Genomic DNA, 136,078 nt, shown 5'->3' on the forward strand with positions numbered 1-136,078 from the left:
GTTATAAACTATTCTTCCCGTCGTCCATATTTGCTTCCACTTTTATGTTGAATCATGCGTTTTCACTCAGCGCTTTATGCCCTTTGAACATTTCTGCAAAAACAGTGGTTAAGAGTAATTCATAATGAGATGATATTCCTCTTGTAAAGCGCGGAGGAACATTTACCATTTTTGTCCGTTATCTGCAGCTGCTCGATGCGTCTTCATTATCCTCCATTAAGCTCAGGACCTCTCTGTCTGTGTTGTCTGTGCCGTTTGCAGTGAGTGGATTCAGCTGCAGCGATGATGACCGTGGCCTTGGGAAGACCTCCATCAGGAAGAATCGTTCTGCTGGTTCAAAGGCGGAGGAGGAACAGCATTCAGGTGTTCATTCTATGTTAAAGTGGCTGAAGGCGTTAACGACATCAGCTATTCTTATTGTCCACGTCTGACAATCACTAGTAAAACATTATAAGCACAAAAAACTCTTAAAACGGTCTTTCTCCTCATCCGTGTTATCTTTCTTTTCTCTTCAAGGTAATGCCTTCAGGGAGGAGGCTGCGGAATCCACGGTTCCAACAGTTTCATACAAGGCCATCGGGAAGCCAAATTTCTTTGGCGCAAACATGCAACATGAAACATAAAACTTTGTTGAAATAAATAATAAACTATGAGTTAGGGCTGCTCGATTATAGAAAAATTAATAATCACGATTATTTTAGCAAAAATTTAAATCACGATTATTCAAACGATTATTTGTCGCCTTAAAAAAAAACTTTATTTTATTTATTTTTATCATTATTTTAAAAAACAACCATGGACTACATTTTCTTTGGACAATAAAAACAGATTCTATAAGAGAGACCTGCCCCCTGCTGGCCAGCCCTCACACCTGTCCAACAGAGCCGCGCGGCCTGATGACATCATCACACAGCGCTAATGTTTTTATATCGGACCAAAGCCTGAGCCTTTAGCTCGTGAAATGCGAAGGAAACAGAAACAATCATCTCAGCAGCATGAAGTAATAAGAGTGTGTTTGAGCTCCGCTGATCTGCTCCTGAAGAAGAGTTTAGACTTTTCTACTAAACAAAACCAGGGCCTGAGCAAAGGATGTCGAGGCTTCTAAACTGCTGTTCTCCTTTCAGCACAAGGTGAGCTCTTAACAGTGGTGTTATCTCAAGAGTTAGGTATAAAAAAATATTAGTACGATTTTATTTTCAGTTCTATCCAGTTCTGGTATTTCAGCTGATCAAACGCGCTCACACAAACCGCGCAGGACGGACCTTTTGCGCTTTTCTCGATTATGCTATTTTTGTGATCGCCTAGTGTAATAATCGAAATCGTAATTGAATTTCGACTAATTGCACAGCCCTACGATGAGCCGGTGTGGGCGGGAAAACTGAGGACGACGACCTCGAGAGAGAATAGGGATGGGGAGTATTGAGTGGTGCTGCAGAAGGCCACACAAATGGATTAAAATGGCTGAATGCAAATGAATTATCGATTACTCGTCTTAATAGACCTCTAGCTATCAAATCCTCATTAAAATCTGTGCTTCATCATGAAATTAGTCTTAGATTTGGGAAATGTATCTATACCCCTGCTGCACTGAGCATGTTTAAAGTCTGTGACGATGAAGCTGTTTATTTTCCTCTGTGGGGCTGGTGCAGGGAGTCGTAGGCTTCTGTAACTTTTGCTCCGAAATACCTCACCGAAGTCATGTCCAGCAAGCTACTGCCCACTACATGCTGTAATGCCGGTCTGAAATGAGTGCCAGTGCCCATGTCCCTTTTTGAATGGCCCCGACGTCACCATAAAACTTAGTGCCAGATTCCAATTATGGCCCTCATTGTGTGCGGTAATGGCTCGAGTTTTCATCCTCCCACACAACACTTAAACGACATTTTGCTTGAACCACTCTCTCGTTTATTTCAAAACGACGTGTCAGTCCAGCTGTGAAAGCCAGCCGCTGAGTTCCCATGAGCACTCTGGGGAATGACTCAACAATGACGTCCTGTAGTTGTCCGTTTACATTTTACCAGTGGCTTAAATCTTGGCTGAAATGTTTTGAATTGTCGGAGTAAATTGTGCCAGAGAAATGAGTGAAATTCGTTGGAAAATTTCAGGCGAGTTGCGTAAGAAACAGGGATTTGAATGCATCACAGAGATTCTTTTTAGCTGGTGCAGGGTGTTGGTCAGTTATCCAATAAGCCGACTTTATACCTCATTTGGGAAACATGTATAATTGAGTCTGCTGAATGCCAACGCTGTGTTCAGTGCCATTAATGATGTCACTGTGCAGGCTTGTTTGTGTCATGCTGAATGCACCATTTTCAGCGCTTTCCACAGACAAAGGTCACGATGTGCTTCACAGAGGAAATTTGACCTTGTTGGTGGCAAGCTACAGCTGCCATGGGACAGACTGATGGAAGTGTGACTGCCATCGGGCCCTTCAACCACAACAAACTCACTCACTTACACCCTACATATGGGCAAGACGGGTACAAATCTTAGCTGGTCTATCCTATAACCCAATCCATCCATCCATCCATCCATCCATTTTCTTCCGCTTTATCCGGGGCCGGGTCGTGGAGGCAGCAGTCTCAGCAGAGATGCCCAAACTTCCCGGTCCACACACACCTCCTCCAGCTGTTCTGGGGGGACCCCGAGGCGACACCAGACCAGCTCGGAGACATAGTCCCACCAGCCTGCCCTGGGCCTTCCACGAGGCCTTGTCCCACTAGGACATGCCTGGAACATCTCCCGGGGGAGGCGACCGAGATAATCCAATACAACTTTATTTAACTTTATTTAAACCAATAAGGTGACCAAACTGCCCAACATATCGTAAATGCTGTAATATAGGCCCGGGCCTTTATTTTCTCAAGGGCATCTAGGACCAGGCTTTTATTGAAACCAGGCCACAATTAGAGACAGGCCTTTATTTCTATTTGAGCAAAATGGACGACCAGGAAAATGCAGAAAAACGAGATTTGTGTCCATTAGGTTCATTTATTAATTAACATTTCAACACTGTACAATCACTTTAGGTTTCTGTTTCGTTTTGACCGCGGACCGGATTATTTGTTGTTATCTTGTGTAAAGGCGAGTTTAGACGGAGCGTTTGTGTTTGTGATCGATCATGAGACTGACCCGAGAGAAGACGAGACGCTCGCGCTGATCGGAGGAGTTATTTTGAGGCGTGGGACTGACCTGCACACGGAGCAGCCGGACGTGCTTTGAAGACGCGATGGTGACTTTATTAAAACCCTGGAGGGTCACACAACATTTGTTGCCCTGTTTCCAAATATAGTCACAGGAGGTTTGAAAAGTGGCTAAATCTGTGTCAAAGTTTCGCTCGGATCAGCTCCTCCGCAGCGTCCCCATGGGCCCGGGTTCCCGTTTGTTTACTTCCTGCACGTGAGTTTTCATTTACACGAGTATGAGACTTCCTAACATGGGAAACATTTCTACCGCTATAGTTTCTATTAATAGCCCCGGCCTGTTTTAGAGACCGGCTTTAATTTGCCTCCGCCAGCCGCGAACCCGGCCTCTGTTAGAGACCCTGAAGCCAAGCAGTTTGGGCCTGGTTAGTACAGAGACTATGAAGATACAATAGCAAGTCTTAGAAAAGAGTTTTTGGTGTCAGGCTTTTAAGCTTTAAGGATGTGCAAAGTCTTGGAATCCGTTTTACAAAGTGTCTTTTGGAGTCGTCCCTGACCACCAGGGGGTGGTATTGCAGCAATGTCAGCTCACCGCTATGAGGACCAAAGAGAAGTGCTTTCATCGCCCAAGCTGTGCTTCTGTCAGTCTAAGGCAGGGATGGACAATTCATTTTTACAAGGGGCCACATGAGTAACCTGAAGTGAGTCAGAGGGCCTCACGATTACTTTAACTTAACTCTGCTCAACTTTCTGCCATCGCAAAATGCACTGAATTATATCTGACACTCACAAAGAAGACAAAAAAACAGACAGTAAAGTGATTGTAAGATTAACAATAGGGCAGGTGTCATGATTACTGTCTCTCTGCTCCTTTTCATTCAGACTCACAAAAAAATCATTCATCCCATCTGTAATAATGATCACGAACAAGCAGCATTAGAACAGCAGTTTGTTTGCTTTTTTTTTTTTTTAAATGATTGAATCCCATTTAAACTGTGTCCGAAAGATGAATTTCTGCCTCTATTGGGACAGACAGTGAAGATCTCTTGTCTTATCTTATCTTATTCAAACTGCAGTGACTTAGCAGTTTTGTTGTATATTTTTAGTGTCACTTTTGCATGAAAAAAGTGAATGAAATTAAAATTATAGAGCCATTTTAGCCCACTCTGGCAGTGGGTGGACATGCTGCCTCTCATGCACCACTTTGTAATTTGCCATGGAAAATGCCCCCCCCCCCCCCCACACACACACACACAAAAAAAAAGATATTAATTATGGAAAAAGAGTCGAGGGCTGGAGAAAATTGCTTTGGGGGCCGGATCTGGCCCACGGGTTTGTCCACCTCTGGTCTAAGGCATCTCTGAGTATGAAGTGATTTAAAAATGGTTCTTTGTGAAGCTCTTTGCCTGACTTTCACGTGAAAAGCGCTTACTATAAGATGCCTTCCCGAACCAGATCTGGGAGATTCAGAAAAGAACTTGATCTGGAGGAAAACAGACCCCCATTTAGTCAACATTCAAAGTGAGTTCAGGCTGCAGATCACCTCTCCATCTGCAAAGGACACATTTAAACCATCAGCTCCGAATTAGGCCAATCATAATATCTCCATTTAGCTGCAGAGAGCCAGCCCAAACAAAGCCGCTCATCATGGACAGTGTCGGGGTATTTTAGCTAAACGCCGCGTCTGCTTCTGGAAAATGGACTTTTGATTGATGCTGTATTCTTTCTTCCAACAGCTGAACCGCCCTCGATGGAAATCCGGATTATTTACGGCCGGAGGTGCTCTGGAGCAGGAGAAAGACACCGGGCTGTCCCAAAATCAGACGTTCGGACCAGACGCCAACCCGACTCTTACATTCTCTCAGGTGGGGATCCGAGTGCTCCCTGAAGCCAAGGATTTGGACTAAAAGCTCGTGCAAACTTTGATTCTGAACGATGGTTGTGCGAAAGGAGCCAGCTCTGAACGACAAGCGCCTGGCGGAGCTTCAGTATTTCCCAAATCCTTTTCCAAACTGTCTATAAGAAAAGCGCTCAGGAATGTCCCTGCAACTGTTGCCTGCAGGTTGCATGAGAGTCAGTTGACAGATTTTGGTTTTGCCCACAGCTCAGGAAAAAAAAGAGGGAAGTACCATCAAGCAAGAAGATGTCAGATTATGTGTAGAAGGGTAAAAGAGAAAGATGGTTTAAGACAGTGGTTCCCAAAGTGAAAATTCTGCCCAGGCCTGAGATTAAAATGTACTCCACTCTCTTCAGACACAAATCCCCAAAACATGCTCATAGTAAATAAGTTTAGGCGACTCAACGACCTTTAGTCATCCCCAATTCAGGACAACAGGCAGTTAACTGAACTGAAAAAACGTCTAAGCAACAGGGCCAAAGACACGTCTATACTCCTCCCTCATAAATCCACTTTAGAGATAGAGGATGGAGAACCTCTTGGATGAAGGACAAAAGGTCCATTTGGAAGTGATTGGATTCACAAACACATTCATCTTATGGCAGAAAGTCCTTTTTGAATAGTGTCTCCTCTTCCTGAGACAGTTATTGTACCTTTATTGATATGTGCTGAGAGAGAAGATGTAAGACTTTGTGATTTGAAGTGGATAGGTCCAGCCGTTACAGAGATATTAAATTCATAAATAAGTAGTAAAAAGTAAAAAATCAGCCTTTTGACGGTTATCACAACACAATTCTTAGCTGCACAAACTCAAATGATATCACCAGGGACTGTTGAGCTCTGTTAACCCAATTTAAGTTTAAAGTTTATTTGTAAAGCACAATTCATACACAAGGTAGTTCAAAGTGCTTCACAGAAATCAATGTAGTTACAGTAAAAGGCAAGGGTGTATTCTTTTTATTTATTGGTTTACTTGGTAGGGACAGTGAATGTTAATGAACAAGCCACACCGGATTGGGCTAATTTCCATCCGTTGTCCCCCATGCGCACTCTCAAACACACTCCCCACCCGAGAGTGTGTTTGAGAGTGCGCATCCTGGCCTATTGTACATATTTTTCGTGGTGGGGGAAACCGATGTACCAGGAGGAAACCTACACAGACATGGGGAGAACATGCAAACTCCACACAGAAAGGCCCGTCCAGGTGGGAATGGAACCCGGACCTTCTAGCTGTGCCACCGTGCCGCCCTAGTGTAGATGAAACACTTCCAGTTAAATGCGTGGATAAAAAGAACTGTTTTCAGCTTAGATTTGAACATTGTCAGAGTTGAGGCCTGTCTCCTCATGTCATCCTCATGATTTTCCAGATTTTAGCTGCATGAAACTGAAACGCAGCCTCACCGTGTTTATTACTGAAGAAGAAGAAGCGCCTTTCACAGACATAGTCATAAAGCGCTTTACATGAGACAATTCACCCCACATTCGGTGGTGTTCAGCTTCCCCTGGGGGAGACTGCACACAGACCCTCTGACCACCACCATGCATTCACACATCATTCATGCTGGCCTATTGTACATGTTTTTCGTTGGTAGGGGAAACCTACACAAACACAGGGAGAACATGACACAGGTATCCAGGTGGGAATCGAACCCGGACCTTCTAGCTGTGAAGCATGAGCACTAATCGCTGCACCACCAAAGACCTTTTTGTGTAACTCTATCCTAAAAAAGGAAAAGCAGTTGTGGTTTGGCCGATAATTTTTTTAAATAATTTTTAAAAAGTGTGTACCAGTCTCTCTGCACCACTGCTGATTGAAGCCAAACATTTTGATTACTGTGATGATTACCACAGTTATAATGAGGCCGTCAGAAGAAGGAGGGGAGGGGGTAATAACAGATGAACACACTCCAATCAACAGGCGATATTTGTTTTTGATTGATTGATTGGATCTGGATTACAAGGAGATAATTTCATGATTAGCAAACTGTCTTTAGTACAAATATACCAACAAAGCTTCTGTCTATTACATTCATACAGACCCACCCAGACACGGGGAGAACACACAAACTGTAAGACATGCTTCTAAACTCATCAGAAACGAGCAAAAGTACAAGATGCAGAGGTTCCTCCTGGGATATTTGCGTGCCCTCCCTGACCGTGTTTTTGAAGAAGGCGATGATGTTGAAAAATGTTTCGACAGTCTCCTCTTTATGCCGAGAAGCGCAGGGATTAGGCCGATCGCTCTCGACCGCTCTCTGACAGAATGTGAGAAAATCCTCTGAATCTGGGCTTTGGTGTGCGGACTCTTGGCCCGAAGCCCGAAGTCGACTGTATATTTGCTTTACGTGTTTTTGAAGGGTCAGCGAAGGCATCGGCTCAGGGGGGGGCAGCAACACCTGAACATACAACATCAAAAACACGCACTGTAAACCCGAAACAGCGCCTATCAATCTGTCAAACTCACCTTCGATGTTTACTGCAAATTAGTCAGCCACGTCTTGAAGCGGATTCATGGTGTTACTCGTCTTGACAGTCTTGACAGTTCACTGAGTCAGACTCTTAAGAATAGGACACGATGGAATACATCTTTACTGTTTAGGGTGTTTAGCAGCAAACTTCCTTATCTATTCACCCTTTGTCCAGCTTTTGTCCAGGTGTTCATTCAGGCCGTCCGAGAGATATCCAGCGCGTAGTAGCAGGTCTTTCCGAGGTCTTTTAAAGCTGTGTCAAAGATCATCTTGTCTTATGCCTGGACCACCTGCTGGTACTCTCGACCCCTCTGTAGATGATGAAAAGTGACGACAAGGATTAAAAACAAAACAGAACAATTGCTACCTTTAGTAATGAACCACTCGCAAGGTCCACACCACAACAAAGTGCAATAAAGTTTTTATTCACAAGGTTATAGTGTGGAGTGAAACTGGGCAAGACCGTGGATTGGGCTCCGTCTCGGATGAACTCAGCTCTTCGGGACCCCCCTTCTAATCAGTAGAATCATTGCTGAAATGGAACAGACCTGAAGGGAGGGAGGGTGGGGTGGACAGTTTCGAACAAACTGAGATGACGAGGCTTGGCTTGGTATACAATGGCTTGTGAGTAATTAGAGGCTTTAGGTGAAAGCCAGAGTGGTTGGTGTGCAAAGTGTGATAGGTTGAGGCGTGGTCCTGCTCCCGAACCTAGTCAATAAATATTGACTCCATTTATGTCCATAACGGCTCATTTACCTGTCCCACAACTTTTTGGAGCAGTGGTTTCGCGATAGGGATCATTTCTCTCCATCATACATGGTCGTGAAAAAGTCATTAATTATTCTCTCATTATGCATTTTTTTTTTAAAAGGTGTTTAATGATTCATACCATTATTTATGTTAGAAAATAATGTGAGACTGCAGGAGACAAAAATAACTTGAACAGAATTGTCATATTCTGATATATTATTGACTTACATCAGTTGATGTTTTAGATGAATGCCCTCAGGTCGGCATTTTTACCTGCTCCTTGAATTATTCGAACTCATTTATGCCTTCTGCAATAAGCTTCTTAAATTTAAACTAAACTTGCTGGACCTTTGTGAACCTGTGGACTGTTGTGACACATACTGTGAATGTTTGTTCTATGTGTACGTAGTTTTCAGATTCTGATTCCTAAATAGAGCTAAACTAAACACTTCTGAACACAATCATGGAGCACGAATTGCAACAGAAATGTGTAAAATCTTGTGCGTAAAAGGAGGAGACGACTTATTCAGAGCATTGTCTGCTCATGAAGTCTCGTATTTCACTAAAACAAATGCAAGTTGGAGCTTATTTGTATTTTCCCGATAATTAATGTTTAAAGGAACAGGCCACCGTTTTTCCATACTGTGATATGTTCTTACCTGAGCTTAGACGAGTTGATGTGTACCTGTCTGGTCTTTGTGTGTGCCTGTGGAAGAGCGTGGAACTTCCAACTTTACCCCTGTTTGGAGCTGTAGGAATACATTGGGAGAGGCCAAATGCTAACAACATCTTTGTTCTTTGTGCATGACTGAGGGCACCGGGCAGCTACGCATCAACTCGTCTAAGCTCAGGAAAGAACATATCTCAGTATGTTAAAACGGTGGCTTGTTCCTTTATGAAACACAGTGGCTGAACAAGGCCGTTCACATCATATATCTGCACTCCATGTGCCCGCTCCGTGTCCTCTTACCTCCGTGGACCACGCCTCCTTCACTCTCTCTTATCTATGCTTATCCATGCACTCTCAGCTCCGATGTGAGCGTGAATCATGTTAGAACCATCACGGCAGTAAGAAGCTGTTTACCGGCCGTGCCAAATACAAAGCGAAACCACGTTCCAGAGTGATGTAGCTGCACCATAACGAGAGCCCAGAGGCCGATGTGTTTGGACTTTAATTACAGCCTTCAAAATTTTCAATCAAAACGAAAAGTATTCCGTAAATAATGGAGATTTTTTTGGTCTGCTTTGGAGCGTGTTGAAACTTTCCTGCTATCTTTCCCTTTTCACTGGAAACATCTGTGTTTATCTGCACCTTGCGCCCAGATAAGAGATAAAACATATCAGCATTTCATCCGTCTCTGCTTGACTTGTTTGGTTAAAACTTTACTGCTTTCTTTCCGTGATTCAACTCTTTCTAAACCTTTACAGACTTTTATTTGAATGAAAAGCTCCTGTATTTTCCAGTAGCGTTGGAAAGGCCGTCGTCAAGGCGGGGCGAGTTCTGGGGCCGATTTCTATGAAGTTAAATGGTCGTTTTGCTTGGAGCGTTAACCGCGTCGGTAAGCTGATGCAGTGACGGTATTGGAACGGGCGCGCGGAGCCAGACATTGTTCATTCACGGAGAAGTCGGAGGCGAGGGGAAATTACTACCTGGAAACAAGCGAGAAGGAGAGGAGCAAAACATCCACGGCAGAAACACACACAAGAGGGAAGAAACCAGACTTACCTTAACTGTCCAGTCTTGAGTCCATTCGTCCTTGAAACGTCTCGGAAAACGAGCCACCTGTTATTAATCGCTGACAGCGTAATTACATCCTCCTGGAGTGACTCTTGAAATATATTAGATTTTAAACTTGCTTGGACATTACAGACTGTGGTTCATAATGCCAGTTCACTCCTGGGTCAAGTTGTTGAACACCTGCACGTACAACGCCGACCATTGAGGCCAAAATATCGTTAAAAAAAATCCCATAATTGGCTTTTTATCCACTTATGCAAGGTATAATGTCGTGCCCTTGTGAAAAATGAATCTTGCTCGTGTTTTGTTGTATTTATGAAGAGTAATCCCAAGTCTTTATCCCTCTTAAGAGCTCAGAACACTCAAATTGCACCTACAATAAATCACTTCTTGCCTATAGCTGTGTTTGTAGCCTTGTTAAACTGCTGGACTTCATTTTGTACCAGTAGAGAAAGAGTCTGGTGTTTAATTTATGCAGTTTTCCATCAAAATACAATGTTTCCAATAGATAAAGTGTAAGAAAAAACATGAATGAAGCGTTCTATAGTGAGGGTTGTTGGCCTGTAGCATTTATTGAAAGTCTCAGTACAGTCTTTACTTTGTCCTTGGTGTAATGGTGTTTCATTTAGTCGGAACTGTCCCTCCAGAAAGAGACTACTCCCTTTTTTGGATTTAGTAAATAAGGTCTGGTCCAAATTCAAACCTCTTCCCACGCTGCAAGGAACATGTTGTAAGAAGTATGCTTTTAATTCACTTATGTCATCAGACAAAAGCATGTTGGTAATCAAAGGAAAATGTAGTCGAAACCTCTAGGCTGGAATAAAATACATTATAAAAATATGTTGTGCTGCTATGAATATAAAATATACTGTTGTATCTAGGGGAGCACACTCTTTCCTAAATAGGACCCAATGCACCGCTGTAGTGAGTTTAGTCTCACAGTTGTATCATTGGGCAAAACCACTGAGATTAAGAATTTGTTGTACCGGAGCGTTCTGGCACCAGAGGATATCCTTTAGTACAGTGGTTCTCAACGGTGGGTGAGCCTTTTTCAGAAAACATTTCTGTCAATATTTTTCTACTGAAAAACTATAACCTAGCAGCTGAGGAAAATTGGTGCAATTTTTTTTTTTTTTTTTATTGTTTGTTTTTATTTATCTGTTTGTGTTCTGGTCTGGACGATGAGTCTGTAAGATAAAGGTCATCCATCCATCCATCCATCCATCCATCCATCCATCCATCCATCCATCCATCCATCCACTCACTCACTCATGCCGCTAGAGGCCATAAGCGCCACTGCAGGTGTCGTAGCATATTACGTTTTTTTACTCATTATTGTCCGTGAGAGTAAATACTACTGACATAAAACACAAAGGGAGAGAGGGATATTGTACATCCAATGACACAATGGAGATATATTTTTTCACTCAAACTTGGCTGCAAATACTGTTTAAGTGGCGCTAGCCCACAGTTAGCTTTGCCCGTTAGCCTGTTAGCTTCTTAGTGATTCGACCCGGAGGTGGCGAAGTTGCAATTATGGTTTTCTGGGGGAAGACACCAGGGGGAGATGAAAGACAAGTTACTTAGTTCTGCTTTAAATTAAGAGATTACATTTGAAGTTGGAGTAGATTTGATCTGGTCTTAGATATAAGATAAAACCTCTTATTGCCAATTGAACAAGGAATTAATTTTTTCTAAAATCAGTTTATTTTGTATAAATTCAAGTGAAAAAGATATCGTTAAGTTAATTTGATTCCAAGTGGGATTCAATTTTTTTTTATCTCATGTTAGATTAGTTCAAACTGATTCAAATTCTAATTTATTCAAGCAATTTTAAGTCATTTATCTCATTTAAGATGGACATTTTTCCAGTGCAGACACAGGGAGAACATGCAACGTTACGCACTCAGCCAAAACATCTCCTGGTTGACACTGGTAGGGCATCTGGTCTAAAAACCTCCCAAACAATCTCCATCTGAGAGACTTCTTCCCATTTCAAAACCACACTCAGGCACAATTCTCTCTCTCTTTTCTAAGTCCTTTTCCACGGAGCCCGTTTTAACCCCGTGGCCTCGCTCCTGTCAGTCACCTCAGACCTGCTCAGCCCACTCGGGTTTTCACTCTGAAGCCGAGCTCTTTTGTTCAGGTTTCACTTAGATTTGAGCTGAAATAACACGACCGACACTGAGCCTGAAGTGACCTTTGAACCTCATGGATTAGGGAGAGAACTTAAGGCTGATGCTGCTGCGGGAAGATATATTATACTAACATCCAGCACGCATCCCAGGATTGTGCCGTGGACTGAATGATTTTAATTTCTCTGGGCTTTATCTTCTCCAACACTTCTTAACTACAAAATGACATCATTAAATTCTCCCTCTTCCACATTTTTATATAGCGTTGGCGTGAATACAAGTATCACCTCGTTCTTACAATGGACAATAGTGAGCGCCATGTTTTTTCCACATTAAAATCAATGCATTTGTAATATGGTCCGTCATGACTCACTGCTTCCCACTGTTGAATAAACAAAAGACGAGCAGCTACAACAGTGTGACTCAAACAGAAAGGATGTAAATATCGCTGATCTTTTCTGCAGAGGACACACCGTGCAAAGCTTTCCGGCTATTGAGGAGAACGCGGTTAATGAGACTCGTTTCTTCCGGACTATTCTGGGATCTCGTCTCATCTACTGAGTTCAGATGAGAGTGACTGACAGGCGGATCCAATGAGAGAAAGGCATGACAAACAAACAAGAAAATAAAAGGAGTGAGGAGCTGCTCTGTTTTCTGCTAAATCAACTGGTAAACTATTAATACGTCAGCTCTGGATGATGTAACGTTATTTGAAAGTCTTTGAATGACAAATACCAATTCCTGGAGCCGCCACCTTAACATGGTGGAGGGGTCTGAGCACCCGAATGATCCTGAGAGCTCTGTTGTCGGGGGCTTCGTGCCCCTGGTAGGGTCTCCCATGGCAAACAGGTCCTAGGTGACGGGTCAGACAAAGAGCAGTTCAGAAGCCCCTTATGAGAGACCAACAGGCCTGAGAACCGTGAGGCCGTCCCGAGCCATAGGGGCTGGTACCATGTGATTTCCACGATCCAGAAACGGGAAAGTGGAAGAAAATGGATGGATGGATGGATGGATGGATAGATGGATGGATGAGTGACAAATAAGCTGCTGTGATTGGACCTTTCCTGAAATCCGGACAGTGGGAATTATTGGCAACGAGATTCCAAGCGTTCCTGTGTTTTTTAGTAGTGACAGGGTCTGGTAACAACTGCAAAAAAGTGATATCTGGATATGTTGAAATTATGGAAATTAAGAATGTTTTACCAAAATCTGCCAACTGTCTGAGTATTTTTACACTTACAGCATCTTATTGCATCTTGTATTGATGATGGGAGAGTGTGACCACTTCACAATCCCTTCTCCAGTGCATTCCAAAGATTCTCAATGGGGTAAAGATCTGGACTCTGTGGAAGCTAGTCCATCTCATGCTCCCTGAACCACTGTTTCACAATGTGAGCCCCATGAATCCTGGCATTGTCAGCTTAGGAAATGCCCGTGTCATCAGGGAAGAAGGAATCCATTGATGGAATAACCTGGTCATTCAGGATGTTTAAGTCGTCAGCAGATCTCACTCTTTTGGAGACGCCCAGACCTGCAGCAACCCTCGCTCAGAACAGTTAGTTAAATCCAGGTGGTGTCTTGTCTTTACCTAGTTTGAGTAATTTAGTACTGCCATGTTGACAAATCTGCCAATTGAATGGAGTATTTGTGCAATAAATATCTAATGATACTCTTTCCATTGGCAGATTGTATATACCTACTCAAATCAAGGACAAATATATTTATTTCAATATTTTTTTAGATTACTTTATGTAGTGTTTGTTCCACAAGCATGTTTCTTTTATCAATGCAAATCAAGATCAGACACTCTCTCTTAGCAAAGAAACCGAGGTGCAGAGAAAAAGCTTTATTGTTTTGGTAATGGAGTCGGAGAGATAAAGGAGGGAGGGGGAGTCTGTGGGTGGCTGCCGTTTTTCAAAAGGTCCCGGGGAGGTCTGCAGGGTTTAAGATACAGGATCACTCTCTGCCCACACATGAGGAGCTAACAAAAGACCCGGCTTTTTCTGTCCAGCAGAGAGTCCAGGTCTGTCATCACAAAGAGACGGCCACTTGAAAAGACGCCGAGACAAACCGAAAATGCAGAAGTGACCACACACTAAAGAGGAGCCCACCGGGACGGGATTTACATAGAGCAGTGTTTGCTTTAGGGATTTTTGCAAGATTTTCCGCCATAATTGGTTTAATTCTGGCAGAAAATCTTCTTCTTGGTCGGATTATGGAGGTCTAGATGTTTTAGCTGTAGTTTAAAAATGAATATTTACCATTAAATTAACCACGGGGAAGAGAAACCAGAGGACTCTTCTCTTTCTTTAATGTCTTGACCCCCACCTAAACCAAGCACGGTTTCTCCAGTTTGCCATTACTCAGATGTAAAAGCTTCTTGAAACGTCTTAGCTTTCAAATGAGGCACTGGCCAAACTCCAGTCAGGAAGCTTTTAGATTTGGGTAAAGCCGAACTGGAGAAAATGTGCTCGGCTAATGAGGAGGGGGATAAGAGGTCGATACATGTTTATGTAATGAGGTAATGTGGTAACAAAATAAGTAAAAGATATTCATGAAGAGTCCAAATCACTTGAGGACTGGTTGCCAGGATAAAAAAAGAAGAAAAAATTCACTTAGTTGATCAAACGGAATGCACCAAAACTTTTTCCAAATGTTGCACATTTCCCAAGTCTTTTAACCACATTTTGTCTGATTTCCTCCACAGCAGGATCATGTTCTTGGCCGACACAGATGTAACTTGTACAAAAGCACTCTCCTTGCATCAGAATTATCTACAATAAAAAACAAAATAACAAAAAAAAAAACATATAAATGTAGTAAATAGTACATTTATAAAAACTACACCTTATTTAGCCCTAACAAATCATGAGTTAACACTTAATTAATTATGAACAATTAGTTAAGTATGACAAACACTAAACAACTACTTAACAATTAATAAGTAAATTATACAAAGAACTATTCATAATGAGTTTGGCATTAACTGTAGTGATTAAGTATAAGTCACACTAATTAATTGTTCGTGATGAATTAAGTCTTAATTCATCATTTATTGAGGCTAAATAAGGTGTAGTTTTTATTAAGTGTTACCGAAGTCTCTCTAGTAAAAAATAATTTATCTGATTTCAAATGGGATTTTTGCTTGTTCTTTGGGCATTAGCATTTTTATCTTACCTTAGATTAGTTCAAACCAACTCCAATTCAACAAAAAGAACCTTTATTCAAGAAATTTGAAGTCATTTATATCATTTCCAGTGCAGATACTACTGGTTAAATATTACTCCAACAAACGTCAAAGCTCAGTTAAACTATTATGTTTAGTGAAAGTTCTGAGGTATTTGCAGTGGAAAAAAAGTATTCAAAGTAGAAAATCAGTGAATACGTGTGAAAAAACATTGTAAAACACAAAAATTGCACCTGAATTCCCCCTTTGTGCGGAAACACGACGGGGACAACATTTCTTTCTTGTTGGGAGTCAGTGGCATTTGACAGTTCATCAGCACAGCACCCCCTACTGTTCTGGAGTGTGCATTATTAGGCTTTTAAAATGAACGAAACACAATTTACTTTTTGCTTTGGGGCTTTTATAGAAATGTCGTGGAAGGTATAATATCTAGTGCCGTTTTTTTGGTGGTTTTGAAGGTGGGGTGATGCGCGAGGGCCGTCTGGAGCCGCAGGAAGTCACTCGGGGTCAGTTATGTGTGTGTTATCTGAGGTGTTGAACAGCGTCAGTCTGAGTCCATGGCTCTTTATCTCCAGAGAGACGAGGCCTGGACACGTCTCTGTCTGTGGGGCATTAACCACATAACACCACACGTCCTCCAGCCTCTAAGGACGACAACAAACAATTTAGAATGATTTGAATTTGATATATTTACTAGTGAGGATTCATTTCCCTATAAATGAACCACAGGCATCTGGTCTGAACACGACAGAGAAAGGATTTTACTTCTTATATGTATTGACCTTCAGAAACAACAAAAAGGCTTTCTAATGTCCAAAATTCAAAAGATTTTCTGGTTCTGGCAAGAAGCAAATCATCCGGTGAAAAGTTTTCTTTATTTTCAACACTATTCTAATTGAAGACATTAAACTATGAATGAACACATGACGGTGAAGTGAAATAACTCATATTATGTTTTATATTTTAACCTCTTACCCCCCACTTTAACCAAGCACAATTTCTCCAGTTCCGTTTTGACCCAAATCTAAAAGCTTCTGGGCTGGAGCTTACAGCCCATAGGCCAGTGTATCGCCTCATTTGAAAGCTAAGTCACCACTTCTTAAATTACATTTTTCAAGCTTTTTTTGTCGTGTTTTCGTAGCTTTTTTGAAGCTTTTGTTTTCATATTTCATCACATTTTCGTCTCTATTTTTTGGCACTTTTTAATGTCATTTTTTATGTATTTTTGGCACTTTTTTGCTTTTCTTTTGTGGCTTTTTCAGCACTTTCCGGGCATGTATTTGTGGCTCTTTTGTTGTATATTCACCCCAATTTTCATCTCGTTTTTGTCTGTGTTTCGATGCTTTGTTCAAGAAGCTTTTAGATTTGGGTAAAGCCGAACTGGAGAAAATGTGCCTGGTTCAGGTGGGGGGGTAAGATGTTAAATTCTTCAAAATTGCCACCCTTTATTCTTGGCATTTTCTCAATGAGCTTCATAAAGTCGTCACCTGGAAGGGTTTTCAACAGTCTGTGAAGTGAAAACCAAACCTGGTGACGGCATCGTGAAGCTCATTTAGAAAATGTCAAAAGAGTGCAAAGTCATCGAATCTATTTCACCTTTTTTTTATTTAAACATAATTCCATATGTGTACATTCATAGTTGAACGCCTTCACTGAGAATCTACAATGTAAATAGTCTTGGAATCAAAGGACAACCATGTCGATATGTTGAGCAATGTTTATACAAAGAGATCCTTGATATACAATAATAATAAACTGTATAATGTCCATCTAATAAATTTCACAAACTGATCAGTTATTTGTCCGGATTTAGAATATCGATCTGTTGATAATAGGCTACAAACTTGACTAAAAAATTAAAGAAAAGATGATATAATGGGGCCCAAAGGGTGAGGTTTGTTTATCATGAGCCTAAATCAAGTATTAGATGAATTAAATTAGGAACAAATCCATATCCAGTTCATGTAAGTTTGTTTCTACTCAATCTCATAGCATATTTGTGCAGTGAAAGGCCTGATTATTCTCTGGAGCCAAGAGTTATTTGCCCTGAGAAATGTGAGGAAAGCCTTGCATAATATACTTTAAGGACTTCATTAACTTATGGGCTCTTCCTGCGCGGTATGCTACTTGAAGAATTTGTGGAATCCAAACACTTTTTCTGGCTTTGATACAGCAGCGATTCCCTGATAGTGGACTCTGGCTTTAACGGCGCTGACTAACTGTTTGCTGATAGATCTTGACGCGTGGATGTGATAATGAGTGTTGGTTTAATTCTTTTGAACTTTACACAGAGGGATAATGGCGCTGTTTGTCCATTACCCCCCGGTGAGTTTAAGGACACACGGGAAAGCGGGAGAGAGTTGCAAACGGAAGGAGGAGAGATGGGGGGAGTTCGCTAAAGAGTGTTAATTTGTGTCTGAGTGTAGAATGCATAAAGTAGGTTCCCTTTGGGCTTCAGGCAACATTTTGGGTAGTGAATGAATAGTTTACATGCTCCCAACATCATTTAGGTCAACCACTGAGGAAATGCTCCAAAAACATCCTAAAAACAACTAACAACTAGACTGAAACTCTCTGTAACTGAAGAGTCTCAGTCTGGAGCCCTGGGTTCATTAGTTCATACAGTATTTTTACTTTGACATGTTTCAGCAGCCACTGAGCTCATTAGTGTCTCTGGTTGTCGCTGTGATGTGTCTCACCAGCTGATTTGTGTCTTCCTACACTTGGTTTGCAGTTTACAGCACAAAAGGAATTGGATGTCGAAGGGCTGATCGTTGGTCAGTGCGGAGACACCTTCGACTGGGTGTGTTTAGCAGAGGTTAAAGTCGTGCCCCACAGCTTTATTTATGCTTAAAACCTTAACGCCAGCTCTGTCTTGCTGTACAATGTTAGTTGTTGAGGTTAAAATTATGCAGAAAAAGGACCGTCTCAGGTCAGCAAGAAGCCTGAAGACCAAAGCGTGGTCTGAGGGCTGCACTTTGGGCACCCCTGGCCTAAAGTTGTTTACCTAATAAATCATCTTCGTAAGTCCCTCTGGGGGTAATACAAGTGTTAATGGGATGATCTTTCATCTCCGGCTGGGGTCAATTGCAACTTTCCTGCCTCTGGGTCAGAGCCACCAATACACACCAATGAAATCACAAAGAAGAAGCAAACAGGCTAACGGGCAAAGCTAGCTGCGGCCTAGCGCCACTTAAATAGTATTTACAGCCAAGTTTGAGTGAAAAAAATGATCTTCACTGTCTAACTGAGTTCCCTCTCTCCCTTTGTCTTTGCTGTCGGCCTAGTGTTTACTCTCACGGCCACCTGCAGTGGCGCTTATGGCCTCTAGGGGCATGAGTTACTTCTGCTTAATATAATTTTTATTTTCATGGCATAGCGTCAATTAGTAGTTGTAAAAACTGGTGCAATCTAGCAGTAGTTGCAGGTTTATGGTCTTTGTTTAGCTGCCTACGTTTTGAGCAGTATTACTCCAGTATATATTTTCATACGCTATAAACAAAACTAAACGTTTCCACGTGGATTTATCATCGGCAACACTACACTGGAAAAATGGCTATATTAAATAAGCTAAATGACTTAATTGTTTGAATAAAGTTTTTTTATGTTGAATTTGAGTCGGTTTGATAATGTTAATGTTAATGCATTTGCAAGCAAAAAAAAGTGAGCGAAAGGTTTTATCTTTTATCTAAGCACGGACCAAATCTACTTTAGATTTAATCCCTCAATTGAAGTAGATTCATGTCATTTCTTCCTCACGATGATTTTTCTTTTCCCAGTGTATGTAGCCTAAGAATGAGATCAGCCGACAAACTGACATCCTGAATGACCAGGTTGTTCCATCAGTGGATTTCTTCTTCCCTGATGGCACGGGCATATTCCAAGATGACAATGCCAGGAATTTGAATCTTTGGGATGTGAGAAGGCTTTGTACAGTGGTCGCACTCTTCCGTCATCAATACAAGTTCTTGGTGGAAAAATGTAACACCGGATCTCTCTCAGAAGCTTATTGTGAACAAAGCTGAAGATGGTCCCATGAAATATTAAAACGTGTGACCTTTTTGTTTTTGTTTTGCTCAGACAGTTTAGAACTTCTTGGTATCAGAACTCATGGGTGGCTCGGATGAAAGAAAAAGTCTGCGTCTAAATCGAGGATGCTGCGAAGTCTCCGTGCTTTGACTTGTTGCACCTCTGGAGAAAAGGGGCCGGGTTTGGAGGTAGGGGAGGGTGTCGAGTTTCAACGGGACGGGGGCCTCACAGAAGCACTGAAGCCGCTTTGTTAGGGGGGGAGAGAGAGAGAGTGTGTGTGAGAGAGAGAGAGAGAGATAGAGAGAGGGCAGGAGCAGCAGGAGCAGTCTGAGAGTTCGCACTTATAGCGGGACAGGACCCGGCGCGTGGACTCTATCTCTCCCCCCACATGAACGGGACTTTCGGGATCTAGAACTCGTCCAGGATGGCTTCACGGTAAATGAAAGCCGCGCTGTTTTTGTCGCCCACCTCTTCACCTCTGACTCTTGACCCCTCAGAAACCTTTGCTCTTCCTTCCTTGTGCGCAGATTCCCCCCCTGGTTTTTGGGATTATTCCTGCTCCACTCGGGATGGTCCTATGTGCAGCGTGACGGTATGTACCCGCTGTGTGTACACACTCTCTCTCTCGGGGCTGGGATTTGCACGATGTGGGAAGCCGGAGCTGCAGAGTCGGACGAGTTTGCGTTGGAGATTTATGAATGGATAAATTGTTACTATGTGGGAGATGCTAAGTTTAGCAAAAGTGTGGAGTTTTCATTTACTTTGACTGAAAGTTCTTGAAGTTGTCATCACTTAACTTAATAGCTGTGTCTTTCTGCTTATATATCTGGCTGTTTACAAGGTTGGTTATTAGTGATATAAGATTATAGTCCAATTTTAAGCTCATAGAAATCAGTTTTACCATTTTTGCTGTCACTGTGTGGGAAATTGTTGCTATTTTCTCTCTATCTGGTTGCACTAACTTGGCACCGATGAATGAAACTGACCTCGAAACAACAATATAATGCTACATCGATGACTGTTTCAGCTGGAAGAGTGTCCAGGGCTTCTCAGCACAACATCCTTTTATCAGTGTGACATTCCAGACAGCGGCGTTGCTCTATCATTGGTTGCTTCCGGATCGGTTAAAGTCACGTTACAAATGTTTACTATGCACAATATTGTTGGTCAGTGCTTTGCAAGTGTGGGATGTGACCCTATTGTGTGATATCTGGACTTCACTACAATGAAATGATATCTTGATATGTTAACATTACTCAAATTAAGAATATTTAACCGTATGTTGAGTAGTTTGGACTTGCCAAGTAAAGATCTGTCAGTGGAATAAGTGTATATGAACTGGAAAAACAACAAAACTTTCAAGTAAAGTGATATTTGTTCTATAATCTTCAGTGAAATTAGATGATTTGTTCCTAAATTGACCTCTTTACCCTCATATGAATCGAGCACATTTTGTCCGATTCTGCTTTACCCAAATCTCGAAGCTTCTTGAAGAAAAATGTGAAAATAGCGACAAAAGCGAGATGAAAACACAGCAAAAAAAAGCCTAAAAAAGTGACAAAAATGAGACGCAAATGCTACAAATAAGTCACACAAAAGTAACAAAAAGCCACGAAAAGAGTCACAAAAAGGTGACAAAAAAGCGATGAAAAATGTGAGGAAAACATGAGAAAATAGCCACAAAAGAGCAACAAAAAATGTAGCAAAAAGTGACAAAAATGTGTCGAAAAGGAAGCAAAAAAAGGGACTATAACACGGCGAGGAAAAAGACCTGTTTAGATCAGTCTTGTAGGTCTTAGCTTTCAAATGAGGAGTTACACTGGCCTATAATAAGCTCCAGTCGAGAAGCTTTTAGATTTGGGTAAAGCCGAACTGGAGAAAATGCACTCGCTTAATGTGGGGGTTAAGATGTTAAGTGAAAAAAATGCTTTTTGTTATTCTTCTTTACCCAATTCAAGTTCTAATATTCTTATTTCTAGATTATTTTTTTGCAGAGTAAGCATTTTACAGCTACAATGCTTCAGACACTTTTGGATTTGACAAAAAATATGAAACACCCAGACGTAAAACATAAACAGTTTGAACAACAGCTGGATCATGTTTACGTAAAAAGCCATCACATCTCGAGAGCTTTTCCAAATGTACTTTAACCCACACTCGTGCTTCTCTCGGGACACTCCCCCTCCCCTTGTTAAACCTGGTCCGTGTTTATGGCTCAGGTCCACAGGCTGGACCCGCGTTGCAGCGTCGACTCCCGTGCAGCCCCGTCTGTCTTGCTCTGTTTGCGCAGCTTAAACTAGTCAATTTCCCCTAGAATTAATGAATCCGTCCAAAACCCCTAATATGTTTCCAATTAAGGGCCGTGAGGAGCAGAGGTTTTCTTTTCCATCGCGTTTGGAACGAGCTCCCGCACAATCAGCGCATGAGGAGAGACAGAGACGTGACGAGGGTGGGGGGGGGAGATGTTCTTTCACATGTGTGCAGCCGTGATTAGATTGTGGGCGATCTGCTGCGCGGTGGCTGTTCTCTGTGGTCAGGGTTATAGCCAGACTCGCCACACTGGCATCCACTGGTTTACAGACTGGAGGCTGCGATGCCAGGATGTTGGCATCACTGCCCAGAGAAACATCAGGTCACGGAGTGGAATCTCACTGGACCATCTTTAGCTTGGATTACAGCACACGATTGCTTCAGTCAGCTTCTGCAAAGGCAAAAAAGATCCAGTGTTGCATTCAGTTTTCACCTTGTATTGATGATGAGTGTGACCACGGTGCAAGACCTTCTCCAGCACATCCCAAAGATTCTTAAAGGAACAGGCCCCCGTTTTTTACATACAGAGATATGTTCTCACCTGAGCTTAGACGAGTTGATGTGTACCTGTCTGGTCTTTGTGCCCGTGGAAGAGCTTGGTAGCTTCCAACTTAACCCCCGTTTGGAGCCATAGCAATATACTGGGAGATGCCAAATGCTAACAACATCTTTGGTCTTTTTGCTTGGCACACAGTTCTTTCATACTGAGATATGTTCTTACCTGAGCTTAGACGAGTTGATACGTACCTGTCTGGTTATTGTGCCCGTGGAAGACCTTGGTCGCTTCTAACGTCACCCCGTTTGGAGCCATAGGAATATACTGGGAGGTCTTTTTGCGTGACTGAGCGCACGCACAAAGACCGGAAAGGTACGCATCAACTCGTCTAAGCTCAGGTAAAAACACATCTCAGTAAGGAAACATTTTCAATTTAGAGATATCAATTTGAAACTGTTGCTGTAGATCAGGGGTGTTCAAAGTGCGGCCCGGGGGCCAAATGCGGCCCTCAGACCAATTTATGGTGGCCCTCGGCCTCTTGCTGTATCGGTACACATCACCAGAGATGGACCTTTTTATTTGAAATGTAATAATTCTATACAATTCTAACCGAACAACTAACATTTTATTGTGAGACAGAGCTGGCATGAAGGTTTTAAGCTTAAATAAAGGTGTGGGGCACAATTTAAACCTCTGCTAGTCGAAGGTTTTGCGGCACTAACTACTGATCTATGGCCCTTCACCCCGTGTACGCTTCAATATGCGCCCCCCCATGAAAAAAGTTTGGACACCCCTGCTGTAGATTATTGGCATAGCTATGAGAAAAGAATGTATTCCAAGTTTTCGGTCAATTTTTGTTTTCATATAAAAATAAGGAATTTTATGCCTAAAAGTGCCCAAAATTGCATCTATTTTTGGCGACGAAATCTACATTGAAAGGGCTAAATGCAAGTTGGTAATTTTATACTCACTACTGCCACCTCAGATCTTATGCGTAACTGCAGCTTCTATATTAACCTAGGTCTGGGCTCATTCTACACATTAGGACATTGCTGGAACATACAGGGGGAGGAAAATGCTTAAAACATTTTTGAATTCCGTATACTTCCTTTAAGGATTGTGTCTGGTTTAAATCTATGGTTTTATTTTGTTGACGTATTAGTTCCAAATACTTTTTTCAGAGGACATTGTGGATTTCCTTTTAAAATAAGCGGTTTATTAGAGGAAAAATCTGTAGTCCAAGGCTGGAAAATCTGTCAGTGCTACTAACATGGAAATATTGTCGCACCAATGTGAAAAAAAAAAAGTGTTTTCAGAAAATTGCTCTTCAAATTACATTTTCCCAAATAAATCTGTGGAGAAACATTGAATCAGTGAAACAATTAAACGTGTTATTGTGAGGATTAGGTGCAGGTGAAAGTTTATGTTAAGAGCCAAAACCTGATAACTGGAAAGTTAAATGAGTTTTGCGTTAATGGGGTTAAAGATCTGGAATCTGTGGCCAGTCCATGTGTGTAAATCTAGCCTAAGTTGAGTTTTATTCACAATTTAATCTAATTTCTGTTAAATGCTGGACTTGTTTTGGTCCTGACAACATAGTGCCTTAATCTAAAGCTACTGATGCAAAGCGTATTTACCAGCGGCTCAGCAGGAGTGTTGGTCGATCCAGGATGCCTGTTTATCTTCCCACTGTCAACAAAGAACATGCAAATGAGTAAAGGTTTGTTTTCGGTCTCTAAAGGTGAAATAAGGGCAAGTAAAAGGATGAATAATGCATGTTTCACTGATAAACTTTATCTTAGCACCCTGCTTTGTGTGAAGGCTCGGGCCAAACAGTGAAGTTCAACAATGCAGATAAGAAAATAAGTCAATTTTTCAATCTTATCTTATCTTATCTTAAAATTAGGCCTAGTCCTTTCTGCCAGTGGTGGGGAAGTTTACTTTGTGACGGGACAGTTTTCTTTCTTATCAAAATTCCAGGGGCCGAACCTCAATCGTGGCCCAAAGTAAAGCCCCACTTTCTCCAAATCCCACTGTTTTTGTCTTATCTGTCCTAATGTGGGAGTCGGGAAGGGCCTCTGGGAAATTTCAAAACGATGACAGTATTTTCAGGATTATTAGGGCACTTTTCCAGGAATTTGATCCCTGATTTGTGTAGGGGAGACCGGGGCTGGTTGTCACACTTTTTTTTGTAGTGTCCACAGCTCATCAACACAAACTTCCACAAGAGCCACACTTACATTAAATGAAAGCTTAAATCCTTGGCGTGGAGTAGCTCTTGCTTCCATTGTTATATCTTATTGCATTAAATAGTCATGAACCATCAAATACAGGGACATTGACTGTGACAATGTGCCCATGTGTGGGGTAGGTTGTCACAATGAGTGGGGTTGGTGGTTCCTATTGTTATTAATGTTTTTTTTGGCGTGAACATGGATTTGGAAAAAAATAATGTAGCTTTTTTCTTTCTTGAGATAGAATGACAAATATAATGTTTTTTAAATACTCACCATGCAGAAAACGTCTGATTTGTTTCTCCCACTACTACTAATGCTCTGTAATGAGTTTAAAAATGCAGGAAATCACCCATTGCAGTAAAACATCAAATGCTACTGATAAGCTCAGAGGTGTCAAACTCATTTTGGATTGTGGGCCGAAATTCAGCGTCTGCGGCGGGTCGCTGGCAGCATATCATGTAAACAGGAAAATACTATTGAGAATGGCAGGGGCCGCATTAAATCATCTAGCTGGCCAGATCAGGCCCGCAGGCCGTATGTTTGACACCCCTGGATTAGATTGACATCCATCCATCCATCCATCCATCCATCCATCCATCCATCCATCCATCCATTTTCTTCCGCTTTATCCGTGGCCGGGTCGCGGGGGCAGCAGTCTCAGCAGAGATGCCCAAACTTCCCGGTCCCGGTAGATTAACATGATCATAAAAACAAAGAGACACAAAACACATTTTCTGTGTGACAAAATTCTGTGTGACCAACCAACTCCTGACTCACCTGGAAAAGTTTGATCAATAGTGGGGCTATATGCAAGTTGGCCATTTTATACTCACTACTGCCACCTCAGGTCATACATGTAACTGCACCTTCTATATTAAGCTCGTGCATGACGGCACTTCAGACCCGAAGTAACAACATTTTAGACAGTGCAGGATTTTAGAGGCAGTTGTGGTAGGACATGGATGGAACTTGTAATGGGAGGAAAATCCTTCTTAAAAATGTTGAAACTCTGTATAGTGCCTTTAAAGAAGACCTAAGTAACTTGTTTACCTTAATAAAACCTTTCCGTAGTTCCCCTGGGGGTAATGCTAGTTATTACCCCCAGAGAGTAATCTTTCATCTCCCTGTGGTGTCTTTGTCCAGAAAACCACCCTTGCAACTTCCCTGTCTCGGGTCGGAGGTCCCAACACACACTAATAGAATCATGAAGAAGAAGCTAACAGGCAAACGGGCAAAGCTAACTGCGGGCTAGCGCTACTTTAGCAGTGTTTACAGCCAAGTTTGAGTGAAATCATCATTGAGTTGTGGCACAATGTAACAATATCCCTCTCTCCCTTTGTCTTTTCTGTCAGTGTATTTACTCTCATGGACAATTAATGTGTGAAAATAAATGCAACTTGCTACGAGACCTGCAGTGGCGCCCATGGCCTCTAGGGGCATGAGTTACTTAGTTCTGCTTTAAGCTCCAAACCTCAATTATTGTTCAATTCTAAGCTATGATCTGTAGCTTTTTGCTGGATTTAACATTTTCACAATCAGGTCTTAAGCACAAAAACATCAGATAGTTGAAAAGAGACAAATCTCCTCCTCCTTTCAATGTTTTTTAAGTGAATGAAAATGTATGACAGCAGTAGAATCAGAAGGTAAGCACCCCCTAGTGTGCCTATAAAACAAAGTGGTGCCCCCAGGCCTGATGTTCCCCCTGCTTTATGCTGTTTATCTGTTTATTCTTTGTTCTTTTGGCCTGATGGCTTTGTTGGACAGGACTTAAAATGAGATTCCCCTTTCGTCGCAGCCTCCTAATAACATCTGTATTCAAGTCTGCATGTTACGCCGTCAGCTGGGACCGCTAACTTGTTCTTTTTCACGCCAAACCGAATGCATTATACAAGCTTCACTCCAACAAATGTCCGGAGAATAGAGATTTTTTTTTCTTTTCCTTTTTTTTCCGCTTGTGTTTTGGGGAGTATTTACAGCGCGCTGCTTGGAAATTCTTGTCCCCAATGCTCTCTCTTTCTCTCTCTGTCAGAGCAGTGATGGAGCACACTGCCTCCTTTTTCCCTCCAGATGAGAAAAAAGAAAAAAAACCTCCAAAAATCATTGCGGATTATGAAAATGGCAACTTCTCACAGGCGGACAGTGTAGCCTGCAGCTCTCGGGGATTTCTCCAAAGACGATGAAATCAGCGCACACAAATGCTCGCTCCACCCAGGGCTGAAACGGTGGATTCTCGCCTTCGAAAATGCCACTTCTCCGTGTCATTTTCCAAACGTTTTATTGCTTAATGAAGGAGGTTAAGTTTTAGGATGTGTCATTAGAGAAAGTGGCTGTGTAATTCCGGGACACGGGCATTTTGGAGATGTCTGGAAGGAATGCTGCTGTGGATTTCAGCCAAATGACCAAAGATTACATGTTTGTCTTTGGAAAGGGAGGGAGGAAAGTGATCATTAACTAAGATGACTATTAAAAGCTGTTATATTGTTGTTCATTCACCAAACAGACCCGGAGATCTGTTTTTGTTCAGTTAATCTCATGTATTCGGTTTATTTCCTTCCAAAAAATGCTGGAGGTGAGAAATTAAGCCCAAATAAGCCTGTAATTGACTGTTTTGTTCACACACTACATTTAATTAACATGAAAGGCGTCCAAAACAAAAGTACATCAAAAGCTTGGAGGAAAAATAACTCAACTTTACAGCCGCACTAAAAACCTTCCAATTCCTTCTGATAAAAAATGACGTTGACCCTTTGGTGTTTGGCGACCACCATTTTGTGCAGTTATAGAAATCATAAAGAGTCTTTATCAGATGTTTGGCACTGTTAAAGTTTACATTGAGATCCGTTTCTATTTGCACCATAGTCAGCACTCTTGTTTCAAATGCAGGGTTCCCCTCAGGGCTGTGTACTATCGCCATTGCTCTATATCATGAATACAGACAGCTGCAGGTCTGTCCATGAGAGCAGTTGCATTATAACATTTTCCGATAATACTGCACTGTTGACCCATGGTCCTGCTTTCATCCAGTGGTGCAATGACAACTTTCTCGACTTAAATGTGACAAAAACTAAAGAGCTTGTTGTTGACTTTAGGAGGAATCCAGAGAGCCCCAAACCTAGCTTTATCCACGGGGAGGAGGTGGAAAAGGTTGACTCCTTTAAGTACTTGGGGACTGTCTTTGAACAGCATTGCCCTTTGGGATGAATAAAGTTGATCTGATTTGATTTGGGAAATAAAAAGGAGAAGCTGCGTTCAATCCTAACATATGTGGACAGTTAGCAAGTCGGCTAGTCCGGGAGACTTTTCAGAGTCTGTTAGCCTGTTCAATGTCTTTTTCCCATAGCCGTTAGCATTAGCCATCAAATATCACAAACTATGAACGATCCAGATGTCAACCCATTGACCACATTTCAGTCAAAGCCTAATTAGAAATCATTAATGAATGTACAGACCTTCTGAGATTTTACTGTATATACAAATTAGCATGTAAGTGTCCTCTGAGCTAAATGCTAACTCAAATTCAGTTAAGTTTCTGCTTTTTGTGGAGTCAGATATGCATCCAATGGCCACTAACATCATCTTATAATATGTTAAAGATAAAGAAACCACAGAAATTATATAAATTCCATGAAACAGACCAAACATACCATGGCTTATGTTAGTATTGCGCCTGTCTTTCCTATTTATTTGTATCGGGAATGTGTGCATTTGTAGGCTCAGAGGCTAAAGGCATTTGTGTGATTTCTATGAGTGTTTTTGCGAGCTGTTGTTACAAGTGAGTTTCTCCATTGTGAGATCAATAAAGTTCTATCTTCTCTAATCTCTTCGTGGAATAAAGAAATAAAAGCAGCAGTCCAGCTTCGCCGTCTCAACCATCTCTTTTTGAGCAGGATTTTGGAAACATGGGAGGAAGAGCAGAAAAATGCAGCAACGACACACCCAAAAGTACTCTAAAAAGTTGTAAAAATACAGTAAATAAAGGTAGAAACTGATCATCTGAATGAAGCAACAACAAGTCATCCAGTTCAGAACCCAACTCTGGCATAATGTGGAAACTACACATGTCTTTTTATCATGTAACATGTCATATCCATGTAAACACTGGCGTCTTCATGGTTTTGCTCTGAATATGTTTTTCATTGATGGGAAGCGCCGTAAAAGTCAGTGCCTTTGGGGAATGGCGGCGTTAGATGTCGGCTAACGAGCTGCGTGTAAACGAACCCAGGCGTCTCCGCTGAAGATCTTAATGCACAAAGACACTCCGGGTTAATCCCTACGAGCGCCGGATCACGCCTCGCTCATCTCCATCTGCCAAACATATGACACTTAACGACTAACGGCGTTGCGTTATTAAGCCGAACGGGAAAAACAACAATAAAACGGACACAATTAAAGAGACGAGGTGTAGCTTGAAAATACGTGGAGAAGGAAGTTATGTGTGAGAAAATGTTTGTAAACAGGCTTTAAAGTGGGAGTCTTCTGTACTGCTTCAGGCACCTGAACTGGGAATGTATGTTGGGATTATTCCATAAAAGTAATCCGACACTCGATTACTGATTACTTCTTCTAAAAGTAATTCATTATTTGACTATTTTACTAATCTGAAAACTAGATGCTGAAGTTTTTAAAGGATCAAGCCAGGCTGTTTGGCTCGGCCCACACCATTTCAACCTAGTAGACATTGATACATGGATAAGTTAGTGTGGATGGGTAGGTTAGAGTTGGTAATGTCTTCCCTCGGAGCCTGGACACTGGTGGTGATATGGAAGACCGGTGAAGGATGAAGCCGTGGATAGAAGAGGCGGTGAAGGGGCGGAGGAGGGTCGCAGCACATCTGGGAAACGGACGAGCCATGAACGCTGGAGGCTTAAAGGGATATTTCAGGATTTTTGACATAGGGCGTCATTTCCTAGTTATCCAGAGTGTTGCTGATTTCCGGAGATATTTTTTTCGTAATTCAAGCTTATATTTGAAGGGTTTCATGGCGCTAGGCTAATGCAAGGCTAGCGCATTTCTACGATATCAGCTAGCCTGCATTAAAACAGTCTGACCCGCTCCACAGAGCACCTGAGGCAAATCACTTATAACGCCAGACTAACCATATAAATGTCTGTGTCGATAGAATAATTTTAACCAGTTTGCATTTAAAATACCTTATATTTGAGCAGCATCAGCTTCGTGGTTGTATAAGCTACGTGGCGGCGGAGTGAACTGCTGGAAAATAGTCCCTCAAAGTGCGATCATTCATGTGATGCAAGGTCAGTAATATTCCAAAACTCGATCATTGGTAGGTGACGATGAAATTGGTCTTCCAGGTTGAATTTACATCTAAGCTTCATTAAGCAAACAAAAACAATACAGTATAGAAATAATTATTTAGATAAGAGAGTCATCTAAGTCAACAATTTAATTAATTATAATTTACAGAGATAGCATGTGTTCAGCTTCAAATAATAATTCTTAGTTCTTGAACATCCACCGACAATGGACCACAATATTCTTTCCTCTAAGACTTACTTACATTTTCTTCCCACTAAGTACCATCTCTTCAAATATTTAACATTCCAAGTGCCACCAAGCCTAGATCAACGTCTTATCGGGACTAAACCGGGTCTAAACTAGCCCTAAATTGGTGTGAACTATGTCTAAACAAGAGCAATCGATGATGATAAGTCGAGACATGTTGACATCTGAAGTCCCAAGATGTTATTTTCTCCTACAGGTCAAATTAGCGGCTTCAGACACATTTCTCCAGCCTCCTCTCATTAGACCCGCTCTGTTGTGATTGGCCCGATCTCCTTTGTTTACTCAACTGTGCCTAAGCCTTTGTCCCGCGACACCTAAGTGTGACCTTGGCTCCGCTAACAAGTTCAGGAGCCACTTTTGTTTTCCGCTTTGTTTGGTATTTGAAATATTTTGTAAATCCCACTGAAGTAAGAGCCAATTGTCCCACAGATTAACCAAGCATGTCCGTGCTGTTTATGGTCAAAGAAATGTTTAAGTGTTTTGACAGACTCAGTGAATCGAAGTCCTTGGGTTTGTTTACTAAACTTTGATGCAGTTTGTTCTTTTAGGTGCCCTATTTTTCTTTGCTCTCATGCAACCTTATTCAAGCTACATAGTTATATTACAGATTATTCATTTTATTGTACACTTTTACTATGGTCATATGAGTCACACATCCACTCAGACTGGACTGAGTGACGTTTGTGTTGTTGACAATAAAGTAAACCTTAACCATAACCATGTTCCCTCATAAGAGCATTTGGACTCGCTGAAAGGTTCACCACCACAGAGCCAGACTCCAGCTCTTATCTATTACTAGACCTTCCAAAAATATACTTGAATATCCCTGAAGAGCAGGGGTGCCCAAAGTGCACAGACTAATTTTTCTTCTTAAATTTGTACTCATCTTCAGAGATAGTACTTAAAACATAAAACATATCCACAGAATTAGTAAAACCTCAAAAACTAACATTTTATTGTGGAATTAAGGTTCCAAACCTAGATAAAGATGTGTGGCACAGTTTAAACTGGGCATTGCCAGGTCGATTTCTGTGGCTAACTGTACATCATTAATGTTGTGCAGTGAACTTAATACAAGTTGTTCAATTTTAAATGGCCGTGTGTTTGGAAAAACTCTGGATGAATGTCTAACATTAATATCAAGGCGGAGCCCTTTTCCGTGTTTCGGTGGGACAATAAATCGTGTTACACCTGCCAAAACACTGAGCCAAACAACAAGCTTTTAGTGCTCCAGGACAAAGTTTTACCTCTTCTGGACATTTTCAAGTAATATGAGAGAGTAATATCACCGCGACCCATCACACGGCCCAGCATTTTACTTAACTAACACTAATGCAATCTGAGGTCGTTAATGCCATTGTTCCAACCTCTCTTAACACACAGAGTGCCAAAAATTACAAAACTAGACACTCTAATACACCTTACGTGTGATTTCAGTTGCTCTTTTATTTTGTCCGAGGGGAGTGGTGTTGCGTAGCGAACAGCTGTAAACCCGACACTTCTCTCTCGCTCTCTGGAGCGATGAAAAGATCAAAACAGTTGAGATTTTAAAATTCCTCTGAGTTTTTAAATGGTCAAAATTGATCCAAGGAAACATCCTGTTAAAGTCTTCAATCTTCAATCCGAGACCCAGGCTGTTTAAATGCACACGCGATAAATAGCGATCGATCTGCAGCAACACACTCGATGTTTCAAAACGTGTCAACAATGTTGTCGTTGAAAATTGACTTGAAACTGAGATATTTAGGCATTTGCCTCTTCCCGTAACATTAGTGTCCGTCCAGAGAGGATAGAGTTGGAGAGAGGAGAAAGGAGAGTGTTGCATAAAACCTCCGTTATCTCCATTTCTAGAAAAAAAAAAGTGAATTTAATCAAAACTAGCCTCTGTATAGCTTAGATTTCTCAGGATCCGAGGCACGTAGAATAAAATGTTTTCACCTACGGAGAGCTTTCAAACGAGCCACAGCATGTGTCCATAGCTATAACATAGAATATGCTGTGGTGCTACACATATCATGAAAAATGGTCTGGATTGTTGGCACTCAGTGTCTTAAATGCACCCAAGTGAATGTTTCACTGCACTGACCCCCGATCTTTGGCCTCTACGCCGTATAATACTCTTCGATACGCGGCCCTCGATGCTGTTGGGAAACCGATCAGGAGCAGCAGATGGTGTTCAGAGCGCACAGACCTATTTCCAGATCGTGGGTTTGGTTCACAGATACCAAAGCTTGTTTATTAACCACTTGCGCGTGTTATCTCACAGCTTTCTGACCCCAAGACCCAACCAATTCCTCAGCAGTGATTCATAGACAATTAGAGAAATGCATAACTTGTATGTAATAAGTATGGCGGCTTAAGTGAGTACGAAGAAATGGAAAAGAACTAATAAGAATCACATAGAAGATTCAAAAACTGCTGCATTTTCTCCCATATCAACAGGTGAATCAAGTTTTTACTGTGAAAGACTGTCCGCTCTGACACTTACTACAGGTCTGTAAACGTCAGCGCTGTGGTCGTCCTCCTGATCCCTCATAACTACTGTATTTCACGGATTTGAAGCTAAGTGTAAATCCTTCCATATCACTCGCATCCTCTGGAATCTCCCTCGGTGACCGTCCAGTTCGATGTAGGTCACTTGGCTCGGAGACACGCAGCAGTTTTCGATTACCGCCAAATCAAAGCCATCGTACAGCAACGCTCCCCCGTCCAACTATGATTTCACGACTGAGCAGCAGCGCTCGGCTTTACAGACAATGACGCGCTCTCGTAAATTAATGTCCGCTTTTGTCCCAGGCAAATTTGACATAAAGCACACGAGCGCTACGAAACGACAGATGTTTTCCGAAACCTCGTCCTGTAAATATTTAGACTTGGACGGGATTCAAATAGATTAAAACGTTTTGCTCCGGTTTTGAAATTTCATAATGGACTTGGCGAAAGGGTTTGTTGTCTTAATCATGTCTTGTTTATTGAGCTGAAAAGATGTTTGAAAATTTGGCCAATCACGTGTAAACTATCATTATGAATTAGCAGCAGAAATGTGGCAGTGGAGCGGGGAGCGGGGCGTAATTCTAGCTTTAGGGGATTTCATGGTTAAAATGCGGATTGAGAAACACCAGGTTTCATGTGAGAAATGTAAGAGGAAAGAGTCAAGTCTTGTTAGAGTGTTTTAAAGCAGGGGTTCTTTAATGACTCATCGACTTGTTTTTATCACATGTTCATCGTGAAAAGCTTTTCTAATGCTGCTTCGATTTAGCCTGGGAATACCCATCCTGGGGACCATGGCCGGAACCTTCGCATTGATTTGGGGACCAATCACAGAATGGGATTGGACGGCAAGATGGTGACGCTCTATTCGACATATGGAAGCTTGTAGTTTGTTTACGGATCCAAAACGACAGTAGCAGATGCAAAGCCATCTAGGGATCGGTACCGTTCGTTTTTTTTCTTTAACGATACCTGCTTTTCGGTTCCAGTGCCTTAACGGTACTTTTTCTGATACCAATGCTGTTTTAATTCAATAAAAATAACGTGTATAAAGAAGTATAGTATATCCTAAAACAGCACAACAGAGGCCACACAGGAGCAGCAGCGTCGCCTGTAACTTCGTGTTTTGAGCACAATTTCTACTTAGGCAGTGATAAAAAGAAAGAAAGGACGTTATTACCTCATAAGCTTCAGAGACTGGACAGATCCACATCAGCTAAACTTTTCTAAACACACTGCGCTGTTCGACAAAGCGAAAGCAACTTCACACTCAAAGATCCTTACATGGTGCGAGCGCTCACTCAGCCACTGACAATTTACCGAAACTGGACCAACAATGTCTAATACAGAGTGAGCGCTCGCTTTCGACAAACAATCTTGGATATTCCTCTCGCTGCAACTGCTTGCAAAGTTGTCAACAACAGCACGTAAGCTCCGCCTCCAGGTCTGTCGTTAAAGGTAAAGACGTCTTTCTTGTTGTCACCGCTTGGTTTTGCTTTTCAATTTGACTAAAAGCTCAAGTTTCTTCTTCTTTCTTCTTCAGCCCTGGTTTAGTCCTGGTTTATAACTGGTTTAGTTTAGCTCTGGGTTTTACAACCGGTGTAGTCTCCATTCTGGCTCTGTCCTGACGCAGACCGCGACTTTGCCATCACTATTACAGAAGTTTAGTAAGTTATAGCTTTACTTCGCTATAAGTTACATCTATAAAATATATCTTTGCTTCGCTCCATTTGCACTGAAGCCGCTCAGTATCTGCTCACGTTCATGTTGCTTTTTTAAGACTCACTGCGGGTCATGTATTGACGTTTGGAGAGAAAAAGAACCGAAAGTTTGCACCAAAAGAATACAAATTTTCCGATACTGCCTCCGACTGGAGCTTTTCGGTCGGTTCCAAGTAGGTACCGTTTAACGCTGCCCATCTCAAAAGCCATCTAACTCTTGCCCCTAGAGGCCATAAGCGCAACTGCAGGTGTCGTAGCAAGTTTTGATTTTTAGCTTCCTCTGTATCTATTTCAAGAACTGATATTTATCACCTAATTTTAAGTACAATGAGACAAAAGACATACTTTTTGTAGCATGCATTTCAAATCTTTCTTCATTTTGAGGATTGGTCATGACTTAAAGCACTTCTATGGTTTATAAAATATAGGAACAAAGTTGGATTGGATTAATTTAGCCCCGATTCAGACCAAACTTTTCAAGCTTGATCATCACAAACAATTTAGACTTCCTTCTTAGACCCTCGACTTTGGGCCGGCGTGTCCCCTCCCCGCGGTCCATTTTTAGGCCCCGGCCCACCAGCTGAGAAACCACCGGCCTCGGGGCTTAAACCAACAGCTCTCAGCTTTACAGAGGTCAGAGTCCACAGTCTGACTCCACTCGCCCCATAAAGAGGGCCAGATAATGGCTTCCTAGTGACCTCTGTGTTGTTTCAGCCTGTGTCACACATGGGGCAGTGATATTATTGTACTTTATGAGCGAGTAGGAAAATATTATTGCGCTGAATCTATGGCTGTTCTTTGATGCCGCGCTCGGTCTTTCTATTGTACGTTTACAATAAAGAAAACATGTTTCAAAGGCTGCAAACCATCACATCACACACAGCTCGAGCAGGGAGTCAGAAGCTTTACTCTCATTACCCAGAAATGTCCCAAAGATGCCGTGGGATGTGGAGGACGGACTTTTTTCTTTACGGGCGATAAAGTCTCATCTTTCAAGGTCACGGTCGAGGAGTTGGTTCAAAGTAGAGCTTTTGTTCTTCTGCTTAAGCTCTGAACCCCAACCTGAACCGAGCACATCTTCTCCTGTTCGGCTTTATCTGACTGACAATCCATAAAGCTTCTTGAAAAAAAAATTGTGACAAAAACGAGATGTAAACGAGGAGGAAATGGTGACGAAAATGTGTCAAACATGCTACAAAAAAGAGCCACAAAAGAAAAACGTAAAAAAGTAACACGAAAAAAGGTGAGGTAAAGTGGCAAAAAAGTAATGAAAATGTTACCAATAGTGACACGAAAGTGACAAAAAAGTGATGAAAAAAGTGTCGAAAAAGTGACGATAAAATGGCAAAAAAGTTACCCAAAAAGTGATGAAAAAGTTACAAATAAAGTGACAAAAAAGTGGTGAAAAGGTGATGAAAAAGTGACAAAAAAGTGATGAAAAAGTGACGATAATTTGGCAAAAAAGCTACCCAAAAAGCGACGAAAAAGTTACAAATAAAGTGACAAAAAAGTGGTGAAAAGGTGATGAAAAAGTGACAAAAAAGTGTCGAAAAAGTGACGATAAAATGGCAAAAAAGTTACCCAAAAAGCGACGAAAAAGTTACAAATAAAGTGACAAAAAAGTGACGAAAAAGTGACGATAAAGTGACAAAAAAAGGGATGAAAAAGTTGCCAAAAGTGTGACGAAAAAGTGACGATAAAGTGACAAAAAAGTGGCAAAAAAGTGATGAAAAAGTTACTGAAAAAGTGAGGAAAAAGTTACTAATAAAGTGACGAAAAAGTGGTGAAAAAGTGACAAATAAGTGACAAAAAATTATGAAAAAAGTGGCGAAAAAGTGATAAAAAAGTGATGAAGTGACAAAAAAAGTGACATAAAAAGTGACAAAAAAAGTGGCGATAAAGGGATGAAAAAGTTACCAAAAAAGTGACAAAGATGTGACGAAGAAGTGATGAAAAAAAAAAGTCAATTTTTTCAACTTTTTCAAGAGGCGTTACATTGGCCTATAGGCTGTGAGCTTTTAGATTTGGGTAAAGATGATTTGGAGAAAGCGCTGGCGAAGGCGTTAAACATATTTAGGTCTGTTGGATTGTGCTTCATAGTTTGTGTGAAGAAGTTGGGTCACTGTATTTATTTCCATGTATTCAGAAGTACCTTATTAAATACTTGTCTGGTATCGGGCACTTTATCTCGAGTCTGTCCGCTTCGATCTCTCGGGACTGGCCTCCCCACAGTCTGGCCCAAAATTGAACTTTCTCTTCCTAAAAATGGAGCTTGTGGGTCTCCTCTGCAGATTTCCACTTGATTGCTTGTATCTGTCAGCAATAAAACTAGTGGAAAAAAAAGATTTCTCTACGAACGACCCCAACAGGGAGCCATATTAAAACAATGCCGAAGCAGTAAGCGTCCCCAGACTGACACGTCGCTCGAAGCCTCGGAGCTGCAGCGCTGGGTCGTGTTGCATTATTGTTGATTTCTGCTGACATGACGTTTTACAGCGAGCTGCGCCGCACTCTCTCAAAGTCTCAAAGTCCCATCTGCGAATCATTCTGAGCACGACTGCGGCCCAAAAAACTGAAACAATGCGAGGCGTCCCGGTCCTGGAGGGTAAAAAACAGGAACAGCTAAATCCGTCCCGAGAAAAACAAGACGCTATTTTGAGACGTTAACGTAGAGGGTTAGGGTAAAGTGAGATGTATATGTGTCCTCAAAGTGCAGATCCTTCAGACAAAGACAGGAAACGTCGCGCAGAAGCATCTTGACTCTTGAACTTTGTTTGTTTAGACAGTATTTATGGACACGAGTGGCTTATGTCTATTTGAAAAGCTTCTATTTTTGTGTAGAGACTTGATTTGGTGATTCATGCTTTATCTCCTCTCGTTTAAATCATTGTAACTTGATTCTTAATTGTTGGCTTTTAACAGGATCTAGCAGAAGGTCACATGTTTCTCAGAATTATACTCTCTAAAATATTAGTTTTACCTGACTGTCTATCTGGGAAGGGTGCCATAAAGTTTTGTCTTCTTTTTCTCTTTCTTTCTCCTCCTCCTCTTCTTCTTCTTCTTCTTCTTCTTCTTCTTCTTCTTCTTCTTCTTCTTCTTCTTCTTCTTCTTCTTCTTCTTCTTCTTCTTCTTCTTCTTGTGTCTCTCTTCTTCTCCTCCTTCTCCTTCTGCTCCTTCTTCTACTTCTCCTACTTTCTCCTCTTCTTCTTCTTCATCTTCTTCCCTTCTTCCTCTCCTTCTTTCTCCTCCCCGTCTTCTTCTTCTCCTCCTTCTTTCTCCTCTTCTTCCTCTTCTCCCTTTTCCTCTTCTTCTTCTCCTTCTTTCTGCTCTTCTTCTTCTACTCCCTCTTCTTCTCCTTTTTCTTCTCCTTCTCCCTCTTCTTCTACACTTTTCTCTTTTTCTTCTTCTTTTTCTCCTCCTCCTTCTGCTCCTTCTTCTACTTCTCCTTCTTTCTCCTCTTCTGCCTCTTATTCTACACTTCTTTTCTCTTTTTCTTCTTCTTTTTCTCCTCCTCCTCTCCTTGTTCTACTTCTTCTTTCTCCTCTTCTGCCTCTTCTCCTTCTCCTTTTTATCCTCCTCCTCCCTCTTCTTCTACTACTTCTTTCTCTTCTTCTACTACTTCTTCTTTTTCTCCTCCTCCTCTTTCTGCTCCTTCTTTCTCCTCTTCTGCCTCTTCTCCTTCTTTCGGCTCTTCTTCTCCCTCTTCCTCTACACTTCTTTTCTCTTCTCCTTTTTCTCCTCCTCCTCCCTCTTCTTCTGCAACTTCTTCTTCTTCTACCTCATGTTTTAGTCAAAAAACACAGTGCGGAACAGCTCTTTTTCAGATTCCAACCATGACACAACATCATCTCGGAAACAAAGCTTGGGCAGCTGTTGCTGGAGAGGAAGATGTAACCAGAGTAAACAGGAGAAACATGTGCGAATGAAGTGAAAGACTACCCCGAGTTTGTTCTTTATTGGGGCACAGTCATAACACGAAAACTCCTCTCACTCTGGTTCATTTCACAGCATTATTTTATCCAAACCAGAACAGTCTTTTCCATCAAAGCGCTCTTCACGAAATCGCTGCAATCACTTCGATGTCGCCGCGTTTGGGTCGTTCCGATGCCTTTTTGATGAACCGCGTTTGCCTCTGATTGTTTTCGGATAATGGATGCTCGGCTTCCAACGTCGCGGGTCATAATGAGGCAATTAAAAGCCCTCAGTCTGTGTTATTTTTCAAATGCAGCACAGTCTTCGTCCTCTCCATCCTGTTTGTGTACTTGTGTGTCACTTTTTCCCCCAGATGAAAGCTAATTTCCTTTCGGTGGTCGCGACTCCAAATATTTTGCTGCAGAAACATGGATACAGCGTCTCCCGAAACAGTGAGGCCTGTGTGCGGCCGGCGGGAAGGGCGAATCTGTGAAAAGTCGTCATGGGATGGTCAAAAAGGGTCATTTAGGATCATGTAAATTGGGTGTTTACATTTTGCGGGAGACACAGACTTCCTGACTTTGAACCAGGGAGGCGTTTATGGGGGAAAACACGGGATTTATAATGGACCGGGACAATAAGGAGCCTGTATGTAAAATGTTAAGTCATGGAGAGGGTTTGAACCGACCGTCTGCTGACTCACGCGGAGGGAAGCCAGTCGGAGACGAGGAAAGGGGGAAATGTTGTTGCAGCAAAGTGTTTATGACTCAAAATTCTCCACACTGTCAAAAGAAATCTGTGAACTGTAGAGGAGACTATGCGCCAACACAAACTTACAGTAAAATTGTCAAAATGTGTGCTATTTGCCATCCAGCCTTGTATTTTCAGCACAAGGTCTTTGCTTGCGAACGAGGTATCGATCTGGCCTATAGTTGCAATGAAGCGACGAGAAAGCAACGCAAATATGACACAAAAGGGACATAAAAGAAACAAAACATCTGGAAAAGCGCCAAAGAAGCTATGAATACGTGACAAAAACATGATCAAAGAGCGGCAAGAAAAATCAGACAAAAATTTGACAAAAACGTCCCGGAAAAGCAAAATAATAACACAATCAAAAAGCAGCAAAAACATGACTAAAAAGTGATGAAAAAGCAACAAAATGGCCACAAACGCGGTGACAATGTGACAATTTCATAGATTTTTAAGTGTGTTTCTATTGTCATCTGCACAACCTGCAGAACCAGACTCTTTAGTGTGTCAGTTTGGTGAACAAATACTTCCTACTTGAGCTTAGACGAGTTGATGCGTACCTGTCTGGTCATTGTGCACACGCTCAGTCACGCAAAAACGACCAAAGATGTTGTTGGCATTTGGCCTCTCCCAATGTATTCCTATAGCTGCTCCAAACGGGTGTGAAGTTAGAAGCGACCACACTCTTCCACGAGCACAAAGACGAGGCAGGTACTTATGAACTCGTCTAAGCTCAGGTAAGAACATATGGAAAAGTATGGAAAGTATGGAAAAACGGTGGCCTGTTCCTTTAACACAAACCTCAGCTTAAACAACAGCTGGAGGATTTCCACTCCAAAATATCCTAGTTTCCATTTTCTCCCTCAAAACTCTAAAAATCACTCCCAACAATGCGTTTTTACTGCCAAAGGAGGCTATAGACCTGTCGCCAAAAAGCACCACAGTTCAGATGAAACTGTATTAATTGTGTCACAGAAAATACTCATTCAGTACAAATCCGTTTCAGCGTTAAGAAAAAGGCAACTTTGCAGCTTCAAAAACACAAAAAGTTGCGGGGACAAACTTTCTTCTTTATTATGAATCACCTGCATTTGACACAATGTGTCAAATGCAGTACTGGAGTGTGCATTGTTAGGTTTTTAAAATGAACAAAACACATGGACACATTGACTTTTTATAGAAATGTAGTGGAGTAGAAAGTATTATATTCATCTTTTAAATGAAGTGGAGTAAAAGCAGAAAATTCTAACAAAAACTCGACTGGAGTAAAGTACCGACCACCTCTGGAGGATGTAAAGTTATTGTGTTATTGTATTGAGCGTGTCCCGCACAGACGTACAGGAGCCTGTGTGGACTTGTCTCTAATAACAGAGGAGACGATGACAATGTGGACAGATTTACGAACACTTCCATTTCCTCACTTATTCACAAATATCAGTGAGCGGCTTGTGAAGAGTCGTCTGAGCAAATATTCTCAATGTGTCCCTGCACAGAAATATGGCTTGTTGCAACAGAAAGGGCATCCTGCTGGGTCACCGTGGCAACGACTGGCCACAAAGGAAAAGTGTTTTATTGTTTTTCTGACAAATAGTTTCACATTTTGTTGTTGTAATGGCTTTGAACTGACTGACTTATAACAAAAACTCTTAGCTTTTTTTATACTACATTCATGGCTGCACAATATCACCATATTATACCATATTATCGCAATATTAAGCAATGCCACATTATATAATATAATCACAGGCAGGTCCATCATCTGCCTGAGCTTTACACAGCCTAAAACAAATGAACAAATGGCCACTTTTAGTCAAAATATACCTATTTTTCTTCCATTTTAGCCTTGCTTAGGGCCTAATTTAGTATTTTTCGTGTCTTTTTTCTCCCCAACTGAATGAAAAACTAAATTTATTGAATGGGAAGCACATGTTGAAAAGGTTCAGTAAAATGTCACAAAGATACATTTATTCCAATATTCAAGATCATTATTGAATATTTCCCTAAATCTGTTTCTATTCAGTTCATCTTTCCCAAAGCCATAAACAGTAGCAGCACTTCTTTGCAGCCTTATATCCTTTTAGAGGTGGGAAAATCTCGCTACGTTCTTGTGTCAAATAATAAACATCTCCTGATCTGAAACAACAGTAGTAACTCCTCTGTGGGTTTACCTGAGGTCAGACGGTTCAGATTTTGGCGCGCTGCCCCGGCCCTGAACCCTCCCTGTGCGGTTAATGGATGATGGTTCTCCATAGATTAACCATAGACTCGCTTCGTAAACACCGGCCTGTTGTCTCAGAGTCTGCCGCCGTGAAACTTGAACCTAAAGTCAGAGTTAAAGCCGTGTTTGAATAAGCCCGGGTCCTGTTTGTCGGGTCACAGCCCCCCCCCCACAGGGCTCACATCAGCACCTCCACTCTTCAGTTTGTCTTGGCAAAACATGAGCAGATGAAGATGATAAAAGGACTTTGGTAATTCCTTAGACGCAGGGGGGTGCCGAGTTGTCAGGGGAGTTGGGACGTTTCCCAGTGGACCGCGGCACTTTAGGGATTAAAAAAAAAAACACACATTTGAGTTATGGCTCATAGATATAAGGGGGCGTGGTCAAGCCAAGGGGGAAGAAAACCTCTCATGGGAATCACAATTTTTCACTATTTTTAGCCATTTTCTCACGGACTATGAATATATTTATCACATACAAATAAAGTCAACCCTTCCTGGAACCGGCGCCTTAACGTGGTGGAGGGGTCTGAGCTCTGTTGTCGGGGGCTTCGTGCCCCTGGTAGGGTCTCCTATGACAAACAGGTCCTATAGGTGACGGGTCAGACAATGAGCAGTTCAGAAGCCCCTTATGAGAGACCAACAGGCCCGGTTAGAACCATGAGGCCGTCCTTCTATGGACCCACCACCTGCAGGAGGAGCCATAGGGGCTGGTGCTATGTGATTTGGGCAACTCCAACATCTGCCCCCACGACCTGGCAACGGAAAAGTGGAAGAAGATGGATGGATGGAAATAAAGCCAAGCCACATTCGGGTCCATATGGATGTTTTATCACTGCAAATTGGCACTCTTTGCTAACGTTAGCATAAGTAGCATGAAGCTAGCATTCGAATCATGGTTATCATTGTCTGCCTTTTTAAGTATTTATGGGCTGTTGTACCACGCTGCTCCCCTCCATGTCCCTGTATATTTATTCAGCAGAAATAGGATAAGATGAGCCTTTATTGATCTCACAATAGAGAAGTTCACTTGTTACACCAGCTCTCAAGAACACTCGGGAGGGAGGGGGGGTGCAAATAGTAATAGTAAAGTTAAATAGTAAAGATACGATGAATAAAAAGGATAATTAATAAAAATTAAGACAAGAAAGTAAGAATGTAGAATATCAAAAGGTGTGCTATTTGTTTGTCAGTTTGCTTCAATTCTCTTTCCTCTGTTTGATGGAATGTTTACAAATCATAAGAAATGAAACATGTGCCAAATTTCTGTTGTGTTTGTGTCATTAAAATCTACTCTTTGGACTTCCATCCATTTTCTTCCACTTCTCCGTTGCTGGGTTGTGGCTCCTCCTCCAGGTGGTGGGTCCATGGAAGGACGGCCTCATGATTCTGGTCTCTGGCACGAGCTCCCAGGATCATTCGGGTACTCAAACCTCCCCACCATGTTAAGGTGGCGGTTATTTGCTCATTAACATTACATTTGACTTGACTTATGCCTGTATAAACCATGAATTATGACGTTTTCATATAAATCTGCTAAATAGTGACATCAGAAAGGAAAACTTACTTTGTTGGCATCTGTGACAGGGACGTTGGACGTGAAAAGTTTAAAAATGTGGGGCTAAAGGGCAAGTTAAAGGCCCTACACCTGTTCTTTTTTTATATTTATACATTGGAAACTCTACTAATGCATCGAATTATAAAGGAGCTCAAAGTGATGACCCATTGTCCCATCACTTTGAGCTCCTTCCATCAGGGCAGAGATACAGACTTCCTTGTGCCAAGAAAAATGTGTACAGGAATTCTTTTGTTCCCTTTGCCATCAAGGAGCTAAATAAGTTGTAAGTACAAATGTCGTTGAGTCAGTCTGTTCCTTTTCTTAATGAAGTGTACCTGCTGCTGCTGTGTCTGCAGTGAACTGATTTTATAATGAACTGATTTTACTATGTACTTTGCTGGGCAAATGTATAGGAACGTATGAGCAAGCCAAAGGCAAATTTCTGCCATCATTGTGCATGGTAGAGAATAAAGTTTTTCTATTCTATTCTATAAGCATTTGCTTCTTTGTTGGCATTTCTGTGACCCTGAAAAGTGACCTTGCAAGTTGTGAACAGTGCTTATTGACTCATCTATTTTAAAGTAAGGAATGAGCTTACACAACTATCAGTTTAATTTACTGTCTCCCTCCAGGGCCCCTCAAAAGAAAGCAACAAAAAAGAAATGAAAAAGCATTATATCACGATTACGACCTCAAAAAAAAAAGGTGATTTAGCTTTTATAGTCTCTTAAAAGTGTGTATGATTTTTGGATAAGATGCCGTTGTAGACATCAGTACTGATTTATCAGAGCAGTTATTGTTTCACTTTCATGATGTTAAATGGCTCCAACATGTGGCAGATCTGTTATGGTTGAGTTGGAAGCAAAGGCCCAACAAGTCAAGTGTGATCTCCTCTGTTTACGAGTTTAACATATGAAGCTGGTGCAGGTGCAGGATGTGATCAGGTGTGGACATTAACCTTTGCCTGTTGGTGTTGCGGAGCGTTTGGCGCCCTGTTTGTTTGTTTGCTTGTTCGCTTGTTTGTTTGGTGAAGTGCTCAGGTGGTCCACAGCTGCAGCGGCCTCGTCTTCACTCGTGTAATTATGAGCTTGGACCCGCGGCACTTTATTGTCTCCGCACACAGATGGCTGCAACACATCTGCAACATCTGCTCCCAGCTACGTCTCCCCGTGTTCACCGCACTTCTATTTGTCTGGGTTCATTTGCTCAGTGACGCTTCTCTTCTGTGCTAAAGTCAAATTTCAAAACACAAACATGGAAAGCTGGCGCCGACATCTACAGGTCTGTGGTGCAGGTGTCCAGAGTGAAATCTAATCTGCAGGTTTGACCATGAATTTCTGCTATGAAACATCATCACCGTCATAATCTCAGTCATGTTGTCTTTGGTATTTGTGGATATTTCACAGTATTTTGTCTTACATTCAAGTATTAGTAGTATTTTACACATATTTCAACTTGTTTCCTTTTTATTTACTTTCAGCATCATAGCAATTGCCACAACTGTATCTTTAACCTCTTATCCTCCGTCTGAACCGAGCACATTTTACTCCAGTTCAGCTTTACCCAAATCTAAAAGCTTCTTGACTGGAGCTTTCAGCCTATAGGCCAGTGTAGCACCTCATTTGAAAGCTAAGACCTACAAAACTGTTCGAAACAGATTATTTTTTCCCCACTATGTTGTCATCACTTTTTTTGTTGTGTTTTCGTCACATTTTCATCACTTTTTCGTCACTTTTTCGTCATTTTTTTGTTGCATTTTTGTCAAATCTTTGTCGAATTTTCGTCACTTTTTTGTTGAGTTTTTGTCCCTTTTTTTGAATTTTCATCACTTTTTTGTCACTTTTTGTTATGTTTTTGTCAAATATTTGTCGAATTTTAATCAATTTTGCTGAATTTTTGTCACTTTTTTGTCTAATTTTTGTCACATTTTTGCAAAATTTTCATCACTTTTCTGTAATTTCTTTGTCACTTTTTTGTTTCATTTTCGCACATATTCATCACTCTTTTGTTGTGTCTTTGTCAATTTTTTGTCAAATTTTGTCACTTCTTTGTCACTTTTTGTGTGTTTTCGTCACATATTCATCACTTTTTTTGTTCTTTTGTCACTTTTGACACGTTTTAGATTTGGGTGAAACCAAACTGGAGAAAATGTGCTCGGTTCAGGTGGAAGTTAAGCGATTAAAGGGGGTGGCAGGCTGGGGATATTACACAAAATTCATTATGGAGCTTTTTACCATGTCACAATGTTCTCTCGTCAAAAACACACCTGGACTTGTAGTTTGAGGCACTCACGCACCTTTGAGTGATCTTTCAATCTTCTCCCAGGACTACTATTAGGACGGCCGCTCCCAAACAGCTCCTCCTAAGGCCTTACGTATCCAGGAAATGCTTTCCTCAGCTATCAGCGATCTCTTGCTAATGGTGCATTCAGGTGCACTGGGGAGCTGGTTTTCCCGAGATGTGACGTCATTGTCCCCAGTTGGTTTGTGGTCATGTGGGAAAGTGGGGATTTTGGGGATTCTTTTATGGGGATTCTTTTATCATTGATTAGCTGAGATTATCATTTAAATGTGTTAGCATTTCATAAGCTATGTTTTAAGATTACAACCTCATCAAAAAGGTTCATTCACACAATTTTGACTAATACAATTCGCTTTGGTCGTTTCTTCTTCTACTTCTGAATCGCCCGTGTTCATATTCCCTGGATTTTTTTTTTCACATGAGTTTCCTCCGCACATTTTAAAATCCATAATGCCACTAATGAAATGAAAGCTTGTACAGCAATTTCCATTCAAAACAGATGATCCCCACTGCAGCCTGCAATAAAACCAAACAATAAGGCGTAAACCAACACAGTTCTGCGTCATAAAGTATATAAATCAATCCTGAAGTGCCCAAAAAACAGCTTAAGCCATCATTGTTCATACTGTATACTTTAAAATGGAACAGATGCGCTGAATCGCCTGAGAACAAACACTCAGTAAACCCCTTGTACCTGAAAGCTTTGAGAGCAGAGACTCTTTCTTCTTCTCCTTTTGTCTTGGCCTGACCCGCGTTGTCAACACTTAGCGCTCGAGCTGAGACCTGACTTAGCGAGGCTCCGTTCTCCGCTCCTTTCAACAACCTCTCTGACCAAAACGGGCAGAAAAAACCCAGCGCGAGTCTCCCTTTTGCTCTCAGGCACCTCTTCAGTCAGCCCTGTTTTCTTTAGCTGTCTCTGGGATACCGCCGGTTTACGGGGGGATTTGTACGGGCTCTTGGCGAGAACGAGAGAGACGTGTCCGCTTTATTGGGCTTGGACGGGATCGTAACCCTTATAAGCATCGGGGAAACATGGCAGTAAAGGAGAGAAGACAGGTTTTTGGAAAGAGCTTAATGTAGCGGGTCGGAATGAGAGGCTGCCCATTGTAAAGCTCAAGAGAAGGTTGTTTGACAAGACACTTCAGGAAAATTGTATTTGTTTATAATTTGTCAATGGAGTCCGTCTGTCCTCTGTGTCACTGCGGCTTCTCTTCCTCGAAGTGAAGGATTGTGCAATGACACGAATATAAAGTCAAAATCGCAATCTCAATAAACATCATGAGGCTTTATATTTGTCAGGTTTAAAGCGAATTCTTTGGCTTTGGCGGATGAGAACAATGGAAGAATTATCTGTGTTAAATGATACTGCAGTGGCTTCAGATCTTCATCAGATGTTCATATAAATGATCTATCTTGTCTAGGGCAAGGTACGGTTATTTTTTTCCCGATGGCAATACTTTAAAAGGGCTACATCATTCAAAATCTTTCATCCATGTTGTAAATGCTATTTCCCTGTCACCCATGTCATGTTTGCACTTGAAGCTGAAGAAGGAGCTCTTTCTAACCTACTCTGGGCGCCTGGTCTTTTTTCTTACCTAACGATAATGTCAGAGAAAAGCGCGTTTGGCTACGAGGACGGGAGTTTATTCAACCTGGTAGAAGTGGTGGTAGAAGAGGCCAGAAGTTGGATTTTCTTTCCGGGATTCAGCGACTATCAGCCAAAATAGTGTTTTTCTGTGACTGTGTCTGATGGATGTTTGGTGAACCTTCGCCAGAACCAAAGTGGATTAACTTTTATAACCAGCGCGAGTCCCATAATGTAAACAGCGATGGACCAGAGCGAGTCAATCCAAACGTGTGTTAGCTTGTGTGTGTTAGCCATTTATGAAGCTGTGTTGCAGATGTCAACTCCTTATAACTGCATCATTCATCATTTTATGCTGTGTTTTTATATTTCTACGACTGCAAAAGTTGCATGGGCAGAGAGAGGGGGCGGAGTTAACTGAATCGAAGTGTTGTGTCTTCCAGGTTTGAAAAATACCTCCAGAAAATACTTATATTTCTCACAAAAATGAGTGCTCCATAGTGGTAGATGTACAATATATTATATAAATGCCTATACTTAACTTTGGAATGGCTAAAATAGCATGATATAGATCCTTTAACAATAATTGGTTTTCAATGCTGGCACCTGAAAGATACTTTTTTCGATGTATTGTGCCCACCCCTTCATTCATATTAGTTTACATAGGACTGAGGAAGGCAAGGGAAAATAAATAATCTTTTGGAAAACGTTCATACTGTCTTCTATAAAAAAGACGATTGAGCTGAAACAATCAAGTACCTCCCTTTAATGCTGTCCCTGGACTAACAGAAAGATCTAAACTTGGCCTCTAAAGACAACATATTATTTTGGTACCTGCTTTTGATGATTACCAGTAGTACCTTAACTTTTTTATCTGATACCATACTGGGATTGTTTAACGGTACCCAGCCATAATCTTGTCTATGCTTAAGAATCAGCTATACTATTCATTCCAAATTGAAAAAAGATAGATCATTTTGAGATTACATTGAGACAAATTTCCACTTTTTGCAAGTTTGACTGTGCACAGGAGATTATTGTCAAGTTCCAAACAAGCATTACGGACGAAGTGCGAAGTGCCTACTCCCTAAGTCTTAAAATTTCCCCCATAGTGAATGAATATAACAATTTAAAAAAGATATTGTGAAACTTCATTGCTTGTTTGTCTCATGTGTGAGATGATCTCCAGTTAGTTTGCAGAAGTGGTACTTGTACTTTATCTCCCCTGTAACGCTGTGCCGTCCTGGTGAGATTTACAGCCTGAAAGTGGCCCGGTCTCAGTGTCTGCGGGCAGTGGACTGAGTGGAAAGTGGTTGGAGCCTGGTGTTCTCCTCGATGCAGAGATGATTGGTTTGAGGTCGGTCTGGCGCTCTCTCTTGTCAGGAAGCTACGGTTTTGACTCTGTATATTGTGCTGTTTGGCTTATAATTTACAACGGAGTACTTGGATTCCTGCCCCTCTCGTATTTTCCGATGCTCATAAATGTCTTCTCTGTTAGTAGCGGCAATGAGCTCGAAACTTTTATACGGTGAGCAGAAGAAAACTTGAGGTTCAGTTCAGAGCAATTAGCTTTATCGGCACGTAAAGCAAATGTAGAGGGTCGAGACTGTGTTACACTCAAACTCTTAGTGCAAAATAGAATCAGTCTTGTTCTCAATAGGGGAGAACAGAGGGAGGAAAGGGAGAGTTCAGCTTTCATGACTTGGTGGATGAAGCTGTGTTTCAGTCAGTTAGACCTTCACTTTTGTGGAAAATACAAAAAAAAGTCGCTAGTTGGTCATTTTCAGCAACACTATGAGCCGAAAGAATGACCAGGTTATTCCTTCTTCCCTGACGGCTCAGGCATATTCCTAGATGACGATGCCAGAGTCCAGATCTTAACCCCATTGACAATCTTTAGGATGTGCTGGATAAGGCCTTGTGCTGTGGTCACACTCTCCCATCATCAATACAAGATTTAAGTGAAACATTAAAGCAGAACTAAGTAACTCATAAGCGCCTGGTGTCGTAGCAAGTTACAGTTTTTTACTCATTAATTGTCCGTGAGAGTAAATACTACGCTGACAGAAAAGACAAAGGGAGAGAGGGATATTGTACATCCAATTACACAATGGACATCTTTTTTTTTCACTCAGACTTGGCTGTAAATACTGTTCAAGTGGCGCTAGCCCGCATTTAGCTTTGCCCGTTAGCCTGTTAGCTTCTTCTTTGCAATTGTAGTTTTCTGGCCAGAGACACCAGGGGGCGATGAAAGACCCCCCAATAATCCCATTAACACTTGTATTACCCCCAGTGGGACTACGAAAAGGATTTATTGAGGTAAACAAGTTTCTTTTCTTTTTCTTGTTGACCATAATAAATCCTTTCCGTTGTCCCTCTGGGGGTAACACAAGTGTTAATGGGATGATTGGGGGAAGAAGAAGAAGCTAACAAGCTAACGGACAAAGCTAACTGCGGGTTAGCACCACTTAAACAGTATTTACAGCCAAGTTTGAGTGAAAAAAAAAGATCTACATTGTGTAATTGGATGTGCAATATCCCTCTCTCCCTTTGTCTTTTCTGTCAGTGTAGTATTTACTCTCACAGACAATTAATGAGTTAAAAAAAAACATGCTACGACACCTGCAGTGGCACCTATGGCCTCTAGGGGCATGAGTTACTTAGTTCTGCTTTAAGTAATTAACTTGTGATTCATTGATTATCTACGACAGTTTATTATACAAGTAGCTTCTTGAGAAAATAGGTCTGGACTCTTTGCTAATTATCCCTCATGTTGTGAATCTACTTTGAGCAACAGGCAAAAGGCTTTTATTTTCTCTCACACAATATTCCATCTTCAACCACTAAGGAAAACTAATAATCTAAAGCAGTAATAAGACTGGAAAATGTAGCTATAAAAAGTATCGTCCTACATTGTTCTGCTTTGTGGTGGTTTTATAAGATATAAGGAGTTTTCTTTGATTGGATCTGCATTTTATCCACAGTCCAGTGAGGCTAAGCAGTGCAGAAAACAGGGCTCTTGCTCTCATCATCTGTGCAGAACCAGGGCTACTTTCAGCGGAGGAGTTTTTAAAAGGACGAGCTGCTGCCAAAAGGGAGAAATCTCCGGAGACCACAACATTACAGTCATCTGGCTCGCTCCATCACGGCCGCTCTGTGCTGCCAGGTTTGACTCAGCTGAAAAAGGGGAAGAGCAATGGGAACTTTAACTGCAGATTTTTTAACTTTTTAAGAACATTTGAAGCAACACTACATAACCTTTCCCCAAATGCATAAAATACAAGCATATATTACAGTATGGGTAGTTTTAAATACCACTAAAAACATGTCTTTACTTTGAGCAGCTTATCTTTCCACAGACCTGACTCATACTGTAAGGAAGTCTGTTCTTTTTCCACACATTTAGACGCTTTCTGGCGGACGATAAACATATTGTAGTCAAAATCGGGTCCATACGAATGATGTGACGGAGCAAATTGTCCAGTAGAAGAGAAAAAACGGCATTTAAAGCTACCGTTAGCGTTTAATATGAAGCTAATGTTAGCATTAATGTTGAACCACTTCGTTTTTCTCTGTGTCTTTGTCTTCATTTGGTAGAAAATACATTCCTAGTTCAGCAAAAGTAGTGATGGGTAAATGGTAAAAGTTATTTTCCCCTTTTCGTCGTCTGTATACACACTTGAAGAAGGTTCTTCAGTCATCATTTGTACATTGTAGTTAAAGCGTAAGACGTCAGGACATTAAAGAGTTCTGCCCTCATGAATACTAAATATAGACCACAGGGAGGGGTTAGCTTGGCCTCGTCCCCAATGATATAAGATAGAAGAGACCAGTGTTCCATTCAGACCCATTGAAGTGCTTTCCTCGCCCATTGGTCCCACCTCTCTTTATTCAAAGGCTTCTCGTGTCCTGTTGGTAAACAAGTTTTGTTTTTGTTAAAGGGGCTGGATGCCATTTTATGCTCACTACTGCCACCTCAGGTCATACGTCTAACTGCAGCTTCTATATTAAGCTCGTACATGACGGCACTTCAGACCCGAAGTAACACCTTTTTGAGTGACAGTGCAGGATTTTAGAGGCAGTTGTGGTGAACAGGTCTGGGCTTAACATTTTTAAACCCTGCATAGTCCCTTTGAGTATCAGTCTCGACGATAATCTCACCTGTTTCAGTTTTGGGGCGCAGGAGGCTGTTGTACAGGGGAGAAAGATTGAAACATGGAAGAATTTTGCCTCTTTACCTTTTCTTTAGGCTACATGATGTCGCCTAGTTTGGACAGCAGGTCGTCAAACATGAGATTTAAATGTGTTATGTAAGCCAAATACTTTTATTTTACTTACTGCAAAAACATCATCAGAGTCTAGCTGAGCATTAGGAGCACATTTGGTGTCTCTGGACAGTCGAGTCATGTTATAATGTAGAAAATATAAGTGTCACTTTAATATATTGTGTGTCCTTTATAATCTGAAGTTTCACAAGAGTTTTCTAGAATTTAAACTTTTCAACCACTTAGACTCCAGTGTCTGTGTACATAAATGAGTGAGATGCCTGTTACTCAATGGAAAAACAGGATATAATTTTGAAAACGCTGTTTTCCAATTCAACACCTAACTTTATTAACTCTTAACAACAGAACAAGGCAGACCAAAGTGCTTTTCATCAACAAACCACACACCAAATTGTATTTATAGCAGGAACACTCAATGTGACACCAGTGAACATTTTTCCAAGTATGTGCTGCCCTTTGGAAACTCGTCTCTTCTGGGCCTCCGTAGCCTTCTCCTGTTCTCCTGCTCAGCTCTTGGCCTGATGTTTTGTCCACAGCTGCAGTGGCTGTGTATGTTTCGGCAGCGAACATTGTAAGAGTTTCCCTCATTCCTGTCCTCCGAGGTCATTATTCACAACACGATCTCAAACCTGACGTCTCAGTCCTACCTCTGCTGCTGCTCAGACTCTCCAGAGAAGTCTTAAGTTTTTCCCACTATCCCTTCCAAACATGATGTAACTCTTCACGAAAGCTGGAGGTGTTTTTATTTCACTTCAAGGATTAAAAAAAAAATACGGTTGGGATCTCCTGCTCGTAAAGATGACAGCAGAGTCGTCATGTTGCATTTTACAGAAGCGTCTCGTCTTGTGGTCAGAATGACAGGCCTCCTCGTGTTGTTGGGAGTTTGAGGTTTTCATGGCATGTTTTCCTTGTTCACTTAGCAATAACTGCGCTGAAAAATGTGACTGGGAAACCTGACACTAGTATTACATGTCTACGGATGTTTGATATGAAAGCTTAATTATAGATAGAACGCACGGAACAGATGTGGTCGTGTCAGCCGAGTTTGAGGGAGTAGCAAGTAGCAGTTTCAGCTTTAAGTGAAAAATAACAAGCTGTACATTTATGCCCAATACGCCCTTTTAAGACAACATTGTAACGAGATGTGTGTAGTGTCCAGGGGCGTAGCACCAAATTCTGGGCCCTGGGTACAAACTATCTTGGGGGACCCCCGCTCATATTTTATGTTCTTTAACCGCAAAGCAGTGACAATTTGACAGTGTAGTTCATTTTTTTCTATTATAACATAATTATGTATAGCCAAACCAGGTGAAAAAATAGGTCGACCTAATAAAATGCTTCTTAAACAAACACATGGATGCCTAGTTCATCGTTTGTTTGTTTGTTTGTTTGTTTGTTTGTTTGTTTGCTATTTTTAAAGGGTGTCAGGGCCTAAAAATTCATCCATCATTTTTGTTTGTGCAAAATTCTGTCTAGCAACCATTGTATTTCAGCCCTGCTGTGTTTGATTCTTATAGTATTAATTATGAGGAAATGTATAAAGTACAATACAGAGCGCTTTTTGCAGCACTTTTGAGGGCCCCCCACCCTGTAGTGGGCCCTGAGTACCCTTTGCCCGCCCCAGTCCGACGCCCATGGTAGTGTCTCCCATCATCCTTTATCATATTAAAACAGCCCCTCCTGGAACCGCCACCTTAACGTGGTGGAGGGGTTTGAGCACCCGAATGATCCTCGGAGCTATATTGTCGGGGGCTTTGTGCCCCTGGTAGGGTCTCCCATGACAAACAGGTCCTATAGGTGACGGGTCAAACAAAGAGCGGTTCAGAAGCCCCTTATGAGAGACCAACAGGCCTGGTTAGAATCATGAGACCGTTCTTCTGTGGACCCACCACCTGCAGGAGGAGCCATGAGGGGCTGGTGCAATGTGATTTGGGCAGCTCCAACAGCCCCCACGACCCGGCAACGGACAAGTGGAAGAAAATGGATGGATGGATGGATGGATGGATGGATGGATGGATGGATGGATGGATGGATGGATGGATGGATGGATGGATGGATATTAAAACAGAAGCACACAGTAATGCAAGACTCTTCAACCTTTTTTACCCCGCACGTTTATGAAACAAAAGCTACTCACTTAATTATTCTTCCCTTTTCTCGAGCTTCCTCCTCATCTCCATACTGTATTCACCTAAATGTCTCCAGATGTTGTCCTGAATATTTTGAACACAAAGAAAAATGCATCTGAAATGTGACTCATGAAGTGTATGTAGGAATATAGAGCTACATGGACGGGCTGGAGAGCTTCTGGTTGGAGATCCCTGCAGTGCTGTATAGTATATAGCCAAGTCAAGTCGACCAAGATGTGGAGATATGGATCTCTGGGAGCTGCGGTCTCCCACTGCTCCTGACAAGTTGCACAAATCACTCGCAGGGACAGCAAAGGCTTGGCAAGAAAAAAGCCAGCACTTTAGCACTTTGTATCACAGCACAGTAATAGCATGTGCCGGGGTTGCTGCAGTTGGTCAGGTCTTGGTTCAGCAACACTATGTGACTCTCTGACGATCTGTTGCTTTATAAAGGTGTGTTTTAAGGTGAGACGTGGTGGGAGTTTTCTTTCCCACTTTCCTCCGGTCTGCTCCTGTGCCTTTCTCTCACTGCTCTGAGCGGACCATTTAACTCCGCCCCTTTCCCTTGAGTCTCCATGGAGCAGAGGCATGAAGACGATAAAACTAAAACACTTTTGAAAACTCCTTGGCTTATTAATAGATTTTACTTTTGAGAGCAGACAAAAAATATCCAAAACAGAAATAACAATCTCTAAATAAAGGGTTGTGTTTTCTTAATGGGCCTAACTATAGCTACATTATGAAATATTAATGAGCAAGACTCTGAGCAGTTTTCTTCATATGAAAGATCAGGAGACTTTTTAAAATTCATTTCAAGTAAAATCGATTAAAATCGTCTAAACTGAGTAAAAAAAAATCGAGGTTTTACTTTTTAGCCATATCGCCCAGCCCTACAGGAAAGCCCATGATATTTCTTGGTAATAAAACCAAATAATACAACTAAAATACAATAAAACTGCTCCTTGAGGGATACATAAACATAACAAACAGTTGTTGGAGGTGCTAAAATGGATTTGTAAAAAACTTAAAAACTAAAACTGTTGTCATTCATATACAGTATCACCATGTTATTTCATCTACTACTGTAAAGTGGTAAATAAAACTACATCAACATTTTCTATTAATTAATAATCTTCCACTCTCTCTCATCGCTAATTCACATTTAAAAAAAGCTTTTGTCCAAAGTTTGGCTGGAATCTCCTTCAAATGAATGAACCATTGCTGTTTTAATGAGAATGATGCCAAGTTTCCCCAACTTTTAATGCCTGTAAGATGTTGCAAATCATCTTCTCCTTCTTCTGTTCGTTCACTTCAAAGAAAAAGCCACAAATCAGCGTGAGTTTAGTGTGTCCGTCGTCACAGCCGTCCAAGTTTAGCTCTTGTTCCAAAAGCGCGGGTTTTACACTGAGCTGCCGCCTCCATAAATGTCTCTCCCACCGACCCCTTACTGCTCCACCAAAGTGCATTTCCGTATTAAAATGACTGAACTGACAACCTTACGATCCTCGCATGCTTTAAATACTTCCTTACAGACTCCCCGAAGGTTTCCGCTTTTTGAGCCAGGGTTTCCTTTGTAGCATAAAAAAAAAAAAGAAAAGTCAATTGTTTATGATCCGCCGTTTCTCTAAATCCTCACAGCTGCCTTTTGGATGCACTTGAGCTTTAATGCATTTTCCACAGTGAAGGTCGTACGCAGTGCTGGATGCGTGTGTACAGTTAAAGCCTGATTTTGTAATGAAAATTGCTCCCAGTCTCTTGAACGGGGCTGACACTGACTGAGCAGATTGTAAACACGTGCCACACAAAGCTGAAACACCTGCGGAAGATGGAGGGTCATGTGCGGAGTGTAGGAAAAAGCAATGAAGTTTCCATACATTTTGAAAGGTCCATTATTATCCATTCAGCCCTTTTCAACCTCTTTTGGACACTTTAGCATTTATAATGTGCAGGTTTGGTCAGTGAAAGTGTCTGGACTTTGGGGTTTCCTCCATATGACGTGTATCAGAGTGTGTGCTGGCATTACGACAGGCTGAATACACAGGAAGATTACTAAAACATGCTGGAATGGGCACAGCACCACAGTCCAGGTCTGTTTTTGATGAGGTTGTAACATTATATGATGCTGAAAAGCTGTCTTGAAATTACTGCTCAAATCGCTTTTCACTTCAAGATTGGCATATTGCATTATAGTAACAAAAGTGCTCTTGTGCATTTTCTTTTTTGCTTTTCTGATTCCAAATACATTTGTTGTATTGTTTTTGACTTCAAAAGGGTGATAATTTGGGCATTATTGAGTCATTGTGGTTGGTGTTCTCTAACATTTGTGGATGAATAGTAGAAAAAGGTTAAAGGAACAGGCCACCGTTCTTCCATACTGAGATATGTTCTTACCTGAGCTTAGACGAGTTGACACGTACCTGTCTGGTCTTTATGCGTGGAAGAGCGTGTTAGCTTCCACCCCCGTTTGGAGCTATAGGAATACATTGGGAGAGGCCAAATGCTAGCAACATCTTTGGTTGTTTTGCGTGACTGAGGGCACACACAAAGACCAGACAGGTACACATCAACTCGTCTAAGCTCAGGTAAGAACATATCTCAGTATGTAAAAACGGTGGCCTGTTCCTTAAATCATCGACTGGACTGGGTTTGATAAAGTTGAGGACGTTTCGCTTCTAGTCACAGAAGCTTCTTCAAAGCTCTTCAAGTCATAAATGACGCTATACTCCAAACCAGAGGGGTAAAATCCTATTCAAGTTTCAAAAAGTCAACTTTTGGCAGTCTGGTAGTCAATCAATCAATCAATCAATTAATCTTTATTTATATAGCACTTTTCATACATGTCATGTAACACAAAGTGCTTTACAGATTTAAAAACATTCTCTCACACCCACGTTCTCCCACAAATACAAACACATTGTCGCATTCACACTCTCCCCACCCACCTCCCCAGGGAGTCCCCTACACTTTGTGTAATAGTGTCTTTTACAACTTGAAGAAGCTTCTGTGACTTTATCAAACCCAGTCCAGTCGATGATTTTACCTTTTTCTACTCTGGATACTCCCTGGGTGAATGAAGGCCTTCACAAACATTTTGTGGATGAATGTTTCTTAAAATACTCAATGTTTGTCAATCTTGAGACAGCTTTTATTTCATCCTAGAATTTCTTATTGATTGAGGTATTTTTGTAGAGATTGTTGCATGTTGAAACCTTCAAGTTTCCAAATTTAACTTGCATTGAACTATACACATGATTGAATAACAGATGTTCCCACAACCGTGTGTCAACAGTAGGACGTCATTACTGTCACTCAATCGCCCTCCGTTCATCACAGAGCATCGCCCTCTGAGTTTGCTGCTCTCCGTGGAGGGACAAACCACATGAATGACTTTGCAAAACACCTCTGTGTTCGAGTCCTCCGTCCTTCGCTGTAAAAACAGACTTCATGTTTTCAGAAGGGGGCGGGACGTCACACGGGGGTCGTAGCACCTGATCCATTAAACGGCGCATTAGACCAAACTGCAGCACGGGGAGCATGCACATGAAAACCTCAGAAACATGACCTTTTACAGCCTTTTTCTCATTAAGGTTGACGGTAAACGAGTTCATCCAGGAATCAAAACCTGGCTCTGAACTTGTGAGGTTATTGTGTCCTTCGGCCAAGACACTAATCATTGCGGTGGGGAAGGAATTGAGACAGTAGAGCTTGTTTGCACTGAGTCATTCATGCATGCAAACAAATCTTTGGACACAACTATTTCCTGAAGTCTTTTCATTAAAAAGATGACAAATTCAAATAGTTATGGTAAGTATAACTCATCTTCATTGCAGAAAGCTGGAAACACTTGTAAATGAACCGTAATAGCTCTTAAAAAGTTGACCTCGGGAAGTAAATATCCACTCTGGCCACTCCTTAAAAAGTCTTCAGCGTTTTGGCGCAGACTTCTTTGCGTCCTGGAGGAATTTCTCCATTAAAACGTCCGGCCGCCAGTGAGCTTGACCTGGTTCGGCCCAAAGGAAGTGAAGCTAACAGGTGCTGAGTGTTCGCAGACAATGGGGTCAGCGTATCACCTTGAGCCATATGTAATGAGGCTATAGGAAGTAGGTTAATGCAATTGGAGATGATTTGGACGGCGTACTGTTACAGACATTATTAAGGTAATTACTTGTCATGTGATAAGGCCAGACTGTGAATGGGGAGGTTTCGAGAGGCCTATAGCGACAAAAGGCTCGGTCCAGTTACAGCGATGTGTTTGGATACAGGAATGTGAAGAGATTTGGAAATGTGTGGCTTTGTTCTCGTAAGATTTAAAGCTCAATGTTGCTATGATGATTGGGATGTGATACAAACGCTATAGGCCTGACCAATGAGTCGATATTCCAGCTTCTCTCTGGCCATTTGACATCAACAGTTCAGAACAAGAAGGTCCCGGGTTCGATTCCCTCCTGGACGCGGGGCCTTTCTGTGGGGAGTTTGCATGTTCTCCCCGTGTCTGCGTAGGTTCCCTCCGGGTGCTCCGGTTTCCCCTACCACGAAAATATGTACAATAGGTTACCCTCTGGGGCCGGGATGCAGCAAATGGATCAGTCATGTGAGGAATTTATGTCACCGCAACATTTATCAGGCGGCACAGTTGCGGTTAGTGCTTGACCGCAAGAACACTGCAAAAAGTCATGTCCTGATCAGTCAAAACAACTGAAATGAAGGATATTTTACCCTAATATGAGTAATTTTGACATATTTCAAGTAAAGTTTGATGTATTATCTATTTTTAAGCACAATAATGATCTTGTTTTATGTGCAAGAAGAAGATTATCTTACTATCTCAAATCAAGGGCAAATACACATATTTCAAACAAATTTTACCAATATTTTCAGATTACTTTTTTCTAGTGATCCTGGGTTCGATTCCCACCTGGACGGGGCCTCTCTGTGTGGAGTTTGCATGTTCTCCTCTTGTCTGTGTAGGTTTCCTCGGGGTAAAAAATATGTACAATAGGTTTCCCTCTGGGGCCAGGACTCCCCTGGAAATGAGATTCCAAAACTCAGCAAGAGGGTCTAAACGCAGCCGATGGAGATTTACGTGAGCTCCACAAGAAATGACTTTGCCTCCACCCTTTTTTACCGTAACATTTATCTAAATGAATCTCAATAAAACACTTTTAATAAACTTCATATCCTCAAGGTTAGGATTAGGCTTAGCGTTAGTTTAGTTTAAACTTGCGTTGTCCTGCGGAGGTGACGTCATTTCTTGTGGAGAAGTGGCGCTCCATTGGCTGCATTCAGACCCTTCTCAAACTCAGTAGGACTTTCCTGGTTAAAGGGACTATACCAATTTAAAAATGTCAAAACTATGTATTTTCCTCACCCCACATGTTCCAGCCATGTCCTAATGTGTAGAATGAGCCCAGACCTGTTCACTACAACTGCCTCTAAAATCCTGCACTGTCACTCAAAAAGCCGTCATGCACGAGCTTAATATAGAAGGTGCAGCTACACATATGACCTGAGGTGGCAGTAGTGAGTATAAAATGGCCAACTTGCATCTAGCCCTTTAAAGCTACACTGCGTAGAATTTTAACCAAAAGATTTAATTGAAATACAAGCTTTTATTTTATGACAGATATTTTCAGCATTGAAAAATACCTCAAACAAACATTTGATTTTGCTGTAAGCGGCCTAAGCTCTCCTAAGACATGACGTAACTTTGCTGGGAGTGGGACATCTCCAGCTCGTTTCCATGGAGATGTCGACTAAAGTCAGCAGAATTTGAGATTTAAACAGGTTAGGTTCCCATCCAAATCCATTCTTTGATTTCTCACTGCAGAAATAGCATTTTCTGTCGAGCTGGTCATTAGGAGCATGTTTTGTACTGATGGCAACAGTATAGTCCAAAATGTTCCGCAGTGTACCTTTAAATAAAGGTCAAATAAAACCAACCAGAAAGTCCGTCACGCATCACGCTCCTTATTGATGTACGTTTAGCGGATGTTAAGAAGAAATCCCTTCCTCCTATGGAAGCTCAACCACAGAAGTATGCAGTATATCAGCAGTGGATGGTAATTTTTGTTATGTCATCATAATTAATATGTAGAAACAGCAATATGACTGATTGCTCTTAGTGTCCAAATGTGATCCAAAGGTTTGTAAAGGTGCTCTTGGGAAAGGGATCCAAACAAACAAATATGAGCAGCACGAGGAAGTACTTAAAAGGCTTTTATTTAGATGGAAAAGCCACCAGCTCTTCATGTCCTTTTTTCAGCCACTTTTCTTATTCACCAGAAGAATTGGAAGGTAATGTCAGAGCTGGAAAGTTTAAATGGCAGAACCTTCTTTCTTAACCCCAGGCCAGCTATAACTCTATAACTTCTAATACACCATGAAATCTTGACAAAAATTTGCAAATGTATCAAATTCCTTCATTGAATGTAGATCCAAAGTCTCGTGTTCCAGTCAAAGTCAACGCATTACAGTAAATAGCATCAGTTTGACAGGCCCACCATGAGTCTCTCTATTATACACTGATCCAGATGGAATCACTCAAACCCTCCTCCCGCCCCTTCCCTTTCGTTTGGATAAGCTCCGGCGGTATCTCCGTGTGCCGAAAACAAACACAGGAGAACTCGCTGGAAATTCAGAAAGAGGATCTGCCTGGATTTCGCTGTGACCCGAGGAGGACATGGAGAGAGATATAGAGGTCATTAAACACATGGACAGCACTGGAAAACGCTGCATTTCAGATTTTTGAGTTTTAGATTTAAGGCCGTGTGGAGACTGTAACTGTGCCATGTGTGTCGCTGCAAATGGAACATGTGCAAGAAAATGATGAAGATACCATCCCTTTTTAACAATATTTTAAAGACATATCACACTTTTGGCTCGCAGGGAGGTGCTGTGAGTGGTATCAGGGTTCCCAAACTTTTCAGGATCCGACCCTAAAAATAACCTCAGGAACAACAGGTAAAAGAAACTGCTGCTTAAGACAAACAAATTCAAAAGAACGTTTAATGTTGAGTTGATTAATATGTCACAACCAATGAAATGATCATTATTTGAGTGACCATGAATGATGATCATCAATAAGGCAAATGGATTTGATCTCTTAACCCCCACCTGAACCTAGCACATTTTCTCTAGTTTGGCTGTACCCAAATCTAAAGGCATCTTGAAAAAAATGGTCAAAACAGTGATGAAAACAAGGATGAAAACTGACAAAAAAAGAGATGAAAAAGTGTCAAAAACACAACAAAAAAACCTTGAAAACACGACAAAAATGTGGCATTGACCTATAAGCTGGCCGGTCATGACTCTTTTAAGATTCAGGTAAAGCCGAACTGGAGAAAATGCACTCTGTTAAAGCGAGTAGGTTTGGACAAATCGTGAAACAAAATTGCCAATGGAACAAGCGTTATTATTGCTTTAAATAAGAAAAACAACTCTCGAATTGATTAAGTAAAGAAAAAAGTCAAAGGTATGAAAATGTACTCAAAATAAGGATTGTTCTAATTCTGATCTGATTTCTGATTTCATGCCGACACCACAGAGTATTCAGGCATCTGTATCGCCGAATACTTGATTGTGTTTTAGGACCCAGTACGGAGTGAGTTCTCCGATTCCCACCTGGACGGGGCCTTTCTGTGTGGAGCTTGCATGTTCTCCTGTCTGTGCAGGTTTTCTCCTGGTACTCCGGTTTGCCCTACCACTAAAACCAAGTACATTAGGTGAATCCTCCAGCCAGGTGATTCTGACCATGAGCCTGTACTGCCGCCGCCCACTGCTCCATGCGGGTTGTCCTGGAGGATGGGTCAAATGCAGTGGACACATTTCGTTGTACAGTTGTATAATGACATATAAAGCACCTCAACTGCACTGTAGCTGTCAACTGTGCCAGGCTAACTCACATTATCCAAAAAAAAAGTGGCTGTGGTGGCACTAAAAACTCCAATGATCACACATCACATACTTTACACTTGTGTTACATTTCTTGCCTTAATCTAATATTTAGAGAAGCAGAACATTGGCAAAATTGAGCAGAGTAACTCACAGCACATGGACTTTGTTTATCAATCATAATGAGCCATGTGCTCTGGGGCCTAGCAGGCTTTTTATAGTCTTAACTATTGTTTTTATTCACATGCCGCTATATTAGGTATCAGCGACTTTTCTGAGCCTCAAGAATCACTATCTTACAGGAAAAAACAGTATCAGAGCATCAAAGACAATGACTTTTCCAGGGCTTCAATAACTTTCTGCCCACTTTCTGCCGTATGACACAATATGACTCAACCCAAACACTCATTCTAAGTAATGCATAAAGCCCTACTTAACCAAATCCTTCAGTCAGACAATAATGGTCCCACACTTTTCTCCCATAGCTGTGGTACGTTAACCCAGCCTCTCAGCCATGTCAGAAGTCAGGGGTCGCCATTGTTTGTCGATTAAGTGGAAACTACATCTTTTGAAAACCACTGATGGATCTCTCCTCGCTCGTTATCTCACTCCTTTTACCTCATTCATCAAATCCGGTCAATGCTCCTCTGACTTCCCACAATAGCCACTCGAAAAGGCTTCGGCCTGACTCCACTCGCGGCAAACTGCCAAGAACAAGCGGCGCGTATTGTTTTTCCTCTTGGAGCTTTGACTATAATTCGTCTTCTCCAGCTGGTTCAACACAGCTTGTGGCAAACCAGAACAACACACAGTTTACAGGGGGCCGCCGACCTCTGGACCTCTGGGGATGTCCGCTTTTAAAACCCCAGACGACTGAACGGACCGGGAACAAAGGCGCCGTTCACACCGGTGTTAAAAATAAGTAAGAGACTCAGACTGATTTGGATACAACGGAGTGGGTAAAGTCAGCAGGAGCAGACCAGTTTCATTCAAGTGGGGTTGCTTTGGTGTACCTTGGTCCTTTTTGTAATATTTGTGCAGATTGTCTCAGTTAAATATGAGTTCCCTTTAAACTTGCCAATGCTAGGGATACACATAATTAAAGCTATTACACGCAACAGCCTCATATTAAATCTCTTTCAATAAATGCTCCTACTCGGATTCTGAAACAAAATGAGAGTGAAAAAAAATATTAAAAGCACGTTTGGGTTAGTTTTTAGTTATTTATAGTTTCTACAATGGCAGTAGTATTTGACTTAGACCCGCCCTGGACAAAATGCTGGACATTTAGGGAGTCCCATTTGCAACATTAGCCTAGGTTTTTTTTAAAACCTTTCTACATGTTGTACTACTGTTCACTCATTGAACTGAAATCTGCTGTTTTGGTTTCATTCATAGGGCTGGGCGATATTGCCAAAATTTATATCTAAATATATTTATCTAAAAAAAAAAAATCCCCTATGTTTAACCAATTTTCTAAACTTTTCCCCAATTTTTACTATTTTTTTTAAAATACGTATATGTCTATTATATGTCTAATATATATCTATTTTTCCCTCAAACTTTTCCCACTTTTTCCACATTTCTTGACGATGGAGAAAAACTCGATCTTGTAAATTTGCATATCCTCCAAACAGCAATTTCGATATTATCTTATAGGCGATATATTGCCCACCTCTAGTTTGAATAACCTCCATATTAAATCTATCTCCTTCTTAAGTGCTTATAATGCTCTTCTCCACTTGCTGATGTCACAAGGTGCTGCTCCTCTAGTCCAGGCAGCTTCACCGTTTCACTCATTCATTACTTCATTGCTCATATAACTGTAGTATATTACTTGGTGCATTTGCCTATTTAAAAGAAGTTGATGGCTCAATCATAGAACATTGTTTACTGTTGCCCTCCTCTTGTTTGTGTCAATGTGGTTAAGTTACCACAAAAGAATGTGTCTCAAACAACCCCTGGCAAGTAAAGTGAGTGTTCTGAATGAGATTGTGGTTAAACTGTTTTGGGAAGTTATGTAGTTGCAATTAGATCTGTGATTTGTTTAGTTAAATCTAGTTCAGTGGGCACTTGTTCAACATCATTTAAAAAACTTGAATAAAAAGTAAACTAAGACAACATTTAGCACTCAATTACAACCTTTCAAATTGCTATTTTGCTATCAATGGTTTAATATTTCCTAATCAGTAGTTTTCTTTATTGATGTACTGCTTCATTTACATTTCTTTTATTTGCTAAAGCAATCTCCATACAAAAACAAAAAGCTCTGGTTCAATGTGTTAACCATGTAAGACCAGGAAGTGAACGTCCATGCACCAACGCATTCGGATTTCAGTACCTAAACTGCCTTCCACAAATATACTGCATAACATTTTAATTTATTAACAAGAAATAGCAAGTGCCCAAAAGTATTGACAGTTATATCTCTGCTATCTTTATTATTGATTAATTGATTAAGCACTAAGTATTAGCAGGTAACTGGCCATGGTTGTCGACAGGGTTGTCCCCCTTCTCCAGAACTGTTCGCACTTTCAAGAGAACAGCGATTTGTTAAACACATCTAGGAAGATTATCTTTTGAAAGACTTAAATAAAAAGTAAACTAATACAACATACAGCACTCTATTACAACCTTTCAAATTGCTTTTTTAATACGATTGCCGTTAGTCTTGCAGTCCCAGAATGAACAGTGAAGGAGGCTAGTATCTCTGTAAATAAAACACAGCACGAATAAACACGGTCTGTTGTAAACACTTCTTGCTGCGAACCCTCTGCCCACTCTTCCCAAAAGTCTTCCCAGGTTTACTTCTTATAAGGCTAGACTCACTGATAAGCTTCTTTTATTTTTCATTCCTCTATTGGACAGAGCAGCTCAGGGCTAAAGGCCAAATATTTGAGTCGCAGAGGTCGGTTCGAGCCAAGTCTGCTCCTCCAACACACACGAACGCAACGCCACGCTCCATTCACTTCTTATCTTCCATCTTAATGTGGGGCTCCGGCTCCAGTGGGGAACAGTAGCACCTTTGTCAAGCATTTTACCTCAACTCTACCTGGTTCCTTGGCTTCATCTGGAATGTTGCACATGACGGTATGACGTAATATACAAATTTATTATTTAATATCAATCATTCTTTGGCCATTTTAGGGAACATCTTAAAAAACTTCCATCAGAGGATATTCTAAACTAGGGGAAGATAAGGTCAAATCAGGGCTGAGCCAGGAATAAACCTTGAGAAGTCAAGGCTATCACTAATGAAGTAGTAAAACCATAACAATACGACGCAAAACTATAGGACTATTGAACTAAAGCAGCACCTGAACAAGGGAAATGTGAGAAGCAAGATGGTGAACTGATGAGGCCCATGTGCCACCAGTAATAATACCCTTACCACAGTTGTACAAATAAATTCCATATACTGCTGTCTTTCTAACGCACACTTTATCTCCACCCAAAAGCAACACCATACAAGAATCCAACCTCATAGTGTAAAAAAATGGTGTGGTCACAGAAGCCAAAAACAACACAGGGATGTGTTCACAGGGTAGTCAGATGAGAGTTTGTTGCTTTAGGTTTAGCTCAAATATATGAAATCCACATATGTCAAATCACATGATATGGATCTTGAGAGCGAGATTTTATTCCTGAGAAAGCGCAATTTAACAAATGACACATAGGAGAGCCAATGTAAACAATAGGGCTTAGATAAATCTCGAGGGAGAGCAGTGAATATTTGAATGATTCACATAAAGGTGTTCCTTAAAGTACTCCAGATGACAAGCTGCAGAATAAAAGTATCAAAATAATACTCCTTGCTTTCTGTGCTGTATTTATTTATTTATTTATACCGTGGATGTTTGTGGTTTAGGAATTGTATTTTCATCAATGAAAAATCCACATAAAAATAAAATATGTCACACGTTCAAAGAGATCATGGTCAATTGAATGACAATGTTTGACATAACAAGGGTTTACTATCTCCTAATCAAAATATGAATTGAGTAAGATAAGATAAGATAAGATGATACTTTATTGATCTCACAGATGGAGAAATTGCATAGTTTTCTTTATTGTTTGTACTGCATCATTTACATTTTCTTTTTTTGCTAAAGCAATCTCCTCCCAAACAAAAAGCCCGGTTCAATGTGTTTACCATGTGAGACGAGGAAGTGAAAGTCCATGCACTGGCACGTTCAGATTTCAGCACCTAAACTGCCTTCCACAAATATACTGTGTAACACTTTAAGTTATTAACAAAACAAAAAAACAAGTGCCCAAAAGTCTTGTCTGAGTGTCACATCTCTGCTATCTTTATTATTGTAAGCACTAAGCATTAGCAGGTCGCTGGTTATGGTTGTCGACAGGGTTGTCCCCATTCTCCAGAACTGTTCGCACTTTCTCCCAGAACAGCGCCTTGTTTCTGCGAGCCTGGCTCCAGCTCAGATACGTGCGGCTCCTCACCAACTTCCTGATGCGGTAAAACGGGCTCAGCTGATTGGACGAAAGCTCTTCCAAGAACAACAGGATCAACACATCCTTCTTTTCATCAAAAAGACGGAAACTGTTAAAAGAGAGAAGGCACACATGGGAGTATTAGGGCCTTTTGACAGTTTCAGTAATTGCAAAGTGTAACATTAATCTATAAATGATATAATGTTCAGTCAAATGTACCTGGCCATCTGTATTTCCCGTGAGCACCACTCGCTCTGCAGGTAGTGGCGGCTGATCACGCACAGAGTCTTCCTGCTGCTGTAGATGGCGTCTGTGATGTTCTCAATGATGGGTTTCCCTGAACACAGAGCACAATATATTTTAAACAGAGCACCGAGGGCTGTGCAATTAATCGAAATTCTATTACAATTTCGATTAATTCACTAACGATTACAATGTTAGCAGAATCAAAAATTATATTTTTTTTATTTAATTTTTTTTTTTTTTTTTGCAAAGCAGACTTGCATTATTTCATGGTGCTGGGATTATTTTCCCTTCGCATTACACGTGCCATGGCTCATGCTTTTGCCTGACACAAAAACAAACAGCGCTGTGTGATGATGTCATCAGGCCGCGCCGCTCAGTTTACTGGTGCAGGTGTGAGGGCTGGCCAGCAGGGGGCAGGTGTGAAACAGAGACCTCTCCTTAATCGAGGCATTCTTGAAATCATTTGTACTTTTATGACGGTTCAGAAAACAGAAACTATTTTATACAATTTTTATCAATAAATGTATAAATAAAATAAAGATTTTTTTTAAAGGCAACAAATAATCGTTTGAATAATCGTAATTTCAATTATGACTAAAATAATGGTGACTATTATTTTTTCAATAATCGAGCAGCCCTAAGAGCACCTTTTCCTAACTGCTGATGAACAGACTTCAAGTATATGAGGGCAAAATGCTGTATAAATAAAGTAATTGCTTTGTCATACCTGGCTCAAAGTCGCGGTGGTGCAGACACAGCCTCCATCCTTGTCGTCCCTCCAGCTCTGGCAGTAACTTGCGGAAAACAAACTCCTCATCGTGAACGTTGTAGGAGACAAATGCGTCGTACATGTGAGGACACCCCTCTCTCTTCTTTTTACTGTCATACAGATAAGCAAGTAGCAGATAGTAGCCATAGACGAGCTGCCAGCGCATAAAGTGATAGATGATCGATGAGAGCAGAGTGACAAGCACCAGAGCTGAGCTGCAGAGGAAGCAGAGAAGGGCAATGTCCTGCCAACACGACTGCACGTTAAAGCTTAGCAGGAAGTGTCCGTCACGGGACAAAGGAGAGGAGCATCTGTACTGAAAGCCATTGGCCACTTGCACCTGTTTGTTATGGACCGCCCACTCAATAAACCCGGCATTTGAGCAGTCACAGGTGAATGGATTTCCAGATAAGTCAAGATACTTCAATGAAGGCAATGCCCCAAAAACAGTCTCATTTATTGTTCTTAGTTTATTGTTGGTTAAGATCAATGTTTGTACTTTGGTCAGATTAGCTCCAGTGAGAAAATCCAGAGATTTGATGTTATTTTGAGACAAATCAAGAGTTTGTAATTCTGTGATTGGTTGAAAAAGCTCAGGGTGTGGGTTAAACTCAGCACAGTTGGTTATTTGAAGGTTTAGCAAGTGCGGAGTTTCCAAAAAGGCATCAGAAGGAGTGTAACAGCAGACTGCACACAGAGAAAATACTTTTAATTTGTTCATGTTGTGAAGACTATACAGTGCATGAGCAATACAAACATTTTTGTCAACTTCAAGAGTTAATTCCTGCAGGGAGGAAATATTAAAACTCATCGGCTCAGAAACAGTCATTTCTTTGTCTCTCGAAATGAACAGAGTGAAACGTTGCAGTTTTTCCAAACCTTCAAAAACACACCCACTTTGGAAACTTTGAGAAAAAGTCAGTGTTTTCAGAATCGAAAGTCTCTCAAAAACACCATTTTCTACTTTAGTTGCTGATTTGGATGTTACCTTGAGATCGGTGAGAAATGTCATTTTATCAAAGGTGCCTTTCTGGACCAAACCCAGATAGTTTTCATTAGCGTTCAGTCTGACCAAACTGGGGAAAGTGGAGCCAAATGTATAATCTAATTGAGATAGAAGATTCCTTTCTATGAAAAGAACTTTTAGATATTTCAGATCTTTAAACACACACTCTTTTAGTTTTGAAATTTGATTAACATTTAGGTTTATTTCCCGTAATAATGGCAGATTTAAAAAGTCTGGACATTGAAGTTTTGTGATTCGGTTTGATTGAAAGGACAGATGTGTGAGCGAGGACATGTTTCTTATGGCCACTGGGATTCGGGACAGTTTATTTGACTCTATCTCCAGATGAGTTAGTCGTGTCATTGTTCGAAGGGAGGACTCTGATAAATCGCTCAGTGCATTTGAGAAAAAAGTAAGTTTCCTCAGATTAACACAGGAGCGTAGGAAAGTGTCATCCAATATCGATATGTTTCTAAAAGATAACTTCAACTTCTGTAAAGATCTAACACCGCAAGCCGCGTCCAACACTCTTTGCTCAAACGAATTACCAAAAGCTGTTAGTTCAAGATGCTCCACTGAATCAACACTTCGCAAAATGGTTTCATATGTCTCAGTGGTCAGTTTCGCCAGATCTAATTTCAAATGCTTCAGACTTTTTAAAACAGATTTGTTCGACACATCCCATTCAAAATTGGGTCCGCTGAAGGACAGAACAAGATATTTTAACTGAGGCAAAACATCCGAGTGAAGGCTGAACTTTTTCATGCTTTCTGGGTCAAATTTCAGCTTCGTCAGGTTCAGAAGAGGAAACGGCAAAAGTTCAGCTTCAAAAGAGTCTATATTAATATCTAAAGTCTTCAGTGACGGAGTGTGTGAAAATATGTTGATCAAGGTTGTGTTTTTGTAAGTGTTATACATGATTAGTTCTTGGAGGTTTTTCAAAGGCTCAAATGCAAACTTTGAAATGAACTTTATTGGGTTACTATATAAATCAAGACGTAGCAAGTTGGACAGTCCCTTAAACGTGTTGTCAGTCAGGTGTTTGAGATTGTTTGCCTTCATATTCAGCTCAGTTAAAGCTGATAGATCTGAAAAAGCCCAGTCCTCGATATCGGAAAGACCATTATTGCTTATGAATAGAGTCTCAAGTCTAGTGAAGCCAGTCAGGTCTGTCAGTCGGATTTTATCTATTCGATTTCTATGGAGGGATATGTAAGTGGCAGTTTTGGGTAAACCAGGGGGTATGGTGGTTAACCTACTGTTCTCACAGAAAAGTATGTCTTGATCATTGATGTCAGCTGTGCAGTTTGTTACAGAGTAAAACAGTGACGGACGAGACAGAAGCAGAAAAATCACAAGTGAGAAAAGAGAGTTCATCCTGTGACTTGTTCCTGTTAAAGACAGAAAGGCAATGGAAGTTTGTAGTCTCCAATTATCTACGCTCAGGCATTTTAGAGTCTATATCTTTCAGTGTCATGGCCAACAACTATATTCAAAGTGTATATTTGTAACCCAGTGGCTGTATGAGTGGTCAGCATGATGTCTTTCCATTACAGTTGTCTCTGGGATGCTCCAGAATCAACTGTTTGGAAGGTTTTCACTGCGGATGGACCCTCTCACAAGAAAACCTACAAAACAATTGATCTCGGAGCATTGTTGAGACCATCGTGACACAAAGTACAGGCGCCATGCTGACCACTCATACAGCCACTGGGTTACTACAAGGTAAAATAGGCACAAATGACAACTTTTTGTAGCACATAAAAAGTTGCATAATGCACTTTTCACACAGACCTGAACTTATCTCAATGTTCAAAAGCACCACAACAAAGGGAGAGCAATGTGGTTCTGCAAGCTTGACTGTACATCTTTCAACAAGTTTAAACTACTCATATTCTAAATCTTCTTAAATCTTCCCTTTGTTTAGTCTTTGTTTAGTTTAGTTTTTTGAAGAAAAGCTACTCACCACTGCTGCTCGATGACTGAGAGGAAATAAGAGTGTCAGGGCTGTACACATACACTGAACTGTTCCCGTCTCAATGCTGAGGGTTTGCTGCTCCAACACTTTGCTGAATGTCTCTCACCGCTCTTCAAACCCTTTCAGCCCGACCATTAAACACAGTTAAAGTACAAAACAGGATAGATATAGATACATTAGTGCAGTTATTACCTATTCTTGACCATGAATAGAATTGAAAACAGGTTTTGTCGCATTTCTAAGCTGCATAGAATTGAGCTGTTTGTTTAAAAAAAAACTTCTGACTCACTTCTGTGTGGTGAAGTTCAGGCTCCAGAGATGAAGAGGAACTGAGAAAGTCTTGAGAGCATTTGAAATGCGCTCTTGTAAAAATAGCAGAAAGCATTTGCATACAATGAGAAGTTCCTCAGTGCAGTAATATGTTAACAATACTGTGCCTGCTAAAGCCTATTCAAGCTCTGTCTAGTCTCCACTGTTGTCAGAAAAGGGTGATACAAATAATATTTTGGCCTGTAGGCTTGGTATGATGTGGGACAGTTCAGTTCTCAATGGGGTGAAGCGTGGGAGTAACACAGTATTTATTTTATTTAGCGTAATATATAAAAAACGGTTAAACACTGTAATTTCTGTTAGCTATGCAATGTACTTCCTGTCCCCTATCTTTTACATTCACGGTTAGCAGGGCAAATGAAGAGATAACGAAGAGATAGCTAACGATTTGGTAAAGGACAGCGAGTTACTGGACATGCTAGTGCTACAAACATCAATCCTGCTCCAAAGGAAACACCAGTGGTCGTAAGGGCGGAGCTTTTATCTTGCGAGCTAAAGGCTAGTGTTAAATAATTACAATATAACATGTAAACAGGCTCATTCAAAACGTTGCACTAGTTTTATTTTTTATTTTGTCTTAGCCTCAAGACATAAACCCCCACCATTATGAACTGTGCATATAGCCCATTTACAGTATAAAAGTATGCAGAGGTCATTTTTACTGTAGACTATTGTGATTTCTACAGTAATACATAGACTATTGTGATTCTGTACATCATAAAACATGAAATAGTGGCATTATGGGGGAAGTAAGTAAAATCTCTCGACAAACAAAGCCTGCACTACTTATTGTATCCGCAACATCGACTTGAAGCTTAAAGCCTTTGAAAAGTTGATCCAGCCTGATTTGTCCACAGGAAGTCTTTTCCGCTGTGTACTTGAGCACACATTAGCAGGACAGTAGAGAGTGAGACCACCAGCCAAGAAGAAACCGGGCCGCCTCAGTGCCACATAAACACCCCCCGTCCCAAACAGGAATCCTGGACCGAAGGCAAGAATGTTACCCCTCACCAGCCTTACCCCCGGCTTTACCTGTCCCATATAAAGAGCCCGTTGTACTATGAGGCAGCGGAATTATAAGAAATTCACTCTTTTTCTACTTATGTCTCTAACTAAAACGTAAGGAGAGACACTGTAGGTGAATAGGGAAACTTTTTACATTTAGATATATCACATTTAAAGGATCTGTATCATGCTCTTTTAGCCGTTCCAAAGTAAAGTATAGGCATTTATATGATACATTGTACCTCTACCACTATGGAGCACTCATTTTTGTGATAATATAAGTATTTTCTGGAGGTACTTTTCAAACCCGAAAGACAAAACGCTTGGATTCAGTTAACTCCGCCCCTTCTACCCAAGTTGATATAGCTGATGCAACTTTTGCAGTAGTAGAAATATAAATATCACAGCAAAAAAGTTACTTCACAATGCAGTTATAAGGAGTTGACATCTGCAACACAGCTTCATAAATGGCTAACACACGTTTTGACTCACCACCACTCTGGCCGCTCCATCATGGCTGGTTATAAGAGTAAATCCACTTTGATTCTGGCGAAGGTTCAACAAACATCCATCAGTGAAGTGACGGTCACAGAAAAACGCTATTTTGGCTGATCGTCGCTGAATCCAATTCCAACTTCTTCTTCCATGACATTATCATTTGGTAAGAAAAAAGAACAGGCGTGTCCAGAGTAGGTTAGAAAGAGCTCCTTCTTCACAACTTTCGGTGCAAACATGACATCTGTTCAGGGGGTGCGTTTGTTTTCTCTGCAGGGGCAGCACGGACACCTCGGACACTTTTTTTTCCTTTCTTACGACAGAAATAGTGGAAAAGGCTATTTTATACATTAAAATCAGGCCGTAAGGCATTACATTACAGACGTCAGGCTCTTCCTGTTTGACACTATGACGTAAAAAACTCAGTCAGTCGTTTACCAGAGAGAGAGCAGGATTCAGGAGGATTGCTGTGAACTGCGAGAAAGAAGCCAAAAAACAATGGCATAATAGCATAACAACATGGTTTAAAGACCCAAAAAGTCGATTTTGCATGATATAGGATCTTTAAACTTGCTGTACATTATTGGCATAAATACTAGAAAATCATGTATTGCAAGTTTTCTGTCATTTCATGTTTTTTAGGCGTTTCTCTGCTTAAAATGAAAACAAAGATCCCATGCTTTTGGCAACAAAATCTGAATAATGGATCAAGCCATGGTTTAAATGTATGTCTTTTTTGTTGACACGTTATGGCTTTGTTAGAGGGGATTTTGGATATTGTGTTAATAATAATAAGTCAAGTCAATAAATCAGGTTAAGAATTAGATCAATCCCTGTGACGAAGCCTTCACCTTCAGAATCTGTGCAGTTATTAAACATACTGTGAAGATTAGGTATTGTTTGTGTTTCCAGGTGAAAGTTACATGTTAAGAGACCAATGTGGCCCAAAACCTGAACATTTAAAAACAAAAGATTTGCCTGTAGTGTCTCCCTTTCTCTTCCTTGTATACGAATTTGGACCAAGTAATTTCTGCTGCCAGATTGAGGCTTCACGTCACCCTGGCCTCGAAGAAAATTGGCAAAATCCAATCTGGTAGCTGCCAGTGCTTGACAACGTAATATTTCACGTAATGCCTGGTACATGCACACTGCAGCGCCAAGGGAATTAGCTCTGAGGTCAACAAAATGCATCTCAAAACCCTGAGCGTTTGTAGCAGAAAATTGCAAACACAGTCTAAAACCCCTCTCCTTGCATAAATTACGTTCCTGTTTGCCATGTGCGAATGATTCCTCTTGGTTTGCAGCTGGCAGTTGTAAACGTTATGCAGCCAGATGATTTCATTGTGGTGGGTTCGGCACTTGGCACAAGAGTTGGCAGGGAGTGTGGAGATGGCGTTCGAGATTAACAACAAACAAAGAGGTGTGGCGCGTTGGCATAGACTTCAAAGATGCACTTGGCACAAGAAGCAGATGCTGAGATTGACGGTGAAATGTACTGCCAGGATATGAGCTGGTCGTGACCCAAAAAGATGCCAAAAAAGAAGTGAAAAAAAAACTCTTAATGTGTGGGTCATGTTTTTCGTTGGTGTTTGCCATCAAGGTTGACACGCAGTCTGTCTCCCTGTGAGCAGTGGCTTTTGCAAATGTTTTGCAAGGATACAGGGAGCCTTGGCTGGGTGAAGGTCAGGGTTAGAATATGGATGTGGGATCAGAGGTATCAGAGAATATCCATCTATCCATCTATCCTCTTCCATTTGTCCGTTTCCAGGTCATGGCACCAGCCCCTTATGGCCCTTCCTGCAGGTGGTGGGTCCACAGAAGGACATCCTCATGATTTTAACCGGGCCTGTTGGTCTCTCAAAAGGGGCTTCTGAACCGCTCTATGTCTGACCCGTCACCTAGGACCTGGTTGCCATGGGAGACCCTACCAGGGGCACAAAGCCCCCGACAACAGAGCCCCCAGGATCATTCGGGTGCTCAAACCCCTCCACCACGTTAAGATGGAAGTTCCAGGAGGGGTATCAGGGAATATGGGGAATAATAATAATAATGCATTGGTTTTTCTGGACACTCAAAGATGCTTTACATTGTACTATTCATTCACTCCATACTCGGTGGTGGTAAACTACTATTGTAGCCACAGCTGCCCTGGGGTAGACTGACGGAGGCGAGGCAACCAGTCTGCGCCATTGGCCCCTCCAACCACCACCAACCACTCACTCACTCACTCACTCACTCACTACATGCGCTAGGCTTCCTGGTGTTGCCAAACGGTCTCCCATCCAAGTACCGACCAGGCCCTTCCTGCTTAGCTTCCCAGGTCTGACAGGATTGGGCAAAGCAAAGCGGCGCTGCTCTGACTCGGATGCTTTTCTCCAAACCCAAGGTGGAAGTCCCGCTGTTCCCCCATCTTTAGAGTAGGCCTGTCACAATATCAAATTTGAAGTTCGATATATTGAGGCAGGAAATTATCCTGTTTAGGAAACCATCAGTTTAGAAAAGGTTAAATGATATTATTGACCGACCTATTGACTATTATTGACTAACAATACTAGATACTGTCAATTCTCAGGCACAAAAATAAAAGCGCACCATCATATCCTAAAATACCACACCAGTAAAGTCATTCTGAATGTACTATACTTGTTTCTGATGTGTGAAGGGAAGTCCAATAGAGAAGTCTCTAGCAAAAGGTGTCAGAAAAGTTGGTCTCTAAATTGCAGCAGGAATGACATCACAGTCCGTTTCTGTGTGAACGTACACACACTCATCTTCAATCTTTGGTCCAGTAGTATCTGTGATGTGACGATAGACTGACATGACTGTGGGAACAACACTTGCACAGCATCTCCTAAATACCATCAAACCTCTTCGAAACTGATGGTTCGTCTAATGACCGCATGAAGCATTTACTTGGTCCCAGAGCAGGATAACTGCATATATCGTTCCATCGTACAAATCACCTCTGTGGGACATGATTCACACATTCATGGATAGTACCTGATGCCAAAGTCCCTCTCTGTGAGTTCTTGTAAGCTATCTGGAACAAGGGGAATCAGTTGTCCCAATAGATATAATATAATCAAGATGAGCGGGTCCCCTTCAGCCTCATTCATTGTTAAGGTTTCTGAGTCCTGTGTGAAACTGAATGGCCGCTCTGTCTCCTCCTGTTCCTTAAAAGGGCCAAAAGGCGGGAAGCCCTGCACTCGGAGCCTCCACAGAGCTCCAGAACTTGATTGACAGGCTCTGGAGCCAGTCAATGTACTGAAAATGCTTCCAATGTTCGGGCTTTTAAACAAAAACCAGCATGGTTAAAAATGTTTCACCTACCACAGCATTGTCACATGGGTCATAGCGATTTTTAGAAAAAGAAAAACTCTTTGGAGCCAGGCTTTTAAACCGTTCTTGGGATGTTTGAAGTCTCATTATATCAATGCTCCCAAATGTCTCTTGGAGTCGACCCTGGCCACCAGGGGGTGGTATTACAGCAATGTCAGCTCCCCACCAGAAGGACCACAGAGAAGCACGGTCCTCGCCCATTGGTTGTCTCTTTGGTCCTGCACTAAGTTGAAGTCCATTTTGGACAATGTAGCGGCATAGTTTGTCTAAAAACCAGGATAAAACAATATCGGTCAACAAAAACTACCCAACGAGCCCCTCTCCTCACCCCCTGCCCGTGAGTGTGCACCTTTCACACCTCGGTACCTGCCCGCACACACGCACCTACGCACCTACACCATGTAATACTCATGCTCTCCACACGAGGGCTGCAGAAACACAATGCCCGCACCACAGCTACATGTCTGTCTTCTATAGACACTATCCATAACTGTTGCAAACCTTTCCCTGGTGGCCTCACACATGTCACTGTCCTGACACTGTACTTCAGCGCAAACATGAGCAGTGGGGACGGTTTGGTGCTAAAAAAAAAGCCTATAAACAATATTTCTTCCAACTCAGCTTTTATAGAGGGAGTTTCCATATTCATGTGTCTCACAAATGGACCGGCAGTAAAGCATTGCTGACCACAGACCTCCCTGTGTCCAATCACCCAGTTGGCCAGTTACTTCCGATCGTCTAACACGCTCCTCTTGCACCAGATTTGTGGTCTTTGTTTTTCGCTGAAACACGCCCTTGTTTTGAACAGCTCTCACTTTGATTTTTCCCTCTCCACCATGAAAGCTTGGCAACAGGCCCAGGTCCACTTACAGATGTTGTTGGTTACGGCACGTTGAAAGTGAGATTTCTTCGGATGGGGCCGAAAGATCATTTTGAATGGTGTGAACCTGGATCCCGGCAATAATTGGTTGCCTTGGAAACGCCAGATGCTTTCCCTAACCCCTCTCTGAGCTCTGTGAGATTGTTGTTTTATTATAAATCAATCAGAAAGAGAGAAAAGCCTTTGAAAAGTTCTTTATATGTCACCAGCATCGGCCGACTTCCGACATCCCAGTCAGGAAGATTCTGCCCATGTCGAAGTGCCTCCTTTTTTACCAGAAATCCTCATTTTATGTATTTGTTTTGACAATAAAAAGTAATAGCTCAAATCTGTTTCATTTTTAAGTTTTACGCGCTTAGCTTAGATGAGAGGGCAGATGGGGACATGGCTGGAGTTTGCTTGATTCACTTTTGGCACTGACTGACTTTGTGAAGCCGGCGGTTGCCAAGTGGATAACAGCTTACATAGTCACAGATTTTTGGATGTAAAGCTAAAGAGCTCAATTAGCGCAGGCAGGAGTTTGTTTTATTTAGGTCATATCAGGCTCATTATTAGACTCCGGGGAAAATGTAAGAAATTGGAAGTTTAAACATATAAATATCAGGGGATGTTGGAAACTTGGAAACTTTTTTTTATTTCTAAGATCTTGGCTCTAGTTTGGTCCCTCCCTCTGAGCACTGCTGTCTCTTTGCCCACCGAGGATAATTTTCTAATATAAATTCTCCAAAAACCAAGAGCAATGATGCATTTCAAAGTATAGTTTGTCATCTCGTAATTGCTACACGCATTTTAAACTTGAAGCATGAGTCGTTTCTGCTGATGCTTGCATTTCCAAAGCCCGTGTAAAAAGCTTCCCCCTGTCTTTCAATTGACTTGACATTGTGAACATCCCATGTGCAGCACTCTACACTCACCATGGTTCATACGTGCAGTCATTTCAAAGGACATGAATCTAATTTATTGCATCTACAGTCGGCCTGTTTACCTCGGAGCAAACACTTTACAAAAATGAGGTGTTGATGTCTCCCACAAATGAGCACACATTTGGCTTTGTTCCAGAGCGAAGGGTGACCCGCATGAACAAGCCATTCATTCCCTCATAACCCACCTGCTTCAGCTCGTGAGGCCACAAAGGCAGGTTCATTTTATGGGCTAATTAGCTGTGTCGTGTTGATGTAATGCCTGTAGCACAGTAAGAGCAGAAAGAGCCACATTAGACGCAAATGGCTTCAGTCCGTGTGAATGATAATGTGTATCATTTATTTCTATTGTCCGCTCTCAAGGTTACAGACGGGGAGCTCTTTGTACAGTGATGGTTGGAAGAGCTGTCGTTCTGAAATGAAGAATAATCAGCTAATTTAGGCTTCATTTAAATGCAAATGGGTCTGTGCTGTAAACTCTACAGTACACCACACTATTGAACCATCCCAAAAAGTGAACTCATTTTAAGGAAACGATTTAGAAGAGCAGCTCTATTTTCCAAATCTAATAATTTCAAAGATACTCCAAACACACGCTCACTATCAACAAGCTCCTATGTAGCTTTTTAGGTGAAAAAGACTTGATATTTGCATGTATTTAGTGACTAAGTGGCGTTATGGGTGCAGCCTGGCACCCTTGCTTTCCCTCACAGTGGCCTTTATGACGCTCCAGAATCAATTGTTTTTAGGTTTCTGGCCCGTTTCTGGTACGAACCCCTAAAAATAATCGATCCTGGAGGGTCATAGAGGCCACTGTGAGGGAAAGCAAAGGTGCCAGGCTGCACCCATAACGCCACTGAGTCAAATGCGCGCAAATATTACTTTTTTTTACCTAAAAAGTTGCATAGTGAACCTTTAATGTATGTTTGCTTGTGTCCATTGTTGTTTTAATTTCTTTAATTAACCTCTTCACCAACATCTGAACCGAATACATTTTCTCCAGTTTGGCTTTACCCAAATCAAAAAATCTTCAAAAAAAAAAGCATCAAAATAGGGTCGAAAGCACAACGGAATAGCAACAATAACACAAAGAAAAAGGGACAAAAGCGCAATGTCAAAAACACAACAAAAAGACAAAAAAAAAGACTGAATAAGAAATAAAAAGACTACTAAAAAGCAACAAAACTACGACAAAAACGCTTCAAATATGAAAGATGAAAATGCACTGGAAAAGCAACAATAATACAATAAAAAAGTGACAAAAACACTGCAAAAATGTGACATAAAAGGGGACACAAAAGTGACCATGAAAAGCAGTGAAAAAGCAACAAAAGCATGGCAAAAAACCCCTGTGAAAACAAGATAAAAATGTGACAAAAACGCTGTGACAATACAAAAAAAATAAAAACGTTCTCTAGGTCGTAGCTTTCAAACGAGGCTGTAAGCTCAAGGGGCTTTTAGATTTGGGTAACGCTGAACAGGAGAAAATGCGCTCTGTAAATAAAAACCAGGTCAAATCTGAACAAGCATCATTGACTTGACGTGCAGTCGTCAGCGGTGAGTTCAGACAGAGTCGACTTTCTCCACATGTGTTGCCACTGAGACGCAGCGTGTGCTGATTAATCCAAATTTGCTACTTTTTACCAAATTATTCAAAGATGAGTCTGAATTGTGCCTCTCCCGCTCGGTTCCCATGTGCTAAATCTCCCTGTCGCCGCTGCTTCTGCACGTGTGGCTCAGCTGCTTCACATACTGCTGCATTAGGCATTGGCAAACGCCGCGTAATTGTTCGTACCCTCTGGGATCTATAAAGGATTCGAGATACACCGCAAATTGTCTGTTTTGGATTGAAACGCACCGTATTGAACAAACGTGGTAGTGTCTGCTGATATTGGGGACATTTTCTGTGTGGTCGACCAGCTGAGTTGTTAGCATTCTTATCTCAGTAGGAAGGTCTCAGGTTCAGTTCCCTGCAGGTTGGGCCCATTAAAGACTATACTACTTCTTGTATGTTGTTACCTCATCATATTTTCACCCAGTTTTGCAGGTTTCAAAGCTTTGTAGTTACAGAAAGATCAATTGGATACAGTTTATGTATGCTTCTGTCTTGATTTGAAGCCCTGGTTTTCAGTTTAAGCAAGATTTCTAGCAGATTAAAGGGATATTTCAGGCTTTTTGACAAAGGGACTTATTTCCTAGTTATCCAGAGTGTTGCTGATTATTGGAGATATTTTTTTTGTAATTCATGCAGTTCTTATATTTGAAGAGGTCCGTGGCGCTAGGCTAGCGCATTTCTATGGTATCAGCTAGCCTGCATTAAAAACAGTCTGACCCGCTCCACAGTGCACCTGAGGCAAATCACTTATAACACCAGACTAACCATATAAATGTCTGTGTCGATAGAATAATTTTTGGAACATAACTGACCTGCATCACATGAATGATCGCATTTTGAGGGACTATTTTCTAGCAGATCACTCCGCCGCTGCATAGCTTATACTGACACGAAGCTGATGCTGCTCAAATATAAGTTCTTTTAAATGCAAAATGGTTAAAATTATTCTATCGACACAGACATTTATATAGTTAGTCTGGCGTTATAAGCGATTTGCCTCGGGTGCACTCTTCTGGGGTCAGACTATTTTTAATGCAGGCTACAAGTTACCATAGACATGCACTAGCCTAGCGCCACGTAGTTCTTCAACTATAAGAACTGCATGAATTACAAAAAACAAATCTCCCGAAATCAGCAACACTCTGGATAACTAGGAAATGAGGCCCTATGTCAAAAATCCTGAAATATCCCTTTAAAGACTATACTACTTCTTGTATGTTGTTACCTCATCATCTTTTCACTCAGTTTTGAAGGTTTCAAGGCTTTGTAGTTACTTAAAGATCAATTGGTTACAGTTTATTTATGCTTCTGTCTTGATTTGAAGCCCTGGTTTTCAGTCTAAGCAAGATTTCTAGCAGATTAAGGCTAATTCTCGACCTGGTTTAGGCCCGCTCCAGTCCTAGCACTGGTATGGTCCTGGTGTGTTTAGTGAGGCAAAGATGGCCTGTTCCCTCCTGTGCTCTGGGACCCTCTGACGTCCATTATTTTCTTATCTAAGCCTGAGTATCACATTCCTGGCGTCGATGACCTCCGCAGGTGCAGCTCATTCCTCAGGTACAAAAGCAGCCCACATCCCGTCCACAGCACAGTCGGAGGGGCTCAGGAGGAGCAAAGGGGCTCTTATAGGAAAACAGACCTAGAGAATGAACAGTGGTTACTTTATGGGGTGAGCTGGAGTCTTTTGAAACGTGTGAGTCTCTCGAAAATGCATTTACCGTTTAGTCGGCTCCGCTGAGAGGAGAGAAAATAGCAACAAACTGGAGAATTCTTTAGTGGAAAAACAATATTCCACATAGATCTGACTTTATTACAGACGACACTCCCTAAATCAGAGTCTGTGGATTTAACCAGAGCTAAATGTTGTTAGTGCTGCAGCGTGGAGCGTCTGCATTGTTTACAAGATACAGGCTAATGTTGCTAATGTTGCTAATGTTGCTAACTAGCCGCTTACTCGCGGTTAACAGTTCTGCCGATTCTTATGTTGTTTCATGCCCAGGGGCTTATTCATCTGAAAAACTATACCAGTGACTAAAAGTCCTCAGAAAGTCCAAATTTAAGAGATACAGCACATATTGAGCCAAAATGAGCTGCAGCAAAACAATGAAAACACTGTAGCTACTCGCTAAGTTGCTACAAACACACGAGAAAATCCACACGGAGATGAAGTAAAGACGAAAAGAGACCATTTATATGCCATGAATTGTGCCCGCCCCTTTTCTCCTATGTGTTAACATGGGACTGGAGAAGTCACTAAACGAAACAAAGCCGTTTTTCGGCCGCGCTGAGAAACGCTGCAGTGTTGACATGTTGGTGCAAATGAACATTGGCCATTTTACACAAATCAATCGACTAAACATCAGATTTGAGCTGAGAATATTTTCCCTCGTTCTCCGTTAAAACGAACGGGCTTCGCGCTCGACCGGAAGTGTCTGGACAACGGAAGTGCAGAGACAACGCAAAAAGTGGCAAAAGTGGGCGGGGCGGAATAAGGTGAATACTATTGTTAAACAAAAATAGATAAATGAATAAAGCAAAGACTTTGAGGAGCTTTTGGACATGAGCTGTTCTGTCTATGATGGACAGAGGAATAAAAATTAAAAATAAATAAATAAAATGTACAATTTGGATATAACTTCTCTTAAAAGAAGCTTTACTTAAAGGGGCTAGATGCAAGTTCGCCATTTTATACTCAGTACTGCCACCTCAGGTCATACGTGTAACTGCACCTTCTAACTAAGCTCCTGCATGACGGCACTTCAGACCCGAAGTAACACCTTTGCAGTTGTGGTGAACAGGTCTGGGCTCATTCTACACATTAGCACATGGCTGGAACATGTAGGTTGAGGAAAATACATAATTTTAACATTTCTAAACTCCGTATAGTCCCTTTAAAGGAATAGGCCACCGTTTTTACATACTAAAATATGTTCTTACCTCACTTTAGCCGTGTTAATATATCCCCGTCTGGTCTTTGTCCGTGCGCTCTGTCACGCAAACGGAGCACATACGCAGCCTCTCCCACATGTCACATAGCTCCAAAAAAGCTCACGATAGAAGCTACCAAGCTCTTCCACGTGTTCCCTATTTAAATAAAGTTACGTGAAGTGTTTTCATGCGAAGTATATTTACACAGAAATGTAACATGTCGATTTTATAAGCAAATAAAAAGGGGGACTATATTGTGAGGCGTAATGATACGAGGAGCAAAACGTCCGCGCAGTAACTCCTAAAGGTTATTGACGGAAGTGAGCGGGGGAAGTCTTTAGGAGTTACTACGCGGACGCTGTGCTCCTCGTATCATTACGCCTCACAATATAGTCCCCCTTTTTATTTGCTTATAAAATCGACATGTTACATTTCTGTGTAAATATACTTCGCATGAAAACACTTCACGTAACTTTATTTAAATAGGGAACACGTGGAAGAGCTTGGTAGCTTCTATCGTGAGCTTTTTCGGAGCTATGTGACATGTGGGAGAGGCTGCGTATGTGCTCCGTTTGCCTGGCAGAGCGCACGGACAAAGACCAGACGGGGATATATTAACACGTCTAAAGTGAGGTAAGAACATATTTTAGTATGTAAAAACGGTGGCCTATTCCTTTAAGGAAATGTAAATGAGTAAATTAACTAATCACTGACCAGCATGCTGTGAAAAAGTCAGTCTACAAACCGTCTATTCACTTCAAAAAGTATGTTGAAGAAAATGCCTTGTTCTCGTATCATTGAGGCAGTACAACTCTGTGTCCATATACCGTTGTTGTTGTTGCCATAATCACAGAAACTGCTTGCTGCCTTTGTATACTTTAGTTTTACGTTAACAATGTGCAAATGTTTGAACCTTTGCACAACCACCACACTTTGAGCCTAATTTAACGTGAATAACCCTGTGTATGAGTGGTTTGGCCCGAGGTCTGTTTTCCCCTAAACAATGCACAAATCCCTTCTTATTTCCCCTGACATCATTTTAAAGAGCGTCCATTGAGCGCTGAGCTAAGCGTGCTCCTGCTTTGATCACAGCAGTGGCGTTAGCATTTAGCCTGCCCTCTGTTGAATGACCTGACACATTAGCTCCGGCGCTAACAGACGTCCTTTGTGCTGCAAGAGGCAGTCTGCACTCTCTCACCTGGACGCCTGAAGAGTTGTACACAGCGCAAATGGAGCTGACGTGTGGTCCCTGCAATTACCTCAAGCTTCTACCGATAACCAACACATAATATGATAGCGGACCTGTCAGTCACATGAGGAGGGTTTGAAGGAAACAGCTTTGTCCCAAAACCAAAAACGTGTTAGCTAAGCCTTGACTAATCTGGCATTGAAAGAGGGGGATCTAGAAAGGCAATATATTTGGAAGTTGTGAGTCTTTTCAACACACTGTCTTAAAGTTTGTAAGAGATTGTGTGTAGACAAAATGTGTCATCTGCATTTGAACACCCAGGGACCTTCCTCCAGGTCTTGAAACAGAACCTTGGTCAGGTGGATTAGGCTATTGTGCATGACCTAAAGGAAACACACAAGAACATGCAAATTCAATACAAAAACTCTTCAAGTCTTGGAATTGAACTCGGAGAATTACATCTTGGTTTAGTTAAGACCAGTTTTGCTGAATTTCTCTTAAGATTTGACACACGCAATATTAGGCTCTCAAGCAGAGATGTTAGAATGAAGCTAAAGGCAACAAACAGCTGCCAGACAAGGTTTGCAGTGAAGACAATTGGTGAAATGGAATGATCAGAATAACTTAAGTAAAACAGTCTGGACTTTGGAAACACAAAGTAGCATCACCTCATGACATCAGCAGGTGGTGAGAAAATGTTTTAGGCCTTGAGAGGTCTACAAATTGAATATGCATGTACAGGTAGGCTGCATGAATGAAGAAAAAACAAAATGGCTGCTAGGACAGAAAAAGAAACAAGAAAAACACACACACATAGCACAATTTTTATTGCTTTAAAATTAAAATGAGCGGCTAAAACTACCTTATTTACATATGAATGACAATGAGCTGCAGCTGTTAGCTTAGCAATTAGCATTAGCATATAAATTAGCAGCATACAATTTAACACGTTGTGCTGCAAAACTCCATAAATATGGTTTCAACTTCCCATGTGATACAGACAATACTTTACCAAACACCAAAATAGAGAAAAAACAGGAGAGTTTTGAAACGTCTTAAACTAAACAAACTTAAATCCACCACTAAATGGTGTGTTTTACCAAGTTATAAACATAATCCACAGTGAACATAACACAACTCAAGGTTCAAACATCGTTCAGAGCATCATGTCTTTGGTCTGATTATATTATTTCTTCAATGTGTATCTGACTAATATTTAAAAAGGAATCTGAACTTTGGGCTCGTAATATCCCGGTGGTGATGGATGTCGGCTTTAGAGCGACTGGTCCAAAACGCATGTCTTTGTCAGTTTGTAGAGTTCTGTAATGAAGTGTGAAAGCCATTCTTGGATTCTTATCAAACCACAAGTTCTCACTGGAGTCATAGAAAACCAAGGACCAGTGGGACTTTGAGGTATTTAGATTTAAAGTCAGGATCTCCAGAATGAAAGTTCCGACTAAGACTCTGTGGGTATGGTTTGACCGCATAGAACTTTACACAAGGACCTCCTCAAGTCTGGGCATTGAAACCATTGTTTTTACACACAGTCGTAAAGGGAATTACAAGATGGAAAATGAATCATGATTATTTAAACTTTTGCATTTTGTTTTGTTTTACCAGGATCAGATTTGTATCCAGATATTCCACATGAGCGCTGTCATAGCTTTGTAGTAACATTACCTACTAACTTCGTACTTTTATTTTCACCCGCTTTTATAAATGTGTTGTATTCTGATGAGCAGAAAGGAAACTAATGATGGGATTACATTTGTGTTGTCATTAGAGGTTTGGGTTGAAAGGCATCTTCCAGTTTTAATTTAATAATAATAATAATAATAATAATAATGCACTGGTTTTATATAGCGCTGTTCTGGACACTCAAAGAAGCTTTACATTGCATTATTCATACACTCCATGCTTGGTGGAGGTAAGCTACTATTATAGCCAATGCTGCCCTGGGGTAGACTGACGGACAACTGCACCAATAATCAACCTTTATCATCAGTCACTCCCCACTTAAACAGCATAAAGTATGTGCTGCAACAGTTCACACACAGGCTTGATCACAGGCGACAAGCTTACAGTAATTGCATAAAGATGACCTGTCCATAGAATAATTTTAACCATTTTGCATTTAAAAGACCATATATTTGAGCAGCATCAGGTTCGTGGTTGTATAATCTGCGCAGTGGCGGAGTGATCTGCTTGAAAATAGTCCCTCAAAATGCGATCATTCATGTGATGCAAGGTCAGTTATATTCCAAAAATTATTCTATCGACACAGACATTTATATGGCTAGTCTGGTGTTATAAGTGATTTGCCTCAGGTGCTCTGTGGAGCGGGTCAGACTTTTTTTAATGCAGTGTAGCTGATACCATAGAATTGTGCTAGCCTTGCACTAGCGACGAAACTCTTCAAACATAAGAACTGCATAAATTACAAAAAAAATATCTCCAGAAATCACTCTGGATAACTAGGAAATGAGACCCTATGTCAAAAATCCTGAAATATCCCTTTAACATTGTGTGTGTCTCACAGATAGTCAACTATACCAACAAATAAAGGAAAAAGGGACATTACTGTCTATATAGGAGCTGTAACAAACATTCATACATTGCTCAAAGGGTGAAATGTCTAAACAATGAGTAAACCAGTCAGAGCCAGATTCAGACCGCTGACCTTTGGATCCTTTGGCGAACACTCACAAACCAACTAAACCACGGTCACACCAACATAAAAGAAACCAAATTCTTCTTGCTGTGCTTGTCATAAGATGGCAATTGTTTCCAAAATCATGTAGCCCTAAAGCCAAGCCATGATCTAACTTCATCGTCTACTCACCTGTCAACATGCTCTGTCTATGTAACATCTGTAACATCAGACATTGCCACATTTTCCATTTCCTCTTTCACGTGTACAGACACTATATAAATCTGTAATTACGCCTTACATCACACCTTCACTGTCTCTACATGCCACCGTTGTGTCTGTCAGGCCACAAAAAACGACAGCTTTGACTAAAATAACACAGCACTAACACAGACAACAGTCATGGAGGGGAGTTACCAGCGTTTTTCTCCCCTGATTTCAACACGTCCTCATCCGCAGCACCTTGAAGCGATTACAGTAAACACAGCCATGTCTCTCTGGAGGGCTCCTCCCACACGCTTCGTCTTGATTTGGGGCCGAGATGCTGAGCGCAGGTGTTTCTTTAGACAAGTGCGATTGCGGCGGGAGTCACGCCTTGACCCACATTAGTCAGAGCCTCCTCACAGCTGACGGCCGCTGGGAATCGCATTTCTTCAACACACGCTCATTGATCACTTAAAGATTTTGTCCCTAGCATGGAAGCTTTTGGATTGTAGCTTTTAGTTTCTCATGCAAGTTGTTTCATAGTCACCGACAGATTGGCAGAGCGTTCGTTCATTGAGCCAAAAGGCATTGGTTTGATCTACCGTTGATGTGCCCTTGGGTTTAACACTTATCATTGCCTTCTGTTTCTACGTACATTGGTGTATGAATGTGTGCGAATGGTTGAGTGGTTCCTTAAAGTGCTTTGAGTGCACCTCATTATGTGTTTATTATATGGGGCAAGTTTTCGTTGGCCCCATGCTCTTGCTGACGCCAACCACAGTTGTCAGCGGCGGGCCTTTCCTTTCACCCAGTGGGCAGGACTTACAAGGCAGTGGGTGGTTTATCATTGGGAGTTTTCTCTCTCCTAGACACTGGCCAGGACTCTCAAAGCCCAGCACTTTCTATTTATCCATAGCTGGAGCCCTTACAGGTGCCAAGGGCAGAGTGTTCCCGGTAGCAGCGATGCCTAATGACTAATGACTCCATTGTATAACAAACCCTAGAACCTTAAAAGACCCCAATCAAGGTCTCATTGCAATAATGGCCATCTCGGGTCACCCGTTGCATTATGGGTAATTGGGGAATTTATTTCGACTACCAAACAGTATTGATAGTTAGCGTAAAGCAATGAAGAAAGCTCTGATTTGGACCTTTTTAACCGCTGGAAAGTTGATGATATAAAGTGCTTTTGTTGTCGCCGTGGAGCTTGTTACGATATTAGCATAAAGTCTATTTTCACAATCTCGGTTGCGTAGGGGGATAGACAGAAACTGAAAGAACTGAACGGCCGTTCATATGTAGAGCTGCTGTCAAAGTGACGACCAGTCCTTGTTCACATAGTTGGAATGACTATGTGAGAAAAACATTTCTGAACCTTGAAGGCAGGGTCTGAAACTGTGGCCTCATGTCGCCGATATTAAACTGGAGTGAGAAATAAACACGTAGAGTTCTTTTTTTTTTCTTTTTGTCAATAAGGAGGTGGACAGTAAACAAAATGTTTTTTTTATTATTATTATGACCAGAGAGATCCTCGTACACATATAGGCTAGGCCATCTATATTGACTTTATTTGTATTTTTTACGAGTGACCTGATGGTGTACAACATGGCTAATCGATCGCTAATTTAACAGACGGAAATGTACCGACTATATTTAACATCAACACCGTTTTTAAACTTTTCCCTGCAATTTCAAGATGAATTTAAATGATTTAAAAAGTGGCGGTGTCTGTGTCGGGCATATCCCAGGTCCTGTCGTCCCCCTGTCCGCTATGGTCCACTATGGTTCGCCATGGTCCACTCCTGCCTACGGAGCCGCCGTCCTGACTTTTCCCTCGCTTTCAAGATATTGACAACATGAATATTTATAAGAAATGTCACTTGAGACCTATAGTCTTTAAACAAATGCCAGTAAGCCTCATAATTCACGGTTATGGCTCAATATACTTCAGTGTTCTCGCTCCGCTGCCTGGACTCGCTCACACACTTCAATGGTCGAGTGGTTTGTTTGGTGGCTGAAATTAGGAGCCTGATTGACCCACGCATGCGCAGTCGAGATGGGCATTCGGCTCATTATGAAACCTATTTACATTGCTCAACAAGCATGAAAAACTCTAGCGCTGCCTTGTAGTCGTTACTAAGCACAGCTACTCATGGGTCGACTGTGAAGCTGCCATCGGCGACATTGGCCACTCTGACCATCATCAATCAATTGCACACACAACATGACAGTCTGCCTCAAGCCTGAATTTGAAATGCTGGACTTTAATCTGTGGACGAACACTCTAACCAGTCCATATGGAAGGAGTCACTCATTTTCATTCCTTTCATATTTTTCACATCTTTACCTGTTTCACCTGTTTATTCTAACTGCTAGGATGTCTTAGAAAATTAGAGGAAGCTTTTTACTCTCCACTTCTAGCTAATCCTCCTTTAGCTTTTGCTTTGCTATGACAGAGAAGTGCAGCGCTAACAGACAGGTCTATCCCGCCGCAAACCAGCTGTGCACAAGAGGAATCCGATGATGGGACGCACCAGCACATGACAAACTGTACCTCAATGCGCCAAGAGATTTCTCAGTGTGTTTCCATGGCGACGCCTGCAGCTGTTTTAGACTCCGTCCGAACATCTGGACCGGAGTGAAGTCACCGTTTCGGGCAGCAAAGCAAAAAAGTGAATGACAAACTTCGCCGAAAACTGTTGCCAAGTCAATCCTGGCGTGAGTTCGATCTGTGTAGAAATGAAACAAGGCGAGTGCGTGAGGTCAGGGAGGACATCGCCAAAACTGACGCCAGAAAAGTTCCGAAAATGGGACAAAAGTTTCAAAGAATTGGGGGAAATCAGTGCAAGGGATTGGTCTCTATCACTTCATCGAGACCGTAACATGTTGAAAGCTAAACAATGGCAACAAAACATTTATAAATTATGGGAGAATTACATTACGCATAAGCAATCTTCACTTGGATTGTGTACGAGGTGTTTGTTAAATGCTATGGGGGTTCAAAAGTATTGGGTGACTGTCGACAGCAATGAAAAATACAATCCTTAGACTGTGTTCTGCAAGTGCTTTTTTCAGCCAAAAACCTTATGTGAGATATGATGTTTTCAATGTATTTTGTTTAGGAACAGATACATTGTTTGCATCTGTGGAGCTTCTAGTTTTCAATCACTCCAAAAAAGTCACACTAATATTATAGCTTTGAGTACAGCACAGCCATAGCATTGTTTCATTAAGCTTCTGCAATGTCAAAAGATCCAGTGTTACATTGATTTTTCACCAAGATCTTGTATTGATGATGGAAGAGCGTGACCACTGTGAAAAGCCTTCTCTAGCACATCCCAAAGATTCTCACTGAGGGTCAGATCTGGACTCCGGGACGGCCAATCCATGTGTGACAAGGATGTCTCTCCCTGAATCCTGGCATTGTCATCTTGGAATATGTGCGTAGCATCAGGGAATAATAAATCCTTTGGAAATCCATGGAAGAACCTGGTCATTCAGGATGTTCAGCTGATCTCAGTTATTGGGCTCATAGTGTTGCTGAAACTGGACCTGACCAACTGCAGCAGCAACCCCAGATCAGAACAGTTAAATCCAGGTGGCGACTCAGGCAGTGTAACCATCCATCCATCCATCCATCCATCCATCCATCCATTTTCATCCGCTTTATCCGGGGCCGGGTTGCAGAGGCAGCAGTCTCAGCAGAGATGCCCAGACTTCCCGATCCACACACACCTCCTCCAGCTGGTCTGGGGGTTCAGGCAGTGCAACAGTAGATTTAAAGCTATAGGTCAGGGATTGGCAAGTTTGCGTCATGGAGGGACGATTTCCATCATTCCCAAAACACTGCCAATATTTCATATCTGTGGTTCTCAGCTGGCTTTGGAACCCACCATTACCCTCGGATGACAAGCCGAAGACCCAAATAAAACTGTAATTCAGTCATATCGTATAAAATATTGTATTTCCCCCACAAGTTTTTGTTGAACAAGCAGTACATTTCCCATTAAGACTAATTTAATTTTAACAGACACAGTTGGTGTTTCCATGCAGTTTCAGATTGAACATATTGAATAAAAGTCCTCTATAGACTCGCGACCCACTGAAAATGGTTCCATGACCCACTTTTGGGTCCCGACCCACCAGCGGAGAATCACTGTTTAACATTATACATGACCAAGCGGGATGTTCTGACAGGACGTTAAAATACTGACACTACTCGCATTTTTAGACTTTAACAGGTATTTGATCTCTTATTTGCCCAATAATGTTTCTCAAAATCATCTTGGTGGCCAGAGGTTGTGTGCTGGAGGGCGGGATTTGGCCCCCGGGCTTGACATTGCCTACCCCTGCTATTGGCTATTGGTGGTTCTTACTCCAATGTTAGTAGGGCTTTCTAATAATCTAAAGTTTAACTGTTGCTCTCGTTGGTGCAGACTATCGTTGTGTCCTCGGGAAAGATACTCCACCCACCCTGATTGTGTGAGTGAATGGGAAAAGTGATGGTCGTGGTCAGAGAAGCCAATGACGCAGATTGGTGGCTTCGATTCTGTCAGTCTACCCCCGGGCAGCCATGGCTTCAACACTGAGTATGGATTTAATCAATATTGTGCACTGTGTAGCGGTTTCTCAAGCTTTCACAGAGCAATAGCAAGTGTTAGACATTATTATCGAGTAAAGTTCTTCTTCTCCGCTCTCTGCTCAAGCCATTGACACTTTTCCCTCTTTTCCACGTGAATTGTCCACGAGGCTAAACAAAACACAGTTATATAAACAGACAGTGCTGCTGCTGGCGCTGCCACTGCTCCGCACAGGTCTATTAGTCCAGTCTAATGCCTTCCATGTGCTGTGCGTCTGTGTACCTGCTACGCCAGTGCCCAGAGAGGAGCCATTGTTCTGCTTTCGCTAAAGAAAAACACATGTGCGGAGGAGAGGTGCCCACAGGCGTCCACTCAAGCTGCTCCAGAAGTGCACACATGGCACATAGGATCATTTATGAGGAAGAATAATGCTGGAAAATGGAGTTGGAAGCCATTTGTGTTCCTAATGTCAATGATTTAGGATTATATTCTGTATATTTTATGGTTTCCAAGGGTAGTTGGATAAGAGGATACTTAGAGAGAAGCACTGTTGTGCCCTCGGGCAAGACGTCTTTTTCTGAATGTCGTGTGTGAGTGGATGCTTGGTGGTCGAAGAGGCAGTAGCTCAAACAGGCAGCCAAGGATTCTTTTCTTGTTGATTTTGTATAATTTAAAGGTGTATTATGCAACTTATTCTGTGAAAATAAAGTTGATATTTGTGCGTATTTGACCCAGCGGCTGTATGAGTGGTCAGCATGGCGTCTTTACTTCCCATCACTGTGGTCTCCATGGGACGCTCCAGGATCAATTGTTTGGAAGGTTTTCACTAATGACGGACCCATAGATAGCATATAATAAAGGCTAGCTGTCTTAAGGTGACTCACTTCCGGCATTTCCGGCGGCCATCTTGCCACAGGGAAGCTTTCTGGCGAGCTCTGTGGTATCTGAGGAGAGGTACGAACACAAATCCTTTTATCTCGCTGAAATCTTGACGAATTTACAAACGGTTTGGTTTCTTACAAACGTTGGAACATGTTGAAATAAAGATGTTCTTTCTGATTCTGATGTATGCAGTGTCATAACTACATCTCTGACGTTTATAACAAACCAAGCGGCTTGAAAATCGGTAGAAAATTGAGCAAGTTATAGATATTTTAAAAGTACATGCACCATAAAGCGAGCTCCCTGTGGCAAGATGGCCGCCGTGTGTGGATGTTGACCTCCATTGGGCATCTATGGACGGACCCTCTCACCAAAAAATCTATTTATCCTGGAGCGTTGTAGAGACCACTGTGATCGAAAGTAAAGGTGCCACGCTGACCACTTTTTTTTCTGCATAAAAGTTGCATAATGCATCTTTAAGAGCTGATTATGCTAATAAATATGACCATATGATTGTATAGGTGAAGTTTAGGAAAAGAGATATAGGTACAGAGGTTTTGTACAGCAGTATTCGGGTTTTCGAGTTTGTTATAACAGAAGACAAAACTTAAAGCAGCATTATTGAACTTTTTATAAGAATATCAAAACTTGTTATTTGTGTGTATTTGATCTTTTATTGACCCAGTGGTCCGCATGGCGCCTTTACTCTCCATCACAGTGGCCTCTTTGATGCTCCAATTGTTTTTAGAGTTTCTGAAAGTGTTCACCAGTGATGGACCCTCTCACCAGTAAACCTACAAAACAATTGAGCCAGGAGCGTTGTAGAGGTCACTGTGATGATGTGACCACACAGTATATTTATGTTTTTGATTTGGTTGATTTTTGATTGATGAACTTCCTCCAATAACAATGCATGAGGTTGTCAGTATTATAATATAAACCTGTACCATTGATTTCCAAATGCATGAATGTTGGCTTATGAGAAGTTTCCATGATATTTCCCTTTAACTTCTCTCCCAGATTTACCACCACCTGCTCCCGTAGCCTCCACATGTGCTTCCTGCATCTGTTCCTACGGTTTATTTTGATCTCCCACAGAAGTGCCTCCGCGTTACACTCCATGGACTCCCTTATTGTACGACACGTTTATTTTTCTTCGTGTCTGACTTTTTTTTCCCCCGATGTTTTCTTTTCCCAGACTTTGGCTCCTCTCAGCAGCTGGACCTGACGGAGCTGATCGGCGTCCCGCTGCCCCCCGCCGTGTCCTTCGTCACCGGGTTCGAGGGCTATCCCGCCTACAGCTTCGGACCCGGCGCCAACGTGGGGCGCCTCACCAAATCCTTCATCCCGGATCCGTTTTACTACGACTTCGCCATCACCGTCACGGCCAAACCCACGACCAGGAGAGGAGGGGTGCTGTTCGCCATCACAAACGCGTATCAGAAGGTACGATTGGTAAAAAAAATAGCAAGTTTATAACATATAAGGATAAGGATTTGAAAACGAAGGCCTACAAAACTGATCTTATCTTTTTTGTTGCACTTTTGTTGTTTTATATTTTCGCTATCATTGCTTTTCTGGCATGTTTTGTTGCGTTTTAATCCTTGTTATTTTGACGCTTTTGGATATGTGTAAAGTCAAACTGGAGAAAATGTCCTTAGTTCAGGTGGGGGTTAAGAGGTTAATAATTCTGAATAACTATATCCTCAATAGCTAACATTTTAATGTGAGAATGAGCTGCGTTGAGCTTCCAAGTAAATATATATCTTATAATATATCTTTATAATAAATAAAGATTTGGTTTCAGCATTAAAGCAGTACTAAGTAACTTGTTTACCTTAATAAATCCTTTCCGTCGTCCCTCTCGGGGTAATACAAGTGTTAATGGGATGATTGGGGGGTCTTTCATCTCCTCCTGGTGTCTCTGGCCAGAAAACCACAATTGCAGCTTTCCTGCCACCGGACCGGAGCCACCAATATGCGCTAATGTAATCCCGAAGAAGAAGCTAACATGCTGACGGACAAAGCTAACTGCGGGCTAGCGCCACTTAATCAGTATTTACAGCCAAGTTTGAGTTAAAAAATATTTCCATTGTGTAATTGGATGTACAATATCCCTCTGTCCCTTTGTCTTTTCTGTCAGCGTAGTATTTACTCTCACGGACAATTAATAACTTGCTACGACACCTGTAGTTGTGCGTATGGCCTCTAGGGGCATGAGTTACTACTGCTTTAAAACTTCTACTAAATGCTCCCAGTTGAATCTCTCACTGCACTGACCCCCCGGTCTGTGGCCTCCATGGCGTATACGCCTCAATGTGACCCCCAAAGAAAAAGGTCTGGATACCCCTGGTCTGTGGCCTCGGGGCGACGGTGGTGCAGGGAATAGAGCGGGTTGTCTTGTGATCGGAGGATCAGTGGTTCGAATCCTGCAGGTGCACACTGTCAATTTGTCCTTGGGCAAGACACTTCACCCACCTTGCCACCAGTGTCTACCTACACTGCCACTTTGAGTGGCTATAGCAGGTAGAAAGGTGCTACATAAATGTGACCATTTCACCTTTAATCTATTCACCCCGGACTTAAAGGAACAGGCCACCGTTTTTACATACTGAGATATGTTCTTACCTGAGCTTAGACAAGTTCATTTGTACCTGTCTGGTCTTCATCCGTGCCCTCAGTCACGCAAACACAGCACAGACGGTGTTAGCATTTAGCCTCTCCTACTCTCCTCTAAACGAGGTGAAGATAGAAACTACCAAGCTCTTCCACGTTTTCCCTATTTAAATATGGTTACGTGAAGTGTTACACGATCCAAGTATAATTACACAAAATTAAACATGTGGATTTTCTAAGCGGATAAAAAGGAGAACTATATTGTAAGGCGTAATAATACCAGGAGTACTTCGACATCCGCGCAGCTTTGTTATAATTTTTTTTTTTATTGCTTTTTACGTCACTTTTTCATCTCATTTTCATCACTTTTTTGTGGCTTTTTTTGGTGTGAAAATGTGCTCAGTTAAGGCGGGGGTTAATGGGTTTGTGAAAGAAAATAAGTTGCAGATGTGAAGTTGAGTTGTAAAATCCAAAATCACCTTATTAGAGTTGTTTTTTAGTATTGATCTGCTGGCTGTTATACGTCCCCACCAACTTCCAATAAAAGTTACGCCCTTGTCTGCTCGGAACATTAATATTTGGCGGTAATAAGAACGGGATGGGGTTTACAGACCTGCCTAATCTCCATGTACATGTGGCCTTCTTAAACTCTTGGCTGGTTTCTCTCCCTGCAGATCGTGCACTTGGGCATCTCTCTCTCGGAGGTGGAGGATGGCGCTCAGAGGGTGGTGCTCTTCTACACCGACCCGGGCTCCGGCGCCACGCAGGAGGCGGCTTCCTTCAAGATGGGGGACATGACGGGCCGCTGGGCGCGCTTCACCATCACCGTGCAGGGGGCGCAGGTGCAGTGTCTGTGAAGCAGGAGAGTGGAGGTTTTAATGGTCACTAATATAACGGTGTTTACCACAGGTGCGTTTGTTCATGGACTGTGAGGAGTACCACCGCGTGGACTTCATCAGGAGCGAGCAGCCCCTCACCTTCGAGGCCAGCTCCGGGATCTTTGTGGGGAATGCGGGAGGAACCGGCCTGCCTCGGTTTGTGGTAAGAGTCGACAAATGTGAACGCTGGCACAGGTGGTGGTGAAAGTGGACGTGTAGTTGTTTATCTTTGAGGAGAGAGGACGCAGAGAAACAGTTTAATTATTAAGAATGGGTTTAAAATACTTGAACTGAGAATATTAGACTTGACTCGGACCAACAATCCTTCCATCTGATTTTGAATATGGTGATTTCTTTCATCTCAATCTAAGCGTAAATCTCTTGCCCCATAGACAAATGTCTTGGAATTAGACTGTTCAGACATTGAGTGCCAAAAACACTGTACATCAATCATACATATTATTGCGTTTCTTTTCTTTCTTAGTCCGAGAGGGCGTGGTGTTGCGTAGCGAACAGCTGTAATTTCTGTGAATTGACTTGAAACAGAGATATTCCCATAATGTTTGTGTCCGTCCAGAGAGGAGAGAGTTGGAGAGAGGAGTTAATCAGAAAGGAGAGTGCTACACAAAACCTATTTATCTCAGAATTAGCCTCTGTTAACTCCGGGGTTCTCATGAACCGAGACACGTAGAACTAAACTGTTTTCACCTACAGAGAGCTTAGATTCTCGTCTTTTAAACTAGCCATAGCATGTGTTGGAGCCATTTCAGCCATGTTTGTTCCTCCTGTGTGTGCGCTTATGTAATTACCTGCCCTGTATAAGTGGGGAGGAAGGGGCACTCAGGTGTTGCAGTATAGAGGCATACATCTTTTGACCGGGTCTACGTGTCTATTGGAACCTGTGTATTGTGGGTGGCAATAAAACCCTTTGGAACACGGTATATTTCCTGTTTTTTGTGGAGGAAGACCTGCAGCCAGAGTGCACGTTTGCACAGGACAATGTTTGTCCACTACAGCATGTGTTATAGCTATAACATAGAATCTGCTGTGGTGCTACAAATATCATGAAAAATGGTCTGGATTGCTGGCTCTCCAGGTAAATCCCCCAAAAATATGTTAAAACAAGGACAAAATCACTTATTTCAACATTACTTTTTTGCAGTGTAGCTTGTCAAAACAGCTCAAATTTACAATATATTTGCTCAGTTTAACAGTTAATTGTTTTTCAGGCCTTCATTTCCTAAACCCGGCGTGTTCTCTTCATTACTGCTTGGACAGAACGTCATTTTTATAAATACTCATGCGAGATTTTATTTCATTTATTTAGTTTTTGACAGAAACTGCTCCCTCATTAAAGCGACTTGTTATTTTTCTTTCACCGTCGCTTTGGGAACACGCTGACGGACTCGAAACCTCCTCTCAGCATCAGCGTTCCCAGTGTTTTTAAATCATAAAGTCTAGTTACAGCCTCACAGGGACGTCTCAGAAACAATGCGCCGCTATTCCACATCCACGCGTCTGTGTTTCTCTCTATTGTGCTCTCGTTTTAATCATCGTTTTGGCTCTCGCAGGAATCAGCTGCTTTTATTCATGGAAATCAATAAAACCAGTCATTTATGGGCTTTCATAGAGTAACGCCGTACTCTTATAAAACAAATATGCAGTATCTTACTCTGGTCTCCCCAAGCGCCTGTAAACATGTCAGACAAAGGCTATATTGTGCTCAGCTCAAATGCATCTTTACAAGGCAACTGTGGATATACACTCAGTCATTGGTCTAAATACTGTAAGTGGATGAACTGAGATTTTGGAAGAATAAGCAACGATTACAGCGAGTGCTTTGGAGCGAAAGGAATCACAAATACACTGCACGAGCCAAAAAAAGGTCACACACTCTTTGGACTCTTTCACAATGTGAGTCTGATGAATCGTGGCACAGCATGAAACACTAAGGGGTCAAAGGAGAAAAACACTTTAGTGTTTATGTACAATAAAGTGTGATTGATGAAAATCTATATTGTTTATATCTTGTTCCTTCGATTTTAATGTTTTGAATGTTTATTTCTCGATATCAATACGATAACGATGTATCTTTCAGCTCTAATATATATATATATATATACATTGTGGTGATGGACAAAGAGCAGTGGAAAGCCATTGTGGTCGACATAGCAATACCAAGCGACTTCAACATCAGCAAAAAGGAACACGAGAAAATGGAGAAATACCAGTGGCTCAGAGAAGAGCTGGAGAAAACCTGGAGGGTGAAGGCATCAGTGGTGCCCGTGGTCATTGGGGCACTCAGGGCAGTGACCCCCAAACTGGAGGAGTGGCTCCAGCAGATCCCAGGAAATACATCTCAGACATCTCAGTCCAGAAAAGTGCAGTCCTAGGAACTGCAAAGAACTGCACAGAACCCTCAAGTTCCCAGGCCTCTGGTAGAGGACCCGAGCAGGAGGAAAAAAGAGACCGCCCGCGGAGGGTGAGGAGTAGTTAATTATTATATATATATTACTTTAACCTGTGTCCTGCAGGCCTTTGAAAATAATGACACTTCCTTGCCACAAATGCTTCTGAAGTAACAAAAACATATGGTCCAAACTACATTCAGCTGATTTTTTTTTTAAGTGATTTTTTGTCCATTCTGGTCAAATTTTGGTCAAAAGTTGACCAATTTGTGGAATTTTTAGTTTAGTTTAGTTTATTGGTTTCTTTGAGCAGTAAACATTCTGCTCAAAAGGAGTGGGCTGAAGCAAGAAGCTTATGAGCGCCTACTCCCAAACTCAAAGCAATAAAAATTCTCATTTCACAATAGTACAAAAGGAACAAATCAATAACAGAGAAACAATAGCAAAAATAAAAAATGGATCATATATACTTGGAGTTTCTGATCATGGTAGAAATGTAAATTTTGAAGATGCATTTACATGAAGGAAGATTACATGACTGAAATTATTCAAACTTGAGATCATTCCACTGCTTAATCTAATGTTTGCAAATCTTTAGAAGCTATAAACGCAATATAGTTTATTGATGAAATATCCAAGAAAATCCAGAACCTGTATTTTGAGAAGCCCCTTCTTAATCTTCAGACATGACTCTATTATAGTCTAGTATTATGATGTGAACCAGCAGAGGGCGGTGTTCCTCCCGCGCTGCATGTGGCTGTGGTTATGCCATAAGGACAACAGGAAACGACATGATTCGGTTTGGGGTCAGTTCAGTTCAGAGCCTTATTAAAGCAGATGAAGTGAGAGCAGTAGCTTTAGCCCACAGCCTGGGAACATCACTATCACAGAGGCATCTCGGGGCTTCGGCTAATGAAAACCGCACGCAATCTCGGAATCCACAAGTTTTGCTGCAATAGTGCTTTGGAGACAGTTCATGAATACCTCCAGCTACTGCGTGTGAGATGAATCAGAACGTTATGTCCTCAAGCTGTCCTCATTTCTGTTGGTGTCATAAAAGTTTGTCAGTTTATACATTGCCTGACCGAACGAAGGTCTCTGGCATTGATCTGGCAAGATCTAGTGTTTTTTTCCCAAGATCTTGTATTGATGATAGGAAAGTGAAACCACATCCCAAAGGTTCTCATTAGGGATATGCAATTCTGGGCATTGTCATCTTGGAATATGCCTGTGCCATCAGGGAAGAACAAATCAACTGATGAAATAACCTGGTGATACAGGACGTTCAGGTCGTCACCTGATCTCAGTCTTTGGGCCCAGAGTGTTGTTGGACCTGGACCAACTGCAAAGTATTTTCCATATTTTCCTTGTGGCTTATTGAAAATGTTCTTAAGACCCACATGAACTGAGCACATTTTCTCTGGTTTGGCTTTACCCAAATCTAAAAGCAAAACAGTGGCACAAGAGCGACAAAAACGTGCCGGAAAAGGAACAATAACACAATAGAAAAGTGACAAAAACACGCGACTGAAGAGTGACGAAAAATCAATACAGAAAAGCCATAAAAAAGTGACAAAAATTAAATGAAAAAGACGATTAAACGATTAAAAAAGATGAGAACACAACAAAAACGCTTCCAAAATGTGACGAACCACGACTAAACCAGTAGTGAAAAAGCAGCAAAAAACATGAAAGAAAGCCACGAAAAGAGCGACAGAAAGGTGACAAAAATACAATTAAAAAAGTGTTCAAAACACGACAAAAAAACGACGTTTAGTTTGTCTTAGCTTTCAAATGAGCTGTTACTCTGGCCTATAGGCTGTAAGCTCCAGTCCAGAAGCTTTTAGATTTGGGTAAAGCTGAGTTGGAGAAAATGTGCTTGGTTATAGCGGGGGTTAAGAGGTTAAGATCAGTGGTAAGGGAGTTATTGTGTCAAGACTACCAGTTTTTATGGACTTTATGTTTGCCTGGACACTTCATTTGTCTGAACTTTACATTGTCTTATTTACTGTTTCTGTTTCATTGCCTTTAAGGAATAGGCCACCGTTTTTACATACTGAGATATACCTACCTGAGCTTAGACGAGTTGATGCGTACCATGTTGTCAGCATTTGGCCTCTCCCAGTGCATTCCTATGGCTCCAAACGGGGGTGAAGTTGGAAGCTTCCACGCTCTTCCACACGCACAAAGACCAGACAGGTACATATCAACTCGTCTAAGCTCAGGTAAGAACACATCTCAGTATGGAAAAACGGTGGCCTGTCCCTTTAATGTTTGGTGCAGCCCTGTGTGGAAACTCCATCCATCCATCCATCCATTTTCTTCCGCTTTATCCGGGGCCGGGTCGCGGGGGCAGCAGTCTCAGCAGAGATGCCCAAACTTCCCGATCCACACACACCTCCTCCAGCTGTTCTGGGGGGACCCCGAGGCGACACCAGGCCAGCTCGGAGACATAGTCCCACCACCGTGTCCTGGGTCTTCCACGAGGCCTTGTCCCACTAGGACATGCCTGGAACACCTCCCGCGGGAGGGGACAAGGAGGCATCCGGAACAGATGCCCGAGCCACCTCAGCTGGCTCCTTTCGACGTGAAGGAGCAGCGACTCTACTCCGAGCCCCCTTCCGGGTAACTGAGCTCCTCACCCGATCTCGGAGGGTGCGCCCAGCCACCCTGCGAAGGAAACTCATTTCGGCCGCTTGTATTCGCGATCTTGTCCTTTCGGTCATGACCCAAATCTCATGACCATAGGTGAGGGTGGGAACGTAGATCGACCGGTAAATCGAGAGCTTTGCCCCCGACTCAGCTCCCTCTTCACCACGACAGACTGATACAGCGACCGCATCACTGCTGACGCCGCACCGATCCGTCTGTCGATCTCACGCTCCATCCGTCCCCCACTCGTGAACAAGACCCCGAGATACTTGAACTCCTCCACTTGAGGCAAGGACTCTCCACCGACCTGAAGAGGGGAAGCCACCTTTTTCCGGTGGAGAACCATGGCCTCGGATTTGGAGGTGCTGATCCTCATCCCGGCCGCTACACACTCGGCTGCAAACCGCCCCAGTGCAGCTGAAGGTCCTGGTTCATTGAAGCCATCAGAACAACATCGTCCGCAAACAGCAGAGATGAGACTCTGAGGCTCCCAAACCGGACACCCTCCGGCCCCTGGCTGCGCCGAGAAATTCTGTCCATAAAAGTAATGAACAGAACCGGTGACAAAGGGCAGCCCTGGCGGAGACCAACACGCACCGGGAACAGGTCTGACTTACTGCCGGCAATGCGAACCAAGCTCCTGCTGCGGTCATACAGGGAACGGACAGCCCTTAGCAGAGGGCCCCGGACCCCATACTCCCGGAGCACCCCCCACAGGGCACCACGAGGGACGCGGTCGAACGCTTTCTCCAGATCCACAAAACACATGTGGACTGGTTGGGCGAACTCCCACGAACCCTCGAGTACCCGATGAAGGGTATAGAGTTGGTCCAGTGTGCCACGACCAGGACGAAAACCGCATTGTTCCTCCTGGATCCGAGGTTCAACTATCGGCCAGAAACTCCTCTTGTGATATTGGGCTTGACAAAACCATTGATTGAAGCTGACACAACATTCAACCAGGGAATTGATCGATCATAAGGTTTTTGTATTGCCCCAATAGCAGAAGTGCAGTTTCCTCACAGCACTGCAACAATATCACAGATTCAAGAACAGGAACTGTTTGGAAACCACATCAAACACTGAAACTCCCACTGCAAGAAGAAAAAACCTCAAAAACCCAGTGGTAGAAAAGAGAAACCTCACTAATATGGCTGTCATATAATCCAACAAAAAGTCTGTATAAAGTTCTGTTTGTAAGAGTTTGATGTTTACTGAACACTTGCACCTGTGATCGCACACTTTGGGACACACCTGTTTTTGTCTTTCCTTGTGAATTCTGGTGGATCGAAAGGAACTGGAGCGGCGGCATCCAAATCAAAGACATGTGCAGAAAACATGACGGAGAGATACAAACAAACAAAAAATGTCCCACGAAACGACTTCGATTCATCAGTTTGGAGGCAGCTTTTTCCCGGAAACTGATCCCAAACATTGTGGCAGAGCGACTGGGTGGTCACGTCGGAGATGTTTCCAAACACTGGAGCAACAGATTTCACAAACTGCCCCCTGAAATGGCACTTCTTTTCCGGATACACCCTCGTTTTGTCCGTGGCGTCTCCGTAGCAGCGCTGAGTTGGTCCATGGAGCTGCTGGACCGCTGTGTGCTGCTGTGGGCGGTTGTTTTTGTCGGCGTTGGGATAAATGACCCGTGGAGACGTGCCAGGACAAACAGACAAACAGCTGGACTCCACAGCTCATCTGTACAACCTCAGAGCTCACTGTAAATGTGGCGGGAGAGGAGTTCTGTCCACAAAAGGGGCACAACATTTGCTTCTCCAATCTTGTTTGTGTGTTTGATCGTGTGACTATGGGATTTTTTTTGGTAGTGGAAGCTTTGGGGCAGTTGTGGCGGCAGAAGTAATGGCAGAGGAGTCAAGGGCTTTGAATGACCATGCTTTATGATCTTGCAATGTATTGGAACTTTCTTAATTACTATGAACTTATCTCAGGCATCTGCGACCCATGGTTTTAGAGTTAGATGCAACTCTCACGACTCTGGGCCATTTCTGTGTTACCTGAGCCCTCAGGTGAAGTGATCTAGTCGTGCTTTGTGCTTTAGTCTAGTCTAATCTGGAGTAAATGTTCATGAAATAAGTTAACTTGTTGGGCCTGGGTGCTCTTGCCCCTTACTCTCAAACAGTGGTGAAAAATGTAGTGGTTAAGTTCGATGATCATCTGAAGTTTGACAACAGGTTGGGTGTTGTTAGGGCTAGCTTTTCTAATCTTTCCTTGGCCAGAATGACCCAGAAAAGGCTATGTACACTTTCATTAGCTTAAGCATTGAGTATTGTAATGCATACATTTGTTTTTAAAATCTATTCATGGACTTGCACCTTCCTATTTCTGTGATCTGATGGTTGCACATCAGCCCAGTAGAGCCGAGTGCTGCGTCTGCAGGACAACACCTGCTGGAGAACCAAATGTAAGCAGTGGGGGGTCGTTTTTCTGTGGCTGGGCCGAGACTCTGGATACTCTGCCTTTGAGTTAAAGCCCTCACTGACCTGACACTGTTTAAACGCCGAAGGTTGAAAACGTACCTGTTTAGATCTGTTTTTGGCACATCCGTGATTAATCTGGGAGGAGCTCGGAGTAGAGTCGCTGCTCCTTCATGTCGAAAGGAGCCAGCTGAGGTGGCTCGGGCATCTATTCCGGATGCCTCCTGGTCGAATCCCGCGGGAGGTGTTCCAGGCATGGAAGACCCAGGACACGCTGGTGGGACTATGTCTCCGAGCTGGCCTGGTGTCGCCTCGGGGTCCCCCCAGAACAGCTGGAGGAGGTGTGTGTGGACCGGGAAGTTTGGGCATCTCTGCTGAGACTGCTGCCCCCGCGACCCGGCCCCGGATAAAGCGGAAGAAAATGGATGGATGGATGGATGGATGGACGTGATTAATATGTACTTTCTGTTTTTCTATGTTGTGTTCCTGTTGTTTTTAGTATACTGTACTTACGGAAAGCACTTTAGTTGGTTTGTTGGTTGATTGTCCTTGATTTGAGGAATCTGTCCATGAAGTAAGTTTGGCTACACTTAAACCGAGAAAAAAAAGATGTCATCAGACTCAAAAATTAGATTGATTTAATTTACTCGAAATAAGATTCTTGTTTTTGAAATTAGTAACTCAAATCAAGCACAAATTCACTTACATTATACTTATTTCTATAGATTAAGTTTTGCAATGCACTCCTCGTTTATCTGATTTAGTGGTTAAACTCTCTCTTTACAGATAATATTTTAGCATTACCCCGATGAGTTGGTTCCAGACCCCGATATATCCGGTTGTTTTTGTGGGAAAATATGCTCAATTTACTTGGCGTTTGCTTCACACTTATCTGTACGTAGACCGTGTGCCAACTAGAAGCAATGTGTAACAATATAAATGCTGTATCTAGAGCTGACTCCTTATGGAACAGTAACCATAAGGTCTTATCTGAGAGTGCAGTTTCAAAGCAGCACTTTCTTGTTAAGGACCATAGTGACTTCTGCTTCTGTACAAATGTCTGTCAGTGGGATGAGGCTTGTGTTTGAAAACAGATGTAAAACACGCAGCCCCGTGACTGTTGGACATTTGTTCAGACTTTGAGATGTTCCTCTTCCCTCAACACCTTAATGAGACACATTATCTGCTCGCGTTGAATGAAATGTCCAAGTTTGTCCCGCGGCCTTGAGCTTCTGCTGTGAGAAACAGACTCGAGCTCCAACAAACTGCGATAATTCACGGCATTATCTGAATTACAACGCTGCAATCTCTCCTCCCTCTGTCTCTGGTCAGGGCTCCATCCAGCAGCTGCTCCTGAAGTCTGATCCCACGGCCCCGGACGACCAGTGCGAAGAGGACGACCCCTACGTGAGTCTGACGCACCATTCAGTCACTTTTTCCAACGGGAATCTGGGGGACGAGAAGAGCCGCTGTTTATAAGTGCAACAGGTGGTCCCTCTAGTGGTGGAAGAGATGTACTACAGATGTATGAGGATAAATCTGCACTTACTCATGTCTCAAGAAATTATGCCAAATTGTGGTTCTACTAACTCACACTGACAGTCATTTTAGACTAGTTGCTTTTTTTATTGTTATATATATAGATAGATATATTTCTCCACTCAACAGAAGTAACGCAACACTTGTTTTCGCTCTCATTTTTCATGGGGTGAACAAAAGACATACAATTTTCTTATATTTTACACTATCACTGATAAACAGAATTTAGTACAATTAAATCTACTTTGTAACAATCTGTAATAACTAATACCTATAGTACATACACAATGTAAAATGTGTATTAGTACTTTGGAAGTACATACTGTAATAAGACATAAGACCCTTAGGGTTAGGGATTGCTCTTATGTCTTATTCCATTATGTACCTCCAAAGTACACATTTTTCTAATCTCACCCATAGGCACAAGTTATTGCACATTGTTACAGAGCAAATTACATAGTACCAAATTTGCATAGGTGTGCTTTAGGATGTCTACAATAAAAGGACACTCAGCTTTTATTCATTGGAAGGCTTTTTTTATGGGCAATGGCATTTTGAATCACATGCTCCGTATTGGCGCATACAGTACAACAGCTGTGCTGCGTGAGGCAAAATGCTGGTCACACCAAACACCAGTGTTGGGGAGTAACTGAATACATGTATTTAGAATACATACATTTTTAAAAACTAATTTTGAGTAACTGTATTCTGACAAAGTTACTCTTTTATTTGAGGGTATTTAGAATACAAGTACTTTCCTATTATCAAAGGAATACATTGCAGTGCTCATTTGTAAAATTTCAGTTTCATTATCATATCAATAAGAAAGAAAAGTTTAGCTCTATGTTATAATTGAGCTGTGTTTGCAAAGTGCTTTTATGCATCTGAATCTGTGGCAAATTAGTTTGTAACAAGTGTAGCTGCATGTTTTTAACTGTACACCGTGAATATAAATCACCGTGATAGGACAAATGAACAGAATACGTTTCAAAATACATTTTAAAGGGACTATACAGAGTTTAAATTTCGGGTCCAAAGTGCTGTCATGCACGAGCTTAATATAGAACCTGCAGTTACACGTAAGACCTGAGGTGGCAGTAGTGAGCATAAAATGACCAACTTGCCATTAGTCCCTTTAAGGCTAGTATTCTGGATTCTGTGAAATACAATGTTCTCCCCAACACTGCAAGGTCAAGGTCAAGGTCAAGGTCAAATTTATTTATAGAGCACATTTACAAACAGCAGCCACTGCCCCAAAGTGCTGTACAGATACATAAAATAAAACATCAACATTTAATACAAATAGAATAATAAAATCAACATGAGAAAAATGCTCAGCTCGTGCCGAAGGCCAGTGCAAAAAAGTGAGTCTTCAGCGAGCGCTTGAAACTCTCCAAAGATGTTACAGTTCTAATGTGTAAAGGGAGAGAATTCCACAATTTAGGGCCGGCTACAGCGAAGGCTCCGCCCCCTCTGCTCTTCCGCTTAGACCTGGGATGGTCTAAAAGATATTGATCAGCGGACCTCAGAGCTCGGACAGGACTGTGCAAAGATATCAACTCTGACAAATAAGGTGGAGCTAAACCATTCAGACATTTAAAAACAAACAAGAGGATTTTAAAATTGATTCTAAATCCAACAGGTAGCCAATGAAGGGATGCAAGCACAGGAGTGATGTGATCATATCGTGATGCTCCTGAGAGCAGTCGTGCAGCTGCATTTTGCACTGGCACTGACTGGTTTTCTTGTCCCGTTTGTTTCTCTGGCCGTAGGCGTCCGGTTACGGCAGCGGCGACGACTCTTATGACGACCTGGAGGGAACAGTGGAGGTGAAGAAGACTGTGGAGGAGAGAGAGTACACTGAGGTGCGCCTTTATTTACATATATCCCGCTAACTGATTATGATTTATTCGCCACATTTAGAAAGTTGGAAAGTTTTATTTTCCCAAGTTACAAGAAGGCTATCTGAGGGGGCCAATTTTCTACATTTTGGAAAGTGTTTGCTAGGCTACGTCAACATAGTGTTATTTTTGTTCTCACGTCAACAAACGCAGCTCTTATCTGCCCCGCCCTGGCGCAGACTGGACCGCCGCGATTTCACAATGAGCTTTTTAAAGTTTGGAAAAAAGAAGGAAAACCAGGAAGCGTGGGCAGCTGGAGTTGTTTTGCGAACTTTATCTTTCATATTCCCCCCTGATTTTTCCCATAAGTGAACTTTGGGGCAGTTTTTAGTTTAAACAAACAGCGTCGAGCGCGTTAGGAGCAACATCCAAGTCCAGAGGTGGTCCAGCTGTTTCCTCCGCTTTGTTTATTGCTGTTTTGAGATCTGTTTTGACAGTGTCTTCTATGCAAAATATACAGACAACCACCAAACATGTAAATACGGGATAGTTTCAATTAGAAGGACATGTGGTGCATATTGTCAGACTTTGATATTGTTCTCCTGATGTGGGGAGAGCAGTGGAAACTCCTACTGCAACTATTGTTCCTGGACTTAGAGTCAAATTATAACATTAAAAGAATCCTTAGTGCTGTCAATAATGATTCAAGATTCAAGATTTTTTATTTGTCAAACCATGTGAATGATTTTAAATTATCTTTCTCTCATTCTTGATTGTGGAGGGGTGGGAGGGAGGGCAGGGAGTTCAGCTTCCCGATGGCCTTGTGTATGAAACTTCTTCTGTCGACTGGAAGTGACCCCTAGATTCCGCAGTCTCCTCCCAGAAGGCATTACCTTGAAGAGACTGTGATGGTGCGAAGGGTCCCTGGTGATTCTGACAGCTTTGCGGGTGAGACGGGTGGAGGACATGTCCTTAGGGGAGAGGGGCTCGACAGATCTTCTCCGCTGCTCTCATGATGCGCTGGAGGCTCCTTCGGCAGGTGGCAGTGCTGGTGCCGTGCCACACAGTGATGGAGCTGGTCAGGATGCTCTCTATAGTCCCTCTGTAGGAGAACCACACAGTGATGGAGCTGGTCAGGATGCTCTCTATAGTCCCTCTGTAGAAGAACCACACAGTGATGGAGCTGGTCAGGATGCTCTCTATAGTCCCTCTGTAGAAGAACCTCACAGTGATGGAGCTGGTCAGGATGCTCTCTATAGTCCCTCTGTAGAAGAACCTCACTGTGATGGAGCTGGTCAGGATGCTCTCTATAGTCCCTCTGTAGAAGAACCACACAGTGATGGAGCTGGTCAGGATGCTCTCTATAGTCCCTCTGTAGAAGAACCACACAGTGATGGAGCTGGTCAGGATGTTCTATAGTCCCTCTGTTAGAAATTGCACATAACGGAGGCCGGGACTCTGGCTCTTCTCAACTTGCGGAGAAAGTAGAGACTCTGATTACTTTTCTTGACCAGTGATGTAGTGTGCCTGGTCCAGGAGAGCTTCTCTGTGGTGTGCACACCCAGGAACTTAGTGCTGGTCACCCTCTCCACTGATTGTTAGAGGAGCATACTGGACCCGCGCTCTTCGAAAGTCCACAACAATCTCTTTTGTCTTCTCCACATTTAGAGAGAGATTGTTCTGTTCTCTCTCACCTCACTCCTGTAGTTTGACTCGTCTCTGTTGCTGATGAAGCCCACCGCTGTTGTGTCGTCTGCCAGCTTGATAAAGAGGTTTGAGTCGTACTTTGGAGCGCAGTCATGGGTCAGCAGAGGGAACAGGAGGGGGCTCAGCACACAGCCTTGGGGAGCCACCGTGTTCAGTGTGTTGGTTCTGGAGGACTTGCCGCCGACACGTACAGCCTGTGGTCTCCCCGTCAGCCAGTTGCACAGAGATGTGTTGTGCATCTTCAGTTGAGCAATTGGACCGATATAATATAATGATACAGTCTGATATTTTATATTTACAGTCCTTCCCAGACCTGGAGGCTCATGGCACCCCTGTCCCGGCTCCTCCCACTGAGACGTCCCGAGGAGTGGACGATGAGGACACGTACATCGAGGGGACTTCAGGACTGGAGCAGGAGACCAGCACTCAGCAAACAGGTAGAGGGAGGATGGACACTGTGTCAGAGGTTTGATTTTTATGGAGGGTTATGAATACAGGCTGAAAGAATGCAAATGTTCTGAACTATGAGATGCCTGGGTAAAAGGTTTTAACAATTGATACAAATATAACAGCTTCTCCAGGTCTCTCCTGCTCCCCGTCCGCTGCACTTCCACCTTTTGTCCTCTTGTCGCGCTCACAGCAGGTGCACTGATCGTGATCGCACCAGCAGGAGTTACTGAACAGTCACATGACACGGGTTACTATGGAAACAAGGGAGATGCTATTCAGATCACAGCCGAATATAAAACCAAAGCATGAAAAGGTTAAAAAAACAACATGAAAACCCCATCCTTGGACTCTGTGACACCTGGACTTAGAAGGAGTATATGTTTCAAAACCAGAGGGCTGTGGTGTAGTTAAAAGACCTTTATGTCTTATGGCATGTCTAAATGGAGAAACTAAAAGGCCTTCATCGGGGGGGCCAACAACAACTACAATAGCTCATTTCTCAAAATAATAATAATAATTTTGTTTTGTACAAAAAATACCAAGTAATTAATGACATGACATTCACTACTAGACAACAATGTAACTTCAAAATAATAAATATATAAAGGGGGGGGATAGAAAAGTCAAATACTAATTGATACTGTGTAATACATGCTCTTACCACCAGATGGTGCTCTATACTTTACAAACAGTTTAATGAACGCAAATGTCTTCTTGTCTTTTGGTTTCAGTTTCACCACAGAGAACAACTCCAGCCTCCACTCCGAGCTCAGTAAGTGACAGCGATTAGTTTGTGTTTGATTAATACCATTTACCCGATCCAATTTTATTTTATTTTTAGCAGATTTTTGAAACAAGTATTTCCAAAGTGCTGCACATAAAAAACAACTACAATTTACGTGAACCTCTGCCTGCAAACGAGTAAAGCCTTGTCTCTAAATAGTAAATGTCTGTGTTCCAGTTGGTGCAGACCTCTCCAGGACTGAAAGGGGAGCGAGGCGACCAAGGCCCCCCTGGCCCCCCCGGCCCCCCTGGACCTACTGGACCCTCCTCAAATGTGACGGGGGCTGAAGCAAGTCCCGGACCGAGAGGACCACAGGGACCAATGGGACCGGCCGGACCAAGCGGAGCCCCAGGGAGAGACGGGCTGCCTGTGAGTGCAGCATGATCAGATTTAGACGATGAACCGGCCTGTGGTTTTGGAGCTCAGATATTGTGTTTATGTGTTTTTTTCAGGGAGCCAAAGGTGACGGCGGTGAACAAGTGAGTATTCTGCATCATTTTGGTTTAAACTTTGATAAAACTGTACGTTTTTAACTATGATAATTTCTCCAGGGACCAGAGGGGCCTCCAGGATTCCCAGGGCTGCAGGGGGACACAGGGCCCAAAGGGGACAAGGTAGGTTCGTCTGTGATTATGTTTTCATCAGAATTGAACATTAATCTCTGATGATTCTGTCCTCTTCAGGGAGATCTTGGTGTGGGGTTACCTGGTCCACCCGGGCCTCCTGGACCTCCGGGACGGGCTACATCTGGGGTATGCTCCTGTCAGGTCAACGTTTACCCAAAATGCAATGGACCCTCTGTTTCTAACTGTTGTTTCCCACGTTACTTCAGGAGGGCTCTGGGTTTGACGACTTTGACAGCGATGCAGAGATTATTCGAGTGAGTGGCCTCTTATTTGCTTCAGTAAGCCCCTGGGCAGGTGTGACTACATAAGGCGCTCACATTACCAAGTGTAAAGAGTGAATCAGTGACAGCCATGTGTTCTGTTCTGAGATGCTTTTAAAGGGCAATACAAATCCAAAACAATATTATTATTATCATTATAAAATGTATCTGTGTGTCCCACGCAGGGCCACCCAGGAGCTCCGGGCCCCCCTGGCCTGCCCGGGCCTCCTGGACCCCCCTCGGAGAGTCTGGTCCCTGGCCCCTCCGGGAGAGATGGACAGAAAGGAGAACCAGGGCTTCCTGTGAGTTTTTACACTTTATTTGTGAAGAGAGTCTTAGAGGAGAAATGTACAGGAATAATTGTGCAAAGTTGTGGTTTGGTTCATTTCTGTTTTTTAATTGGATTATGTTCGTAACGTTAAAGCTGCATTATGCAACTTTTAAATACGGGGGAAAAAGTTGACATTTGTGCATATTTTACTTTGTAGTGACCCAGCGGCTGCATGAGTGGTTAGTGTGGCGCCTTTACTTTTGATCATGGTGGTCTTTACAACGCTCCAGGATCAATTGTTTTGACGGTTTTCTGGTGAGAGGCTCCGTCAGCAGTGAAAACCTTGCAAACAATTGATCCTGGAGCATCGTCGAGACCACTGTGATGGAAAGTAAAGGTGCAATTCTGACCACTCATGCAGCTGCTGGGTCACTACAAGGTCAAATATGCATTTATACAATTATACACTTTTTTTTTTCATAAGGCACCTTTCATGTAAACTATACGCTGCAGACAGATTGACAAGAGGATGCATTTCAACATTTTCTGATCGGAGAATGATAATCTTTACAAATTGCTGCATTTACATTTCAGCAGTGCTTTAAGTGGGTCAACAAAGGTGCTGGTATCTAGTGTCTCTGATGCTAAAGAGGGATAAAGTCTAGTAAAAAACCATGAGGTACATTGCAAAAAGCTATAGATTGTTTGGATTTTACTTGTCTGATAATACGTTGTGGGTTCGAGCCAGCGTGTGTCACTTCTGTTCTTCCCTGACGCTGCTATACTCACATTCTGGGGCTTTTACATCTTTGCACAATTAGAATACTGTATAGTCCTAGTCGAGAAGGGGCAGATACAGAGCCTGGTCCACCCTAGCCCAGGTCAGCGACTCTCTCTACTCAGCCGCTTCACACTCCTCAGCGCTCTTGTGTGGACGCTGAGGGCGGCTTGAGCGACACCTGTGCTCTCGTCTGTGCAACAGTTAATGGATCACGAAATATGAGCGGGTGACACGCGGCAGACAGGGCAGCACAGTGAAGAGGATTAATGCGGACCTTCTCATACTCACCGGGACTCTGTCAGCATAATCTTGGCCGGCCCACTTAAAGCACTGCAATTCACTGAGTGCTGCACTTTAGACAAAGCACCTGAGCAGAATAAATCATGTCCAGAGTTTGAACCTTCACCTTCATGTTGAATACTGTATGTTTCCAGGTGATTGAAGAGTGGTTTAGTGCCTCTGGGTCCGGATCCCAGGCTTTTACTGAGTTTGAGTCCGGGTCTGGGCTTGGGTCTGGACTTGGGTCTGGACTTGGGTCTGGACTTGGGTCTGGACTTGGGTCTGGACTTATATCTGGGTCTGGACTTGACCCTGAACTTGAGTCTGGAATTGGGTCTGGTCTTGAGTCTGGGTTTGAGTCTGGGCTTGAGTTTTGGCTTGAGTCTGGACTTGAGTCGGAACTTGAGGCTGGACTTGAGTCTGAACTTGAGTCTGGACTTGAGTCTGGACTTGAGCCTGGACTTGAGTCTCAACTTGAGTCTGGACTTTTCTCTAGACTTGAGTTTGAACCTGAGCCTGAGATTTGGTCTGGTTCTTGGCAGGTACTACCTTGGTCCCAAACGAGGGGCGGAAAGACAGAATCTCCTCCAACATTTCATAAGGACCATGTTCACTGATCGCTTGTTTTAAACTGGCTGAGCTAAAGAACATTAATTTTACATTTCCATTCAGAGATTGGTCCTCAACTGGTGTAGCTTCAGAACCTGCCATCACTTTATTACGACAAACCAAGACCAAAACTAAAATATAGAAGTTCCGCTGATTCAAACATTGATCAAAAGGTTCATTATCACAACATTTTTTGACAAAGCTGCCAAAAACAGCCCTGTGACCAGTTGAGAACCCCTGAATTAGACGATTGCTCCCTGTAGAGGCATGAAATAAACATCATTATGCCGTGAACATGGTCGTTGCTGCAGGGAGTTGGGGAGATGTGTCTTTTCCATTTAGTGGCTTTTGCTCGTGCTGCAGAAATGGATGAAAACAGTAAAGAGTAGTGTCTTGTTTGCTAGTGAGCCTTGGATCTTCAGTGTATCACGTGGCCTCCGATGTGGGTATGTTTTACAAGCAGAATGTGCTCTTTTTTAGGGACCTGATGGAAAAGATGGGGAACCAGGATCTGCTGGAGAGAGGGGAGACAAGGTGGGGCTTTAATTCAAGCTAATACGTCTGTGAATGAACTGTGAATGAAGTACTTTTATAATTGAATAACACTGAATACAGTTTGGTTTTTCGTTTTCAGGGTGATCCTGGTTTAAGCGGACAACCGGGACCAAAGGTAATGCTTTTCAAATGTTAATCATCATTTATCAGCATCTCAAATATCATGCTGAGTGTAAAATTTGGATTTTTTTGGTTCAGAACTGTACTTCTTAAAGTTCAGAACCATAGATTATAATGGCAGCAGGGGCGTGTCTATGGGGTGGCCAGGTATAGCACAGGCCACTGCTGCAATGTGATCTGATTATTTATTCAGCATCAGTAACATTTTAAGTTCAATTGTATGATTATTTATAAATGCAAAAAACAGTATATTGACAAAAATAACAACAAATGCAAGCATCTGAGTCCACCAGAATGATAAACTACAGTGTTCAATGTTAAAAAAAAAAGACTTGAACCTACCAGAATCTAACCATTACTACATTGGGCCGCGTTGGTCCCGGCCGTTGTTCCACCCTAACTTAACAAAGTGGGCCACCTTAATGACAAAAGTCTGAACACACCCCCCTCTAAATACATGATAGCAACTCTATGCAACATCTAATCCTTTCTTTACCTCAGGGAGACCAGGGCCCTGCAGGCTTCCCCGGTGTCCCAGGATCAGAGGGTCCCGAGGGGCGGCCTGGTCCCAGAGGTCCCCCCGGCCCCCCCGGCCCACCAGGACCGGGATACATGCAGGACTTTGAGGTAAAAACATCATACATTACTTGATAATACAGTGTAGATACAGACGGCATCTCTGGAATTGCCCATATATGGTTATGTTTGAAGCAGCCAGAGGGGGAAAACAAATAATTCTGAATATATTTCTCTACCAAATAAATATACAGAGACATAGAGAGGGGCAAAGTGGTTCAGAAGCCCATAAGAACAGAAAAAACGGTCTATGCTAACCAGGATCTAATGTTAGCCTCATGCTACATGCTAACACTAGCTACAAGTGTCCATTTTTCACTTCTACTGAGCAATCTGCTGTGAAAAAACATCCATATGGACCCGATTTAGACGTGACTTTATTTGTATGTGATAAATATGTTTATAGTCCACCAGAAAACGGCTAAAAAGTGTTGTATGTGGGGGTAAAGGATGAGGCTGGCTGATAAACAGAGCTCATGTCATTTAGGACATGGAGGGGGATCTGCAGAGCGGGTTTGGACCAGTGCTGAGAAGTTCACAGGTACGGCTCTAAAGGCCTACATGTTAAAATACAAGACATTCTTAAAGGGTTTTTACAACTCTGAGTCTTATTTCACTCTTCTTTAGGGTCAACCCGGGACCCCTGGACCTCGTGGACCAAGGGTAAGCGGCATGATTGAAGAGAAAAGACGATAACTTAGTATGAGGGGATTAAATGTATGTCATTTTCTTAGGGTGATGATGGTGCAGATGGTGCTCCAGGAAAACCAGGTCAAAAGGTCATTATTAAAATCACCACCGTGTGTCCATCGTTCAATAATCATCATGTATTACCAATTACTTACTCCACGCTATACGTTTTCTTGATGATTTCTTCAGGGGGAGACGGGTGACATTGGAAGACCAGGATTTCCAGGGTTGGAAGGAGACAAAGGAGAACGGGTGAGTTAAAGTGAAGGTTTGCAAGATTCAAGTCTAAAGCAACACTTCGGAAGTTTTGACCCAAATATTGGATGACTGCGAGTTTTTGGCTGTTCTGTGGGTCGATATACAGCGCACTAAACCTGAAAAATTATATGATGTTGCTTTAAATATATTTTCTTTAAGACATGGACTTCTTGAGTTTCAATCACTTCACTGTCAATATATTGGTTAATAATGGTTTCATTGTTTTTCTACAGGGGCCCAGAGGGGACAAAGGTGATCCAGGGCAAAAGGTACATTCTACATTTCATCCACACTGAAATGAAACGTGTTCACAATCTAAACATGAGTAATTTGGTTTCAGGGAGAGGCGGGACGCGACGCAGTGGGTTTGCCAGGACCTCCCGGGCCTCCAGGGCCAATAATCAACCTCCAAGAAGTGAGTGAAGAGTCAATAGCATTTAGAGTCTAATGTTTTAATGTTGTTAGGGAAGTGAAAAGTGAAATTTGTCTGTGCTTGTCTTCCAACAGTTTCTGAATGACACGGATGGTGCCTTCAATTTCTCAGGGATTTTGGAGTCTCTGGGACCTGGTGTAAGTACATGACTGCGGTGTTTTAATATGTTCAATTGTATCTTAGTTCATTTCTCTGATTTAAATTTGTTTGTTTAATACATAAGATCGTTTCCTGCCCACTTGAAATACATGTCTCATTTGAATATGCGTTCGAGTTGTGATTTGGTCCATAATTCACAAATAAAGTCTATATTTAAGTATTAAGTAATCATCAATGTGTTCAGGGGCCGCAGGGGCCGAAAGGAGACATAGGTTTACCAGGCGTTCAAGGACCTCCAGGACTCAAAGTAAGTGGAATTATACAAAAACCTTGAATGAAAGAATCATCTCTCAGTCAAATCCAATCATTTTTACCTATTTCTCTTGATTAGGGTGAAAGAGGAGAGCCAGGGTTTGTCATATCTGCAAACGGGACCCTGATTTCTGCTGTACGAGGACCAACGGGGGCCAATGGAGTGAAGGTTAGATTCTGGCACTTTTCATGATGAATATCCAGCATTGTCTTTAAGACAGTAAATAACTGTGCTGGATTTACTCGCAGGGAGATATCGGTGTGGCTGGACCTCCTGGGATCCCAGTACGTGTCTTCAAATGAGCTTCAAATGCCAATTCTTTAACTTCTTTATTTGTTTTTAAATGTCTAAATTGATTTTTTAATTTTGTCTTAAGGGACCCACTGGACCTTCTGGACCTAAGGGAGAGTTTGGCTTCCCCGGACGACCTGTAAGAATCATTTGTTTTACACTTTATTCACTCAGTGAATGTTGTGGAGGCAGAGTTTTTCTCTGTGGATTTGCATGTTCTCCTCCATGTGCTCAGGTTTGCCCAACTACTACAAACCACTACAAACATGAAGAATAAGTTCACATCTGGGCCAGGATTCCCCTGAAAAAGTGTTTCTGAAATCTCAGGAAAAAAAATTGTAGAAAACAGGTGTAAATTCAATCTGGGAGAATAGTTTCCGCATAATCAACCTCCAGCCAATGATCACATCTGCGAGGGCCACACCTCCACCTCAGCCTATCAGAGCAGAGCCACACCTTCGTCTCAGCCAACCTCGGTCCTGCGTTTAAGCCTCCAGGGTTCATGGCCGAACGCTTCCCAACTGTGCTGCGACCCACCTCCACCCCACTAACTTTAATTCACATATCATGTCTAGTGCCAGGGTCTGATTGCCAAAAATATATATGTAAATAAATCTTTCTAATTGCTGCTCTTGCCTCTGTTTGTCTATCCAGGTTGAAACATGCATCAACTTTGTGTTTCTTTTTCCTATTTCAGGGTCGTCCAGGCCTCAATGGACGGAAAGGAGAGAAAGGAGACTCATTTGGTCAGGCGGTAAGTTACAATTTTTATTTGAAATTCTGTCCAAAAAAAAATGTATTAAGGGGTGCATCGTTTAGTTTAGTTTAGTTTAGTTTAGTTTAGTTTAGTTGAACAATTCCAAGAAGCCATGTTATTAGAAAAGAAGAAGCAAGCAATGCTTATTTATGCCAACCCCATCCAACTCATTTACAAACTTTACAGATGCCGTTTACTTTATGGATTTTTTTTATGTGACCCAGTGGACATGTGGGTGATTAGCACGGCGCCTTTGCTTTATGAAGCTCCAGGATGGTTACACATATATTCCATTCAGAAAACCTAACAGCAAATTGATCCTGGAACATTATAGAGGCTACAGTGAAGGAAAGATTACAATAATAATAAACAATTTGAATGAAAAGCTACCTAATGCACCTTTAAAGAGCAGATAAAACAATCTTAGAAAATCCTATACTCTTCTCAAACGGGTGCACTGTCCCCATATGATTCTCCTAGGGCCCCCCCGGCCCGCCAGGTCCTCCAGGCCGACCAGGGATCTTCAACTGCCCCAAAGGAGTAAGTAACACAAACCCCTGCATGTCATTGAATCAAATACTGCAGTAAAGGTACATGTTATTGACTGTATCCTCTTTGCGAAGACCGTGTTCCCCGTCCCTCCCAGACCTCACTGCAAAATGCCTGTAAGTCCCAGGACGGTCCGTGTTTAGTCCTGAAATCCACCGAGCCTGAATCTAAAACTGCATGTGGAGATCCCGTTACTCATGATCGAACACTCTATATCTGCATGTGTTTTGTAGTCTCCCATTCTGCCTTCATTGAGATTATAGTGAACTTTACTTTATATTAACACTGTATTAGGATGAAACTAGCTGGTAACAAGGCGTAATTCACTTTGCAGCCCTGATTTCACTTCATTACCAAGAAAAGACTGATGTTTCCTGGTCACTTACAATTTTTAGCTAAACAACAAACGCGCCAATAAGAGAAACCCATCCGTCCAATATGGCGGCTCCCCCGAGTATGAAAACATGAGAAATAACAAATAAACATCATAGTCCGGTTCACTATGTAACATCACAGTTGTTTTGTGGAGAGCATCAAAACTATACATTTTTGAAAACTTTATTAAAAAGCAGTCAGAAAAACAATGTTTCCATTTGCTCTGATATGTCAAGTAAGTAACTTGTTTACCTTAATAAATCCTTTCCATTGTCCTTCTGGGGGAAATACAAGTGTTAATGGGATGATTGGAGGGCCTTTCATCTCCCCCTGGTGTCTCTGGCCTGAAAGCCACAATTACACACTAATTACACACACTAATGGAATCACGAAGGAGAAGCTAGCAGGCTAACGGGCAAAGCTAACTGCGGGCTAGCGCCACTTAAACAGTATTTACAGCCAAGTTGGAGTGAAAAAAATGATCTGCATTGTGCAATTCGATGTACAATATCCCTCTCTCCCTTTGTCTTTTCTGTCAGTGTAGTATTTACTCTCACAGACAATTAATGAGTAAAAAAACATAACATTCTACGACACCTGCAGTGGCGCTTATGGCCTCTGGGGGCATAAGTTACTTAGTAATGCTTTAAGAAAAGTTGCGATAATAACATTTATATGGGGAGTAAAAACCATAGTTTGGCGGAAATTTACGAAATTGGAAATCTAAATATAGTGAACTGGACTATATTGAAGATTTTCTGATAAACCAACAGGCGAAGTACTAAATTATTTTAATCTCAAGTGAGAGAAATGGCCATGTCCATAGTGAGCGTAACGGAACTTGAGAGTCTTCCGCATTTTACGGCGGGTTTGACAAATTTGATTGAAAGATTTTGCAAAGTCTCAGACGCTGCTGCTTTTGACCAAACAGTAGGTGTGGCTGACAAGATGGGACAGTCACAAGGCGGCATTGCTTTGACAATATTGGTAGACCCAAAATAAAGAAGCTGTCGACAAACATTTGAGGCCGAGCTCTTGAAGGATTGTGGAAAGTTGTTGAGCATGTTTGACTCTGGAACATGATTTTGCATGATGCATGATGTTTAGTATGAGTCACTACCTCTGCATGTCCCTGGGTGAGAGTTCTCCACAAACAGGTGAAGATGTGGACAGTGCTTCACTAACATTATATTATCCATTTGCAGCTTAACCCAGATGGAACGATAGCAGCTGGTGAGCCTCTTTTAACTTTTACTTGTCAATCAGTCAAATATTTGTCAATCAATAATCAACTGTTCTTTTCCAAGGCAACTGTCAAAACGGCTCAAAAGGAGAAAAGGGCGACAGAGGACCTCCCGGATTCCCTTCTCCAGGTTTGTGCATCGTTTCTTTTATAAATTATGAGTGAATTACAGAAAGCCAAATGAACTTTTCCTTATTGTCTCATCTGTATTTATAGATTTCTTCACTCGAGGAGTCTGGGTAAGCTGCAGCTAAAACCTTGAAGTCTAGTTTTAAAGTGTGTGTGTCCAGATTACTAGTGTTTTATCATCATGTTGTGTTTAACTGGGCAGGGGGAGAACAGTCTTAAAGGAGAGAAGGGCGACAAAGGCGAGGCCGGGTTTTTGGGACATCCTGGTTTACCCGGACGCCCTGGACCAGTGGTGAGTCCTTAATCCAAATCCAAATACTATAACTGAGTAAAACGTTTGTGTAACATTTATACAGAGTAACTCACAAAGTTCTTTACATGTTAAATCCGTAACTCCAGGGTCCAAAGGGAGACTCTCTTCTGGGACCCCCAGGGCCTTCGGGGGTGCCTGGTTCACCTGGCATCCCAGGATATGGCCGACCAGGACCTCCCGGACCCCCAGGACCTCCTGGACCTCCCTCCAGCTCCAGATACGGCACAGGTATGGGAAAATCTGTGCCCATAAGCATAAAAGTCTCATCCCTATACTGCCCCTTTTTGACACAAAAACAGGAAATCTCATCCATGTAGATACATAAATAAAGTTGATCGATACAGCTGGACATTTCTTGATTTAGACGCCCGATAGTTTTGCCAATCTTCTAGCCTTGTTCTTCTTTTTTTATCAACCTTCAACACTTCAATCTGGCAATTTAGTGGAACTCGGCCCTGGCCAATGGCCGCTGGTTGCACTGGTTTAAGACCGCGACGCTAGGTGCCGACATTGCTGCAGCACCTCCATGCTGTATGTGGGCGGCAAAACAAGCTAGTTTTCCATTAGATGGCATTGCACTTTACGATTTAAGCTGTAAACTGTTTTTTTTTAACTCTCTACATCTAGATATTCCTCCTGTGATAACGCTGGGTTATTTACAATTAAAGAAACCAGGCTGGTTTTCGTAAGGTACATTTTAGAAATCTCGTATACTAATGAGGGCCGGACTTTGATTGACAGGCCGCTAGAACTAGAGCTAATGGAGCGGGCGTGGCTACGGTTGAACCACAGGCTCCACGAGGGCCAAGTCTACTGTGAAGATCCCGCCCTTATGCCCTTTTTAGGAACATGCTCCGTCAGAGCTGGGTAGGAGGAGTCTGTAAATCCACCATGACTTTGTCCAGCTGTATCGATTTGTTGGACTGTAGGTATTGCATCTTGAGGTTCATCTATAAGACAGGTGCTACAAAGCAAGTGCAAGCTGGAAAATATAATATTATGTTGCTGCTTATCAATTTTTGCTCGTGCTCATTTTTACAGTTGTTTCCACCAAGGGTTTAAAAGTAGCACAATCTCCTCCATCCTCCATCATTTGCATTATTTGACTCCTCCTCTTTCTCATGTTAAAACCCTTCAGTGAAAGACGTTGTTGTTTCAGTGAGCATCGCCGGACCCCCAGGCCCTCCCGGACCTGCAGGAGCACCAGGACACGGCGCATCGGTGAGTTTAGCTTCCAACCACACCTGTAACATTGTCAGCCCTGGTTTCTTCCCGAACTCTAAACACAGCGTTGCGTCTGTGCAGCTGAGGACGTTCCCGAGCCGCGAGAGCATGATGCAGCACACGCTCAGAGACGCCGACGGGACTCTGGCCTTCGTCACCACCACCAGCAGTCTGTTCATCAAAGTGCCTCAGGGCTGGAAGGAGATACAGGTAAAACAGATCTCCACGTTAATGTGTAGAACCTCCAAGTATAGTATATGTAATTTCCCTTTCATTTCATCAGCTGGGCAGTCTGATCTACCTCTCTAACAACATCATTCCACAAGACGAGGTTACATTCACACATTTCATAACATTCTGCAGGGCTTGAATCTGTTGCTTACATTTTCTACTTGTTTCTTTTAGCCGAGTAATGCTGTGGCGTATCAGATCAGCGGACCAACAATGGAGCGGGTGCGATCTATAAAAGACAGGGTGAGTTTTAGGGGACTTGGGGAGGTGCTTCATATCCGTTTTCCTCATTACACCTCCTGACAATCATTACACCATTGCAAAGCTTAACCCGTTCCCCTCTCTGTCCTCGTGCTGGACCTCAGCTGACCCTCGTGGCCCTGAACCAGCCTCACTCGGGGCAGATGCTGGGCCTGGACTCCGCGGACAAAATGTGTTATGAACAGGCCAAAGCCATGGGCCTCACCCCCAACTACAGAGCCTTCATCTCCTCGCACAGACAGGAGCTGCAGCACGTCGTCCACCCGGGGGCCAGAGACAACCTGCCAGTCACCAACCTCAGGGTAAGAGAGAGAGAAACTGATCAATGAGACTGTAGCTCACAGAAACGTTATGTAGAGTTGATCTGTTACATGTTGACTATTGTTTATTTACCCCACACTGTGTTGAATCCCCATCCACTGGTTTTACAGTCTGCAACCCCATTTCCATCAGTTCTGGGCACATCTACAGCCTGCAGAGCTTTGTACCCTGTCACAATGTTCTCAAATGAAAAGTAGATGTGTTTCCACCCTCTTATGCATCTTTGAGTAATCCCTGAATCTTCCCCAGAGGTCATTCTCTCAGCATTGTGGCAATAGCTCCCAAAAAGCTCCTTCTGAGGTGCTTAATCCTGTTTTACATGAATGTTGCAAACCAACAAAGTATAAGATAGTGATAAAGATGTTTTCATATTATTACCAAATATCCTTGTAAATTGTGGCAAAATGAAGGCCTTAACCCCTTAACTCCCACCTGAACCGAGCACATTTTCTCCAGTTTGGCTTTACCCCAGTCCAAAAGCTTCTGGGGAAAAAAGCTGTGCAAATAGCAACTAAACTGAGACGAAAAAAATTGATGAAAAAGTGGCAAAAATGTCACAAAAATGTCACAAGAAATTGACAAAAATTGACGAAAAAATGACAAAAATTTGCCAAAATGCGACAAAAAATGACAAAAATGTGATAAAAAATTGACAAAAAATAACAATAATGTGACAAAAATGTGATAAAAAATTGACCAAAAAATGACAGAAATGTGACAAAAAATGACCAAAAAAATGACAAAAATGTGATTTAAAAAAATTGACAAAAAAAATTACAAAAATGTGACAAAAAATTACAATAAAATTACAATAAAATTACAATAAAATTACAATAAAATTACAAAAATGAGTTGAATACCCAACAAAAAAATTATGGAAAAGAATCTGATGACATAAGGAAAAAGATCCTCTCGGTTCAGGTGGGTTTTAAGAGGTTAAATGATATATAGCGCCTTTCTACCTAATACAATTTATTTGCTTATAATTTGCTTATAACCATCAAAATGTCTTATTCCTTATGTTTGCAACTCTTAAATGACTTGTAATTTTCATAAAGTAAACTTGATGGTTACTAGATTGATTTTGACATTTGATTCTAACATGGTTACTTTTTTTTTCTTATCTACAGGGAGACATTTTGTTCAGAAATTGGCGGTCCATATTTAACGGTGACGGGGCTCCAATCAACACCAGAATACCCATCTACTCCTTCGACGGGCGGGACGTTTTAGTCGACCCCTTCTGGTAAGCACTCATCTCAGAATGTCGTTTTCCTCAGCTTTAAGTCACAGATATCACATCATCTTCATCATCTGTTTCCCAGGCCTCACAAGCACATATGGCACGGCTCGACCAGCAGGGGGCACCGCGTCGTGGACAAACACTGCGAGGGCTGGGGCACGGACCACCTCTCCGTGATGGGGCAGTCCTCTCGTCTCTCCTCTGGACTCCTACTGGGACAGGAGCCGCGCAGCTGCTCCAGTCAGTTCATAGTGCTGTGTATAGAGACTCGCAAGAGCCTTTAAGACCCGCGTGAAGCCACTGAGGAGCCGCCAGCGCCAACGGACCCCAACAACTCACGGAAAACTATGAAAAATGACTGTCGTAAGAAGATTGCTTTATTTATTTGAACCTTTTTAACGGGACTGGTCAGTTTCCACTTCGCCACGACGACACAAACGCCAAAAATCTAAAGTAAAGGGTGCTAGAGCTGTTTTAAATATCTATTTTTGTATTTATTCAAGTTACGGATTGTATGTAAAGATGGATCAAGCTCAAATCCAAGGTTCTGTTGGGCCTTTATTTCATTGCATCGCAAGAAGTAACTTGAGAATCCCACAGATAAAGACAAATATACTTCAATGCAGAGATCGGAGAGTAAGTTACACTGTAACCACGGTTCTGTGAGTCAATCTTGGGACAAGGCAAGTTTATTTATACTGTAGATTTCACACACAAGGCAACTCAATAATCAAGGTTTCTGCAGGGTATTAAAAATCATCATCAAATACATTTATTATGCCAATAGTAAGGCTTTAACCTCAGGGGCGGATCTAGACACTTCCCATTGTCATGTGAAGTGTCACATCTGGTCTAGAAGCTACTTTTTTTTTACAGGACAAAGAATTAGAACAACCTTAGAGCTAAATAAGGTGCCAGGTGCAACTCCTGTGGCTCCAAAGATGCTGATTGTCTTTATTTTATTTTATTATTACAAAAGTTTCAATTTTTCAATTTGTTTTTTTTTTAGTTAGACCCCCTACAATGTATGTATGGGGGGGGCTCAGCCTGCATCTAAACTGAAAAATTGCTTTGCGATCAAGCTAAACGTTTGCTATAAACATTCAACATTGTAAAATGTGTTGCCACCCCAGAAATTATCCCTGACCCTGCCTGCCACCCCGTGATTTTTTTTCTAGATCCGCCCCTGTTAAACCTGTTATCTGACACCGTATGGTAAGGTTAAGGGTTAGCAATTGTGCCTTTCCAAATCTCAAAGTGTATTGACAGGAGAGCTTAAAGCCTATATGCCAGTGTGATACCTCATTTGAAAGCCAAGACCTTCTAGTTTCTAAAAATGTGTGTGAGAGCCGTGTCAGTAAAACACAACTTACATCACATTTGCCGTTTCTAACCCTAATCATAAACTAAGATCAGGAGGAATGGCAAGTAACAGGTTAAATGTAATTATAAACATAAAATTGGATTCCAAGAGGTGAGAATATGACATTTCCCATCTGTTTTTACTGCATAAGATTGTTAAAAGCACAGAAAGTATGGTCTAAAACACATTCAGCTGAAGTTTTGGCTGAAATTGTACCCAAATATTTTATCCATTTTGCTAAATTTGAAAACCAAAATTTCCTCTGTTTCAATATATGGGCCTTAAATTTCACTTGTTACTTGTAGAAACCTTGATAATGAACAAAGTACTTACTGCAGCAAAACTATGAGCAAGTGTATTTTTATATTATAAAACCGTAGACTCACAAGCTGATTTCTTTTAGCCAAAAATGTGTTTGTTTGTTTTGTTGTTGTTAGAATGTGGGCACAAAGCTACACCAGCAAAGGTCATCAGGGGTGATCACTTCCCTTTTTGTATTCAGTTTATTGTTTTAGCGATTGTCACGCTTGACCTCTTAACCCCCGCCTTAACCAAGTGCATTTTCTCCTGTTCAGCTTTTACAGCCTATAGGCCAGAATAACGCCTAATTTGAAAGCTAAGACCTACAAAACTTATCTAAACAGATCCTTTTTCCTAGTGTTGTTGCCATCGCTTTTTTGACGCATTTTCATCACATTTTTGCCACATTTTCATTGCTTTTTGTCCCTTTTCTGTGGCTTTTTTGTTGCATTTTCATCACACATTTGTGGCTTTTTTGTTACACATTTTTTCACTTTTTTGTTGCTCTTTTTGGGCTCTTTTGTTGCATTTTTATCCTTATTTTTGTCTTTTAATTTTTGCTACTTTGGTGCTTTTCGGTCAAACCAAACTGGAGAAAATGAGCTCGATTCAGGACGGGGTTAAGAGGTTAAAGGGACTAGATGCAAGTTGGCCATTTTATACTCACTACTGCCACCTCAGGTCATACATGGAACTGCAGCTTCTACATTAAGCTTGTGCATGACGGCACTTGACCTGAATTAAAACCTTTTTGAGTGACAGTGCAGGATTTTAGAGGTTGTGGTGAACAGGTCTGAGCTCATTCTACACATTAGGACATGGCTGGAACTTGTAGGGGGAGGAAAATACATTATTTGAACATTTTTAAACCCTGTATAGTCCCTTTAAAGGCACTATATCCATTTTTTTTCTTGTAGTGGAACAAAAACAATGTCCGCTTTTAGTATAGATACAGACGGCATCTCTGGAATCGCCCATATATGGTCATGTCTGAAAACAGTTAAGGGGGAAAACAATTTGGAGAAAAATCTACACTTTCTAAATATAGTAATATAGTCTAAATATAGTTTTCTACTAAAGAAAGAAAGACATGGGGAGGAGCAAAGTGGTTCAACAGCCCATAAATACATAAAAATGGAGAATGCTAACTTGATGCTACATATTAGCTTCGGGCTAATGCTAACGGCTAGCTAGCGCGAGCTACAACTGCCGTTTTTTTCACTTCTACTGAACAATCTGCTGTGAGAAAATATCCATATGGACCCGATTTACACCTGACTTTATTTATGTGATAAATAAGTTCATATTCCACCAGAAAATGGTTAAAAGAGTGGAAAATTGTGTTTCTCTAAAGATTCTATTTTCCTCCTCGGCGAAGCCACGCCCCCTTCTATGACGACATTTGAGGGGCAACACATTGTGCATCTCATCATGAAGAATCTGTATCAATGTCATGAACTCACAGGCTGGTTTTCTAGCATTTACATTACAGTGACCCTGAACAGTGACCCTGCAAGTCGTGAAACGTGCCTTTAAACTCGTCCCTGTGGAGAATGTGTGGGCCAAAACTAACATTTTAATTGAGCGGTTTCCCCTTTCATTGTTTGTAATAGAATAACAACTTTTGCCATGTTGATCAGATTTGGCACATGTGGCCACGAGTTTCCTTTGAGCTCAGTCTGTGTTTACAGCTTAGACAGAATTTTGACATCGTCCCACAGACCTAAGAGTCAAAACATTTCCCATTTCGAATATTTCTGTGGCGTTGACAAACAGCAGCTCTAGACCAAAGTAACCCTGATGCACTGTACTATTTTCTCATCAGATCCACCTCTCCGCAGCTCGTTGTCTCCGTCGACTTCTATTTAATTTAACTCAAGACTTATTTAAGCTGTCGCAGCACATAAAAATTAGGTGAGAAAATTTTAAGAATGTAATTTATGTTTTGTTGTGTGTTTTTTTTTTTTTTTTTGTACATTGTTGTTTTGTGTTTCAACATTGGTTTGGGGGTGAGCACCGTGAACGTCCACATTTTAGGGGTAAATTATGTAGAGAAAATGTTTTCAAAGAGACCAAATGGAAAGTGAATATTGTAAAAAAAAAGTTGAATAAAGTTTGTTTCTTTTCATAAGTTGTTTTTATTCATTACTCTCAGGCATGTGTTGTAGGATGAGTTCTTAACACACACTGAATCTTGTTTTCTACACAAATCTAAAACACAATCAGGTATTTTGGGATGCACTGCTTGGATTAGAGGATGAAAAAATGGCATAACACACTGTCTGAAAGTCGCCACCTGGATTCAACTATCTGAGGTTGGTCAGGTCTCACTATGCGCCCTAAAGAATGAGATCACCTGACGACCTGAACATCCTGAACGATCAGGTTATTCCATCAATGGATTTCTTCTTCCCTGACGGCACACGGTCATATTCCAAGATGACAAAGCCAGGATTCATCAGGCTCACACTCTCCCTTCCATTAAAGGAACAGGCCACCGTTTTTCCATACTGAGATATGTTCTTACCTGAGCTTAGACGAGTTGATGCGTACCTGTCTGGTCTTTGTGTGTAAGAGCGTGGTAGCTTCCAACTTCAACCCCGCTTGGAGCTATAGGGATATACGGGGAGAGGTCAAATGCTAAAAACAGCTTTAGTCGTTTTGCATGACTGAGGGCACGCACAAAGACCAGACAGGTGCGCATCAACTCGTCTATGCTCAGGCAAGAACATATCTCAGTATGTTCCATTCAGGACATGTACTCCACCCGTCTCACCCGCAAAGCCGTCAAAATCACCAGGGACCCTACGCCCCCATCACACAGACTCTTCAAGGTAGACTGAAATCATGAGGTGTGAAGAACAATAGAGACAATCGAGTGGATTTAGAGAAAATATTTACTGGGTGAAGATTATAGAACAAGTTTTCACAAAGAACAAACATAGACATGGGTTTTTTATCCTAGTATGCAAATGAGGTATGTACAGGGCGGATCTCAAAAAGGATGGCTGGCCCAAATTCCAAGTAAAAGCTGCTATTCTCGGTGGGGTTAGTTGAGACAGACCGTCTGTCTGTGAATCCACGCATCCGTCACTGTCATGGTGGATGTACAGCTATGTATAGATAGAAAAACACATTCCTTGTCCTATAGGTTTACCAGTAATTTCCACTAACGTATGCATAATACATGTTTTGCACACTCCTAACTCAACACGCTGGCATGCTTATTTATTTATAATATAATTGAACATAGTAATATTAAAATTATGATTTCATAGACTGTGGAATCTACGTCAACTAAAGAACAGTCGGGGCTTCAAGGAAAAAGGTAGGGAAACACTGTCTTAGCTACAGTAAATGGCTTGAAATGTTCTTTAATCTCTCGCCTCAACCGAGCACATTGTCTCCAGTTCGACTTTACCCAAATAAAGTAAGGCCTCATTTGAACGAAAACTGATTGTAACTTTTTGTTGCATTGTTTTTCTGACATTGTTTTTTTTTTCCATCACTTCTTTGTTGCTATATCGATGCTTTTTTAAGAAGCTTTAAGATTTGGGCAAAGCCACATTGGAGAAAATGTGCTCAGTTCAGGTGGGGGTTAAGAGGTTAGTTAAGACAATGTTGATTTTTAGAATAGGTTTGGACTGTCTTGAAATCAGATTACCAATGGAACAATTGCTTAAAATACAGTGAGAGAAATTTACCTGTACACTTATATGACAAAAAAAAGTCAAAGGCAAGAAAAATCATTATCATTTTTCCAGTATTGAGAATCTTTATGATGAGATTGGTGAAGGCAGAAGAAGTGGTCACACTTCCCCATCTTCAATACAAGATGTTGTTGAAAAATCAATGCAACGCTGGATCTTTTGACCTTGAAAAGCTTCTTGAAACACATGGTGTAATCAAAGCTAAAGGCGTCCAACAAAATATGTGTCCTCTTTTTGTGGTGACTTTCTTCATGGTGCCTAAACCTTAAAGGGGCTAGATGCAAGTTTGCCATTTTACACTCACTACTGCCACCTCAGGTCATACACGTAACTGCAGATTCTATATTAAGCTCGTTCATGACAGGTCTGGGCTCATTCTATACACTAGGACATGGCTGGAACATGTAGGGGAGGAAAATACTTAGTTTTAACATTTTGAAACTCTGTATAGTCCCTTTAAGGAATGACAACTTGAAAAATTGAGAACAGTAACTGCAGTGGTGCATTCAAGTGCTACAAAAGTTTACATGTTTAGCAAAATGGCCAAATTCTGTGTCCAACACTGTCAAAAAACATGTAGAAAATGCATACTCACCTATTCATAGAGCTCTGTTTGCATCACAAGCACTGTTTAAACAATGGGTGTTGCACCAAATATTGAAGTCAGGTAAATAAAAAAACATTCATCAGAGCCTTTTCAATAATCAAGATTGAACAAACAGTGAAGCCACTCCCAGTGTAGAAATACAATACATTTTAAGTTTGGTTCCAAAGTTCAAGCCACAGAAAAACAAATATCACGGCGAGTTGGGTCATTTTAGATCAACTGCTGCTGGACATGGAGCTGCTGAAGGTAAAGAAAAAGAAGATTTACGTTAACGCTTAACATTGTGAATAATCGTCTCATTTTATGTGGATTGTAGGTTGTTTTGTTGCTTCTTCTGGCGGCAGCGTCCAGTCACAGCCAGTCTTTCCATTTCCACAAATGCCCCACAACAATGCTGCAGGAAAACTTCAACGCCACCAAGGTAAAATCACTCACTGGGTTTACTTTATATGTCGCCTATACTGGGGTTTTCCAGGCATTTAGAAATAAGCCACTACAGTATAACTTTATGTGTGATACAGTGAAAATGAAGTCCTATGTGGAAAAGATTTGGGGTTTGTTTTCTTATAGAGTCTAAACTTCGTTGACTAAACAATAAAATGATTCTCTACGCAGATGCTTAAAGGGACGGAGTTTAAAAATGTTAAAATTATGAATTTTCCTCCCCCTGCCTCTAAAATCCTGCACTGTCACTCAAAAAGTTGTTACTTCAGGTCTGAATTGCCGTCATGCACACGCTTAATATAGAAGCTGCAGTTACACGTATGACCTGAGGTGGCAGTAGTGAGTATAAAATGGTAAAATTGCATAGCCCCTTTAAATTATGTTTTTGAGATTATAAAATAGGTATTTACAAATCAATCAAAGAAGTCATAATAAAGTCTCAGTTAGGTTATTGTTAAATGAGAAAATTAAAATACGGGTTTAATACACAGACACTTTTGAACTGTTGTTATGTTTGCAGTACTTGGGGACCTGGTATGAGATTGAGAAACTGCCAGCGATGTTCGAAAGAGGAAAATGTGTCCAGGCCGAGTACAGCCTGCGTCCAGACGGGACAGTCCGGGTTCACAACTCAGAGCTGCTGTAAGTCGATAAATATAGAACCTGTTTAATAAAAGTTTGGGGTGTTTCAGTGATACAGATAAGTTTGCATCGTTTACAATATGACAAACATTCTCCCTCCACAGGGCAAACGGAAAGATCAACTCGATCGAGGGCGTGGCCACGATCGAAGACCCGTCACAGCCGGCCGTTCTGTCCGTCAGCTTCTACAGGGGTAAAACTGCGTCTGTTTTATTCAACACTAATTTGTTATATTGGTTGTTTGGTTCTAGAATGTGATGATGTCTCACAATGTGGGGCAGGAGCCAGTTGTTCCTATTTACTGCGTTACACTTTCACAAGTAGTATTTTCAGTTTATAACATTTTAGATACATCTTCGATTTAAAGGGACTGAGTTTAAAAATGTTAAAACTAAGTATTTTCATCCCCCTACATGTTCCAGCATGTTCCTCAAAAAGTTGTTAATTCGGGTCCGAAGTGCCGTCATGCACAAGCTTAATATAGAGACTGCAGATATGCATAAGACCTGAGGTGGCAGCAGTGAGTATAAAATGATCAACTTGCATCTTGTCTCTTTAATATTATGTGTTTTAGGTCCAGTAGTTAGCCGGCCTCGTGCTTTTGAACTATTAATATTTGAATTTTCCACAAGTCTATGCTAAAAATCTTTTTTTTTGTGTCCAGACCTATGCAGTATAGGCTAGTTTACCCTGCATGAACTGAAAAACAACAAGCAAAAGTAGTTTCTAACCCAAATGTTGATCAGGAATTAATGACATATGTTGATATGTGTTTAGATGAGGGGCAACGTCAGGCCTGGGGGCCAAATTCAGGCCTCCAAAACCTCTGTGATCAAATACCCATTAGAGTACTCTAAAAATGCAGGAATTGCAGTCAGTATTTTTGTAATTTCCTGACAGAACATCCCACTAAGTCATATATAATGTAAAACATTGGCATTTGCAGGAATGAATAGAATAGAATAACTTTTTGTCTACCATGCACAATGATGGCAGAAATTTGCCTTAGGCTTGCTCACACATTCGATACATTTGTCCAGCAATGTACATTATAAAATCAGTTCATTGCAGACACAGCAGCAGCAGATTCACTTCATTAAAAAAAAGGCAAAGGAACAGACAGACTGAGTGACATCAGCGGTTACAACTTATTCAGCTCCTTGATGGCAAAGGGAACAAAAGAATTCCTGTACACATTTCTCTTGGCACAAGAGAGTCTGTGTCTCTGCCGTGATGGAAGGAGCTCAAAGAAATGGGACAATGGATGGATATCGTCATCTGTGATCTTATGGCAGACACGATGCACTGCTTTACTGTAATGCAGAGACAAATTGGTTTGTTGTTGGCCTTTTATATAACTGCCCTGTTTAACAACTCTGCCAAGTTTAGCTTAGTTTCTGACAGTTAAATGACCAAACCAAGAGACTCTGTTAAATATCAGTACGCTCTCAATTAAACACTGATAAACCCTTGTTAAGATGTGGTCACTGACTCCAAAACCTCTCAGCAGGAGGAGCCTTTGCTGTGCTTTCTTGCAAACGCAGTCAACACAGGAAACGGTTCTTTACTTTGGGCTACAATGGTGAAGTTCAGCCCTTGGTGTTTTGGTAATGTTGAAAATTGTCTCTTCGTGACGCAAACGTGCCGACCCCAGGCTGAGATGAAGAGCTACAATGATGCCCGTTGTAAGGATTGTAAGGAAATCTGAACAAGCTTCTGACTCATGCTTTGCCTACACGCCACAGAACATGAAGACCATGTCAGTGAGATTAGCTGATAGTCAACACCATAATCATACTGCACATAACATGAAGTACAGTTAAAGTACAAACAAATAGCCACAAATAACTGACTCACTGATAGGCAGTCATCCTCTCTCCGCAGAGGAGTGCAAGACTGGGATAAAAGGAGACTGTCAACAGAGTTCAGGACTTCACTTCTTCTCTTTCTCTGAAGTCATCAGCTGGTTTTACTTCTTTGTGACTAAGAAACAACAACAACAATGGCAACAAACGCCTCATCTTTGAGACAACTTCTATCTCCAGTGTGTGCTTTGGCTATTTCCAAATGTCTGTTCTCGTGTGATACAAAAGAGTCGGGTCCTAACACCGTCTCCTGCCCTAAACCACTTGCTCTCTATAATCCCTCTGTAGAAGTTGCACATAACGGAGGCTGGGACTCTGGCTCTTCTCAACTTGCGGAGAAAGTAGAGACTCTGAGTGCTTTTCTTGACCAGTGATGTAGTGTGCCTGGTCCAGGAGAGCTTCTCTGTGATGCGCACACCCAGGAACTTAGTGCTGGTCACCCTCTCCACTGCAGCACCGTTGATTGTAAGAGGAGCTGGACCCGCCCTCTTCAAAAGTCCACCACAATCTCTTTTGTCTTCTCCACATTTAGAGAGAGATTGTTCTGTGTGCACCACATGACCAGACTCACCTCACTCCTGTAGTTTGGCTCGTCTCTGTTGCTGATGAAGCCCACCAGGTTTGAGTCGTACTTTGGAGGGCAGTCATGATGGTGTTGAAAGTGTATTCTCTAAACGCATCATGATTTATTCCAAAAATAAAAACACTATATTCCCCCTGCCAATTGTTTCCATCTTCATTAACATAACCCACACCTTCTGGTTTGTTGCAGCTCTCCCCGACGCTCCGTACATGGTGCTGTCCACGGACTACAGCTCCTACTCCCTGGTCTACTCCTGCTCCGACTATCTCGGCCTCTTCCACATCGACTTCGCCTGGATCCTGTCCCGAACCAGGGAGCTCGACAGCGCCACCATCGGGCAGCTGCACCAAAAGCTGACCGCCATGGGAGTGGATACAGGGAGGCTTTCCATCACCGCTCAAACAGGCTGCGGCGTGATGGAGTCTGCGTGAACCGGGCAATACTAGATACTTACTAGAGGTTAATCGCATTTTATTTGAAATGGCAATCACAAATTGTAAAGACTGCAATTATTTTGTTTTGTCATGTGTAAAACCAGTTAATCCTGTACGGGCATGTGATTTGTGTGTTATTTTCAATCCTGACCGTTTCTTGATTTCCGCTTCTCCAAAGAATCGATAAAGACGCTATTTAAATTATATCTATGCATGTGGATTTCAGAAATATCAAAACAATGGCAGTTATAGCTACAGGTATTGCCCTTGGATTAGACTGGCATAAAATTTAAAGTAAAAAAGCTGGTATACCAAGTCAAACCAGTATCAGACAACATTCTCTATACATGCGTTTCCAATGACATCATCATTTTTAATACCAAAGTAGAATTATGCAGTACTACAACATGGAACAATATCCCTACACAGGATTTACTAAAGATCTGCTTCACTCCTCAGACTAAACACATCAAAAAGGAAACAGAAAACCTTTCTCTGAGTCTGAGTCAGTGTTTAAGCTGTTCAAGATGCTAGCATGCTACCGGATAGCAACTGTCAACCATTGACAGTCAATCAAATGTCAATGGCTTCAACATGATAAACGCATGTGTGGCTCACATCTATGAACTGAGGAAATACTACAGTAACAGCTCAGCTCTGACCTCTGTCACATTTCTTTATTTCTTTATTTACGGATCCCCTTTAGTCTTTACCAACGCAAAGACCACTCTTCCTGGGGTCCATTGTATCCACATGTTGTATCCAAGGCAAGATGTTTGTGGTTCAGGGCTTTCTCTTGGAGAGGTCAGAGCTGAGCTGTTGAAGCTAAATGCTAACCGGTAGCATGCTAACATCTTAAACACTGACTCACTGGTTTCTTCACATAAGTGTGCGTCTCTGGGGCCGTGTTTTTACTGTTATCTTCATGAACAATGATCACGAGTTCATTAAAATGCTACTGTCAATCAGTTGTCTTTCATTTTCATCCTGAGTAGAGATATTGTTACATGTTGTAGTACTGCATAATGCTACTTCAGTATTCAAAATGGCCGCCATAACAACAAAAGTCACATGACTGAAAGGCATGTATATAGATAATTAAAGCTACAGGAAGTGACGGAGGAAATACTTAAGGGGCTCCACAGTATATACAGGAGCAGACTTAGTATAAAAGTATCTACTCACAAATGTGCTTTAATAATAAAGATTTTGAAGACTTAAATGTGCTTTATTATTATACAGAGCTGCTCTAATGAAGATAATTTCTACAATTAAAAGAGATTAAGGACACTGGAGGAATTGAAATCAAAATATAGCATATGGCACAGTGAAGTACCTGAATATTCTCAAACATTATTCAGTAAAATGGCACACGGGTAGAGGGAATGATGAGGAATAATAATCCAGTGTGAGTCTTTTGACATCCAAAAAGGGTTTATAACAATCCCTTTCCAAATGTACAGATATTATGGATTACCTGCTGTGTTGTTTTCATAATCTCATGCTTACTTTGATAGTAAAGGCGAGATGAGTGAAGCTACAATGATGTATGTGTGTAACTTGCTTTACAGGCAAATGTAATAGTGTCCACGGTAACACACGAGGAAGGGCAGGCTCCACCCACAGGAGAAATGATGCCAATCCATAGGAAGATAATCCTCTGGGAAAAGCTGTTTGCTCTGTTTGCTTCACTAACAACAAGATAACGTAATGTCAAGCAATACACAGGGGAAGTACAGTTGTTTACCAATTACTGCTTGAAATACAATTAACCAGGAAATCCCACCTCAAGGAAAGAGAAACATTGCATTATTAATTCACTGACAACGACGGAAACATGGCAGAGATCATTGAACTAATCCCAGATGATCCATTTTCTGTTGAATTTTCAGCCAAAAATGATTTGAAAAACGGGAAATGCTCAATTTGCGTTTACATTTGTTTCTGATGATGAAGCTGCTTTAGAGTTGGGGGCATTTCCATTCTTTGTAAAGACTGTGCTGTAACATGCTATAATACATTCATGCCTCCTATATCTAAGCCAGGGAACTCCAACCAGTAGCTCTCAGGCTTTTTCTAGTAGCTCAACACAGACTTTCTGGTTCTGAACATATTGAACAGAAGCAGCAAACATTTAGTCAGGTAAAAGAACAGAATTCAAGTCACATAAAAGTAGCTCGCTAAAAAAAAAAGGTTGGAGACATCTGAGCTAAACTGCCCAGTGCAGGACACCATGCTCTGAAACAGGGACAGTCGGTGCATCGTTTCAGAGAAGACTGATGGCAGCACTCCGATTTCCCCAACCTCCAAAAACATGCTGGTCAGGTCGGCCCACAATGTCTCAGCGGCTCAGGACTAACCCAACACCTGATCTACGCAATTTCATTGAACCTGAACACTTTTTATTATACTGCTCTTCACAACGCAAGTAGAACGCTCCATTGACTTGAATGGCATTTTTCAACATTCTACCAGTCATTATTTTCTGATAGAGGATCTCTCTGAAAAAAATAATGACCACAGCCAATGGCAACGGAGTTCGTGCTTGTAATACAGGTCTTTCATATCACTCCACACATAGTAGTCGAGGACACAATCTCTGTCCCCGTCTCTGCGAGAGAATTTGGGGGAATTCTGGACAAAAAGCCCTAAAATCCGGGAAGATATAATAAGATCCTAGCTCACGGATCTGTCAGATATCCGGAAATATCCTGGAAAATCCGGGAGGATCTGATCTGTCACAGATCCTGACATATGCATATAATTATCTTTCCGGATCTGAGAATTTAAAATGTCAGTATTTTTTTATTTGGCAATATTTCATTAGCACCTCCAAATCCGAGGCCATGGTTCTCCACCGGAAAAAGGTGGCTTCCCCTCTTCAGGTCGGTGGGGAGTCCTTGCCTCAAGTGGAGGAGTTCAAGTATCTCGGGGTCTTGTTCACGAGTGGGGGACGGATGGAGCGTGAGATCGACAGACGGATCGGTGCGGCGTCAGCAGTGATGCAGTCGCTGTATCGGTCTGTCGTGGTGAAGAGGGAGCTGAGTCGGAGGGCAAAGCTCTCGATTTACCGATCGATCTACGTTCCCACCCTCACCTATGGTCATGAGATTTGGGTCATGACCGAAAGGACAAGATCGCGAATACAAGCGGCCGAAATGAGTTTCCTTCGCAGGGTGGCTGGGCGCACCCTCCGAGATCGGGTGAGGAGCTCAGTTACCCGGGAGGAGCTCGGAGTAGAGTCGCTGCTCCTTCACGTCGAAAGGAGCCAGCTGAGGTGGCTCGGGCATCTGTTTCGGATGCCTCCTGGTCGCCTCCCGCGGGAGGTGTTCCAGGCATGTCCTAGTGGGACAAGGCCTCGTGGAAGGCCCAGGACACGGTGGTGGGACTATGTCTCCGAGCTGGCCTGGTGTCGCCTCGGGGTCCCCCCAGAACAGCTGGAGGAGGTGTGTGTGGATCGGGAAGTTTGGGCATCTCTGCTGAGACTGCTGCCCCCGCGACCCGGCCCCGGATAAAGCGGAAGAAAATGGATGGATGGATGGAATATTTCATTAAACAATCTTTACGTATGTACGGGCTGTGTTTTGGAGATATTTAGACAACATAAAGCCCCACTTTATGAGCTTGTTAATGTTACTGTACAGATCCAGTGGTGCATCTCTCCGGATCTGTGAGATATGACTATCCGTGACAAATCCGGAAAAATATCCATGCTGGATTCTCGCAGGTTCAATCTTGGTACATTTTCAATCATATTTGTAGATATGAGGGTGACATGGCCTAAAACTTTAAACAGGAGTTGGGTGGTGGGGTGGAGGAGGGGGCACATGCACGCGCACTGTCTACTGTGCCATTGAGACCTTGACGCGCGTCACAAGTTTCTTCTACTAAAAGCAGCGAATATTGATCCTTGCATTGGTGATGGCGTCTAAGGTTGAAAATACACTCAAAATTACGACTATGCTTCAACATACCGGATAATAACTACATTCAACCGAAAAATAAGAACCAATCAGGGAGCTAGATTATTTTGAAATAGTTGTGGCGCGAAAGCCGATTGGCTCGTGCACCTGTTGTGGGCGGGAGGAACAGAGACGGGCGCTCGCGCTGTACAGTCTGTGTTGCGGCCAGAGCGCTGAGAGCGGGGAGCGGTGCTAGCTCCGGAGACACGGAGAAAGAAAAGTTCTTCCTAATGTACGTTCTCTTCGGACTTGGACCCAGCAGAGTGAAATGGACACAACATCGACTAAGCCTCGGCTGGGAGAAGTCGAAGCAAACCAAAAACCAAAACTGGATCCTTGGGACTAGAACTCCGCGCCGAGAACCGTTAGATAGCTAGCAAGCTAAGTTAGCATACTTGTGCTAATGGCTAGCTTTATCTAACGACCGATGTCTGGCATTTACGTAAGTATTTTACTTCACTGAGGATATTGGCACTGTGTCGCTAGCAATCAGACAAAACACTCACATTATTTTCTACTGTCCCTAGGTTACAAAATGCAAGTCTAATAAATGACCTAAAGCTAAGCCAACCGTTTTTTTTGTGTTTTTGTTAAAATTAGTTTGCCACTTAATTGTGCTGCATAGCCTTCTATTTTAATAAATTGGACTGAGTCATGTCATTTACAAAACAACATGATAATATTAATAATGCATTTGGTCCTAGACATTAATGCCTTGCACCAAAAATTTTTATATTTACACTGTTTGGCGCTGTTTTATTTTTAAAGCTTAAAAGACTAAACTTTAAGTGGGTGTCTCTGAGACAGACTGTGTGTGTCAAGCCAGCACAAACCTGGTAAAAATAAGTATTACTCATTATTTTCTTACCTTATTTGCTAAGTGTCAAAAATATTGCACTTTCATGCTGCATTTAATCTCGTTTGCATCATGTAATCCTTTACTGTTTATGCTTTTACTATTAATAATGTCTATATTTGCTTTGCCACAAAAGTTTTGGGAGGATCTGAATGCTGTCCACACATGGATGAGGACCAGGGTGGATGTCGATATGAGGCAAGTAAAAAAAATGAAAAAGAAAACTAAAGGGTTGTTATATACTGTATCAGCCTGTTTTGTTTTATGTGTTTAGATCCATTCGGACAGGTGCGCACTGTCATTGTGTCGTTGGGCAAAACACTTCCCCACCTTGCCTCCAGTGTCTGCATACACAGGTGTATGAATGTGAATGGGTGAGTGATTCCTTGATGTAAAGCGCTTTTAGTGCTTTAAAAGTAGGTAGAAAGGCGCTGTGTAAATGTGACCATTTAAGATAGTAAGTTCAATCATATTTTTGTCATACTGTTTTAAATCAGCCTTTCTGGAAGTTTGTAAGGCCGTGCATTGGGAGGGAAAAATATTAATGTCCCAACAGATGTTTGGATCATCTGCCTTTAGTTTTTTATCTTGTTTGTTGTGTTTGTAGAATGTAATGATTATTCTTATTTACAGGCCATGCCACTTTGACAATGCCTGTTCGAGCCAGGTGTCAGAGGCTGAGCAGCTTGGGCGGGATTGTACCACGATGGAAGACCATGCGGAAATATATGGCAGCTTGAGTAAGTTGACGGAGGGGGTAAGAGGGTACGTTGGCAATAATTGGAAGCTTGTGTCCCTTACGTAGGGCTTTGGGTGTGTTCTGTGAAAAGTGCTGTACAGAAATGATTTCCTTTCCCCCTATGCAAAATACTATTTATCTGTCTAATGAGCCACAACTTCACCATATTTGTCTTTTAACAGGGTACTGGCAGACAGGAAGTGGTGTGCAGGGAAGAAGAGATGACACCACTG

At 42.0% G+C, this 136,078-nt stretch overlaps 3 protein-coding genes across 3 annotated transcripts; 2 read left to right on the forward strand and 1 right to left on the reverse strand.

Annotated features, from left to right (window-relative positions):
- Positions 1-19,684: 19,684 nt before the first annotated feature.
- Positions 19,685-120,848, forward strand: LOC306977721 (uncharacterized protein). Its single transcript, XM_079576149.1, has 44 exons — positions 19,685-19,782; positions 19,875-19,939; positions 91,419-91,666; positions 93,511-93,678; positions 93,746-93,877; positions 102,545-102,619; positions 104,524-104,616; positions 106,601-106,736; positions 107,481-107,521; positions 107,711-107,902; positions 107,986-108,012; positions 108,085-108,147; positions 108,217-108,285; positions 108,366-108,413; positions 108,605-108,721; positions 110,840-110,893; positions 110,994-111,029; positions 111,536-111,661; positions 112,098-112,151; positions 112,238-112,273; positions 112,345-112,389; positions 112,490-112,552; positions 112,792-112,827; positions 112,899-112,973; positions 113,066-113,128; positions 113,335-113,397; positions 113,482-113,571; positions 113,652-113,687; positions 113,780-113,833; positions 114,392-114,448; positions 114,932-114,991; positions 115,075-115,116; positions 116,581-116,608; positions 116,683-116,748; positions 116,835-116,857; positions 116,950-117,039; positions 117,147-117,288; positions 118,220-118,281; positions 118,366-118,494; positions 118,568-118,615; positions 118,690-118,758; positions 118,881-119,078; positions 120,228-120,343; positions 120,423-120,848. The coding sequence occupies exons 1-44, from the start codon at positions 19,772-19,774 to the stop codon at positions 120,622-120,624; spliced, it is 3,648 nt and encodes a 1,215-aa protein (XP_079432275.1). The 5' UTR covers positions 19,685-19,771; the 3' UTR covers positions 120,625-120,848.
- Positions 65,049-68,605, reverse strand: LOC306978143 (uncharacterized protein; the record flags this gene model as incomplete). The annotated part of the gene is made up of 3 exons (XM_079576631.1): positions 65,049-65,316; positions 65,427-65,544; positions 66,181-68,605. The coding sequence occupies 3 exons, from the start codon at positions 68,603-68,605 to the stop codon at positions 65,082-65,084; spliced, it is 2,778 nt and encodes a 925-aa protein (XP_079432757.1). The 3' UTR covers positions 65,049-65,081.
- Positions 120,849-126,534: 5,686 nt separating the features above from the next.
- LOC306977805 (apolipoprotein D-like) lies at positions 126,535-130,285 on the forward strand (the record flags this gene model as incomplete). The annotated part of the gene is made up of 5 exons (XM_079576247.1): positions 126,535-126,566; positions 126,637-126,741; positions 127,285-127,406; positions 127,511-127,599; positions 130,044-130,285. The coding sequence occupies exons 1-5, from the start codon at positions 126,552-126,554 to the stop codon at positions 130,283-130,285; spliced, it is 573 nt and encodes a 190-aa protein (XP_079432373.1). The 5' UTR covers positions 126,535-126,551.
- Between the last annotated feature and the right edge of the window lie 5,793 nt (positions 130,286-136,078).

This window comes from Gobius niger (assembly GCF_951799975.1).
Source record: "Gobius niger genome assembly, chromosome: 18".
In the NCBI taxonomy this organism is placed as follows: Eukaryota; Metazoa; Chordata; class Actinopteri; order Gobiiformes; family Gobiidae; genus Gobius; species Gobius niger.

What these genes read in the sequence shown, in the direction of transcription:
- LOC306977721 (XM_079576149.1), top strand. An exon ending in CAGGAAAACCAGGTCAAAAG is followed by an intron (nt 112,390 to 112,489) that starts GTCATTATTAAA and finishes TGATTTCTTCAG; the next exon opens with GGGGAGACGGGTGACATTGG. An exon ending in AGATGGAACGATAGCAGCTG is followed by an intron (nt 116,609 to 116,682) that starts GTGAGCCTCTTT and finishes TTCTTTTCCAAG; the next exon opens with GCAACTGTCAAAACGGCTCA.